This window comes from Bubalus kerabau, chromosome 9 (genome assembly GCF_029407905.1).
Source record: "Bubalus kerabau isolate K-KA32 ecotype Philippines breed swamp buffalo chromosome 9, PCC_UOA_SB_1v2, whole genome shotgun sequence".
NCBI lineage: Eukaryota > Metazoa > Chordata > Mammalia > Artiodactyla > Bovidae > Bubalus > Bubalus kerabau.
Genome location: NC_073632.1, coordinates 103,716,842 through 103,861,020, shown reverse-complemented (window position 1 = coordinate 103,861,020; position 144,179 = coordinate 103,716,842). Strand labels below are relative to the sequence as shown.

The window sequence follows — 144,179 nt, the reverse complement described above, 5'->3', positions numbered from 1 at the left end:
AGCAATCAAAAAGCAGGATTGTGTTAAATGATTTAATTTGCCTTTTTTTCCTTGTGTGATTCCAACTTCAAATCCAGCAGCAGCACTGAATCCATGAATGGTCTCATGTTACTAACCTGTAAAATTTGCCCATAACGCCCCCAGCCATCAAGAGCTAAGAAACTCTAGACCCCCAAAGCACCAGACACCTGTTTTGCTACCAGTAGAAAATAAAGATTCTGCTTCTCATTTATAACTTTTATTTAACTCTTATATATTGTTGTTGTTGTTTAGTCTCTAAGTTGTGTTCCACTCTTTGCAACCTCATGGTCTCCTCTGTCCATGGAAATCTCCAGGCAAGAATAGTGGAGTGGGTTGCCATTTCCTTCTCCAGGGGATCTTCTCCACCCAGAGGTCAAACCCAAGTCTCCTGCATTGGCAGGTGGCTTCTTTCCCACTGAGCCACCAGGACAGCCCCGCTCTTACATATAACAGCTTTAAAGAAGTGGTAGCCAAATGGTACGTTTCAGAGGCTCTAATTCTGACCATGATGTCTCAATGACATGCAGGATCCAATGAGTCTGTATTTAGGATAAATTCAGCTTTTGGAAAGGTTTTTTAATGTGTTGTTGAACTGATGCCAAGGAGAAAATGTCAAAATACTAAAAATAGACTGAAGTTGAAAGTCTGGTCTCCAAGTCCAAAAAAAAGTGTATTCATTTCTCTCATTTTACATACACAGAGGTGATCTCACACTGCCACTGTGGAGGAGGGGACAAAGTCATAGGAAAACAATCAGATGGCTTGCACAGAAATTCCCAAACAGGACATCATTAGTGATGAGTGGCCCTAAACTGCCCAAAAGATTGACCATCTGCTCCATCTCCTCAGATTTTCCCTTGGTATAAATGATTTCCAGAGTTTGTTATTTTTATCAATACCATCCCAACTGTACTGAATCAGCTGATTTACACTCATTGACATGTGTAGAACTGGAAGAGTATCTAAAGAATCTCTTGTCTCAGTTCAGTTCAGTCGCTCAGTCGTGTCTGACTCTTTGCGACCCCATGAACTGCAGCACGCCACGCCTCCCTGTCCATCACCAACTCCCAGAGTTTACCTTGTCTAGGAATCTTCAAAATGTGTTCCTCAAATCACTAAGTTTCTTTGCACTATTTCGAGGGGCTTCCAGGAGTTTGAGGTGAAGGCTGAAGAGGAGATAACAGAGGTCAGGGCCCAGTCTTCATGCCTCAGCTTCAACCAGAGATGTTACATTTGTATCTCTTATTTATATTGCCTGTGGTGTGCTCAGTCCAGTCCGTCTCTTTGCAACCGCATGGACTATAGCCTGCCAGGTTCGCCTCTGTCCATGGAATTTTCCAAGCGAGAATACTGGAGTGGGTTGCCGATACCTTCTCCAGGGGAGCTTCCCAACCCAGGGATTGAGCCCGCATCTTTTGTGTCTCCTGCTGTGCCTCCTGGGATGCTGCATTCAGATCATTTTGGCAAAGCTGCTGTAAAAACATTATACTGGACTTCTCTGGTGGTCCAGTGGTTAAGAATCTGCCTGCCGATGCAGGGGTCATGGGTCCCTTCCCTGGTTCGGGAAGATCCCACATGCAGTGGAACAACTAAGCCCTTGTGCCATGGGCTTAGCTGCGCCACTATGGAGCTTACGTACCTAGAGCCGTGACCCGCAGCAAGAGAAGCCACCGCACTGCAACTTGAGAGTAGCTCCCACTTGTCAAAACTAGAGAAAAACTTCAGCACGGCAATGAAGACTGAGTGTGGCCAAATAAAGTAATACTTCCCAACTCAATCATGAGGCTCAAATGTACTGAAGGGTTGAGAATTACCGAAGATCACATAATTGAATAGTGGTAAAGTACAGTGGAAACTTCTTCTTCTAGGTCTCAATATAGTTTGCAGAATTTTGAAATTTCCATCTTGGTTTCAGATTTCAAAACTCTCTGATTAATCTCTCAAATGTTTCTTTGCAATACTGTATAAAGTCATGCTGTGAACTGTCTGGGACAAATTCAGTAAAAGCTCATGTTGTTTTAATTCATTCTCAAACAACAAATCCAAGCTACTTTATTTTCATAAGCAAAAAGCTTTCAGGCACAAACCCAAATGAAATTCTCCAATTTGGAACTCAACTGAGCACTTATATAATTTATTCCAGGGAGAGATAAGAGGCTTAGTTTACATACCAATATGCATCAGTTGATAATGCCTGACTGAGAAATATCTTGAGGTCATCACTGGCCACAGAGATAACGCAGCAATGATTTGTACTGTCTGCCATGGACATGGAGGAAAGTGTGGTATCCCTGCTTTATCTTCATCATGCCTGGCTCCTATGATTACTATGCTTTGGCTTACAAATTGTTTTGGAGTTGTTCTTTTCCCAATTAGATGATGAATTTTCAAATTTAGGGACCATGACTGAAATGCCTAGCAAATTTCTATATGTAAATGTTCAGTTCAGTCGCTCAGTAGTGTCCGACTCCTTGCAACCCCAGGAATCACAGCACGCCAGGCCTCCCTGTCCATCACCAACTCCCAGAGTCCACCCAAACCCATGTCCATCAAGTTGGTGATGCCATCTCATCCTCCGTCGTCCCCTCTCTTCCTGCCCCCAATCCTTCCCAGCATCAGGGTCCTTTCCAATGAGTCAACTCTTCGCTTGAGGTGGCCAAAGTATTGGCGTTTCAGCATCAGTCCCTCCAATGAACACCCAGGACTGATCTCCCTTAGGATGGACTGGTTGGATCTCCTTGCAGTCCAAGGTAGGAGCTAATAAATATTACTGTATGATGGAATTGAGCTGAGTTGAACTGAATAAAATCCAATTGAACCAATTGAATTAAATGGTTTATCTCACCATCAAAATAAATACTCAGTGGGGAATATACCTCTACTCAGAGGCCAAAAATATTTTCAGTGATATTTAAAAATATTCTAGATTTCATTTGAGAATCTTTCTCAACAAGTTAATTTAAACTGACTCAGGGTTTCCTATTTTATTTTAGCTGTCTGGTATCAAAGCATGCAATTAGTCACTCAATCTTGTCCAACTCTTTGCGACCCCACAGACTGTAGCCTGTCAGGCTCCTTTTTCCATGGGATTCTCCATACAAGAATGCTGGAATGGGTAGCCATCCCTTCTCTAGGGGATCGTCCCAACCCAGGGATCGAACCTGGCTCTCCCGCATTCCAGGCAGACTCTTTACCATCTGAGCCACCAGGAGTCTTGGAACAAAATTAAATCTCAATACAACTAAATGTATTCTGTAATTGTGCTGTCTTTGGCTGCTGAGTTATCAGCAGCCGTGAAAAATGGGGCCGTAGATAATGGAGATCATGGGAAATTGATTTGTGAATGTTTCTAAAGAAATGGTTGGAAACAGGAATGAATTAGATCACAGAAGGGAACCAAGTCCACAGAAACTGCCAACATCATGAGACTGGATGCTGTCTTTCCACCATATTGTTTCTGAGTTAACTGTCCTTCCCAAGGACCTTTGCGCTCAGCTCTCAATAGCGAACCATGCACAGTGCAAAGCTGAAATTAGAGTAGAAAGTGTCTGAGTCACAGATAACACAGATTGGGCTGCCTAAATGACAGACTTTATGTCTCCCATTTCTGGACTTGGGTGTACCAGATCAGGAGTCCAGCATGTTTGGGTTCCCTTCCTGCCTCAAAGATGGCAGTCTTCTGACGGTGTCCTCACATGGCAGGGAGAGAGAGCAAGCTGTCTGGTGTCTCTTCCTATAAGGGCTCCACTTTTAGGACCTATTCACCTCCCAGAGGCCCCACTTCCTGCCACCACCATTCTGGGATTGGGCTTCAGCCTCCATGTCCTAGAGGACACAGACATTCAGCCCATTGCAGGGTGTGAGAAGACAGGTGCATCTAGGGATGACCTTGGGGGCAGTCTGGCCTTTTTGGACTCATCTGAAGAGGGTCATCACCAAAGGGCAGAGGCGGTGAGACCACGGAGGAAGAGGGAACACCCTGGAGGGCAAGGTGTCAGAGTGCCAACAGGGAAGCCTGGGTCCCCTCCTCCCTGCAGTGGAGCCGACATGCTAAAGCACCTCCCTGGGCAGTCTTCTGCCCGATCAGTGACAGGCTGAGCCTTGATGGCTTACATTTACTTGCAAACATGGAAGTCTGCTTGGCTTGGCTTCTATATGGATTTCAAGTACAGACCATCTCCAGGAAGAAATCTTATTTGTGCCTAGAAGTTACAAATTTCAGTCCACTATGTGGCCAAAACTGCACCTTTGTTTCTGAGCCTCGCTGCCCTGACTCCATTGGATGGCAGAAAATTAACCTCCGGTCACAGGATGCCCCTCCCCTCTCTGAGGTTGTGCTGAGTTCTGTGGGGTGTACTTTGCACCAAGCCTTCGGGCAGGTGGGAGGAGACAGGGACATGTTAGCTCAGTGCTGTTAGCTCAAGCAGGTGTGTGCTGAGAGCTCCCTCTGCCCACTGGGTCTGCATTATCAGTCCTTGTAGGTCCTGCCAACTGGCCTCTTACAGATCCAGAAGCTTGGCTGTTACTTCTGTCCTTCAGTTTGGAGCACAAAGTACTTTCCCTCTTCTTCTGCAAGTGAAAGTTAACAGTTCAATTATATTTCAAATCTGACAGCAGGTTTTGATTATTCAAAATATGGGGAAACTAATAGAAAGCAGACACTGAGTTCTTAAATATATTTTTAAATAGGTCTTCCACATTCTTGCACAGGGTGCAGCCTATACACCGTTACATGTGGTAATTATGGCAGCTCAGTTCAATTCAGTCGCTCAGTCTTGTCTGACAATTTATGACCCTGTGTCCTTTACCAACTCCCAGAGCTTGCTCAAATTCACGTCCATCCCCTTCTCTTCCTGCCTTCAATCTTTTCTAGCATCAGGGGCTTTTCCAATGACTCAGTTCTTCAAATCAGGTGGGCAAAGTATTGAAGCTTAAGCTTTAGCATCAGTCCTTCCAATGAATATTCAGGACTGATTTCCTTTAGGATGGGCTGGTATCTCCTTGAGTCCAAAGGGCTCTCAAGAGTCTTCTTCAACACCACAATTCACACCACAGTTCAAAAGCATCAAATTTCCAGCACCCAGCTTTCTTCATGGTCCAACTCTCACATCCATACACAACTACTGGAAAAACCATAGCTTTGACTAGCTGGACCTTTGTCGGCAAAATAATGTCTCTGCTTTTTAATATGCAGTATAGGTTGGTCATAGCTTTTCTTCCAAGGAGCAAGTGTCTTTTAATTTCATGGCTGCAGTCACTATCTGCAGTGATTTTGGAGCTCCCCAAAATAAAGTCGGTCTCTGTTTCCAGATGGGACCATGCCATGATCTTAGTTTCTTGAATGTTGGGTTTTAAGCCAACTTTTTCACTCTCCTCTTTCACTTTCATCAAGAGGCTCTTTAGTTCCTCTTTGCTTTCTCTCTTTATGGTGGTGTCATCTGCATGTCTGAGGTTGTTGATATTTCTCCCGGAAATCTTAACTCCAGCTTGAGATTCATCCAGCCCAGCATTTCACATGATGTATTCTGCACAGAAGTTAAATAAGCAGGGTGACAATATATAGCCTTGATGTACTCCTTTCCCAATTTGGAACCAGTCCATTGTTTCATGTCTGATTCTAACTGTTGCTTCTTGACCTACATACAGATTTCTCAGGAGGCAGGTAAGGTGGTCTGGTATTCCCATCTCTTTAAGAATTTTCCATAGTCTGTTGTGATCCACACAGTCAAAGGCTTTGGGGTAGTCAATAAAACAGTAGTAGATGTTTTTCTGGAACTCTCTTGCTTTTTCTATGATCCAAAGGATGTTGGCAATTTGATCTATGGTTCCTCTGCCTTTTCTAAATCCAGCTTAAACGTCTGGAAGTTCTTGGTTCACGTATGGTTAGAGCCTCATTTGGAGAATTTTGAGCATTACTTTGCTAGTGTGTGAGATGAGTACAATTGTGCAATACTCTGAGCATTCTTTGGCATTGCCTTTCTTTGGGATTGGAATGAAAACTGTTCTTTTCCAGTCCTGTGGCCACTGCTGAGCTTTTCAAATTTGCTGGCATATTGAGTGCAGCACTTTAATAGCATCATCTTTTAGGATTTGAAATAGCTCAGCTGGAATTCCATCTCCTCCACTAGCTTTGTTTGTAGTGATGCTTCCTAAGGCCAGGGCTTCGCCTGTGACTCAGCGGGTTAAGAATCTTCCTGCAATGTGGGAGACCTGGGTATGATCCCTGGGTTCGGAAGATCCCCTGGAGAAGGGAAAGGCTACCCACTCCAGTATTCTGGCCTGGAGAATTCCATGGATGGTATAGTCCATAGGGTCACAAAGAGTCAGACATGATGGAGCGACTTTCACTTCCTAAGCCCCCCTTGACTTTGCATTCCAGGATGTCTGGCTTTGGTGAGTGATCACACCATCATGGTTATCTGGGTTGTGAAGATCTTTTTTGTATAGTTCTCCTGTTTATTCTTGCCACCTCTTCTTAATATCTTCTGCTTCTGTTAGGTCCATACCATTTCTGTCCTTTATTTTGCTCATCTTTACATGAAATGTTCCCTTGGTATCTCTAATTTTCTTGAAGAGATCTCTAGTCTTTCCCATTCTATTGTTTTCCTCTATTTTTTTTTGCACTGATCACTGAGGAAGGCTTTCTTATCTCTCTTTGCTATTCTTTGGAACTTTGCATTCAGATGGGTATATCATCCCTTTTCTCCTTTTCCTTTCATTTCTCTTCTTTTCATAGCTATTTGTAAGGCCTCCCTAGACAACCATTTTGCCTTTTTGCATTTCTGTTTCTTGAGGATAGTCTTGATCACTGCCTCCTGTACAATGTCACAAACCTCCACCCATAGTTCTTCAGGCACTCTGTCTATCAGATCTAACCCCTTGAATCTATTTGTCACTTCCACTGTATAATCTAATGGATTTCATTTAAGTCATACCTGAATGGTCTAGTGGTTTTCCCTACTTTCTTCAATTTCAGTCTGAATTTGCCAATAAGGAGTTAATGATCTGAGCCACAGTCAGCTCCTGGTCTTGTTTTTGCTGACTGTATAGAGCTTATCCACCTTAGACTGCAAAGATTATAATCAATCTGATTTTAGTATTAACCATCTGGTGATGTCCACGTATGAAGTCATCGCTTGTGTTGTTGGAAGAGGGTGTTTGCTATGACCAGTGCGTTCTCTTGGCAAAACTCTGTTATCCTTTGCCCTGCTTCATTTTGTACTCCAAGGCCAAACTTGCCTGTTTCTCCAGGTATCTCTTGACTTTCTACTTTTTTGTTCCAGTCCCCTATGATGAAAAGGACATCTTTTTTTTTTTTGGTGTTAGTTCTACAAGGTCTTATAGGTCATCATCAAACCATTCATCTTCAGCCTCTTCAGCATTAGTGGTTGGAGCATAGATTTGGATTACTATAATATTGAATGGTTTGCCTTGGAAACAAACAGAGATCATTCTGTCATTTTTGAGACTGCATCCAAGTACTGCATTTTGGACTCTTGTTGACTGTGAGGGCTACTCCATTTCTTCTAAGGGATTCTTGCCCACAGTAGTAGATATAATGGTCATCTGAACTAAATCCACCCATCCCGGTTCACTTTAGTTCACTGATTCCTAAAATGCCCATGTTCACCCTTGCCATCTCTTGTTTGACCACTTCCAATTTACCTTGATTCATGGATCTAACACTCCAGTTTCCTATGCATTATTATTCTTTTTTTAATATAAATTTATTTATTTTAATTGGAGGCTAATTACCTATGTGTTATTATTCTTTACAGCATGAGACTTTACTTCCATCACCAGTCACATCCAGAACTGGCCATTGTTTTCACTTTGGTTCTGTCTCTTCATTCTTTCTGGAATTATTTCTCCACTCTTCTTCAGTAGCATATTGGGCACCTACTGACCTGGTGAGTTCATCTTTCAGTGTCATATCTTTTTGCCTTTTCATAGTATTCATGGGGTTCTCAAGGCAAGAATACTGAAGTGGTTTGCCATCCTCTTCTCCAGTGGACCCTGTTTTGTCAGAACTCTCCATGACCCATCCAACATGGGTGGCCCTATATGGCATGGTTCATATTTCATTGAATTAGACAAGGCTGTGGTCCATATGATCAGTTTGGTTGGTTTTCTCTGATGGCAGTTTTCATTCTGTCTGCCCTCTGATGGATAAAGATAAGAATCTTGTGGAAGCTCCTGATGGGAGAGACTGACTATGGGGGAATCCGGGTCTTGTTCTAATGGGTGGGGCCATGCTCAGGAAATCTTTAATCAAATTTTCTATTGATGGGCAGGGCTATGTTCCTTCCCTGTTGTTTGGCCTGAGGCCAAACTATACAGGGTAATGGTGATAATAGCTACCTCTTTCAAAAGGACTAATGCATGCACTGTTGTATTCAGTGCCCCTGATCCCACAGCAAGCCACTGTATACGTACACCTCCACCAGAGACTCCTGGACACTCACAGGCAAGTCTGGCTCAGTCTCTTGTGGGGACACTGCTCCTTTCTCCTGGGTCCTGGTGCACACAAGGTTTTGTTTGTGCCCTCCAAGAGTCTGTTTCTCCAGTCCTGTGGAACTGTGTAATCAAATCCCACTGGCCTCCAAAGTCAAATTCCCTGGGGTTTCTCAGTCCCTTTGCCAGATCCCCAGGTTGAAAAATCTGTTGTGGTTCATAGAACTTTCTTAACAATGCCAGAATTTCTTTGGTGTAATTGCTCTGCAGTTTGTGGGTTGTCTGTTCATTGGCTGTATAGTGGGGCTGATGGCGACCTCCTCCAAGAGGGCTTACGCCACACGCCATGTGTCCCAGGTCTGCTGCAGCCAGAGACCCTGCCCAGTATACAAGGTTTGTATACTGGAAACTAAAAGCACTGATGATAGAAACCAAGTAAGATCTATATAAACAAACAAAGATTCATGGGTTGGGGACCTCAACATTGTTAAGATATGAATTCTTTTCACATCACAGATTCAGTATAATGCCAACCAAAATCACACAATAAAATTTTTTGTAGAAATTGACAAGCTGATTCTAAAATTTCTATGGAAAGGTGAAGGCATTTGTATATCCAAAATAATTTTTCAAAAGAAGAGCAAAGTTGGATAACTCACATTATCTAATTTCAAGATTTATTACAAAGCTACAAAAAAAGACAGTGGTATTGATGTAAAAATAAACCAGTGAAACAGAACATAGAGTCCATAAATAGACACACATGTACATGATCAATTGATTTTCAACAAAGGCAACTGAATGGAGAAAGGTTAGGCTTTTCAATAAATAGCATTGGAACATAACCACATATGCAGAGAAAAAGAGCTTCAACTTATGCCTCATACTTTACACAATAATTAACTCACAATGGATTATAGATCTACGAGTAAGAGTTAAAACTTCTAGAAGAAATCTTAGGAGGAAATCTTCATAATTTCTTAACTATTTCACTAAAATCACAGTTCATAAAAGAAAAGACTTGATAAGTTGAACTTCAGCAAAATTTACAATGTCTGCTATAAAGAAAACACTGTTAAGAAAATATGAAACTAGAACACTTTCTAACACCATACACAAAAATAAACTCAAAATGGATTAAAGATCTAAATGTAAGACCAGAAACGATAATATTCCTAGAGGAAAACAGGCAAAACACTCTCTGACATAAATCACAGCAGGATCCTCTATGACCCAACTCTCAGAGTAATGGAAATAACAGCAAAAATAAACAAATGGGACCAATTAAACTTAAAAGCTTTTTCACAATGAAGGAAACTAAGCAAGGTGAAAAAACAGCCTTCAGAATGGGAGAAAACAATAGCAAATGAAGCAATTGACAAAGAATTAATCTCAAAAATATACAAGTAACTCAAGCTCAATACAAGAAAAATAAACAACCCAATCCAAAAATGGGCCAAAGAACTAAACAGACATTTCTCCAAAGAAGACATACAGATGGCTAACAAACACATGAAAAGATGCTCAACATCACTTATTATCAGAGAAATGCAAATCAAAACCACAGTGAGGTATCATCTCACACTGGTCAGAATGGCTGCTATCCAAAAGTCTACAAGCAATAAATGCTGGAGAAGGTGTGGAGAAAAGGGAACCCTCTTACACTGTGGGTGGGAGTGCAAATTAGTACAGCCACTATGGAGAACAGTGTGGAGATTCCTTAAAAAACTGGCAATAGAACTGCCATATGACCCAGCAATCCCACTGCTGGGCATATACACCAAGGAAACCAGAATTGAAAGCGACACGTGTACCCCACTGTTCATCACCGCACTGTTTATAATAGCCAGGACATGGAATCAACCTAAATATTCATCGGCAGATGAATTGATAAGAAGGCTGTGGTACATATACACAATGGAATATTACTCAGCTATTTAAAAGAATGCATTTGAATCAGTTCTAATGAGGTAGATGAAACTGGAGCCTACCATACAGAATGAAGTAAGTCAGAAAGAAAAACACCAATACAGTATATTAATGCTGCTGCTGCTAAGTCGCTTTAGTCGTGTCCAACTCTGTGCGACCCCATAGATGGCAGCCCACCACACTTCCCCGCCCCTGGGATTCTCCAGGCAAGAACACTGGAGTGGGTTGCCATTTCCTTCTCCAATGCATGAAAGTGAAAAGTGAAAGTGAAGTCACTCAGTCATGCCTGACTCTTAGTGACCCCATGGACTGCAGCCTACCAGGCTCCTCTGTCCATGGATTTTCCAGGCAAGAGTACTGGAGTGGGGTGCCATTGCCTTCTCCTATCTTAATGCATATATATGGAATTTAGAAAGATGGTAATGATGACCCTATATGCAAGACAGCAAACACAGAGATAAACAGACTTTTGGACTCTGTGGGAGAAGGCGGGGGTGAGATGATTTGAGAAAATAGCATTGAGACATGTATATTATCATATGTGAAGTAGATCACCAGTCCAGGTTTGATGCATGAGACAGGGTGCTCAGGGCTGGTGAACTGGGATGACCCTGAAGGATGAGATGGGGAGGAGGTGGGAGGCGGGGTTCAGGTTGGGGGACACTTGTACACCCATGGCTGATTCATGTCAATGTATGGCAAAAGCCAATACAATATTGTAAAGTAATTAGCCTTGAATTAGAATAAATAAATTAATTTAAAAAAACAAAAAGAAAAAAAGAAAGTCAAGCCACATGCTGAAATAAAATACATGTTAATCATGTATCTGACAAAACACTCATTTCCAGACTATATAAAAGATTTTATAACTCAAAAAAAAGTAAACAACTCAATTAAAAGACATGGACAAAATATATTTAAAAGACACTTCACTTCTACTATATCTGGATGGCAAACAAGAACATAAAAAGATGGTCAACATCATTAGTCATTGAAAAGTGAAAGTTGTTCAGTTGTGACCAACTCTTTGCGACCCCCTGGACTCTAACAAGCCAGGCTCCTCTGTCCATGGAGTTCTCCAAGCAATAATACTGAAGTGGGTTGCCATTTCCTTCCCAGCTCAGGGACTGAACCTGCATCTCCTGCATAGCAGGCAGACTCTTTACCATCTGAGCTATCAGGGAAGACATTAGAGAAATGCAAATTAAAACCACAATGAGATATGACTCCATACTTGTTATAATGGCTAAATTTTTTAGTGAACACATCCAGATGCTGACAAAGATGTAGAACAACTGAAACTCTCATACACATTGATAAGAATGCAACTGGTACTCTACTTTGGAAAACAGTTTTTCACAAAGTTAAACACATGTACACTTAGCAGGAGAATGAAAAATCTGACTTAAAACCCAACATTCAAGAAACTAAGATCATGGCATCCAGTCCCATCACTTCATGGTAAATAGATGGGGAAACAATGGAAACAGTATCAGACTTTACTTTTTTGGACTCCAAAATCATTGCAGATGGTGACTGCAGCCATGAAATTAAAAGACACTTGCTCCTTGGAAGAAAAGCTATGACCAACCTAGACAGCATATTGAAAAGCAGAGACATTACATGGCCATTAAAGGTCCATCTAGTCAAAGCTATGGTTTTTCCAGGAGTCATGTATGGATGTGAGAGCTGGACCGTAAAGAAAGCTGAGCACTGAAGAATTGGATGTTTGTGAACTGTGGTGTTGGAGAAAACTCTCAAGAGTCCCTTGGACTGCAAGGAGATCAAACCAGTCAATCCTAAAGGAACTCAGTCTTGAATATTCATTGGAAGGACTGATGCTGAAGCTGAAGCTCCAATACTTTGGCCACCGGATGCAAAGAACTGAGTCATTGGAAAAGACCCTGATGCTGAGAAAGATTGAAGGTAGGAGGACAAGGGGATGACAGAAGATGAGATGGTTGGATGGCATCACGTAATTGATGGACATGAGTTTGAGTAGGCTCCAGGAGTTGGTGAAGGACAGGGAGGCCTGTCGTCCTGCAGTCCATGGGGTCACAAAGAGTCGGACATGACTGAGTGACTGAGCTGATACTGATACACTTAGCATATCTAAGAAAGTCCACTCCTGGAGAAATACAAGCTTACATTCACACAATGTCCTGTCCATGAACATTTATAGTAGCTTTATTCATAATCACCACACATCAGAAAATACTTCAATGTTCTTCCCTTTGGTAAATGTATAATCACACTGCCTCACCTTTACAGGCAGAAACAGTACTCAGGAAGCAAAACGAATGAGCTCGTGATGTGTGCAGTACCACCCATGGGTCTCAAAGGTGGTGTGCTCGTTCGGACTGAAGGCAGACTCAGAAACCTGTACAGTCACTTTCACATGACCTTCTGGATAATGCAAAATTATAGAGACAGAAAACAGGTCAGTTGGTGACAGAACTAGGGGTGGGGGAAAAGGAATTTGGGGGGTGATGGAATTTAATTATATCAGTGTTTACATGACTATGAATTCATGAAGATTCATAGAGATGTATGCTAAAAAGAGTGAATTCTACTGTACAGAAAAAAATTTAAGTGAAAAAACACATTATACATACGCACATACACACTCACATAGGAATATTATTCAGCCTCAAGAAAGGAAATCCTGCCATTTGTGATGATATGGTTGAACCCAGAGGGCATTATGCTATGTAAAATAAACCAGTCTCAAAAGACAAATTCTAATAATTACACTTACATGAGGAATGTAAAATAGTGAACCTCATGGAAGCAGAGAGTAGAATGGTGACTGCCAGGGACTGGGAGAGGAGAAAATGAAGTGGTAATAATCAAAGGATGAGTTCATGCATGCTAAGTCACTTCAGACTCTCTGTGACCCCATGGACTGTAGCTCTCCAGGCTCCTCTGTCCATGAATTCTCCAGGCAAGAATATTGGAATGGGTAGCCATTCCCTTCTCCAGAGGATCTTCCTGACCCAGGGATCAAACCCAGGTCTCCTGCATTGCACACAGACTCTTTACCATCTGAGCCCCCAGCAAACCCAATCGAAGGGTACAAAGTTTCAGTTATGCAAGCTGAATAAGTCATAGAGATCCGCTACACAGCATAGTGGCTATAGTAACACTGTATCATAGGCTTAGAAATTTGCAAAGAGGGTAGATCTTACACTGTGCTCTTATTACACACAAAAATAATAATAAAGAGGGTGGGAGAAAACCTTTCAAGATGATATATAAGTTTATGGCATAGATCATGGTGATGATTTCACAAGGGTAGATTCATCTCCAAACACCTCAAGTTTTATATATTAACTATATACAGGTTTTGTATGTTAATCATAGCTCAATAAAATGGTTTAAAAATGAAAACAAAGTATGAATCTGTACTTGGAAAGGTCTCTGGAACTTAGTTAGGATTTATTACAATTGGCTATTACAGATGTATGGATGGATGTACTAATGATATTCACCTTGTATTTGACCCATGAAGCAGATTACAAGCTATTTTCCAACTCAGTCTTTACAAATTAACTCAGAGATACCCTGACTATGGACAAAACCCTGACTTTCTACCAAGAATCTCTTTGGACGGGTCAACAAGCTTTGTACCTCTCAGGCTACCATTTGTTTTTCATTAACCAGAACATTCCCAAAGGAGAGACTACATTTTCTTATTCAGCATCAAAAACAGAACAGAGCAGTGGTCACCAAAGAAATATTTCCTATACAACGAGGCAGCCCAGAAATGCTGGAAGCGGAATTTAGCGCGTCTCGAAGCAGCTGGGTTTCACACGGACATAGCACAGCACAGATGACAGCCCCCAGAGAAACAAGCATAAAACACCCATGACTTACGTGTAACTTCCCCAAGCTTTTTAAAATGTCCAGCTCTTCCAGTTCTGTTTTAGGGTGAAGTGTGAACTCTGAGATGGGCATGAACTCTACATGTTATTCATTCACACTCCCTGGCACATGTTGTCATGGAAAGTTTGTTGAATTAAAGAAAGCATGGATAAATACGAATGGTAAAGAAAGCCTGACATTGTTTCTAACCATCCCCGTGTGCTGAGGGCACAGGTAGGTGCATCCAGTCTCCTGACCTGACCCTGGGCCTGCAGCTAGGTGCCCCTGAGGTCGTGGGCCAGGGTGAGCATGTAGGGGTTGGGAGAAGTTGGCCACACAGGTCCATTGCTGGAGGAATCAGTCTACTCGGCCAGGACCAGCTCCCGTACAGAGCTTTTGGAACCATCTCTGAAATACACCCCCTTTTTCATCCTGTGGCAAATCCATGAATTTCCAAACTTTCCAAGGAGATGGTAGGAGGTGGGGCTTATTGAGGTCCTAGAAGGGTGGTCAGTGTTCTGGAAGCCTTGCCTGCGTAGGACCAAGTGGGAGGTTGTGAAGGGTGTGCGTGTCCGCAGGGAGAGGGTGAGAAGGTGGAGTTCTCATAAGTCTGGGAGTCACAAGAGGCAGCTGGGACGGGTACCCACAGGGTCACCTTCATACGAGGGAGAGGCAAGAATGTGCTTTCCCTGAACTTAACTAAACCTTTGAGGATAACAAACCCAGCCTCTCCCACTCGGGCCTCAACAGCAGCCAGCACAGTGCTAAGTGGCTAACAAAGTCTTCACACAAATCCCGGATAAATTGAACTAAATGAGAACCTGGTGCTGAATTAAGCCAAATTCATCAACTGAAGCAAAACCTGGGGTGGAAAACACTGACGTAATTCAAAGTATCATTTCTCCTCTATTCTGACCACACAGTATGGGGCCCTGAGAGAAGTTCAGTTTTTTTGTGAGCAATCAAAACTAAGAGACATAGGGAATTCCCTGGTGGTCCAGTGGTTAGGACTCCACGCTTCCACAGCAGGGGCATGGGTTCGATCCCTTGTTGGGGAACTAAGATCCACAATCCATGTAGCACAGCAAAAGTGAAAAGTGATGGTGTTACTCACTCAGTCGTGTCCGACCCTTTGCGACCCCATGGACTGTAGCCTGACAGGCTTCTCTGTTCATGGAATTCTCCAGGCTAGAATACTGGAGTGGTAGCGTTTCCTTCTCTAGGGGATCTTCCCCACCCAGGGATCAAACCCAGATCTCCTGCATTGAGGTGGATTCTCTACACTGAGCCAACATGAGAGACATTTACAGGAATGAGACCGTGTAATGTGGACACGGCAAGCAGGTTTGAACTTGCCTACTGGTTCTACTCAACTGAGAACACTGTTGAGAGGTCAGTGTTGACAGCGATGAAGCTCCTTCTGCCTTGATTGACCAGCAATGTCTGTCACGATCAGGGAAATAGGACTGGGACCACTGCTCACCCCTGCCATTCCTACTGGTGGAAGAGATGGGCCTGTACCTTGGTATGTGAATTTGACAGGGGAGTTCAGCTTTCTGGGTCTCCATTTCTTTGACTATGTAATAGTTCAAACAAGATGTCCTTGAAAGTCTCTACCAGCTCCAGGAAGAGAAGGGAGTATGAAGGTCCTTTCTGTTTAATGAACACTCTAAACACCATCCTTAACTAATTTTTGCTGATGATGTCATAATATACTAAAAGTAACAAACAATTGTGAAAGAGCATTATCACTTCCCAGAGCAGATGGATGCTTCTAACTTGTCTCTGCAGATCTGCCTTCTTCCTTTCTTCAGCCTGCTCTCTGCAGCAAGGACTGACTTGTTTCACCTTCATCAACCAGCCTCTTTGCCACCTGGCTTCTGGGTGGGTTTGGGTAATGAGGACCCTGGCAGGAAACAGGAGGGAAAGTGAAAGGAAGGGGGAAGATTAAGGGAGGGAGACGAGTGAGCAGGAGGAAGCCCAGGCTCCCTCCCCGCAGGGTTGCCTTGTCCCTTGAGGGAGGTCATCACTTCTCGAAAGCTGGACTCGTCTGCCAGACTCTCCTGGATTCTGCTAATCAGTCCTCCCTCTGGTCCTCCAAGTTCAGGATGGCAACAGCCCACTGATGCAGTGTTCCCTGTGGGCCCCACCTGCACCTACATAAACAGTCCTTTCTTAAACCTCCTTTGAAAAGTCAGTCATGTCTGATTCTTTGCAACCTCATAGACGTAGCCTGCCAGGCTCCTTGGACCATGGGATTTTCTAGGCAAGAATATTAGAGTAGCTTGCCATTCCCTTCTCCAGGGGACCTTCCTGACCCAGGGATTGAACCTGTAGCTAGCTCTTATGTCTCCTGCATTGGAAAGCGGGTTCCTTACCATCTGAGCCACCAGGGAAGCCCTAAACCTCCTTTAATTATCCTAATTTGAAGGTGACGTCTGTTTACTGGTGGGATGTAGATCCATCATCTCAGGGTCTTTTACAAGTTAATAAATAATAAATGTTGTTTAATTAATGAACTGTGCATAAGGTCTATATCTGCTAAGACCTTATAGCCTTTGAAGAAATATCATCTTTGGAGAAATGGGACAAAGGTTGCAGACAGTAAGGACAGAGCAGAACTGTGGAGCAGAAACCAGGGTTTCTGACTGAGAGTGAATATCTGGACCAAACAGAAGGATGTGAAACCTGTAGACCAGCATGGCTCTTCCAGCATCTCTCTTGTTCTCTAAGCCTCTCTCTTAGTATCACTGTTAAAAATCTTTACAGTTTTATCCTTCCTTATCTATGTAGCTATCTAGCTATCTAGCTATCTTTCTACCTACCTAGCTACCTATCAACTAACTCTCTAGGGATAATCTGAGGGATGCATTTCAACTGTCCCTTTCGTCTCCCTCTAGTTCCAGCACCGTTCTTGTCCAATAAGACTTGGACAGGGTAGCCAACTTTGCTTCTTCACAAAGCTGCTATTCTCAGAAAGGGAAAGTGCATGGAAGTGTAAATTGCAGGTTCTCTGATGGGTCCTGGCCTCAGTACAAGGGGACTACAAAGACATCAAAGACAGCCAGACAGGAACACGAAGGCAAGACATCAACACAGAGACCAACTTAAACATCTTTCTCACCACTCCTTTCCTGGCCTGAGACACTGCTCCCAGGCTACCTGGTGTCAGCTAGCCTTCTGGAAGACTGGGGAAGGAGTAGACTTGTTGGGGATGCTCTTTGCATGAGTTTTTCCTCTCATGCTCAGTTTTTCTTTTTTTTCTTTTTTTTTTTTTTTTTTTTTGCCCCAACTACATGTTCTCTTTCTATCAGACAGAAAGAAAATAAACATAGTAACCTTGAGTTACCAAACTTTTACATTCCAGGCTCTAAGTTACAATGACCAGCAATCTCATTTCCAGTTTCTGAATGGAAAAAAAAAATCTCAAAAGCCAAAAACATTGTCGTAGAACTGGAAATAAGCTAACAGAAGACATTGTCAGAACTCGATGAATTTCTCCATGCCAATGGGACTTCCTTGAGAAAATTACCCTGGCCTCAAAGTCTCTGGAATAAAGTGAACAGGGCCAGCAGACTGAACAAAGTAGGACACCACGAAGTGCACTCGGAGGAGAGCAGCAGAGTGTGCATTCAGTTGTTCATTTCCTCATTCACTCTTGCATTCGAGTCATTTATTGGACACCTGCTATGGGTCAGGCTCTGGGTTAGATGACAGGAGGTAACAGTAGGTGAAATAACAGATGTGGCCTTGTTACAAACCACACTTGAGTCTGCCTGGTCATGCACAGCAAAGCCAACCTATGGACACCGAGTTGTGCTGAAAGAAAGTGAAGTATTTATTACAGGCGCCAAACAAGGAATCCAGGCAGCTCATGCTCAAAAGACCCAAACTCCCTAAAGTCTTTCAGGGGGAGGTTTTTAAAGACAAGGTAAGAGCAGGGGGTTGGGGGGTGTGTTATCAGCTTGTGGGTGTGTTTCTGATTCGTTGGTGATAACTTACTTGGGAGTCAATATCATCAACCCTCTGATTCCAATCAGTCTGTGGTTATCTACATGCTTGTGGGCAGATGTAGTTAACTTCTCCTACCTGGTAGGAGTTTCAGTATTGGAAAATAGCTCATAGGATATCGCTCAGAATATTATCTATAACCCTTGAGGAGGAACTAAAAGGTCCTTGACTTTGTTTAATGGCTAAACTATTATTTTTTTGTCTGACTGTTTCCCTTTCTGCATTTTATCACTTCCCTGATTAAATTTATTCTTTGACTAAAATTCTTCTACAGACAAAAGGCAGACAGAGGACATGTGGGTGGGGGTGGGGTGGGGGTGTCTGTTCTGGGAAATTCCCATAGGGTCCTGCTTAGACTCTGCCTTCATGAAACTTATAATACAGAGAGTAGTGGAAATTGCCATGGCAAAGTTCTAGAAAACATAGCCACCAGTTAATTTTTCTGTTGGAGGGGAGATTTCAGCTAATCATGAGGTAAATACCTTATGTTCTGGGAAAATTGCAAAAGGACTCTTTTGCCACCCAAACATAAAGTTAGTAGCCAGCCACTCTTGGGAGGAGAGATGAGGCCTGGCTGGGTGATTCTGGGTGACAGAACTGTGGCTGTTGTCTCCCCTGTTGACATCTGGAGCTTGAAGATGGGTGATCAGTCAGAGGGGTAAACTTGGATTGGGATCAGTGGTCTCTTGGATGGGACAGGATCAAGACCCCCTCCTTCATGGTGTCAAAATTTTAACGACATAAGGAGCCAACTTAGGTTAGTTCTACTGAGTTCAAAGATGAGAAAATTAATGCTATTTTATTATTGGCTTTAAGAGTCAAATCTGAGAGCCCATGTGTCAAGGTAGAAATCCTTCGGTCTCAAGCATTCTTGGTGCTACTCCCAGGCCCACCCCACTTCTCTCTGGCCATTGAGGAGCTCCTTCGCTGCTTTTGGTCCCTACTTGCCCATTACACACCCATCTGCTCTACTTATTCCATTCATTTCCACCAGCTTGCAGCTGGTTGCTGACCCATATGTTTCCCATCTGCTCTGCTATCTCCACCAGGGAAGGGATCGTGTGTATTCGCATCACCCTGCAGCCCAGAAGAGGATCTAGAAGGACGTCCAGGGCATATTTTGGATTCATTTAACATCTGTTGAGTGAAATGAGAGGTGTGATTATCACAGTGTCCACTGCCCAGGCCTCTGATGGCCCCGGCAGGCAAACACCCTCTTGCGCCCCACCCTGTGGAGTGGGACGGGCTCAGATAGGATGGACTGGAAACCTCTCCTCTCTGTGGTCCAACTTCATAAGCTCCCCATAGTCAGCCTCACTTCACGATAGCCCTGGGGAGGCGGGGAGTGGTCTGCGGCCCTGCTCCTCATGGAACCCCAACTAGCTTCCTCCCCCCGTGGTGGGGGAACACCTCCTTCACTGCTCTTACCTCACTTCCCTCTGCTCCACCAAGACCCCAGACCACTCACCTCGCCTGTTCCCCCTCCCTCCCAGGCAAAGCCAGGCGAGAAAGTTGCCTTCAGGTCTGTCCTTAAACGAGGAAGAGGGAGGCCCAGCTGCCATTTGAAGCTGGGAGGGACGATGCAGGCGGGAGATGGCAAGCAGGGCACACTGTCAAGGGCCGCCACAAGGTGACGACAGAAACAGCCTGATCAGCATCCACTGGAGAGACCCGGGCCTGGGAGAGTTGAGCCCAAGAAGCCAGAGTGTGGCCCCACGTGAGAAATGCTCAGAAACGAGGAGCAGGAGGGGATGGGGTGATTCACTCAGGAACTCAGCGCAAAGCCAGTGTGGAGGGAGTGGCTGAATGGGAACACGTGTGTGTGTGTGCGTGGGTGTGTGTGTGCGCGCACGCACACTCACTCAGTCATGACATAGGTGATGGGAAAATTTTTTAAATTAAATTTTAAAATGTTAAGATGAGGAAGGCTAGAGCACATCTGAACGTTGGCGCGTGATCTTCCAAAAGGGAGACACTGCAGTTACAGGTGCTCAAAGTGCGGCCCTGGACCTGAGGGGGCGGCTCCGTGTGAAGATGGCTAAGTGGGCAAGGACGCATGCGCTTGTGGAGATCTGCCGTCCTGCGACCCGTCTGCTTCGTGAGATGAGGCGGGGTCTCCTGAAATAGGAGGGGAAGTGGGTGGAGGTGATTGGTGACAGGGAGTGTTGCATGGGGACCCTGGGGATAGTCTGATAAACCGTGTGGAAAACCACAGGGAGCTGAGAGGGGAAACCAACAGTTGGTAGCCTGGAGGTGTCCATTCTGCTCCTAGAAAGGGAGGCAAAAGCAATGGCGCTCTCACCTCCGCTGAAGGAGGAAACAGACAGGACAGGCTCCATCTTGAAAGCAGAACTCTATCTTGGGCCCGATCTTGGGCCAGATTGTGGACTTTGAGCTATATGCCCAGTATCTATGGAAATGACATACCAACTGGAAAACCAGACCCCCCCTCCACCCCGCCCATGGAAGAGCCCCAGGGCTGGTACCTAGACTCTCTGTTGCCTGAAATAATACCCTAATTATCTGTGTAACCCAATAGAATCATAAATTCTATTATGCTTATTGGGGTTTGACCACAGGCTTATTGATAATTGTCCACTGTTAACTACCTAGGCTTAAGGCATATGAATCATAGGTTTAAGGCATGTGAATGATGGGTTAACTTTGCATCTTTCCCTTTGTTCACACTAGTTTCAGAGAATTTTGGGATGTGGGTTTGAGCATGTACACTTAGGATATATAGTGAAAGTGAAGTCGCTCAGTCGTGTCCAACTCTTTGCGATCCGTGGACTGTAGCCCACCAGGCTCCTCTGTCCTTGGGATTCTCCAGGCAAGAATACTGGAGTGGGTTGCCATTTCCTTCTCCAAATAAGGTTTTCACAAAAACTGGTCTGGGTCCTTGGCTAAGAGGAGACTCTGCCTGGGGCCCGCCAGTGTAATAAACTGCACTCCACTGTCTGCATTGTCCTTCTGAGTGAGTTTGTTTCCCAGAACGCGGGCCTACAACACCGCGACACAGAAGCACCTCCTGCAAGTGGTGGCGGTGGACCGTTATTTCCTGTCCTGGGAATGCACAGTCCAACCTCAGGTAAAGCCTTTTCTTAACTATCAGGGCATTTCTATTCTTGGCCAACAAGCAACTTCTGCATGAGAGAGAATTGCTTTCCTAATTGGGACCAAGAATTTTTTAATGTGTTAATTTTATCAGCCTCCATTTGCATGTTAATTTTATTTCAACTTTATTGTAAATCCTTATGGGCTTAGCTCTCATTGTGATTTTTAAAATTTGTACATTGGTCTCTGGTGGTTCAGTTAAGAATCTGCCTACAATGTGGGAGACCCAGGTTTGATCCCTGGGTCGGGAAGACCCCCTGGAGAAGGACATGGCAATCCACTCCAGTATTCTTGCCTGGAGAATTCCGTCGACAGAGGAGTGTGACGGGCTACACCGTATGGTGTTGCAAAGAGTCAGACATGACTGAGAAATTTACACGACTTTCATTTTCAAACTTACAACTAAGATTTTAAACCAGATCACCATTCACAACAAATGTCATTGTATTTTCATGTTGTACTTTTTAAACTCACTTCTTATCTCCAACTACAAAATAGTTACATCCTAAGGAGATGATTTTAAGGCCTGAAGATGTTGCAGAAATGTGGGCTAATTCTACGGGTGGAATCGTTTTAATTATACGTAGTGACTAAGACCTGTGTTCTGTGCAGAGAAGCAAATGCGTTTTAACACCATTAATCATCACAATCTCAAACACCCCATCGTCCTGGACTGACCAAGATAATGTGACCTGAAAAAGTCAAAAAGGAAAAAAATAAAACTCATTTGGTAAAATCTGGAAATTATGTTTCAGCCAGATGGTTATATTAAACATGCATGATGTCCTCTAGAGCCCATAGTATTTCCTGAGACCACAACACAGGGGGCTTGACCAATGGGAAGCTGGGGACCCAGTTCAACTGCTCAATGCAGAGTTCAGATTTGATAGTCAGATAATAAATATTATTCAGGTTAGAGAAGAGCCAGCAAACATCTATCAAGTAGTAAGTTTTTAAATTTGTACTTTGCTAAAATTGTCTTTAAACCTCAAGAAAACTCTAATCCACAGTTATACAGACTTTGTCTTATAGGGTAAATATTTAAGGCTTAAGAATCACCTTAAATAATTCCAGTGGTTCAGATGGTAAAGAATCTGCCTGCAATGAGGGAGACCCGGGTTTGATTCCTGGGTTGGAAAGATCCCCTGGAGAAGGGAATGGCAACCCACACCTGGGATTCTTGCCTGGGAAATCCCATGGACAGAGGAGCCTGGCGGGCTACAGTCCATGGGGTCGCAAAGTCAGACACAGTTGAGAGACTCACACTTTGCCTTTTCACTTTAGAACCACAGATGGTCGCTGTTGCATACACAGTGTTTTTGCTTGGTCTGTTTTGTTTGCAACCCTTTAAATGCACAGAAAAACCATTGTGAGTTCACACGCCAAATTAAAAACAGGCTGAGGGCTTCAAAGCAAAGTGTAGACATTTCCAGCTATATTTCGGCTCTTTCAGTGATGAACATCTCAGTATTTTCCAACAAGGCTCATTTGGTAATTAAACTCTTCTTAAATTCCTCTAGAATTCTAAAAATCCTTGAGCCAACTTTTCTTTTCCTTTAATTCCCACTTCTGTCTACTCTGACCTACAGAGCTGGCAAACCCTTTTCTTCCTTAAAGCCTTGGAAGTAGATGAAGTCTTTAGGAGAACAGTCACATTCATTTTATCCTAATTTGACACAGAATGGTTTCCAGATCCTCTACAATCTTGAATGCCCTTCTCGGCATCTTGCTGCCAATAGAGCTCCTAAAATATGTCCTCTGGGACCTCACAGCTCTAGAAATTTCATGTAACCTCTGTGGATGTGTTTGAACTATTGCATAACCTAATTTGGAGGGAATATTGGAAACACTATCACCTTCACATAGATTCGGTGTTTTTGTTTTGGCTGAGCGATCATCTGGCCTCTGCAGTAATTTCCATAAAGAATTGAAACATCTCTTTGTAATAAAAGTTCAGATTCTTAGACTCAAATATAGTCAAAGGTTCCAGGAGGAGCTCAAAAAACATTGCATGAGTGAATGCCACTGAAATCTTTGGATTTCTGTGAAGTAAGTGTAAATCCTTCTGTGGGAAATGTGTTCTTTTGTGTATGAAACAAGTATAAAGCCCTTTGGGGTGAGGCTGACCAGAAACACGGTTTAGTGTATGAAATAGTGAGCCACAGGGGAGAGGTGCCTGCGTCTCTATGTTGGGCCCTTAATCCCCCATCTCTTCTTCAGGAGGCCCCATAACAAAGATGGGGGTATAAGGAAAATTCACTTATCTTTAAAGGTCTTATCTTTGGTTTGGCATTGTGAAGCATGTTTGAAGGTTAGTGTGAAAAAATAGGTGTTTTAAAAGACATTCCCTTTTTCATAATTCCATTTTTATGTACAAAAGCCTAAGCAACCCAGAAGATTTCTATCCTGGTGTTTTCCTAGCCATCAGAATGCCCGCATTTTCTCTACTGTTGTTAACTGCACAAGGGGATTGTGGGTGTTGCTAAAAATGTCCGCTCCTGCTAACCCATCACAAAGACCCGCAGTGACTTGTTTCCTTGTGCTTTTTAACCTTCACATCTACCAGACACATCAGGCTTCACTTCCACCTGGCGCTGGCACTAAAAATAACCAACTCCAGTAGCGAGCCACTTCACACCATCACATCATTTACACAGTGGCACGGCTCCTGGCTTCCAGAACTGTGTCTGTCCCTGGCTTGTTCCCACTACTGATTCTTGTTTCTTTTTAAAATTGTTTTGGCTGCACTGGGGCTTCATAGCAGCAGGCAGGCTTTCTCTAGTTGCAGCACGTGGGCTTAGCTGCACCTCAGCATGGGGATCTTCATTCCCAGACCAGGGACTGAACCCACACCTCCGCCTTGGAAGGCAGGTTCTCAACCACTGGGCCACCAGGGAAGTCCCTCCCACACCCCCGCCACTACTGTCTTTCACCTTGAAACTTAGGAGAAGACAAACCCTTCATTCCCCAGAGCTGCCCAAGGACACAGAGGTACCATGCACACGCGAAGAACACCATATTTTAAGAAGAATTAGAATAAGTGTCTCTACATAAACCCTCTTGTTCTGCAGTTGAGGAGGGTAAGATGCTTATATTTTGAGGAGGAGACACTGGGCTTGGCAGGAAAGGGGAAAGGAGTCTTTTTAAACTGGATTTTAAAATCATTTGTGACCTAAAATCTTAATCTGGAAACACACTAGATCTGTCCTCACACAGCCCTCTGGTTCATTTTTCACATGGGTGTGGAAGGTGGAAATCACTCAGTTTGCTACTGGCTCATAGCATCACTACTTCCCAGTCATTTCCCCGGCTTGGCTGCCTTCATGGAAAGAACCCACACCTTTCCATTCTTGCCGTGTTATACAGAGTACATATTCTCTGAAGCCTTCTAAAAAGATGTTCGCAAACAGCACCTCTGCTCCAAGAAGTCCCGCACACATGTATCGAGTGAACAAGTACAAATTTAGCAATTTTAATCAATGTCCTTGCAGACGAGTGTAGATATGTATATGCATATATACATATATATATATATCTCAAAATTGAGAATTTACAAGTAAGATTTGATACATTTGGTCTAGCAGTGGGTAAGTCCACAGAATAAATCTTAAGTAGGCTACATTTCCTTTGCTGGTGTTTTTAATAATTCAGTTCTACTGCATAGAGAGGGATCCAAAGCTTAAATTTAGCTACTTTGGGAGGAGTCCAGTGAGAAAAAAGAAAGCGGGTGGTGTTCCATGAAGAGAGCTGAGCATGTTGATACTGATCCCTGGAGATACTGAAGCATCTGAACTTTGGGCCTAAAAAGGATGAAAATCGCACCGTGCATCCCCATAGCTGAGTGTCTGTGCCATCTCTGGGACGTGCTGTTATAAGTAAAACCTGTAGAGAAGCAAAGTTAACAGCAACACTGAAGCCGGTGTGTGGTCCAGGCCAAGACGTAGGACTGAACTCCAGATTGAAGACGCCTGAAGTGTCCAGTGTCCACTGTGTGGCCTTGCTGACACGGGGGACAGCAGGGGGCTTGGGACCCTGCCTCTCTTCCTGCTCGCAGGCCCTCACTCAAGTTAACGAGGGGGTCGGCAGGGCGAGCTTCCGGCACGATCTTCCTGCGGTTACCACTTCCCCGGGATGGAGACCCCACACTCGTACCAGCCCACGTAGTAGTAGGGAGTTCCAAAACCTATGTTGCCGAAGCTGACTGGCTCCTGGCGGTACTGGCGATAGTAGCCTGGAAGGTTAAAAAAAGAGAGAGAGAGAAAGAAAATGCATCTGTGACACTGTGATTTATAATAGAAAATGGATATTTGGTTTTCATCCCCACAAGGCTCCCCAAACCCTTGGAATTTCCTGAGTGGTAAGAGCAATAACTCTGATATTGAAGCTGAAACTCCAATATTTTGGCCCCCTGATGCAGAGAGCTGACTCATTTGAAAAGACCCTGATGCTGGGAAAGACTGAAGGCAGGAGGAGAAGGGGACGACAGAGGATGAGATGGTTAAATGGTATCACCGACTCAATGGACATGAGTTTGGGTAGACTCCAGGAGCTGGTGATGGACAGGAAGGCCTGATGTGCTGCGGTTCATGGGGTTGCAGAGTCTGACATGACTGAGCAACTGAACTGAACTGAAGGGCAATAAAGGTGTCTGGGAAATGATTATTTCATAATAAACCTCTTCAACCACATATGGGCTTATGTTAATGAAGTGGCTTCTGGAAAGCACCTGAGGGTAAGGGCTTGTCACCAGAGAACCAACTGTGGGAATATGGGGTGGGGGCTTCCGTCCCACCCCCAACCTCAGGGAAGAGAGAGGAGCTAGAGATTGAGTTCTGTCACTCATGGTCAATGCTTTCATCAATTGTACCTATGTAACAAAGCCTCCATGGGCTTCCCTGGTGGCTCAGTGGTCAAGAATCCACATGTAATGCAGGAGACACAGGAGATGTGAGTTCAGGCCCTGGAAAGGAAAATCCTCTGGAGGAGGGAATGGCAACCCACTCCAGTATTCTTGTGTGGAGAATTCCATGAACTGAGAAGCCTGGTGGGCTAGTCCATGGAGTTGCAGAGTCAGACATGACTGAGTGACTAAGCACGCAAGCAATGAAGCCTCCATAATGCAGTGGGCCTCATCCAATCAGTTGAAGACTCTAGTAGAAAAAGACTGACTTTCCCTGAGGACAGGGGTATTCTGCCTTCAGACTTGAACTGCAACATCAGCTCTTCCCTAGGTCTCCAGCAGCCTTGTTGGGCTACCCTGTAGATTTTGGACTTGCCAGTTTCCACAATCATATGAGCCAATTCCTTAAAATAAATCTCATTCTCTATTTCTCTCTCCTCTCTGTCTCTCTGTCTCTATCTTTCTGCTGTTGGTTCTGATTCTCTGGAGGACCCCACCTAATATACTTGTTTTACTGGAGTTAATAATGTATTACAAATTGTTAATGTTGAGATGAATATATGCATTTCCTCTTACAATGCCATCATGAAATAACTGATACACAGTCTCCTGAAACATATCGTGGTTGGTTTGTGTTTATTTTTTCTTTCTCTGCACTCTTATTCATGCCATCCTCCACCTGGAAGACTCTCTAATCTTTGCATGAATTTTTATGACTCAGCCCAGACTCTGCCTCTTCTGAAAACTTCCCCTGGCAGCCTCAAGTGGCCTGCTTCTCTTGAACTCAGAGACTGACTATAATCTGCACAATTACCTGATAATGGGACAATAATGTGACATAACTTGCCATTGTCTGCACTTTAAGTTGTCTGCTCTAGTTACCTTTCATATATTTATCCTCTCTTTCCAATTCTGACTATGTTTCCTGACAGTAGGGATAAGGTCTTATATTCCTCTGTATCCCTATCTCTCCAAAGTAAAAGGGAAAGTGTTAGTCACTCAATTGGGTCCAACTCTTTGTGACCTCATGGACCACAGTCCTCCAGGCTCCTCTGTCCACGGAAGTATCCAGGCAAGAATACTGGAGTGGATAGCCATTCCCTTCTTCAGGGGATCTTCCCAATCCAGGGATCAAACCTAGGTCTCCTACATTACAGGCAGATGCTTTACTGCCTGAGCCACCTCTCCAAGGCTCATTCCAAATACAGCACATGGTAGGAGTACTTTGTTGATTCCTTATTTTTATGATCAAAAATGCTGCTTACATCCATCTTCAAATGGTAAACCAAAGGCAGAGATACCGTGAATTTTCTCCTTATGTTGGCCCTCCTCCCCACACCCCAGTGTAATAGGTCAGGCCTTTGTTCACATTACCTTGAATGTTAGGGAGGGCTTCAATGTAGGACTGAGGCCCTGTTCTTCCATCAAGGTGTGAATCCACAAATTGACAGTGGTCTTCACCTCTTCCCCAACTGTCCCCAATGCTGTAGAATGTATCTGCAAAAAGGAATTTGATGAGTCAGTGACTGACCCAAAAATGCTACAGGTGATTTAGGAATTTGCACAAACTTGAAGAACCAACACCAAAAAAAAGATGTCATTTTTATCATACAGGGCTGGAATGTAAAAGTAGGAAGTCAAGAGATAACAGGCATATTTGGCCTTGGAGTACAAAATGAAACAGGGCAAAGACTAACAGAGTTTTGCCAAGAGAAAGCACTGGTCATAGCAAACATCCTTTTCCAACAACACAAGAGAAGACTCTACACATAAACATCACCAGATGGTCAATACTGAAATCAGATTGGTTATATTCTTTGTGATCGAAGGTGGAGAAGCTCTATACAGTCAGCAAAAACAAGGCTGGGAGCTATTGTGGCTCAGATCATGAACTCCTTATTGCCAAATTCAGACTTAAATTGAAGAAAGTAGGGAAAACCACTAAGCCATTCAGGTATGACCAAAATCAAATCCCTTAGTATTATACAGTGGAAGTGATAAATAGATTCAAGGGATTAGATCTGATAGACAGAGTGCCTGAAGAACTGTGGACAGAGGTTCATGACATTGTATGGAAGGCAGTGATCAAAACCATCCCCAAGAAACCAAAATGCAAAAAGGCAAAATGGTTGTCTGAGGAGGCCTTACAAATAGCTGAGAAAATAAGAGAAGCTAAAGGCAAGGGAGAAAAGGAAACATATAACCATCTGAATGCAGAGTTCCAAAGAATAGCAAAGAGAGATAAGAAAGCCTTCCTCAGTGATCAATGCAAACAAATCGAGGAAAACAATATAATGGGAAAGACAAAAGTTCTCTTCAAGAAAATTAGAGATACGAAGGGAATATTTCATGCAAAGATGGGCACTAAAAAGGACAGAAATGGTATGGACCTAACAGAGGCAGAGATATTAAGAAAAGGCGGCAAGAATACATGTAAGAGCTATACAAAAAAGATCTTCACGACCCAGATAACCACAATGGTGTGATCACTCACCTAGAACCAAACATCCTGGAGTGTGAAGTCAAGTGGGCCTTAGGAAGCATCACTATGAACAAAGCTAGTGGAGGTGATGGAATTCCAGTTGAGCTAATTCAAATCCTAAAAGATGATGCTGTGAAAGTGCTGCACTCAATATGCCAGCAAATTTGGAAAGATCAGCAGTGGCCACAGGACTGGAAAAGGTCAGTTTTCATTGCAATCCCAAAGAAAGGCAATGCCAAAGAATGTTCAAGCTACCTCATAATTGTACTCATCTCACACGTTAGCAAAATAATGCTCAAAATTCTCCAAGTGAGGCTTCAACAGTATGCAAACCAAGAAATTCCAGATGTTCAAGCTGGATTTTAAAAAGGCAGAGGAACTAGAGATCAAATTGCCAACATCTGCTGGATCATAGAAAAAGCAAGAGAATTCCAGAAAAACATCTACTTCTGCTTCAATGACTATGCCAAAGCCTTGGACTGTGTGGATCACAACAAACTGGAAAATTCTTAAAGAGATGGGGATACCAGACCACCATACCTGCCTCCTGAGAAATCTGTATGCAGGTCAAGAAGCAACAGTTAGAACTGGACATGGAACAATGGACTGGTTCCAAATTGGGAAAGGAGTACATCAAGGCTGTATATTGTCACCCTGTTTATTTAACTTATCTGCAGAGTACATCATGTGAAAAGCTGGGCTGGATGAAGCATAGGCTGGAATCAAGATTGCCAGGAGAAATAACGATAACCTCAGATATGCAAATGACACCACCCTTATGGCAGAAAGCAAAGAGGAACTAAAGAGCCTCTTGATGAAAGTGAAAAAAGAGCATGAAAAAGCTGGCTTAAAACTCAACATTCAGAAAACTAAGATCATGGTATCCAGTCCCATCACTTCATGGCAAATAGATGGGGAAACAATGGAAACAGTATTTTCTTAGGCTCCAAAATCAGTGCAGATGGTGACTGCAGCCATGAAATTAAAAGGCACTTGCTCCTTGGAAGAAAAGTTATGACCAACCTAGACAGCATATTAAAGAGCAGAGACATTCCTTTGTCAACAAAGGTCCATCTAGTCAAAGCTATGGTTTTCCCAGTTGTCATGTACAGATGTGAGAGTTGGATCATAAAGAAAGCTGAGTGCCAAAGAATTGATGCTTTTAAGCTGTGGTGTTGGAGAAGACGCTTGAGAGTCCCTTGTACTGCAAGGAGATCCAACCAGTCAATCCTAAAGGAAACCAGTCCTGAATATTCAATGGAAGGACTGATGCTGAAGCTGAAGCTCCAATACTTTGGCCACCTGATGGGAAGAAGTGACTCATTGGAAAAGACCCTGATGGTTGGAAAGATTGAAGGCAGGAGAAGGGGATGACAGCAGATGAGATGGTTGAATGGCATCAGGGACTCGATGGACATGAGTTTGAGCAAGCTCTGGGAGTTGGTGATGGACAGGGAAGCCTGGCGTGCTGCAGTCCACGGGGTTGTTAAGAGTCAGACATGACTGAGCGAATAAACTGAACTGAAGAGGGCACATTACTTATACTCTGTGTGTCATACTTTCCATGTTTGAAAGATGGTGATAATGGCACTGATTTCAAAGCATTGTAAGGATTTATTGAGATCATGTATGCTATATACTTAGCAAGTTTCCTTAAATGGAAACTATGAATATTATAGGCATTTTCAGCCAATAAATGAGAGACCTTTCTACTCTATGGTTTCAAAAATGTGGAAGCTCTGATAGAGAATACTTTATGAAACCATTATGAAAAGCATGAATATGTGTAAAAATAGTGGGACCTATTTTCGTAGGAAACTAGAAGTAGGGTGTGTCTGTAGCAGGAGGTGCTGTCCTTGGTCCTGAACCAGAGCTGCACAGTAGGGCCGAGTTGTTTCTCTCAACCCTGCAATACCAGACATGGCTGTGGAACCTCTCTCAGGAATTCTGAAGCGGAGGAGGGAAAGGGCAGTGTGGGAGAGGAGGGGAAAAGCAGAGAGAAACAGACACTGCTTGTCGGGAAGGCATAGCACTGAGAAATTGCTGGAGCGGGGGATGGTTGGGGAGATTTTGACATTATCGAGAAATGATGATCACTAGCAACAAATAAAAGAACAAAATAACTGACCTATGATAAAATCTAAACCAGCTGAAGGAAAGTGTTTTTTTAATGTATGCTAAAAGAGTAAAAGTTGTATGAATTTTGAAATATAAAACAGTTATGTGTAGGTGGGTGAGTCAAAGCCAGCTGGGTAGAAATGGCATTTTGAAATGTTAGTAGTCCAAAGTACGTATGTTATTCTCTGTTTGAATCCCCTACCATGAGGAAAACAATGTAATTTTTGTTTGGACACAGAATAAACAGTGCAGCTCATCTATGTTTCACCATCTACATTTTTTTTCTGTAAAGTTGTGCCAGTGGCAAAGACCATAGTGTGGACTTGTCCTCAATAATTCCAGCTTACACACATGCCTACTGTTATAGAATCAACAACAAAGAAAAATGGCCTTTGATTTTCTAATAGAACTCTGGACTTCATTCCTAAAAAGTAGTCGATTTAAAATATATACATATATTCTTGAGTACCCATGTGAAAACAAGTCACTCTATCATAGAGCCTGCAAAACTGGTTTGCATTTGAGCCAGACTGAGACATGACCGGTCCACACCTCAACTGCATTCTGGTGCACCTGTTATGTCAAGCTAATATCTGATCAACTAGAAACTTTTCATACCTTCCCTCAGCACGCCATCCCCAAAGACCTACCTTTCAGGTTGTCACTGAGGTAGATCTTATACCGCAGTGAGTTGCAGAGAACGACTCCCACAAACTTCCTGTACCAAGTCCGCTTCACATACTGTCGGCCGTGGCAGTCCGTGTAGCTAGGGTCATGTTTGAAAGCAAACGGGATCCAGATGGGCTCGCCGCCTGGACAACACAAAGCACAGCTTCCAAGTCACAGCACTTCACAGTGTTCACTCTCGTACAAAGTACCAGACATTTCGGCTTATTCACTGGGCCTTGCCCTCCTTGCAGGGCTTTTCTGAGCAGCTTTCCCATCTCCCGATGGGTGCACTCTCTCTTCTCTTCTTTCTTTGTACTGAAGTACAGCTCAGGAGTTCCTCACACCTGAAGATATGTGAACTATTTGCATTTCCATAAAGGATTCTCAGAGTAAGAAAAAGCCCTTGGGCCTCAAGGAACATAAGCTATAATGACAAGTTTGACCTTGGGGGGTCATACCATCCTACCTCCCCACCCCCAGAGCCCCTCAGCACAGATGCCTACTGTTCCTGTCACTCCTAAGACCTGTCCTGAACTTAGGCAATAGATTTTTCTCTGTTTATTTGAAAAACAAAGTAAACTTTTTCTGTACTCTTAATCCATTTTGCTATCTTTTCAGCAATTTAAAATATTCAAGGAGGTTAGGAAAATAGTTACCGCTTCATAGGTTATTGGCCGCCCACAATGGTTTTTATAGCTATTGTCTGGGCTGTGGTGTACTTAGTTGCTCAGTTGTGTTTGACTCTTTGCAACTTCATGGACTATAGCCTGCCAGGTTCCTCTGTCCATGGGGATTCTCCAAGCAAGAAAACTGGAGTGGTGGCTATGCCCTCCTCCAGGGGACCTTCCCAACCCAGGAATCAAACAGGGGTCTCCTGCATTGCAGGTGGATTCTTTACCAGCTGAGCTACCAGGGAAGCCCAGCTATTGTCTACTAGGACCCTATCTAACAATTTCCAGACCATTCTTTTCCCTAGATTAGGAGAGCGGGTGCAAAGAAACCACAGAAGTTGTTGGAAAATTATGACAATACAAAAATGGTTTGGCATGTCTACTTGTGAGTAACCATAACAATCTCATGTTCAATATCCAACTTTATTACTAGAATGTCAAGATTATCCAGAAGAGGAACTTACCTGGTGGCCTCACGACAAGAAGAGGATTATCTGTAGAATGAAAAAGAAACAGCTGAATTCACTATTATGTCATGGAGCCACATAGCTATGGAATTTTTTTGTAACTGAAAGGGCTAACCAAGCTGAAGTAGATAAAGTGCAATATTCATTTGGCATATGCCAAAACTTTAAAAGTATTATATCACAGTCTCAGAAGTTACATTTATATCTTCTACTCTCCAATTTCAGCCCTCAGTTTCTTGATAACTATTTAGATTTGAATTATTTGGGTTTTTTTCTATAGACGTTTATCATGTTAATCCTGATAGTTGCCAAAAGACCATGTTATTTTTAGGAAATTCAGCCATAGACACATTATTGTAGCAAATTCACTGATAAAGGTTTTCTTGTACTCTTTCTAATTACTAATGAGAAACACACTTCTTAGATGAAACACGTGAAAACACCAATTTTGAAGTCCTTTGCCAACAATTCCAGTATAAAGCATATTCTCAAAAAAGGCTTTTTCCATATATTTTGATTCAGTAGATTTAAATCACTGCCTTTAAAAATATCTTCCAAAGGCAAATGTTCTGGGGTCAAGCTACATGTAGAGAATGATCTAACCAAATGGAAGCGAGAGCCACGTTAGTGTGGAGCTGACCCTGCTGGGCTCCTGTACATGTTTGTCTTGGGACCATGGTCACCAGCTCTCCCACCTGGCTTCCTGTACAGAGAGGCTGCCAACCCAGGAACTGCTACCATGAACCAGTTGTGTGTACTGCCTCAGACCATGACCACGGGACCCTGTGTGTACTGCCTCAGACCATGACCACCCGACACCGTGTGTACTGCCTCGGACCATGACCACCCGACACCGTGTGTACTGCCCCGGACCATGAACACCGGACACCGTGTGTACTGCCCCGGACCATGAACACCGGACACCGTGTGTACTGCCCCGGACCATGACCACCCGACACCGTGTGTACTGCCCCGGACCATGACCACCGGACACCGTGTGTACTGCCTCGGACCATGACCACCCGACACCGTGTGTACTGCCCCGGACCATGACCACCAGACACCGTGTGTACTGCCTCGGACCATGACCACCTGACACCGTGTGTACTGCCCCGGACCATGACCACCGGACACTGGGTGTACTGCCTCGGACCATGACCACCCGACACCGTGTGTACTGCCTCGGACCATGACCACCCGACACCGTGTGTACTGCCTCGGACCATGACCACCCAGCACCGTGTGTACTGCCTCGGACCATGACCACCCGACACCGTGTGTACTGCCTCAGACCATGACCACCCACCACGGGACACCGTGTGTACTGCCTCAGACCATGACCACCCAGCACCGTGTGTACTGCCTCAGACCATGACCACCCAGTACCGTGTGTACTGCCTCGGACCATGACCACCCAGCACCGTGTGTACTGCCCCGGACCATGACCACCCAGCACCGTGTGTACTGCCCCGGACCATGACCACCCGACACCGTGTGTACTGCCCCGGACCATGACCACCCGACACCGTGTGTACTGCCCCGGACCATGACCACCCGACACCGTGTGTACTGCCTCAGACCATGACCATGGAACACTTCACCAAAGGGTCTGAGAGCTCTGCACACCAGCAACCCAAAGTAGGGACATCTTTTGTGTGACGCTGCTTGCAGGATGGATAGCATTTTAATTAAACCCTCCATATTAAGTAGAGATATCTTTGTCTCCTAGGAAAGGAAGCATCCTAGAGACGTGACTGATTGAAAGAAGCAACTGCCCCTCAGATCACATGACACGTGTGCACTTCAGCTGCTTGCAATAGCTTTAAAGAACTTGCCTCTGCAACTAGATGGATTCACAGTCATCTCTCCCACATGGCTAAGAACCAGATTTTCTTCCCTTTTCATTGGAATTTGCTCTTTTCACTTTTCAAGCAGTGCCAATGAAGACTACTTTTATTATCCAAGATTTAACTTAGCAGAAAGAAAATCATGTTTATCTTATAAAGTGATATCCAATATGAACTGACTAAACAGAAGTTTTACTTGTTCCATTTTTATTCTATTGTAGGCCTGATTTCAGATTACTTGTTTTTAAGGAAAACAGAAAAAAAGAACATGAAGTCATCCATACCTGATTCTGTAACAAATGAGACTGAAGAACTGACAGGTCCATAGCCGTGAGGATTTTTGGCTTGAACTCTAAAATAATACCTGAAATTCGAAGAAAACATAGTTTGAAAGAGAACCTTGTTTAATTTTTGTATAATGAGATAAACAACCAAACTACTGAGCACTTACTCTGTGGCAGGGTTCGAGTCTTATCTTTTCACAAATGCATACACCACCGCTATTTCTTCATGCTATTTCTGAACTTTCTCATTTTCAAATAGCTTTTAGAACAATATAATGAACAGCATAGACATGTTCCCACTAGGAACGGAGGGGCATACTGGGCATACTAGGCAAACAGGTCACTTGGACTGTGTGTGTTATGTAGAGCATCAAGGGTTCACCCGCCCCATGCAGGCCATGCCCTGCAGGCCTGCCATTGGACGGTATGGCCCCCTCCTGTCTCATCTTGAGTTCCACCAGCAAGACGGAGAAGCTAGAGCAGGGAGAAATGCTTACCGAGCAGAATTCCAGTTCTAGCCTAAGTCTCATCCCTGGACGTGGTGTATAAATGTCCGACAGACTGATGATGATGCAACCTGCTGTTGGCAGGGGGAGGCTGCGCCAGTCCAGAAGCTGGCCTCCTTGGGGGAATTAACGTGACAGCAGTGTTCTGGGCACAGGACAAGTGCTACGCTTGGCCTGGAGCCTTAAAATCACTGAGTCTCCAGCTTCTGTGCCTCAAGGAAAGAGAAGCAAGTCCAGGAAGGGAAAGTGGAAAAGGCCTGCAGAGGCTCTGGGGATTAATCTTTGTCTTGGAACAGAGAATGTGCTAGAAAGCACATGGCATGAATCAGCCTGTTCATCCAGAAGGAGATAAGCCAGTTCAGTCCGGAGTCCAAGAGCATCTTACTTTGGACTCTCATAAGCTACAGGACCAAGAACAGTGATGAGAAAATACTGGAAGCCAACGCAGTTGAGACCTACTCTACCTACGGTTAATCTCTATGTTGTCCAGCCCCCTGGAATTCTAGGTATTATCTGTGCCCTCTTAGTCCTTAACTGGGGCTTCCCTGGTGGCTCAGATGATAAAAGAATCTGCCTGCAATGTGGGAGACCTGGGTTCGATCCCTGAGTCAGGAAGATCCCCTGGAGAAGAAAATGACAACCCACTCCAGTGTTCTTGCCTGGAGAATTCCATGGACAGAGCAGCCTGGCAGGCTACCGTCCATGGGGTCACAAAGAGTCAGACATAACTGAGCAACTAATACATACAGTCCCTAACTGCGTCCAGGTAAAGAAAGAGGGTTAAAAAAAAAATTGGGCGGGGGAGTGTGTCTACCACCTCAGAGAGTCCAGAAGGGGCCTTGGCTTCTGAGCACCAGGAGCTACACTTCAGTGTTACAAAATCCTATGTTTAAGTCAGACACACAGATCACACGGACTAAGATGCACTAAAGTTTTAAAAGGAGAACTATTTACACCCAGAGAGCAAAGGTGCATGTCTGTTGCACCTCTGCCCTGGCACCAAGCCTACTGAGCATCTGAGCTGAGGTCCCCAGGGGAGCCTCTGGCCTCACAGTTACACAGAGGTATTTAACTTTGGGTTTGATTAACAGAGAGCAAAGAAAAAGTCCATTTGGTAAAACCAAGTCTTCTCTTAAGCTTTTCAAGAAAGTATATTCACATCTCATTTAGGACAGAATCCTTTTTAAAATTTCATTAAAAAAAAAAAGATATGCACAATTAAGAACATATGAGTCCCAAAGCTCAATTCACTCAGCACTTTGTGTTGTTCTCAATTGTGCATACTTCTAACTCAGCGGGCATGGAGTTATTTAAGGCAAACTCCGCTGGCAGTTCAAACAGTGGGTTTGGCATACGTCAATGATAACAGTCAAACTTTACAGACGCCTTTTCCTTAAAAAAATAGGAAATTGAAACCTAGGGTGTGATACTGATATTCACAGGCTACCGGGGACATTTATTTTGCTGCATCTTTCTCAGGTCATCCCTGGAGGCAACCTGGTACCACTTCCCCAGCTTGGCAGAGGGAAGCACCCTGTGCAGTAGAGGCGATGGCAGAGGGGTGACCCATTGGCTGGGAGAGCCTACTCCAGTTTCTTAGTTGTATCCATTCTATTTTACACTGAAACCTAAGTATTCTCCAAATCGACCCTCCTGCCACACAATGACTCCATTCCTCCACAAAGCCCACGTGGCCCAATTCTACAGTTGCATTATTTCCATTTGAACTCCACCTACTGTGTCAAAGTAAGTTTACATACGCCAAGCTGAAAAACAATATGGTATTATAAAAAAAGCAAATTTTTCAAAAAGCACATTACATTTTTTTCTACAGACTAAAATAAATATTTCATACCCTGAAGTGTCTCTATCTCACCTAAGTAACAAAAGCATCCCACGCCTTGCCTTCTTATACAAGCTTCTGGCACCTTCTTTTGAATAGGTTCCATGGTGACAGATCTGTATACTTTAGGCTTCCCAGGTGGCGCTAGGGGTAAAGAAACCGCCTGCCAATGCAGGAGACACAAGAGACGTGGGTTTGATCCCTGGGTTGGGAAGATCCCCTGGAGGAGGGGATGGCAACCAACTCCAGTAATCTTGCCTGGAGAATCCCATGGACAGAGTTGCCTGGAGGGCTACAGTCACAACGAGTTGGACATGACTGAGGCAACTTAGCACGCACGCGGGCACGGAGGGGTCTGAAGGAAACCCTCGTAGGAGGAAGCCAGCGAGCACTCTCCCTCCAAAGAATGACTGGGAGGAGCCCCACCGGCCGCTGCTGCTCCCAGTCCATCATCTCCCAGGGCCCCCAGCATGGGTGGACACAGGACACAAGCCTCAGCGGACACTGGGGCCCATCTGTGACTGGCTGGTCCAGCCACCATCCCCCTCTCTCCTCCATCCCCCCTACCACATCGGCCTCCTGCTCTTCCTCAAAAACACCAGCTTCCCAACACCCTTCCTGCCTCAAGCAACTTGACAGATCACTTACCTTCTCCAGGTCAAATGCTGTGCATCTGCCTCGCCTGACCGCCCCTTATCCTCGAGCTCGCGAAAAAGCCCCCTATTACACACTCACAGCACAGGGTGCTTCTCTCTCAGGATGCTGGTCGGGGAAACTCCACACCTACGTGTTTATAAACCATCAGTCTCTGTCAGACTGTGAGCACCATGAGGGGCCACGGTGTACTGTAGGCCCCTCTCCCACCCCTCCGCTCTTTCCTCTTTGGAGCCCGGGGCCTGGCCCTGAGCACTCAGTAAGCTCTCACTGAGTGAGCTGTGGACACTCATTCATAACTATAGGAAAAATGAATAGACCATCCCACTTAACCATCCCCTGACAGCATTCAAAACTCAACATCAGTTTGGTACCAAAAGTTGTCACAAGAAAACCGGGCTGTGGGGGCAGGGACAGCAGGAGTCCAGGATTTACAAGCAGTCAGGAGGCCAAACATCGCTAAGGCCTCCTTCAGCTGCTCCTGAGGTTGTGCTGTAAAAACATGCGCTCTGAACACAATTAAAAACAAAAAAAAGAGGGATGTTGGCTTTGTTTTCTTTAGTTTTGTTCTTGGTATAATGAATCAACTTTTCATTACTATCAGGGAAGAGCTAAGAAAAGGGCTTTCTCAATTTCCTGATATTTTTATTTGCTGAATCCTGAAATTTGTAATAGTTTATGAAAGCTCAGTTCAAGTGAGCCCAGGGCATTAACAGGCCCTGGGCAAAGTTCTCCGCTAGTTCAGAAGTCTCTTGGTGCCCAAGGCTATTGTCCAGTTTCTGTCCCTTTCAACAGTTCTGTTTAAGGTTCAAATTTCTGTTTAAGGAGAGCATTTTGTTCCAATCTCCTCTCTGTTCCTCTGACTGTATAAAAAAACGGGAGACCTCGGGCCCAAGTCACATCATTCAGAACACTTTGCTGTGGAAATACAGTGGCTGGACGCGACATGGTGTGCTGGAGCCATACTACAGGCCTCAGAGAGAGCCGATCGTTAAATATCAGCAATTCTGCAGGCCCAGACTAGCTTGAAATTGGCAAATACCATAAAGCAGCTGTTACTTTTTTTTTTTTCCCAAACAGCCAGTTTAGAAGCACACCACAGCGCGACCATCATGTCCTTGGTGTTATGCCCACGTTCACCCACCAAGGATGGAAGCTTTCCTGATGGGTGTTACCAGCAAGACCAGAGAATATAAAATAGGAAATGCACACACACACTGTTTGTACCCTTGAGAGAAGTTCTGCACATTTCACACTGAGGGCTAAAAACTCACTCCCAGATGGCCCTCTGGCTGGTGACCCACTTCTCCATGTAGGAAGCCACGCATCTTATAACTGATATTAACATGTAAAATATATCTTTCTTGAATGATCTGAACTTCTACATCACAGAGGTTGAGTACCAGCTATTAAAATGTTTAGCCAGTTCATACAACTCAACAACAACAAAACAAACAACCCAATTGAAAAGCGGGCAAAGAACCTAATTAGACATTTATCCACAGAAGAAGTACACAAGGCCAACAGGTACATGAAAAGATGGTCAACGTCACTAGCTATTCAGTTCAGTTCAGTTCAGTTCAGTCACTCAGTCGTGTCTGACTCTTTGCAACCCCGTGAATTGCAGCACGCCAGGCCTCCCTGTCCATCACCAACTCCCGGAGTCTATTCTGAAAGAGATGGGAATACCAGACCATCTGACCTGCCTCCTGAGAAACCTATATGCAGGTCAGGAAGCAACAGTTAGAACTGGACATGGAACAACAGACTGGTTCCAAATAGGAAAAGGAGTACATCAAGGCTGTATCTTGTCACCCTGTTTATTTAACTTCTATGCAGAGTACATCATGAGAAATGCTGGGCTGGAAGAAACACAAGCTGGAATCAAGATTGCCAGGAGAAATATCAATCATCTCAGATATGCAGATGACACCACCCTTATGGCAGAAAGTGAAGAGGAACTCAAAAGCCTCTGGATGAAAGTGAAAGAGGAGAGTGAAAAAGTTGGCTTAAAGCTCAACATTCAGAAAACGAAGACTATGGCATCTGGTCCCATCACTAGCTATTAGAGAAACGCAAATCAAAACTACAACGAAGTACTCCTCACAGCAGTCAGAATGGCCATCACCAAAAAGTCTACAAATAACAAATGCTGGAAAGGGGGGGGAGAAAAGGGAACCCCCCTACACTGCTGGTAGAAATAGATAAGTTGGTGCAGCCACTATGGAAAACAACATGAGGTTTCTCAAAAAACTAAAAATAGAATTACAATGAGATCTCGCAATCCCACGCCTGGGCCTATAACGTAGCTTTATGTTCATAGGAGCTCTATTGACAACAGCAAAGACATGGAAACAGCCTAAACATCCATCAACAGAGGAACAGGCAAAGAGGATATGGTGCACATACACGATGGAACACTGGGAACAGTACCCAGCCATAAAAAAGAATGAAACAATGCCGTCTGGAGCAACATGGATGGCACTAAAAATTATCACACGACATGAAGTCAGTCAGAAAGAGAAAGATAAACACCATATGATACCACTTATATGCAGAAATGAAAATATGATGCAAATGAACCTACCTACGAAATAAAAACAGACTTGCAGACAGAGAGACAGACGTGTGGTTAGCAAGGGTGGGGGCGGAGGCTGGAGTTAGCAGGCGCAAATTATTATACAGAGTGAGTAAACAAGAAAGTCCTGCTGGAGAGGAAAAGAACTATATTAAATACCCTGTGATAAAGCACAATGGAAAAGAATATAAAAAAGAATGTGTGTATGTATGTATACGTGTGTATGTATATGTATATACATAACTGAATCACTTTTAGGTACAGCAGAAATGAACAAACATTGCAAATCAACTACACTTCAATAAAAAATGCTTCTCAATCGCTGCTCCACTAATGTCATATATGAAGCTTGTGCTGCATAAAGTCACCATGTTGGTGACTGCAAACAGATGGGTTCCCTTTCAACACACAGAACAGTCTTTCCTTTCCCAATGGTAGGTAGTTTCAGTCTCTGGAAAATAGGGAACAAAATATAAACACAATAACCTAACAATCACAAAGCACATAGTCCTTTCTTCGAAGAAAAGTACATGACACTTGGTAAGCACTCACAGTCTATGAGAAACAACTAGAGAATTCAAAAGAATTCTTTTGAGTTAGGCCTTTTAGTTAGGCCTTTCCTTTTCAACCCGAGGATATCCGTGACCACACACGCAGGTCTCTTTTATTTTTTTTTTCCCCCGCAGGTTTCATTTTCTGTTTATAAATGATTGATGCATCATACCTCGTGTTGGGCTTCAGGTTCTCAATGGGCAGGTGAGTTACTGATGAAGCCTGGGTGGACCACTTGTTCCTGATGAAGTCTTCATACGACGCGCTGTAAACCAAGTAACCTACAGGAGGAGAGGAGGCAGAACCCCGTGAGCATCAAGGAAGCACATCACCCAAGAGGTGTAACTTGGGGAGGGTAGGAGGACCTACAGGAGGAGAGGAGGTGGAACCCCGTGAGCATCAAGGAAGCATCACCCAAGAGGCGTAACTCAGGGAGGGTGGGAGGAGCCGTGGGGTGGGGGCAGCTCTGTGGGAGAAGTCTAGAAGGGGAGCAAGCAGTGTGCTGGGTCAGGACGGGGTAGAATGCTGGTACCCACTGGCGATACCAGATGCAGGTAACGGCAGAGACACTTCCTGACGACTAGCTGGTTCCCTACTTTTCTTCCTTCTCCTGATCTCCCACAGTCCCGGGCTTCCTCATCTCCTCGAAACTAATCACATCTAACCACGAACGCACAGCACAAGGAAAGAGCAGTGACCTCCACACAAGTATCTAAGAAGTTCCTGGTAGAGGTATACACAACTATCCTTTATGTGAAATAAAGCATCTGTGATGGTGAGTGCCGTGTCTTGTGGCTGAAAGATCCCAAACTCGATAGGTCTCTCCACTTCTTGTTATAGACTCTCCTGTGGTTTCTAGTTGTTGCATATCTCTGCCTGCCCTCGACCGTGACGTCCAGTGACAACAGCCAGGCAGCTCTGCCTTATCTGCTGTTAATGGAGCTCAGCAGGTGGACTCTGCCCTGATACCTGCCCAGCTTGCCAGGCCGCCCAGGGGGGCCGAGTGACCTTCCTGTCACAGTGTCACACATCCTTTACGCTGCTCTCTTACGTGGGAAGGAAATATTTGCCAAGTACTTCCTCTGCGCCGAATGTTATGCCAAATACTTTGGATCGGGTTTTACTTTGATGAATTCTCCTGACCTTAGGTTTCTCTGTCTGTCTCCATTCTGACACAGGAGGAAACTGAGTCTTAGAGGCCAAATATCTGGTCCAAGTTTCATACTTGTTAATTCAACAAATATTTATTGTGTGCTTACTGTATATTCATTCAACCAATATTTATTGTGTGCCTCCTGCAAGTCAGGGCTACTGTATAGTAAATGCTAGAGATTAAATGATCATTCATTTTACTGGAAACTTCAGGAGCAGCAAGGCAGACAGACAAGTATGATTATACAGCTTGTTTACACAGCCTGACGAGAACTAAGTGCTGGGGGCGCTGGCGGGTGGGGAGAGCTGGACGCAGAGCGCTTTCCCAGGACCATGAAATCAGGCTGATAACTAAAGGATGGGAAGCAGTCACGATGCACGATGGGAAGTGGGGAGAACTCCAGGTAGAGGGAATACCTGGGCAAAGATGCAGGAAAGGGAGGAACCAGGAGCCAGGAGGGCCTCAGAGTTGCAGGGTGAGGGGAAGCGCGACAGGAAATGAAGCTAAAGAAGCATCAGATGAAAAAAAAAAAAAATATGCAAGGCTCTTTGGTCACAGAGGCTTTTGATTTTCATTCCAGAAGAAAAGGAAAACATTCACGGGGCGACACAACAAGACTGTCTTCCGTGTCTCTCTGGTGCTGAGTGGAGGACCAGACAGCTGTGGTGTATGGAGGGGGTGGTCTAGCAGGACATTTGTGACAATATCCAGGTGAGTGGTCACAACAGCTCAGGCATTGGGGTGGTTAATGGGGAACAATGGACGCGTGCGGGAAAAATCCGAAAGGTAAAGGCAACGGGATTGAGTGATGAACTGAATACAGAGGGGAAATAGAGAAGGAGATGGGAAGATGACTCCAAAGACTTCAGGCTTTCAAGAATGGACAGAGAGTGAGACAGAAAACCCAGATGAGCAGGTGTGTGTCTGGATCATGAGTCTGATTCTGGATATGCTGAGTCTGAGAAGCTTTGGAGACATGATGGATGATAGTGTCAAGTGGACATGATTTTTCAGTTTGAGGCTCAGAGGAGAGCAGGCTGGGGCTTGACCTACAAACCAATGGCTCATCACCAAGAGGCACTGAGACCACATGCATCGGGACTTCCGTGGTGGTCCAGTGGTTAGGGCCCTGTCTGCCATTGCAGGGGACACAGACTCGATGCCTGGTCCAGGAAGACCCCACATTCAGAGGGGCAATGAAGCCCACGTACTGCGACTACTGAACCTGTACTGGCCCTCGGGCCATGGCTGCTGAAGCCCCTGTGCCCCACAGCCTCTGCTCTGCAACAGGCCGCTGCGAGGGGAAGCCCACACACAGCAACTAGACAGGAGCCTCCAGGTCACCACAGCTAGAGAAAGCCTGAGTGTAGTGATGAAGACCCAGTGCAGCCAAAAAGAAACAAATAGAAAATTTTAAATGCTTGTAAATATATATATATATATATATATATATATATATACACACACATACATTTTAAAAAGACCTGTGCATGGGTAAAATCTTTCAGCTGAAGCTAAAGCTTTTCTTCTTACCCTTTGTTTTCTCTCTCCAGGATTTTATCCACGCACATGTCTTTTTTAAATGTGTATATATATTTATAAGCATTAAATTTATTTATTTATTTATGGCTGTGCTGGGTCTTCATCGCTGCACTCAGGCTTTCTCTAGCTGTGGTGAGCAGGAGGCTACTATCTAGCTGGACTGGACTGAAGGACTGATGCTGAAGCTGAAGCTTCAATACTTTGGCCACCTGATGCAAAGAACTGACTCATTGGAAAAGACCCTGATGCTGGGAAAGATTGAAGGTGGGAGAAGGGGACAACAAAGGATGAGATGGTTGGATGGCAGCACCAATGCGATGGACATGAGTTTGAGCAAGCTCCAGGAGTTGGTGATGGACAGGGAGGCTGGCATGCTGCAGTCCATGGGGTCACAAAGAGTCGGACATGACTGAGCGACTGAACTGAACTGAAGGAAAGTGACTTAGGACCATGCAATTCTTAGACTTAGGACTAAGCAATTCTGATCTTTAATGTCGGGTCAAAGAGGATGAGCCTGTGAAGAAAACTTGGGCTGGGAGAATCAGATCACAGGTCAAGGAGAAGAAGATGAAGAAAAGGCATTGAAGAGGCAAATAGCTTTATTTAGCAACCTGTTCTCACCAATCGCCTCCTCAAGGTCTATTCTGGTGATGGGAAGAGTGGATTAGAGTTACATAGCTCCTCCCCAACAGGCAGAGAGCAGAAACAGGGGTCCTGGGCTCTGAAGCCTTTTCAGAGAAATTCCTTCTTCTCTTTTTTCAACAGCTATTTCATGGGACCTGGGAAGTGTTGCTTCTCTCTCCATAGGGTACCCTCCTCCTCTGAAGATGGTGACATCAAGTCACAGGAGCTGATGGTGACACTGTACCCAACAAGGGTCCAGCCAGGGGCAGATGTGCCCGAGGAGCCCTGGCTTTGATGGGTCAGGCCGGCTCATCCTCTTTGACCTCATACCATTAGAACGCTGCACTTCATCCCATATACTACTCAGGTTTCCCTGCCCATCCTTGTGTCTGGATTTTTATAACGTGCTTGCTGAGCACATGTAACTCCTGCATTCTCTGTTCTTATCAAAACCAGCCCTAAAAAGATTCAGAGACCACCACTGCCGGAAGCCGGCGAGAGACATTCCACTCGTGACAAAGGTCATGAGGAAGGGGGCTCGGCATACGCAAAGGCGGGATCGAGCCTCGGGAGTGCCCCCGGATATTCTCAAGCATCTACCCCCAAAAACCAGAGTCTGCCTCCTTTATTGCTTTGTGCTCTCACCTTTGACTTTACTGGGGGCTGTCCCCCACCACCATCTCGCTCTCTCTGTCAAAGAGTTAACTTACAGCTCCAATTAATAAAGTTCCTGGGCAGTTAGGAGTGTTTAAATCCAAACCCCTCAGATGGCTCTCTAACTCGCCTGACAAATTTACCCGGACACCTACAGCTTTGCATACGATTGTTTACAGTCTCCCAGCCTCGAGAGGCACGGGAAGCTTAAGATATTCAAATAGCTTAGAGCCTCTCAGAGAGTTAGAAACTGTCAAAATAAAACTAGTAAAAGATTTCATTGATGAACCAATGCTTGTTGCCAAGTTTCCACATCCCCTGAATTGTATCCTTGAATGTGTATTAATTAATATAGTTGGTATGTAGAAAAAATAAGTAGTGGCCTTGGTGTTAGTAACTTTAGACCCTTAAGGTAATAAATTCTTTCCTTTGTTGTAAACCCATTACACATCCGCCCTATAGGAATGTAATTTCATCTTCGGAAGATGGCGCCAAACCTTAAAATAATTACTCTTAGAGAAAATAAGTCTTTGTTGATAAGTCCTTGTCAAGAGTCATAAAATGTTAATAGGCCTTCTGGCCAGAAGATGATGTAAATCACCTAAATCATTTGTATACGATAAATTTGCAGGAAAGAAACTCTGGTTTTTGATAAGCATCAAAGACTGCTGACTTTGCATCCCCTATTATCCTCTATGTGTAACTTAGGGTATAAAAGCCCCTGTTGAAAATAAAGCTATGGGCCTTGCTCACCAACGCTTGGTCTCCCCATGTCATTCTTCCCCTCAACCTCCAGCTGAGTATCCATCTGGAGCGCAGATATCCTCTGCGACCATTTATTTGCCTGGGCTTCTAAGACCCACTCGAGAAGGTGTCTAAGGTGGGGCACCTTCCGCTATTCGAGAGGGCGCCTGCGGCCTCCGTGGTCAGAGCTAACCTGGTGTCACAGGTTATATTGATTTTCCGCGTAAACCAAGCTACTCAGCTTCTTTTCTCCACTGAATTTTCCTACTGAGCTATCCTCATTCTATTACTCTTTATATCTTTGATAAATAAATAAATAAATAGGTCGCCTACTCCGTCTCCCCTTCAAATACCCTGGATCAGCCGGGGCTGGACCTCGGCACACCACGAAGGTGATTTCCCACGGAGTCACTGCTGATGAAGAGACAGCTTCATTCATTAGGACTGATCAGGGTAGGCAGCGGGTCGTGGACCTATTTACTTTGCGGGAGTTTCGTGTCGTTTGGCCACCATCTGGTTACACACTGACTCAACCACGTGTGAAAGAAAAGAAACACCAGTGGAAATCAGCAAAGTGCTCTACATCTCACGCAGCTACCAGGACCTGTGTGAAAGAAAAGAACCTCTGGTGGAAATCAGCAAAGTACTCTACATCTCACATAGCTACCAGGACCCGTGTGAAAGAAAAGAACCACTGGTGGAAATCAGCAAAGTACTCTACATCTCACACAGCTACCAGGACCCGTGTGAAAGAAAAGAACCGCTGGTGGAAATCAGCAAAGTGCTCTACATCTCACACAGCTACCAGGACCCGTGTGAAAGAAAAGAACCGCTGGTGGAAATCAGCAAAGTGATCTACATCTCACGCAGCTACCAGGACCCAAACGCCCTGCAGCGGGCCCGAAAGTGTGATCTTCCCTTTGGGTCTAGGAGGCTCCTGGGTATCCACTTCACCTCGTTGTTCTGCAGCTAAAAGAGCTGGTGCTTGATTCATTAACTGATGAAGCACTCCCATGCTTTTCTCTTTTAGCCTCTAGGGCCTAACATGCTTCTTCTGCATATCACAGGGCTGTCGTGCACTGAAATATTCCACGATAAGCAGTTGGCAGGAGTTGGCACAACTTTCTATTGGGACCTGAATCCCAATAACACCTCAGCCGTATTATTTATGCTCGTGGCATGAGTGCTCGTGATTAGGGCCCTGGGGCTTGGTTTGGGATTAGATGGTGGGGGTATGTGGCGATGAGATGACCCCAGTCTCTGGAGAGCTTCGGAAGGCTTTCTACGCAAAGCTAACAGGAGCATGTGTTTCGGAAGCACGCCCTCTATGGGATGTTACAGGAACTGCGTCGGAGTTAAGTCCAGCGACCTTTACCGGAATTCTCCGAAGGCTCCTCACGCTCCAGCCCAGCGGGCACGTCTAAAGTGGCTGGTCCTTTCATCCTGTATCCATCTTTCTGTTTCTCAGAAGCCCCGGGGCTCAGGGCACAGGGGTATATTTATGTTAAGTAACATCTGTTATGCAAGAGATCAAAAGCTAAGTAGCTTAAGATAAAGTATTCCATGATTATATTTTCCCTGTTTGCTCTCTTGCTTTTCAAAACTGCCATTCATAAAATCATACTCAGTTCATAAAAGGATTTTCTGGCTGTTTTGACTACAAGCTCTCCTCCTGCCATTGATTTATTTGCTTGCTATTAGGAACATTCTGGACTTCACAGAGGCTGGCCCCAGTGGCCTGAGCAACTCAGATTGGGGGCCCAGCAAGTATAGCTACACCAAGACTCAGACCCCTTGATCTGCACCCTGGCTCTCCACAGCCCTTCCATCCTGCCTGGCACAACACCCAGGCATTCAGTCCTGTGCCCTTTATCCTGACTTTTGCGCTGCAGTGCAAACTTCATTAAAAAAAAAAAAAAATTAGCTCTCTGGTTGTGCTTGGGGTTTTTTTTTTCCCTCATTTTAAGAGATCATACTGGGGACCTAAAGCATGAACATTAAAAATTTTGAATTTGATGATTAACATCAGCATGGTAGTGACATAACATGTCAAACTCTGGCTTATCCCACCATCCCCAGCCCTGAGACACACACACACACACACACACACACATTCCTTCCTCTTATATAACTCACTGACCCAAAAGGAATCATTTGCAAAAGAAGGGTGTCTATCCAAAGAAAACATTAACTCTTTTGTGTAAGAACTCATCTCAACAAATTTATCCTCAAATATGTCTTTGGCAGAGTCGAATGAACTCATGAACATCTCACAGACCAAGATCTTGGAGGCTCAAGATCCCTGGGCATTTTCTCCATCACATCCAGTTCCCACCTAAGGAATTCAGGAGCACCAAGACTGATTTGGAAGCACCGAGCAGACCTGGAAAGAGCCTGAGTCATGACCCCAGGGTTGATCATGACCCCAGGAAGCACACAGTAGGAGCGCTCTCATCACCCATGCTGCAGGAGCTCATCTGACAAGGGCTCCGTGGACTCCCTGGCTGCTTGCAGGATTACAGGGTAAGAGACCTAATGATACTTTGTATAAGAGGAGACCAAGGTCCAGGGAAAATGAAGCAGTAGCTCCAAGTCATACAAATCCATCTGGGACTAAGGTTCAGGATTTCTGACTTCCATCCAGTGCTCCTCATACTGCCCTACAAGGCTTCCCTTAACTGCCTCTGTTCCATCCTTTTAAAAGAAAATATCTGCATTCGTCCATCCAGTTCATCCATGCATCTCTCCATCTAGCTATCTGACCAATCCATCTGGCACCCTTCCATCATTCACTTCTCCAATCCATTCATTTATTTATCCACCCATCCATCCATCCTTGCATCCAGCCATCATCCATTTCTCCAATCCATCCATCCATCGTTGCATGCACCCATCATTCATTTATCCAATCTATTCATTTATCCATCCATCCACTTTTCATCCATCTACCCATCCATCCATCCATCTTCCATCCATCCACTCATCCATCATCCATTCATCCCTTATTGTCTGTATTTCCCACCTGCAGATTGACAGGAACTCTGAGCACTTGCCTTGGACTCACCTGTTATCATATCCCCTGGGGCGGCTTTGTCCCAGTCCACAATGACAAATGAGTGGCAGCCTTCCACCGCGACCACGGTGATGTTGCGGGGGACGTGCTGAGGAGGCGTGTCACTCTTCTTCAGGTCATTTGGAATGATTTCATCCAGGCTGTCCACTTGGAAGTGATCCAGAGCGTCAGTCAGAGAGCATGGGGCGGATGGGTCTTTATTTAGGTACGTCACGTAAGGAGCTGGAAAAGAACAAAGATACCCAGTAGGGTTGCTTAAGGCTTTCTCTGAGGGTAGAAACATGATGTCTGCTCCATGGAGTAGACCCAACATTCAGTCTCTTTCTACTAAACATCCAGGGTCATCAGCCCTGAGGCCAAACACAAGCGCACATCCCTACCTCTCCTGATTGGATCCACATATTTATTATAGCTTTCAATCTGGTGGTTTCAAAAGATCCCATTGCCCCATCAACATCAATGCTCTCATAGTGGTTTTGAAACGTCTCCAAACTACAATTTAATGTCTAATAGAATTCTGCGGCATTGTGCCATTCCTGTGCCCTTAAACTTGGAAAGGTGCAATTGAATCCAACTTGGAGTTCTCTCAACACATTTCATTCCCTAGACTGTCTTGGGACCAGGAAAAAAAAAAAAAACATACACCAGCCAAGATGTACAACCTTAGCCTCAGTCCAGGCTGGCCTCCCCTGGGACATCAGGGACTCACATAACCCCTTGCACCCATGTCTGCACAGGATAGGCCTGAACAGCCATCTACAACATTACCACTCAGGATGAAAATAGCAACTCACATTTATGGATAGCTTCAAGCTTTTCCTACACTCGTGATCTCAGCAGATACAAGGGCCCCAGGATTAAGGCAGGATAAGAACTGATAACCCACACTCCAGTTGAACCTACCAGTGCTGAGAAAGAGCCCACAAGACTTCTTATTACATACACGCTAGAATAGCCAAGGAATTGGATTTGGGCTTTATACATTCAAGACCCCCAAGTGTTCCCAAGTAACAGTTTCTAGAACTTTCTAAACATCCCACTGCATCTCCTTGTATAGCTTCTCATTCCCAGGGGCTGTTAGAACTGAAAGCAATTTTTAAGCTCCTCTGTTTTCCAATAATCCATACAAAATTAGGCGTTTTGAGCTTGTGCATGGATCTGATCAGGAAGTTTGGGGAGCTGTCTACTGTGCTTTATAAAGTTATAGGCATATGAAAACAGCCAGACAATAGTAAGCCTTTCAGCCTTTGAAGAGGTCTTCGGAACAGCTAATAATAGTGCTGAAAGCATTTCAATTTCTGTCATGGAACCACAGAGAGAAAAGTCAGAACATTCAGTGAATTCAGCCAGGCTGCAGCATGCCATGGGCCAGCATTACCACTGGCCTCAGGAATCCTCCTTCCAATTAAGATTCTTGTTCTTCAAGTATGAGTAGTTCAGACACTCAATACTACATCTTGGCTGACAAGAACTGTTCTTCGCTGATGGCAGAACATTTGTTTTGGAAACAGAAAAGTGTGATATTAGTTTAAGCTGTTGCCTGTCTCCACTCAGTAACAAATGATTTTTTTCCACTTAGTGATATGTTAATCTGTCTTATTAGCAAAGTTCATTAAGGGCATGGGAAAAGAAGGCTCCCAAAGGGAATGAAACACAGTTTAATGGCATAAAATTTCTTCCTGACACTGTTTTAATAACTGAGAAAGAGGAATACGGTCAATTTCTAGATTGCAAGTCCTTGAGGCTAATGAAAACTATAGGAAACAACCTCAAGGAAAACAGCTTCAGCTCTTTGAAACTGTAAGATATACTAGTAGCTCAATTCATCAAATTGCTCATCTTTTAGGGAGGAGTTAACAAACAACACTCAGGGGCTTCCCTGGCGGTCCAGTGGCTAGACGCCCCACTCCCAAAGCAGGGGACCTGGGTTTGATACCTGGTTGGGGTACTAGATCCCACATGCCACAACTAAGACCCAGAGCAGCCTAAATAAATAAGTAAAACAAACAAACAAAAAACCGATGTGCAGGCAAGGCCTAATAAAAGTCTCATCTCAGAAAAGTTGGCTATAACAAAAATCTTATAGTCCCTGGACTTGATGACTATTAAGTAGTTCTTACTCCTCATCTGCACAAGACAGCCTCTCGAAACTCTGCTCCATCGGATACCAAATGTTCTCCTGCGTGCCTGCTCCCCTGACTTCTGCAGAGAGCAAGTTCATGCTTAGAAAGCATCTAAACAGGACTGACGCACTGACTCGCCCAAGTGGAAACTTCACCCTGGGAAAAACCTCTGGTCCAAACGAGCTGCCACAGCCAAGCCAAGAGATTCATTCTGCTCTTCTTCAAAGGATGAGAGCTAAAAACTCATGTTTCTCTGATTAAGGAACTTCTACTTACCAACAAAACGTTTCTTCCCAGCCAGATCGAATTCTTCTTCAGGGTAGGAACTGATGGAGCCTTCAGGCGGGATGACAGCGGGTGTCGTGGTGGTGGTGGTGGTGGTGGTGGTGGTGGTGGTGGAGGGCTGGGTGGTAGGCGGCGGCCCTGAGGTCTCAACTTCATAATCTGAAATGATATGATGTAACTGGGCACGTCCAGAAAAGGGGCACCTTAAGATTGAACGCAACACTCAAGTGTAAAGGCACACAAACAGACTCTAGAATTGGAGAAGGAAATGGCAACCCACTCCAGTGTTCTTGCCTGGAGAATTCCGTGGACAGAGGAGCCTGGTGGGCTGCTATCCATGGGGTTACAAAGAGTCAGACATGACTGAAGCAACTTAGCAGCAGCAGCAGACTCTAGAATAAACGCTATACCTGAACAGAATTTGTTGCTAACAAAACAATATCCCCCCACCCACCATTTTTCAGTCCTTAGGGAAAAGCAGCTGCAGATAGAAGAAAGGAAGGGAAAAAATTAAAAAGAAACACACATGACAAGAAAAATGAGATTTTTTGAATCAAAGCTGGATAGAACCTTAGAACTTACCCAGGTTAGCAGCTCCTGTTACTGGTCCCTGACCATTCTCTGCCTAAGTAGTTTTCCCTTTTAAAGCCAGAAAAGTATCACACGAGAAAAGAAACCTGATTTTTTAAAAAATTTGTCACCTGCGTAGGGGTTATTTTCTGAGGGGGAGGTGGGACTAATCCTATTGAGAGAACTAATCCATTAACAAAAAAAAAGAAAATTCTGCTCCCTTTTCAACAGCTCCAAATCACAGGGTTTTATTTCCAAAGGTGCTAAGAAAACTTCCTTTGCTTTCTCACATCTGCTGTTTTTCTTTCAGGTCTGTTTTGTTTTGTTTTGTTTTGTTTTGAAAACTGGGGATTAAACAACTACACTGAAGATCGTGACTGCATCAGAGATGACGTTATTCCCACATTCGTGACTGAAGAGCCTTGAATCTACAACCAGCAGCGGGCAGACTGAGCACATTGGTGAGGACTGACACCCCACATGTCAAAGGCCAGCACTGAGAAGGGGACAAGCTTTCTACGCAAATTTCCTTCAATTTCGGGGGCAATTTACAAAACACAAGAACAACCACAGGGAGGTAAGTATAATCACAGCAGTAATTACTATGAATGGAGTGACCAGACACCATGCAAAGCAAGCCTGTTCTTCATCTTAGAAACTTCACTCTCACTTGAAAACATTCTGATTTTCAAAAAATTAGCACATCTACCGCATTGCTTTTTAAATGTAGAAAAGGAAAGGAAAGAATGAGAGTGAGAAGAGCCAAGAGGGGAAGCTGGAACTCAGTTAAACTAAGTCGTTTTTATTAATGTGTATGGGTGGTGCAGGGTTGTTCAGACTGAAGTAACTCCAGAATTTCCAAAAGAAGGAGGAGAAGGTTTGAGATGGAGGGAAGGGGGCTCAGGGGTCTTGTCTGGAGGCTGCATCTGTGTATCAAGCACACAGTTTTCCTCTGGATCAAATTTTTATGGGGCAAGGGGAGGTAACTTGGAAGGGGAGTACCACCACCCTTCTCTAAGTGTTGCCCTCCAGCCCCAAGTTCTGAGGGAAACAGAAATTGAGACCATCTACTTAGCCCACCTCAGCCTTCCCAGGTGGCTCAGTAGTAATGAATCTGCCTGCCAAGCCAGAAGTCACAGGAGACCCGGGTTCAATCCCTGGGTGGAGAAGATCCCTGGGAGAAAGGAATGGCTACCCACTCCAGTATTCTTGCCTGGAGAATTCCATGGACAGAGGAGCCTGATGGGCTAACAGTCCATGGGGTATCAAAGAGCCAAACACAACTGAGCGACTGTGCACGCACTTAGTAACGAACATCAGATTCTCTAATCAGAAAATACCCCCAATCATGTGCTTGGAATCAATCGTACCTTCATCATAGATGACGTACGCCTCTTCCGTGGGCACTGCCGTGTCGGTCTCCAGCCCCGAGAACTCATCTAGGAAGGAGAAGGCAAGGGCAGTCAGCCAATGCCCAGGGCTCTCTTCTCAGAATGGCGCCAAGGGCACGGCAATCCAGCCCCGTGCTGCTGGCTTCCAGGGGGATAAGCCTCCCCTGCCACGGCCGCCTCAGCTTCCTCAGGAGGAAGAGCCTCAGAACGCGGAGGGCTCGATACAAACGGAGAGTTTCTCTCCTTTGCGCTCAGGGGGGTGCACTGGAAAAGACACCTCCCCAGCGCTCCCGACCCTCCAGCAGAGGGCGCTCTTCCCGACTTCTGAGGGGAGGAAGGCGGAGGGGGACGGAGGGGAGAGAGGGACGGAGAGGGGGAGGGGGGCAGGCGTGAGAACAGACATTCTCCAAGGGCAGGAAACTCCTTTGTTCATGGCCTTTGGTGGCTCAGACAGTAGAGAATCTGCCGGGAAGGCGGGAGAACCAGGTTCGATCCCAGGGTCGGAAAGAACCCCTGGAGAAGGGAATGGCTACCCACTCCAGTATTCTCGCCTGCTGCTGCTGCTGCTAAGACGCTTCAGTCGTGTCCGACTCTGTGCAACCCCATAGACGGCAGCCCACCAGGCCCCCCCGTCCCTGGGATTCTCCAGGCAAGAACACGGGAGTGGGTTGCCATTTCCTTCTCCAGTGCATGAAAGTGAAAAGTGAAAGTGAAGTCGCTCAGTCGTGTCCGACTCTTAGCGACCCCATGGACTGCAGCCCACCAGGCTCCTCGGTCCATGGGATTTTCCAGGCAAGAGTACTGGAGTGGGGTGCCATTGCCTTCTCCATTTTCTCGCCTGGAGAACTCCATGGACAGAGAAGCCTGAAGAGCTGCAAATCCATGGGGTGGCAAAGAGTCGGACACAACTGAGCGAGTCACACTTTGATTTTTCACTCATTCTCTCCATCCCCTGGTCTTGCCGCTCACATGATCCAGGTGCCCTCCTGCCTCTCTGTTCTATTCTGGCTTCACTGCTCCCTCTAAGCTTCCATCCCCTCTCAGTGAACCGGGAGATAAATCTGTAATGATTAGAACTTCTTAACTTGCCTATGAAGTTTGGAAATAATATCCCAATGATTACAAACATCTCTTTACAAACAAGTTGTATTTTACTTATAAAGCCACTAGATCTGCTATGACTACAAAATTATCCTATACATGCAATCTGTAGACTTTTATATGTGATTTTTTTTAATCTACCAGGAAGCCCTAATTATAAGAACCATTTTTCAAATGACTATTATTAATGGCTTCCCAGGTGGCTCAATGGGAAGCCCCGGTGGTTCAGCAGTAAAGACTCCACCTGCACTTCAGGGGACGCAGGAGGTGTGGATTTGATCCCTGAGTCAGGAATATCACTGGAAGGAAGAAATGGCATCTCACTCCAGTATTCTTGCCTAAGAAACCGCATAGAAAGAGGAGCCTGGAGAGTTACAGTCCATGAAGTGAAGTGAAAGTCGCTCAGTCGTGTCCGACTCTTTGCCACCCCATGGACTATACAGTACATGGAATTCTCCAGGCCAGAATATTGGAGTGGGTAGCCATTCCCTTCTCCAGGGGATCTTCCCGACCCAGGGATTGAACCCAGGTCTCCCGCATAGCAGGCAGAGTCTTTACCAGCTGAACCATCAGGGAAGCCCAAGAATACTGGAGTGGTTAGCCTATCCCTCGGAGAAGGTAATGGCACCCCACTCCAGTACTCTTGCCTGGAAAATCCCATGGACAGAGGAGCCTGGTAGGCTGCAGTCCATGGGGTCGCTAAGAGTCGGACATGACTGAGCGACTTCACTTTCACTTTTCACTTTCATGCATTGGAGAAGGAAATGGCAACCCACTCCAGTGTTCTTGCCTGGAGAATCCCAGGGACGGTGGAGCCTGATGGGTTGCCGTCTATGGGGTCGCACAGAGTCGGACACGACTGAAGCGACTTAGCAGCAGTAGCCTATCCCTTCTCCAGCAGATCTTCCCGACTCAGGAATCGAACCTGGATCCCCTGCATTGCAGGTGGATTCTTACCAGCTGAGCTACTAGGGAAGATCTTACAGTGCATAGGGGTCACGAAGGAGTCGAACACGACTTGGTGACTAAAAACAACAAAACTGATAAGAGCATGGATGAAAACTTGGTTCAAAAAAGTGAGTGATTGAAGCAAAAACAATTTTTTGCCTCCACAAGCTGGGTACTGCTTTAAGCAGAAGCTGTTTTGGGAAGATGGGAGGAAATCCATCTTTGGGGGAGGAAGACAGATGCAGCTAAAAAAGAAGATCCTTTCTCTGCAGTTGGTGAAATATTGAGGCAAAAGATTTCCTAACTCAAAAAAAAAAAAAATTCAGAAGAATTCCTTCACTTCCTTTGACCTGAAGCCACAGCAAATTATACAGAACTTTCAATCCAAGGCACACTTAAGAGGCAGAGAGGGTGAGTGAGGAGACAGGAAGCAGGAAGTGGGGTGCATCACATGCTTTCGGGGCATCGGGCACTGTCGGGTATATATTGAGTTAATCCTCACATAAATCTCCAGATACGTGGGGTTGATTACACCCACTTCTCAGCCAAGGACACCAAGGATTTATAACATGCCTGGAGTCACACAGCTGGTAAAGGACAAAGAGCTAAAACAGAACTGAACTGCAAGGCCTTGGCTCCAAAGACTTTATGCTTCATCAAACTGCCTCCACTGTTTAAAAGCTGGACGAACCAGTCTTTTTGCTTGTAAACCTTTGGGCTTCATTAGAATCATCATTCTGCAGCATAATGAAGGGGGAATTGAACTAGAAAAGTATATAAACCTCCTTCACTAAAAAATTACAAGCACCAATTTTGAATTTTGTTTATGGTTAGGAAATAACTGATCATTCCCCTGAAATAGTCCAATAGAATCCTTCTATTAGGCTTTTTTGAGCCTACTTCGAATAACTTCATGAATGTGGTCCTGCCAGAACAACTCCACCAGCGGAGGACAGTGGCGACCTCGCCTCGCCTATCCGGCCCCTCTGGGATTGTAGTGAAAAGCCCTGTAGACACCGGAGGCCCATGAGATGCATCCCACCTGCCTCACCATGGAGGTGGTGATGCTGGGTGTGTTCTGACGTGGCCAGCAAATGTCAGCAAGAGAGGTTGTAAGAGATCCACCCTTCAGGATGTGCATTTTGAGAAAAATGACTAGACAAGATTTTTTTTTTTCAGTTCATTCCAATGTCAATATGCCTGAATCCAAGAGGAATTACTTCTGGGCTGGTTTAAATCAGAGTTTTCAAGTTCACATCACCTAACATTTGGGGTTATCTTGCTGTTGTTTTCCATGACACCATTTTCTTTCCTTCATTAACTTTCATGAACGTAGTCCTCTTGTGGCTTATTATCAGCTCAGAGTCATTTCATTTCATTATTATTTTTGGTCAGGTCAGAATGAATAAATGGTACAATTGCTGCAGCCCAGAGTGAATGAGAAAGAGGGTGAGTCTAGGGTCTCCTCCATGGATTCCTGATACTAAGTACAATTCCTTAAGGAGCTGAAGCATTCTGGTCCAGCACCAGACCAAAGAAACCACGCCCTTCACCTGTGAACTTGGATCACTTCTTGAGACGAGTAACAGTTGAGTCTTCTAGCAAAAGTAAACACCCTACTGAGTGATTTAGTGCTCCTTTTTTTTGTTTTAAAACCAAATAAAGTCAGAGATAATTTTTCTAAAATAGCACCATCTTGATTCCAAGTCAAAGAAACTTCCAGCTGTAATGAAACAGATTTACTTTTTTTTTTTTTTTTTTGAAAAGCTGACCCTCAGAATTTGCCCCACCTGAATGCCAATTTGGAGTATCTGGAGCTACATATAACTGAATGTTTTTAAGCCAACCCAAAATCGATGTCAAAAGCTTCCACCTCTTCACATAATAGTAGCAGCCAGCCACCAACCATGTGGTACAGTTTATATATGTATATTTTTTGAGTGGTTTTATCCAAACGGCTGTGAAATTTAAAAAAGAAAGTACAAAATGTTTGGGTCTTAGTTCCAGAGATACATTTAAAAAAAAAAAAACTGTTAAAGTAGATTCTCATTAAAACTTTGGAGAGACGGTAAATTACAGTCATTTGAAACCCAAGGATATTTGCAAATTATTTCATTGGTCCAGCTCAAGTGAACTTTCAATTATTCTCTTTGTATTTTCTGTCTTGCGAGTGAGCTGTGGCAGGAGAGAACTGTTTTCCGTAATGACTGATGTTCTTCTAAAGCATGCCCCCAGGTCATGTTACAAATTGTTGAAGATGTTCAGCTGGCTCATAACATTTCCAAACACACACGATACCATCAGATCCGCTGTCAAAATGGAACCTGAAAAACAAGCATCACTGGTAAAAAGACTTCTCAAAAGACTCTCTACCTTCTCCGTTAGAAAACGGAGCATGCCTATGGCTTAGGGTATGGTATAGATACCCAAAGATGCATAATTGGGTACCACAAGCAATCTGAGATGAGGCAGAGGATGCTGTCTCTACTGCAAGGAGTTTATGACTTAATAGAGAAGTCATAGCAAGCAAAAAATTGTGCATGTGTGTGTGTATGTAAAGAGAGAAAGGGTGTCAATACACTAGAAACAAACATATGATATGCATCTATGCATACAGGAATATGTATAACTAGGATATCTAGAAAAAGATGCTTAAATTACTGAATAATTTAATGACACAAGGTTATTCCCAGAACACTGTTAAAGCAGCGTTTTCAAGGAAAAGAGGGTACTGACATAACCAGGAGAGTAAAGACTAAGATATTTGAAAAGATGATTTTTAAAACTGGAGGGCTAGAAACCTAAAAGCTCATCGACAGAGGAATAGATAAAAAAGATGTGGTATATATATATATATATATATATATATATATATATAAAAGAATATTACTCAGGCATTAAAAAAAAATGAAATCCTGCAGTTTGCAGCATCAATAGACCTGGAGAGTGTCATACCCAGTGAAGTCAGTCATACAGAGAAGGAGAAACCCTGTATGACATCCCTTATATGTGGGATCTAAAAAGAAATGATACAAATGAGCTTACAAATGATTCAAAGGAAAATGAACTCATGGCTGCCAGGGGTGGGAAGGGAAGGGATAGTCAGGGAGTTTGGGATGGTTATGTACACACTGCTATAGTTATTAATACAATGGATAACCAGCAAGGACTTATTGTACAGCACATGGAACTCTGCTCAATGTTATGTGCCAGCCTGCATGGGAGGGGGTTTTGGGGGAGTATGGACACATGTACATGTATGGCTGAGTCCCTTCGCTGATTGCCTGAAATTACCACAACATTGTTAACTGGCTATACTCCAATATAAAATAAAAGTTTAAAAAAAATTGGAGGGCTAAAAAGAAAATGTTAGGATTTTGCCAACAGAAGGTAATGACAAATGGTTGGCTAGCTGGGGGCTGAGAAGGGGAGTCTCAGAAGGGCAGGTATTCTCACAGTGATCACAGCAGAGGGTCTAAGTCAGCATCCTTATAACAATTTCAGGTGAGTAGGCTGCAAAGTGCCATGGCCAAAATGCACTTGGTAAAAAGCACATGTGTGTACACATGGAACCCAAGCACCTGTGAGTGTACACTGTAGACCGAAGTACAGTTGTTCCTCGATATACACAGGTAATTGGCCCAGAGGCCCCTGTGAATTGGCCCAGAAGCCCCTGTGAATACCAAAATCCATGGATGCTCAAGTCCCTCCTATAAAATAGTGTAGTACAAGGAATCCAAGCTATGATGGCTAGAATGAAAAAAACAGATAATAACAAGTGCTGGTGAAGATGGAGAGGAACCGGACGCCTCATACGTTTCCGGCGGGGAATGAAAATAGTGCAGCTGCTATGGACAACAGTTTGGTGCTTCCTCAAAAAGTTAAACATAAAGCAAATATCGTATATTAACACATACATATGAAATCTAGAAAAACGGTACTGATGAACCTACGTGCAGGACAGGAACAGAGACATAGACATAGAGAACAGACTTACGGACACAGCAGGGGAAGGAGTGGGTGGGATGAATTGAGAGAGTAGCATGGAAATATATTCATTATCTTATGTAAAACAGATAGCTAGTGGGAAGCTGCTGCATTATACAGGGAGCTCCACTTGGGATTCTGTGATAACCTAGCGAGGCAGGATGGGGTGGGAGGTGGGGTGGAAGGTTCAAAAGGGAGAGGACATATGTATGATTCACACTGTTGTGTGGCAGAAACCAATACAACATTGTAAAGCAATTATCCTCCCATTAAAATTTTTAAAAAAGTAGTAGGGAAAAAATTTAAACAAAGAGTTACCAACCAACAAAACAACTCTACAGAAGAGAATTAAAAACAGATATTCAAAAGAAAAAAAACATGTACACAAATGTTCACAGCAGCATTATTCATAATAGACAAAAGGCAGAAACAACCCAAATGTCCATCAACTGATAAATGGATAAAATGTGGTCTTTCCACACAATGGAGTATTAGTCAGCAGTAAAAGGAAAGAAGTACAGATAACTTGAAAACAAATTATGCTAAGTGAAAGAAGCCAGACACAAAACGACACATTTCACATGGGATTCCATTTACACAAAATGTCCAGAACAGACAAATTGAGAGATAGAAAGGAGACGAGCAGCTCCTGGAGCTGGGAGGGGCAGGGATGGGGAGCGACTACTAATGCGTGTAAGGTTTGTTCGGGGGGTGATGAAAATATTCTGGGACTTGATAACAGTGAGAGTCACACAACTCTACGAATATGCTAAAGTCTTTAAAACTTTAAAAGGGTGAACTTTATGGCATGTGATTTTTATGTCAGGAAAGCTATTGTTAAAGATGTTTTTTCATAAATAGAAACAACTATGATTAGAAATAATATTAGGAAGAAAATATTTAATGAAATTGTTAGTGGAGCAGCAGAAATGAAAAAGGAAGGTAAGCCATAGTGAAGTATTTGTAAATAATAAATTATAGCCATACAATTAAGATATATTACTCTCCCCAAATTTAACTTTTTCCAAGACTTTGTCCTTATTTTCAAAATGCTGTCTAGAGGTAAACTATTACTAACCCTTAGACACTAATTTGGCTTAGGCTAGGCTATCAGACAAATGCACAGGAATAAAGTAAAAAATATACATCTCTATCAAGATTTGCAAAGAAAAGAAGAAACAAAAATATCAAGAATCTGACTTTCATGGCAACTAAAAGTCAAAAATTACAAAGTAAATGAAAAGAAATGAAAAGACCTACATAAAAGCTAAAAGAAAATGTAAAATAATAATAATAGCAGTAGTAATTAGAACAAAATCCAAACAGCCACTCTTCTGTTTATAACCTATTAGTAAAGAAATATCTGTTCTAATCATACTTCAATTAAATAATAGCCACACCAGTGTATGCTGAAGAAGTCAAGGAAAGTACAAGATACTTTCATACCAGAAACCCAAAGGTAAATTCAAATTTGTACTCACTTTTCATTGGTGGTGTGAGAATTTTCTTCCTGATTGTCCTCTTCTTCATATGTGCCTGTTCTTTGGTGTGAATTTTTCAGATACATCAGATGTTCCTGTTCATTTGGAACTTTTTCGTGGAAAGACTAATTTCAAACAGAATTCTCAATCTGGAGACAGCATTCACGTTCAGATTGAATGACGGTGTGCTACGAATTCAGGGCACGCATGTGATTCCTGAAATGAAGGGTCTTCACTCTGCACTAGCTTAAAAAGACAGAAGTTTTACAGCCTGCATGGCAATTCATTTCAACCTGAGGGAAAGGAGACGAATTTGCCTTCTGGAAAGTGAAGTCGCTCAGTCGTGTCCCACTCTTTGTGACCCCATGGACTGTAGCCTATCAGGCTCCTCCATCCATGGGATTTTCCAGGCAAGAGTGCTAGAGTGGATTGCCATTTCTTTCTCCAGGGGACCTTCCTGACCCAGGAATCGAACCCGGGTCTCCCGCATTGCAAGCAGATGCTTTACCATCTGAGCCACCAGGGAAGACCTGCCTTCTGAAGCCTGAGGCAAATACAGATGACCTCCCCCAAGCAGCGCGAACAGGGATAGCATCTCGGCTCCACCATGACTTGGCCCAAAGTGCCCCCAGGTTCCGTTCCTTAGGGGAGCAAGGGGGGGGGCGTGGTTCTCAGTAAGAAGACACAGCAGGAGCACAGGAGAGCTGGGACTGGGTGTCCCAGATCAGGAAAGGGCTCAGTCTTAGCCAGTGGACAGCACCGCTCCCATGAGAGCCAAGTCATGTAAGCATAAGCATTTTTCAAAGGCAAAGAAGTGAAAGTGTTAGTTGTTCAGTTATGTCTGACTCTTTGCAATCCCATGGACTGTAGCCCACCAGGCTCCTCTGTCCATGGAATTCTCCAGGCAAGAATACTGGAGTAGGTTGCCATTGCCATCTCCAGGGGATCTTCCTGACCCAGGGATCAAACCCGGGTCTCCTGCACTGCAGGCAGATTCTTTACCGTCTGAGGGATTGCTGTTCAAACATGCTTGGGAAATACTACTATTCTTGGAAATTCACAGTGAAACTATTCAGTGTCCAACAGTCAGAGTCCAACAGTCAGAAATTCCTTTAACTTTGTCTGAATCACATAGCTAATTACAGAACCTTTTTTCTAAATTATTATTATAACAAGTACTAATCTACTAATGGAAATGGCAACCCACCCCAGTATTCTTGCCTGGGGAATCCCATGGACAGAGGAGCCTGGCGGGCTACAGACCATAGGGTCTCAAAGAGTCAGACATGACTGAAGCAACTTGGCATGCACACACAATCTACTAATATCCAGTGGAATACACTTTGGGAAACGCTGGTCCAAACTAACAGTGTCTCATGTTTCAGACAAATTTTTGACTCGGGTGGGGACAAGGGTTGCCAGATAAAACAGAGGAAACCCACTTAGATCTGAAGTTGTGTGCCTCACTCACCACACCCGGCAGGCTCTGCAACACCCCCTCTGAAATGCCACTCTACCACCTGAGTTATCAACAGAACGAAGACAGTTACCTTCCTCAGGGTAGCACTCCGGGACCCCACGTGAGCCCATTATGAGGTTGCCATCTTTGTCATGCCGTTCCAGGGTCCCGGGGGGACAGGTGGGGATGGGGGTTGTGGGCTCCGGGGTGGTGGTGGTGGTTCTCCGGGTCGTGGTTCGGGTGGTCGTTGGGCGAGTGGTGGTGGTGGTGGGCCGAGGGGTCGTGGTGGGCCGACGGGTGGTGGTGGTGGGTCTCGTGGTTGTGATGGGGGCGCGGGTGGTTGTTTTTATGACCTCCAAGCCCACCAGAGGCTTGCCTCCAAGACTCAAAATGGGCTTATCCTGGGCACTGGCCAAGGGTTTGGCATGGCGCCCCTGTCCGAAGAGCGGGAGGCCGTCGGGGCTCACCACAGGAGTCCCTCCCAGATCTGAAACAAAAGCAAATAAAAGCTGTGCAGCCAGGTGAAACAATCCAGGGAAGTAAAAAGCAAGTGGAAAGTATCTTCTCAATGTCTTATATTCTATAATTAATAAAACGCAAAGAAATAATGAAAAGGATACCAGCTGAGGTCACACACAGTACCTGCTACTATCCAGAAACTTCTGGGCCTTTTATATTGTCCATTACTCTGCACTAGCTTATAAAAGTATATAAATACCTCATTACCTGCAATAACTCTAAGTCTCTAGGAAGGAAAGTGATTCTTTCCCTGTGCTTACTCCTACCACTATGGACTTAAGTGTTACTTTGGACCAGTGGTAGCAAAGTTATTCTGCAAAGAGCCGGATGCTGGGAGCCGGCATATTGCATATTGAGTGAGGATCTGTAATAGCTCAACTGGAATTCTATCACTGCCGGGAGCCAGCGTGAGGCACTCCGCCCATGACAAAGGTCATGAGGAAGGAGGCTCGACATACGCAAAGGCGGGATCGAGCCTCAGGAGTCCCCCTGGAAATTCTCGAGCATCTACCCCCAAAACCAGAGTCTGCCTACTTTCTGCTTTGTGCTTTCACCTACACCTCTGACTTTATGGGGGGCTGTCTCCCACTACCTCTCTCTGGAAAAAGAGTTAGCTTACAGCTCCAGTTAATAATTCCTGGGTGTGACAGTGTTTAACCTACAAACTCCTTTGGAAATCCTCTAGCCTGCCTGAATAGGTTTTTCCGGCCACATGTGATTGTTCAGAGCCTCCCAACTGTGAGAGGCAGGAGATGTTCTAAACTGCCTAAACACAGATTCCTTTGAGTAGTTAAAAGATTGATTAGAAATTGTATTGGTGAAGGGTTTTTCACTTGTTGGGCCAATGTTTGCTGCTAAGTCTCCATACTCCTTACCTACTGTGTTCTTGGCAGTGTATTGATTGATATAATGGGTGTATAGAAATGTAAAATGCAGCTTTGTCCAATGCTTTTTGGAAGGCTGGCGCCTGACTTTGGAATAATCACCTTTAGAGAAAGATAAGTTTCTTAAAATGTTAACAGGCCTCCTGGCCAGAAGATGATGTCAATCACCTGAACTTTTGCATATGATAAGGAAGAAAGCCTGGCTTGCTGCATGGCTCTACCCCTTCCCCCATTATCCTCTATGCATACCTTTAGGTATAAAAACTACTTTGGAAAATAAAGTGCGGGCCTTGTTCACTGAAACTTGGTCTCCCCATGTCACTCTCTCTCCCAAATTCCAGCTGAGTGTCCATCTGGAGCGCGGATGTCCTCTGCGACCATTTATTTGCCTGGGCTTCTAAGACCCACTCGAGAAGGTGTCTAAGGTGGGGCACCTTCCGCTATTCGAGAGGGCGCCTGCGGCCTCCGTGGTCAGAGCTAACCTGGTGTCACGGGTTATATTGATTTTCCGCGTAAACCAAGCCACTCAGCTTCTTTTCTCCACTGAATTTTCCTACTGAGCTATCCTTATTTCAGCCGCTTTTCTCCACTGAATTTCTTCACTGAGCTATCCTCATTCTATTACTCTTTGAATCTTTGATGAATAAATAAATATAAATAGGTCGCCGACGCCGTCCCCGCTTCGAATACCCTGGATCAGCCGGGGCTGGACCCCGGCAGCCGGAGAGTAAATATTTTAAGCTTTGTGTTGCCACTATTCAACTCTGCCACTGCAGAACAAAAAACATAGACAGTAAACCAAGAAACGCATGTTTCTGAGTTCCAAGAAACCTTCGTGTATGGAGAGTGAACTATGAATGTAATATAATCTTCACATGTCACAAATATTATTCTGTGATTTTTTTGGCAATCATTTAAAAACATAAAAGCTATTCTGAACTCACAGGCTATACAAAAACAGGCAGCAGGCAGGGTTTGGCTTTAGAAGTGGTGTTTCTGAGGTCTGCTCTGGACTGCCCAATCCCAAGAATGAAGTCAAGAGCCACCTCCTCTAGATGGTGGAGTCTGTAGGAAGACAGCTGGATCAGGGAAGAAGCTAAGCTCCACCCCTTCCAAGGCGCCTCATCTCCATGAGGTTAATGTAACTGGACCAAGGGCCCCCATTAAAAATGAGGAAAAGGAGGAAGAGAGAAGTTGTTACGCTTCAGATGACTCAGGGCACTTTTGTTCTATGAGGACCATTCTCACTTACCCACAATGGTTCGACCATCTCCGCCTAGTTTAATCCGGAGAGGATTTCCTTGTGAATCTTGTAGGTACCTTCCTTCTGCGTTTAATACTAACCCACGATCAAGGTCCACAACCTAAATCCATGACACAGATTAAAGGATATATTGAACATTTCAAAATACATATTAATCCAACTACATGAATATAGACAAATAGGAAACATTATTTTTGTCAGCATCATTCATAAGGTATAATAGGAACGAAGTACAAAACAGTCATATTTCATAATTGTTTATCCATATAACAATTGTTTCAAGTTTTCTCAAATATTCAAAAGATGTTCAAAATACATTTACCATTGAGTATATTGTATGTCAAAAGCAGGAAATGACCTAGGTGTTTATCAATGGAGAAAAGAGATTAAATAAATCATGTCCCATCCATACAGTGAAATACTGTGAAGCCAGTGAAAAGGATTTGGAAATTCTGAATTTATCATGAGATATCCTGATGCAGACTTAGATTAAGGACTGATTATTTTGCAAAATGAAGTATATTCACTTGTATATATAAGCTTAAAAGTGTAGAGAGAAAATTCTGGACAGATATATCCCAAACTATTAATAGTGGTTGTTTCTGAGAAGTGATCTGGGATGCTTATTATCTTTTTATATATTTCTGAATTGTTTTAATTTCTTGCCATGAACACAACAGGTTTCCATTTTGCTGTGTGTTAAAAATCAAAGTTGTTATATCAAAACCAGTTTCATTTGTAATTAGCCTAATATAGCACACATGAAAAAAATTTCATGCTCTAAGGAATTATACAACTTGGACAAAAAGTATTATTATTTCTGTTAAGAAACAACTCATGTGCCACACTGATGATTCTCAGAATATGGTCCTGGGCCAGCTTTCCCAACCTCGCCTGGAAACGTGTCAGATATGAGAATTACCTGGCCTGAACCAAACCATATTGACAAGCCCTCAGGGAGTCTGATGCCCATCAGTGTTTGACAACCATGACTTTGAACAATCGAGTCACTGGAGGAACCCCCGCAAGCAGGCCACTTGTCGGGAACTATCTCAGTAATTAAAACTTACATAAATAAACCCTACTTTCGAAATCTACTCCATACAGTTTCAATTCAAAATTGTTTACAATGACACTTTGCTTTCATATGTATTCTTCCTTCTATAAATTTCTGTACCTTTGAGAAATGACAAAATGTATTTTGAGGCCACCTGTGACTGAAAATTCTTTGAAGTTCATCAATATGTTTTCCTAAATCTTACAGCTATAAGTGAGAAATTTTGACTGGGAATTCTACTATGAATAATTTTTTGATTCTTTGAAAAAATATTTTAAATCTCTGAACATTCTAAGTGTTCTGTCCATCACCCTCAACCCACCAAAAACTCCTAAACATTTACCTTAACCCCAGGAAGTTAAAGTCATTTAGCTTAAACATACATAAAGTACTAATACTTATTTTTTATTTCAGTCAAACAAAAATTGTTGGAAGATTTAAAAGGTGATCTGATAAAAAACTGCCTATTTGATCTGGAGATTTTTGTTTTGGTTCAGTTGTTTTTATCCTGCTTCCTTTTATGAAGGATTTGAGATAATTTACAGAAAATATGTATTCTGTTTAATCGAACCATAAAGAAAAAATAAAATAAAGCTAGCAGGAATGGGAAAACAGAAATTCACTGGAGAGGCTGTGCCTCAGGTTCTGTCTGACTGGTTGGCCTAAAGATTTATGTGACCTTCTTAACCAGTCAAGAAGAACGGGAACAAATGCCCACCAGTATCAGTTCAGTCGCTCAGTCGTGTCTGACTCTTTGCGACCCCATGAACTGCAGCACACCAGGCCTCCCTGTTAATCACCAACTCTTGGAGTTTACCCAAACTCATGTCCACTGAGTCAGTGATGCCATCCAACATCTCATCCTCTGTTGTCCCCTTCTCCTCCTGCCTTCAATCTTTCCCAGCATCAGGGTCTTTTCCAATGAGTCAAATGAGTCAGTCAAATGCCCATGCCTGACCTAATTAGCTATGAGAAGAAAGCAAAGTAGTTCTTAGGAGAATCAAAGCCTGTTCTGAGCACTGGAAGAAATAATTTAGTATAAGTATACTGACATACAAGTGGTTAAAACTATAGAAAAAAAGACGGCTTCATTTTATATTACACAACGCCCACCATTTTTCTCTTCCCAACAGCATGAAAACAACTGGTATGTGTAAAGAAGTTTACCCTACCCACTTTGTTCCTTGAGGGCCATTGATAATTCTTTGTCCACTTGGTTTTCCATTACTACCAGCAAGTACTCTCCCTTCTCCATTTGGTCTTCCGTTATAACCTACAAGTTCCCAAACAAACAAAAAATACAGAACCTGGTAAATTCAACACTCCTGGAGAGTTGGCTTCATACCACCCTGTAAGTAGTAACATATCATTTCAAACAGAAACACTAAACAGAATTTTGAACCAATAGCTCAAATATATCAGCTAAAGATCGACTGAAACTGTGGCTCCTACATGACAAATAAGAATGTCGGTGAAGAGCATGGTACACAGTTTTTTACAACATTGGGGGAATGAGAGGGTTTGGCCTAAGTAAAATTTCCAGGTAAAGTTTAAGACCGTAGTAGTTGTAGCTTTATTTTAGCCAGCTGGAAGGTGGAGGGAGGGAGAGTTAGAAGGACAGGGAAAATTCTCTCTGACATCTATGAGATACCGTGCTGCTCTCCTCCGCAGATTATACTAAATACAACCACCGTCTACAGCTGACTCGGGTCTAGATCATCCATCGCTGAGTATAAACACACAGTCCTGACTCAAAGCTTGCTGACTTCAGTGGGGCCACAGAAGGATTTGCTCAGAGAGGAGGTAGCAGGCCCTTTAATTGCTATCTAGCTGTTCCTTGCACCTGCCCTCTCTCTTCATCTCCTGCCCTTTCTGATCACCTGCAGCTTGGTTGAGGCCTCTGCTGGAAACATCTGTTCTAGCTTGGCCCACCAGATAAATTGCCTGGGCTTCTCGACAGCTATTTGCAGGTCAGAGACATTTCTCTCGCTCAAACAGTTAATGAAAATTAAGAATCTATTGACTTTTTTACTATATACAAGGGAATGTGAGTTTTACATCTATTATTGGGGTGTTAGGTTTGCATAAAACAGTCCATTTTAATGGAAAACTGACCTCCTCGTGGGGGCACTGTTCTAGGGCTTTACATTGAGCTAAATTAACAGTATATTGCATGGATTAACAACTACTAATACAGTTAATCAAGAATGTTCTATTATGCCCCGAATCCATGCAAGGGGAGCACAAGACACCACTTAACCAAATGCAGATTTCAGGTAAATACCTTAGCTCCTGCCCTGGGGTCCACGTAGACTCCAGCTCACAGCTGTCTACATTCTGTCCAAAACCTAAGTCACACATCAGTAAGTTACTTCTTTGTGTGACCATTGACCATTGTCTTTCACAGTCTTTTCTGGAGGTTTTAAACAACATTCACTGATTGCAACATCTTAGCAATCCTCACCCAAGACATTTGAGTTTGTCCCCAGATATTTTTAGCTGAGAGGTTTATATGCAGAATAACCAGAACAAGTTCCAGCCTCCACAGGAACTAATCCTTCCTGTGGATTCCCTAATACCCCCTGGGACAAGAACAACCTAAAACATAGGAACCTGAGTATGGCATCATGGCTGTGACACACGTTCACAGATTTAGATCTTAAGGAACTCAAAGAAGCGCGATGGGACAGCAATGGCAACCCACTCCAGGATTCTTGCCTGGAGAATCCCATGGACAGTGGAGCCTGGCGGGCTACCGTTCACCAGGCAGGAAAGAGTCGGCCACGACTGAGCACACACACACACACACACCTACCAGGGGGTTGTGGAGTCGGTGTTGGGATTGGAACAGCCGCTCAGCCACCTCCTAGCTGTCTGACCTCCAGCAAGCCACTCAGACCCCTAAACCCCGGCTTCCTCATCTGAAGACCCGGAAGCGATGCAAATCCAGGAGATGGTTACCAGGATAAGATCGCGTTTACATCTCAAAGCTCCTAAACCAATGCTTAGACTGAGCAGATGCTCAGTAAGATAAAAGGTTCTAGGAATTGCTACGAACCCTGCTGAGAACTGTCAAGACAACGTTCAGGTAAAAACAACTCACCTGGTCTCGAAGGGGGTCTCACCGGCGCGCGTGAGAACGGGTTCCGGAACCTGGAGTTCATCATCCGCTGGCGCAAGGAGAGCATCGGGGTGGTGGGGGCGGACGGGGCGGGCGCGCGCGTGGTGAACCGCGGCGGCGCGGAGGTGCCCACCGTGGGGCTTGGGCTGGCGGCGGGGCTGCGAGCGGGCTGTCTGGGCGGGAGGTGCGAGGCTCTCGGTGAGCTGCCCGCAGGTGGAGAAAGAGGCCGCTTCACTGGGGTGGCGTTCTCGTCGTGCGGGGAGCCCACCCTGGGGGGCGCCAGCACAATGGCTGGCTCCGTCTCCCCCTTAGCGAGGGTCCCGTCCACGTGTTTGCCGCCCCTGGGGCTGAAGGAGGAGGGCCACTTCGGAGCAGAGGAAGACTGCGGGTCCTTGTCCTTTCCTCCCTTAAAGAACATCACGTCGTCATTCTCCTCCTCGGCTGACACCGACTGCTGCGATTTGGACGGCAGGGGCTCCCTTTTGGCTGGCGAGGCCTGGGACGCGCCGTCCTTCCTGCCCGCCCACTGGGGGCCTACTCTGCCCGGGACCCTGGTGCGGGCGTGGGGGTGCAGGCTGCCGGGCCTGCCCGCGGGCCTGCGCAGGTGACCATCGCCCGCGCTTCCTGCCTGAGCGTCCACCTGGCGGTGCTTGGGAAGCGACGGGGTGGCGTCCTTGGCACCGACCGAGTACGCGGGCGCTCGGACGCCCCCGGTCCCCGTTTCTGTGCTGTCATCGTCCAGATTCCGGGGAGACGCCGCGCGGGAGGACTGTCCGCCTCTGGACGGGTAAGAGTCTGAGAAGGAGGCGCCTTCCTGCGACGTGGGGTGCGGACGGCCAGCCTCGGAGGGGAACGCAGGCTGGGGTCTGGAAGGTGGACGCCCCACTTCCTTGCTCCGTGGGCCGTGGGGTTGTGGCTGGGACGCCGGGACGGCCGAGGAGGGTGACTTTTCCAGAGCAGCGGACCCAGCACCCATCCTTTGGGGCCCCGTGGGCCCCTGGTGGTGCGGGGACCGTGGCGCAGGTGGCCGGCCACCCCGCTGCGTTTGGGGAGACCCTCCCTCCGCACCGGCGTCTGTGCTCTGCTGCGTATCCTGAGCCTTAGAGGACAGAGGTTTGGCCTGAGGGGGGACCCCAGCCCAAGTGCCCGTGGATTTGGGGTTCTCTGGGAGGGGCTCCTTCCGCTGCAGGCTCGCCCCTCTCTGGGGGCCTCTTCTCAGATGGTCCGCGCCCCGGGAGGCAGGCTGCCTGGAGGATGAAGACACGTGATGGTTCACCACGGTGGCAGGAAGTGGCTTTTCGTCTTCAGCCTCCTCTTCGCTGTCTTCTTGGCCTCCAGGGCCGCGCCGATGGTCAGAAGCTGGGTGAGAATCCACCCTCGGGTGAACCCGGGGGGATGCGGTGGACGGAGGGGAGCTGGAGGGGTGCAACCGGGGTCCCCGGCCATTGCCAAACCTGTGTGGATATCTGCCGTGGGCCGCGAAAGGTCTGTTTCTGAGCGAACTGAAGTGTCCAGAGACCGGCGGGCCTGCGGGCAGCCGGGACCTAAACGTTGGGGCCGTGGCTGCAGCCGGCCTCCCTCGCTCTTCCGTATCACTGTCACCATTGCCATCGGAGTCGCCTGCTCCCTCAGAGGCCTGTGTCCTCGAGGACGGCCGGATGGACCCTGACGGCGCGTTGGACCTGGCGGCCGGCGCATCCTGACCATTCTTCCAGCCCAGGGAGAGCGGAGACCCGGGCTGTGGTTCGGTGATCAGGAGCCGAGATGACCCCCCAGGAGATGGAGAAAGTCTCGAGGGTGGGGCTGAGGCCCTGGAACCTTCCTCCCTATCCTCTGAGTGGGGTGCCCTCCGGGCAGGCAGGGCTGGTCTTGTGCCATGGTGCGCCGCGCTTCGGTCGCGCAGGGCGCTCCAGGCCGGGTGGCGGCCGGATGACAGGGCCGGCCGAGCGTGCGCCGCGCTCTTGCCGGGCAGGTGTTCCGACAGGGCGTCCTTGGCGGGCGGAGAGCGAGCAGTGGTTTCCTCCTCCTCTAGACCCACTGAGTCATTGTCGGTAGAGCTGGAAGGCCGGCCAGTGGAGGGTCCCCCAGAAAGGCGGTGAGTGCTGCTCTCGAGGGGTGGACGGGAGGCAGGAAAAGATGCAGATGCGGAGGGGGGCGCCCCCGGACGAGGGTGGGAGGTGGGCGAGGAGCCGCGCTGGTCCACGCCTTCCTTTCGCGGCAGCATGGGAGTGCGGGCTCTCACTGGAGTCCTCCCAGCGGCAAGGAACGGGTGGACAGGTCTACTTGGTGGCCTCTGCTGGGACTTCTGGCCTTGGGTCTCTGGGGGCGAGGTTGGTGGGTCCCCGCGGGAATCTGGCTCCTCTTCGTCAGTGATTTCTGTGGACTGAAGACCCGAACCTCCATTCTTCCTGGGGGGAAGCTGGGCTTTTCTGAGCAGTCCACCATTAGCTAATATTTTGTTCTTTAAGTCGAGTAGCGGGCTCTTGACATTTCTCCCTTGGGGAGAAACAGGCAAGTGAGTATGTTTTGAGGGAGCTGGCACTTTAGGAGATGAGGAAGGCTCAGGCTTTTCAGGTTTGTGCTGATCTTCCGTGTCTGTTTTCTGTTGAACGTCAGACTCACTGGTAGGGGCTGTAACAGATTTTAAAGAATTTGCTGTCAAAGAAGCAATCTGAAAGATGTGTGATGAAAAATTATTAAGATGGCAGTATGGAGGTGCCGAACACCAGTAATAAAACTGATAACTTCTCCTCCTTTAGACACTAGACACTTGTTTTCTCAACTATAGCAATCTCCTTTAAAGTTCTAGTTTGCTTTAACAATATAGTCCTTTTATTGCCATGCCCTTTTCCAGGGGATCTTCCCAACCTAGGGATCGAACCCAGGTCTCCCACATTGCAGGAAGATTCTTTACAGTCTGAGCCACGAGGGAAGCCTCAACTTTTAAAGTTCTATTTTGCTTTAAGCAATATAGTCCTAGAGAATATGTGTGCTGAGTTTCTATAAATTGAATCGGGCTATGCCACAGCTTATTTGAAGGAATTCTGAAATGAGTGCATTGAAGCAATCCATTGAGTTCATAACTACAAAATCTTATATCAGATCAGATCAGTCACTCAGTCGTGTCCGACTCTTTGTGACCCCATGAATTGCAGCATGCCAGGCCTCCCTGTCCATCACCAACTCCCAGAGTTCACCCAGACTCACGTCCATCGAGTCAGTGATGCCATCCAGCCATCTCATCCTCTGTCGTCCCCTTCTCCTCCTGCCCCCAATCCCTCCCAGCATTAGAGTCTTTTCCAATGAGTCAACTCTTAATATAACTGTCAAGATATTACAAATGCATTATAGCTGTTCCTTACAATGTAGGCAAGAAATACACATAAGCCTGGCACAGAATGTTCAATGATCTGTACTTAAAGTTATATGCAGATGTGTTGTGTGTAATTTGCAAATGACTGGGGTGAGTTACACATTTGTCATTTTTGAGGCATTACAAAGACTTCCCTATTCCTCATAACATGTCCTTACTTGCTTTTTTATGACTTAAAATCCCTTTAATGATGGATACATTTGTAATCCCACAATAAAGCTTAAAATAAAAAGACCCCTGGGATAGGCAAAACATTATATTATGTGAACCCTACAATTTACTCTTTTTGGAGACCAGGGTTGAATGCAGGAAAAGGATGCTGTCAGGGGAGAAAGATTTATATAGATAGTGCTGGGGAATCCAGAGAGAGCAAACTTCATTTATTTCAGCTGTTTGAAGATAGAATTGCAGTAGACTATGGATCCTCACAGCATATAAGGAAGGAGAGAGCTACCAACATCTGTTGCAAGCTCAGAGAAGCAGGAAGGAAAATACAGCCCACTCCAGTTTTGGACTTTATTGACCTGCTGGGTTTTGATACTGAGCAGATAAACAAGGTAACTGAAATTCTTCTGGGTACTGCTGCACTCCGAAACCATGGAATACAAACTATAAAAATTATATGTGCTATTTATTCACTGAAATGGGACCAACTAAAAATGTCCCATTATGCCTGTAAAATGTTCTTTCCCTGTCATCATAAACCCCAAATTACACAATGATAAAAGATTAATCACGGATGTATCCATTAATCACATAATATGTAATTAACATCATAATAACAATTAATGTCATTAGCAATCAATATCATTTTAGGGTTTGGGGAGACCAATTTCGGAAGGGACCACAAAAATATTTTAGACATCAGAATAGCACTTTAACCCCACAATTCATCAAAAGAGCAGTTCTAAACCCATGAGAATGATTCAAAATAACACACCACAATTAGGAGTAATGAAGAGAGAGAGAAAGAGAGCCACAGACACACCATGCTTACTTGGTGGCAGAGCAACAATGAAGGCTTTGGAATGAGGCCCCATTCCTCTCCTGTTGGCGGCCCGGATTTTGAAAAGATAGCGTTCCCCAGGCTGCAGACCTTCTACCCGGGCAGACGTCGTCTCTCCAGGGTAGGTGAGGGACTTCGCTCCAAATGGTTTGAGAGCCGGGGCGTATGAAAGAATGTACTCTGAAATGATTTGGCAGACGGTTGGAAGGAGGAAACTGAAAACAGTCCTGTGTCCAGCAGACAGACTGTACGGGCAGGATGAATTAGAATGCGCATTACTAAAATTAATACTCTAGCTATGCATGCCAAGTCAGCAGCTGGAGCATAAAGACACAGTAAGAGGTGAACCGGCGACTCAATCAGGCCACCAGACAGTCAATCAGCTGGCAATTTTCCATTTACTGCAAACTCAGCATATGGACCCCAGGAGGCCAGTCTTCACACAACGTACCAAAAATATTTACACTGTGTTTGGGTTTTTTCCTCATTGTGTTTATTTACTAATTTACCATGACAGAATATAACCAGAATAGAAGAAATCAGGGCAGGGGAACTGATTCTGAATAGCTGCTGACACCTCAAGAGTTCCGTTTTATGAATCGGGGCTGTTTGTATTTGTACATTAAGCCAGATAAATTCCATATTTGAAATCTAATTTCACTTTTATAATAATTAGGGAAGTTCTTAATATATTCGGAAAAGGATTTTTCAGTTTTTAAAACTGTAAGGACAAGTTGCTGAGTCATACATAGACTTATGTGATGTTTAATGTTTCCCTATATCTGCAAACATATTATGCCTTGGGCTTTGAAAATCATAGCAAATTCAGTCCAAGGAATTAATATATCTCTGCACTTATATGGAAATAGTGCAACATAAGGAAGTCATGTTTTGAAACCATCCATTCCAAGGCTTCAGTCCCATGGTTGGATGGCATCACTGACTCAAAGGACATGAGTTTGAGCAAACTCAGGGAGATAGTGAAGAACCGGGAAGCCTGGCCTGCTGCAGTCCATGGGGTCGCAAAGAGTCGGACACGACTTAGTGACTGAATAACAACAAGGTTTTGAAGCATAATTTTCATCCGCAACTAAAAACTGTCATGAATATTTTCCTGCCAATAACAAGATTTATAACTTACTGAGTTAATATGAGTAGGAGCTAACCAAGGGGCTGGGGGGGAGGAGGGGATGAATTACACAATAACCATGCAACCATCATACTTCTTAGGGAAGCATGGATGGGCTTTCCTTTTTCCCTAAGCTCTAATCTTTAAAAAGTACATTAGTTAAAAAACTTTCATCCAAAAATCCTTTTCAGCATTTGTCTGAAAAAAATAAACCAGCATTCTTTTCTTGTCGAAAATGAACAAACTAGTCATTTGTGGTGGTCAAAAGTAAGAATTTAAAAAACCCACTGTCTATAAAATTTTGTAATTTAGATTGTTTTTATGGATTCAATTCATCTGGAAAAAATTTGACCATGTCAAAATATATTCTTTTATTATATTTTCTTTTTCTCAGATGTAAAAAATGCCCCAGGATAATTGTGAATTTACAATTCCACCACTACACCTTTAGGTTAGTGAGGTACATGAGTTCTTTTGGACATAAAACCTCAGTAGCTATTATTACTTCTGGCGATATTTAATTGACTACCAGGGAGTTTCTTTTGCCAAAGAGCTAAAATGTAAAGTAAGATGTGGGAATGGGTGAAAAAAGTAAGTAGCATGGTAATAAGGTCACCAAGGAACAATAATTGACTTTTTTTAATAACTAAAAATGGTAGTCAGCTAAAAAATGTTTTTATTCAGGTTTCAGAAGTCTTTTCAGCATCATGATAATAATACAGAAGCCAATGTTCAAATTGTCATAAAAAGAATGATTAAAAGGGGCCAACTATTTCTTTGTTTGTTTCTGATTTATTCAAAAAATAAATAAATAAATGAGCAAGAATAGTACAGTATATTCTTTAAAAACCTAGAAAGAAAGCATTGAATTTTAGAAATACTTTTTTCTATCTTCTGTAATTTTTACTGTCTCATGAAAAGATATCCTTATAGATTACCAAAGATAACTTAAGGTTGAATACAAAAGAGAACCATCCATTTTCTTTCATTAAGAAATTCTCAAAGGAGATCAGTGATAATTTGCTGAATTTCCTTCAGCTTACACAAATTTTGCATATTAAAGTTTTCTTCCAAAATCAAGTGACAATAAAAAGTACCCTTAGAGTACATTTGTGTAGTCGAAACCTAACCCTCAATTGTCGTTTAATTGCTAAGTCGTGTCTCTCTGCGACCCCATGGACTGTAACCTGCCAGGCTCCTCTGTCCATCGGATTTCCCAGGCAAGAATACTAGAGTGGGATGCCATTTCCTTCTTCAGAGGAGCTTCCTGACCCAGGGACTGAACCCATGTCTGCTGCATTGGCAGGCAGGTTCTTTACTGCTGAGCCACCTGGGAAGCCTAACCCTTAATACCACTCTTTTAAATGTCTCCAGGTAGATTTCCAAAAGGTTTCTGAATGTTTTTACATTAAAAAGAAATTATTTGTGCTCTTATTTAATGTTCTAACAGACTATTTTAAAATTTATCTAGTTGTGACTATTTTATTCTATTTTCATTTTTTTAAATCTACAGTATTTTTTTTTCCTGTTTTAAGATCATTTTTCTTCAAATCCCACCTCCCCAAAATTCAGTTGTTCAACATGTTGACAAATGGGGGAAAAAATCTATATAACATTTTAATTTTCAAGGAGAAAGGGGCAACTGAGGAGGAGATGGTTGGATGTTATCACAGACTCAATGGATATGAATTTGAGCAAACTCCAGGAGATGGTGAAGGACGGGGAAGCCTGGCATGCTGCAGTCCATGGGGCTGCAAAGAGTTGGACACGACTGAGCAACTGAACAATGACAACAAATATTTGTAGCGCATTCAAGACATTTATGATCCCATGGGGTTCCTGCTCAGCCTGACCTGCCATGATCTTAACTGACACAATGAAAAGATCCATAGGATGAAAAGCAAGGTGTCACTTTGGTTAAAGGTTATGATGTGACATCCATACAATTAACAACAGCCCTTTGATAGTAGCATCAAAATCCCTGCATACAGGGAGCGATGGAAAGTCATCTGCGTGATGACCCCGATCTGACTGACAGTGAAAACCCTGCTGAAATATCCTTGTCTACTGGGTTGGCATTCCAAATCCGTCTGTTAACTTCCCTGTTGCTTTGCAGTTGCCAAGCCTGCGATTAGAACCCGTGTTTATCAGGGTCAACGCACTCAGTTCTCTTTGGGTATTTCACTCCCACGTGTGCCTACACTCTCAGTCATGAGGTTCCTACCTTTCACTTTCCCCTCGGTCTCAGGCAGAGCATCCCAAGCTACAGTGACGGCTGTAGGCTTGCCATTGACTGGCCAGACGTTTAAATTTTCAGGAGCTGAGGTAGGAGCTACAAAAGGACAAGAATCCAGGTTTAAAAAGGCCCTTATGGCTGTTCTAAAAGTGACATATGGTCCCTGCATACATATATTTCATTGCAGAGCTACTGTGTTAATTTTTATTATACATGAGAGAAAATTCTCCACTTGCTCTTTGTGTATTTAGCGGTTTATGTCAGCTTTAGCAACTCATAGAGCAAGGAGGTTAGACACACATGGGGAAATGTTTTTAGGAATTCAGAATTTCTCTCATTGGTGAATACTGAAATATACAAAGAAGAATACAATCCAGTTCCAACTTCCTCTGGATAAAGGTTTGGGTTTTTTTAATAGACGTAATTTAAAAGAAAATAATTGTAGCCTTGAATATAGAACAAATTTCTCCCCCAGAATCAAGCACAACTTGAGTCTTAAGAAAGGAGAGTCTCTCCAATACTCTGGAGCCATGCGTTTGTTACTCAGGGGCGTTCACACAGACAGCAGGGATTTATGAGGGCTCCACGTGGTTTTAATGCACTCCACATGTCAGAAAAACATGCTCAGGAAAATAGCCAGTAAAGGCTAATGCATGGACCGAGGAAGCTTCTCACAAGATTTAGGGGTAATGCTACTTTGAAAAATGCCTCTCCTGGCCATTATCACTATGGCTCCCTGAAGTGTCTTTAAATCTCCTTTTAGGGGTAATTCCCAAGTTGCAAGTGCAAAGGCCATGCTGAATACAGACCAGACTCCGGCGTTCTCTGGAAGACAGATGTACTCCACCTGCCGTCTCGTTCGCCCTGGGAAATGCGGACTGCAAATTCATACATGGTGTCTGGACTCAGGTTCTCGACCAGCACACGTCTGTTGGAGACCTGCTTGTGATCCCATCTCGCCGACTCCCCCTTTTCTCGGTAGCGCACGGTGTACTGTCTGTAAGAAAACACAAAGCAGCAACACACCCAGCTGACCGGTTCTCTGCAGGTGGACACTGGCGTCCTTGATGTTTTCCCTTCCCCGTAAGCGATAACTTCTGAAGGTAAGTGGTGAAATCAAGAAGAGAAAGTTCAAAACTTGTGATTTTGTTATTAGTTCAAAGAATCTACTTACGTTCCAGGGAGGTGTGTCTAAAGTAGCCCAGGAAAGACAGAGCTTAGTGTCTTTTCAAGACCAAAACATTTTATTGCTCAAAATATCAAGCAGAAATTAAAAGGGAGGGATAAGGGGGGGACACTTTTTATGAGGCAAGTGCCTTATTAGGGGTGTGGGGGGGGTGTGTGTACGTGGTATATGTGTGTGTTGGTGTGTATATGTGTGTGTACATGTGCATGGTGTGTGGGAGTGGGGTGTGGGGGTGTGTGTACATGATATATGTGTATGTGGTGTGTGTGTACACGATGTGTGTCTCTGTGCGGTGTGTGTGTGTATGTGGTGTGTGTGTGTATATGTGGTGTGTGTGTATATGTGGTGTGTGTGTGTGTACGTGGTGTGTATGTATGTAGTGTGTGTGTATGTATTGTCTGTGCATGTGTATCTGGTGTGTGTCTGTGTGTGTGTGTATGTGGCAGGGGCATGTATGTGGTGTGTGTGTGTGTGTACATGGTGTGTATGTATGTGGTGTGTGTGTATGTGTTGCCTGTGCATGTGTATGTGGTGTGTGTGTGTGTATGTGGTGTGTGTGTACACGGTGTGTGTCTCTGTGTGGTGTGTGTGTGTGTGTGTGGTGTGTGTGTACATGGTGTGTGTGTGTGTATACATGGTATCTGTGTGTATATATGGTGCACGTGTGTGTACGTGGTATGTATGTATGTGGTGTGTATGTATGTGTTGCCTGTGCATGTGTTATGTGGTGTGTGTGTGTGTGTGTGTGTGTGGCAGGGGTGTGTATGTGCTCTGTGTGTGTGTACCTGGTGTGGAATGGGCAATATTAAGAACCAGATCCAGCCCAAAGCACCTTGGCTCTCCAGCAAAGAAAGACAGGAAGACTCACTAAGTACCAAAGCAGGCGTGTCTTCTATGAGTTCCGCAAGGAAAGGCAGCCTGTAGTTCTGAGTAGACTTAATACTGTGAGATGAACAAAAACGTACAACAAACAGAGCAGGAGAGAGAGGCTTATCAGAGGAACTCTGCTGTGTGCTTATCAGGCAGAGGAGTACCATGTGACCCAACGCACTCATATTTGACAGTCCCAGGCAGAAGACACCCTCAGCACTCGACATTACAAGTTACAAACACCATTTATTGTTGTTCAGTCGCTCAGTCATGTCCGACACTTTGCAACCCCGTGGACTACAGAGCACCAGGCTTCCCTGTCCTTCACTGTCTCCTGGAGTTTGCTCAAATTCATGTCCATCAAGTCGCTTTTCTCAGACGTTTTCTTTGTGGCCACCTTACAGTAGATGGCGTTTGATGCCTTAACAGTGTGCTACTCATTGTGGTATTTCATTAGTTATGAAAGGCTGTCGTGCCCAACTCTTTGCGACCCCATGGACTATACAGTCCATGGAATTCTCCAGGCCAGAATACTGGAGTGGGTAGCCTTTCCCTCCGGGGGAATCTTCCCAATCCAGGGACTGAACCCAGGTCTCCCACATTGCAGGCAGATTCTTTACCAGTTGAGCCACCAGGGAAGCCCTCAGTTGCAGACACAGCTCACCAATTAGCAGTAAGAGTTCTACTAAGAAAATTCAAGTCTTCTTTGTTTTCATCAGGATGTTGGAAACCAAAGTCCGTGTTGATTAGGAACACTTCCTGCTGGGGGAGCCCCTATGGCTTGGGAGAGAACCACTTATGCATCTTCTGAGGTCTCTGACAAGAAGCAGATGTCTTTTTTTACTAGCAGACAGTGACAGAAGCTCTAGCTAGAACAAATAATATATATATATATATATATATATATATAATGTAGAATAACATCTATATACCATATATATATATATATATAAACACACTCAGCATTATATTCCATTCATTTTCTAAAGTATATTCACTTTTCCTGGTTGAAAATAGGTTAGAAAAATAATATATAATGACTAGACCACCAAGTCTTTGGCTTTCTCTTGGCTGTGTGCTTTCTCTTGGCTGTGTGTTAGTCATTTAACACACATTTTTATGACTACTGGTCTACCACTAACTAGAAATGGCATTCACCAGTGGCCACTTTGCTGACAAAGGTCTGTATAGTCAAAGCTATGGTTTTTCTGATAGTCCTGTAGGGATGTAAGAGTTGGGCCCTAAAGAAGGCTGAGTGCTGAAGAATTGATGCTTTTGAACAGTGGTGCTGGAGAAGACTTCTGAAAGTTCCTTGGACAGCAAGGAGATCAAAACAGTCAATCCTAATGAAAATCAACCCTGAATATTCATTTAAAGGACTGACGCTGAAGCTGAAGCTCCAATACTTTGGCCACCTGATGAGAAGAGTCAACTCATTAGAAAAGACCCTGATGCTGGGAAAGACTGAAGGCAGGAGAAGAAGAGGTCGACAGAGGATGAGATGATTGGATAGCATCACTGACTCAATGGACATGAGTGTGAGCAAGCTCCAGGAGATGGTGATAGACAGGGAAGCCTGGTGTGCTACAGTCCGTGGGGTCTCAAAGAGTTGGACATGACTTAAGGACTGAACAATAACAGTGACCTTTTTAACACAAAAATTATTTTAACCTCATGACTGGTTTTTCCTCCATTACTATTGCAAATGACCATAAAAAACAGAAGAGCATAACATCATGGGTTAAGACAAAATAAAGCACATTTTGTTGCATATGTATAGATGAGCTGGACAGGAAGACATGCAGCATTTGAAGACTATTTCAAGAGGAGTCACTCTGCACAAGACATTAGACACACGTCCACCACTCTACACAAGACCCTTCCTGCGGCCACTATCTCCAAATACCAGGAAGACGGTAAGGCTCTTCTTCCTAAGATGGACCCATGTCCTCTGTGCCTGAATAGAACATTCAAGAGACAAAGCAAAACTTGGGGCAAAGAATGAAACAGAATCTAGGAAAATCCCAGAAACAAGATCAGACTATGAACAGATGAGATGTGAAGGCCCGCTGTGTGTCTTACCCACATCTAATCTGTGGGAGTGTGTACCACCCACAGAACCACCTAGATTGTCCTAGAACAGTCTACCCATCAGCTACAAAACAGGTCAGCATTCACGTATGTCTGAAAATACAATCGTTCAAACAAATACGTGTCTCTTCAGGGCCAGAAAAACCATGTCTCTCATACAGAAAATAAAGACAAAGAAAGAAGGAAAAGTACCTTGATGCAACAACTTTCTTCTGTTTTTCCAAAACAGGATCCACCCAGGCTACCAGCACAGACTGGGACGACATAACCCGGACGTTGATGTCTTCAGGTACGTCCAGTTCATCTTCTTCTGCAACGACAATGGGGCGTGTGGAAAGGCTGTCCCTACAACAGGCTCTGCCCTGAATCCCGCTGGCCCCCAGAGCCTAGATTTTAAATTGTTTATGCTCGATTTAGATAAAATAAAATGAATAGAAAGTCAAGCAATTATTTGATTGGTCAACACAGAAAACCAAAAATCTCCATTCTTTCTCTTCTTAAACATATTCTAAGCTGCCTAACCCAATCCACATAAGGACAGTCGTGCAAAAGGAGATGCTTTGCCTTGGTCAGAGATAGTCCAAATCACTCAGAGCTTTCTCAGTATACACTTTGAGTTTCTGGGAAATACTACTATTTTTACAGGAAGCAAAAGTTTGGGGAAGAAAAGTTCAATTCAGAGCATTTCCTGGGTGATTATGGCATGAAATAAGAATTCTAGCTCAACAATTGCACAAGTCACATTGAGTTTGGTGTCCTCGCAATTTAGAATATATGATTCCAAAGCAGATTAAAAGTTATATTCAGATAGAAAAGAGAATTCAGTTTGACAGTTTCCAATGGACTACAGTAAAGTCACAAAGCTTACGTGCGGTCTGTAACACTGAGACTCACAAGATGTCTTCAGTTTTGCTTTTCTTAGTCTCTTGGAGTTTTGCGGGTTTTTTCATATGTTTTATCATTTCAACTTTCACGGATCATGTTTCAAAAGGTTGTGGCTTTTACTACAAGTAAGGGAAGCTAACTATGTAGCCTTTAGGAAAGTGATACAGGGACTTCTTCTAGAGCATCAATTAAAGAATTTTTTAAAAGTGAAACATCATACATGTGTGACTTTTATTATACAATGTACAATTATAGTAACTATCAATATAAGCATATACCATATAAATATATTATTTAAATAAATTGTGAATTCACAAATATCATTATGTCATAGGTTGCCTCTTTAAATTAAGGTACATGATCCAGAAAAGGTATATGTAATTTGTTACTATATGACTGACATAAAAAGCATCTGTGAACAGATGTGGAAAAAACCATCCCTAAGTAAGTGACCAATGATCAGGCTATCAGCAAGCCAGTTTTACATTTTTTCTCACTCTTCCCAATGCCATTTTTAGGCAGTTTTAGCTGAAATAAAGTGTGAGGGCATATCTTGTGTGCTGCCCCATCCACACCTACCCTTCTCTCTCTCTTTGTTCCCAGTCTATCACCAAGGGCAATTTATGTGTGGATCAGACCGTGCCTATAAATGGAATAAATGCTTGGGGCTATCATGACAAATCTGAAGCCATTCAAATATACACAGGGATAGATTGCATCACAGGAACACTCTAGCCTCTGAGTAGAAAAGAAACACTCGTGCCTCCCTATATGACCAAGTCTGCCCCCCTATTTCCCCTTATACCCAATAAAATCCATGTACGTCATCACCCGGCCAGCATCATTGGAAAACAGCCAAGCCCTAGACCATGGTTTGACCAGATGCGTCCCTGGAGACATACCTGAAATCTTCCGCTTCGTTAGGGCAGCCCTGTAGACTGGCTGACTCTGCCCCCGGGAGTTCATGGACTGCAGAGAGACCACATACACCGACTCGGAGGCTGCGGACCAACAAACAAAGGATGAGGTTCCGCCACTGGTTCTCTGGAAAGCACACCCCTGCTTGTCGATGTCTCCCTCCCCTTACCTCCTTCCCTTCTCACCTTATTGGCATTCTAACTTACTCAGGACAACTACAGATGAGACCGAGAGCTGTAGGAACTAAACTCAAAAAGAACACAATTTATGTCCGGAAACGTGGAAGTGGTTTTTACGTGCAACTCCTGAAAAAGTGGGTTTCTACTGCATAAGTGTCAAAGAAAGATGAACAATGTTTAAAAAGGGAAAAGAATAGTGTATTTTTCCATGTAATTCCCTTGGACTTAAATATTGGAGGTAAATATTTTTTTTACCTCCAGAGAGGAGGGAATGTCCCTGTTTTTATTTTTCATCAAATAGAGAGGAGAGAGACAAAGAATATCAAGTACACCAGGCTCTCAGCCCAAGGGGGACGCTGTGCCCTTTGAACTAAAATCCTCAGAACTGCGTCTCTGAAAATGAGCTAAGAGCAAACAGAGGAGTCTAGACTCATCCTTTATTTCTAGATTGTTCTATCCATTCACCCCCACTCCCACCCCCCAACTTGTGCATTGGGCCCACTAATATCCAATCTAAACTTGAAAACATTATTTGGAAATAAACTACAAAAACTAAAACCTACAGTTCTCAAGTACTATGGAATCACTGAGTCTGAGACCCAGGTAACACTCTGGCTTTCTTCCAATTTGAACTTTCTTATTTTACAAATGAGGACATAAAACCACAAAAATGGGTTAACTTGCCCAAAGTCACACCCCTAAGAAGGACTCATCAGTTCAGTCACTCAGTCGTGTCTGACTCTTTGTGACCCCATGAATCGCAGCACGCCAGGCCTCCCTGTCCATCACCAGCTTCCGGTGTTCACTCAAACTCATGTCTGTCGAGTCAGTGATGCCATCCCCTTCTCCTCCTGCCCCCAATCCCTCCCAGCATCAGAGTCTTTTCCAATGAGTCAGCTCTTCACATGAGGTGGCCAAACTACTGAAGTTTCAGCTTTAGCATTAGTTCTTTCAAAGAACACCCAGGACTGATCTCCTTTAGGATGGACTGGTTGGATCTCCTTGCAGGCCAAGGGACTCTCAAGAGTCTTCTCCAACACCACAGTTCAAAAGCATCAATTCTTCGGCGCTCAGCTTTCTTCACAGTCCAACTCTCACATCCATACATGACCACTGGAAAAACCATAGCCTTGACTAGACGTACCTTTGTTGGCAAAGTAATGTCTCTGCTTTTCAATATGCTATCTAGGTTGGTCATAACTTTCCTTCCAAGAAGGACTCATAATCTTCCCTAAATCCAAAGTTGCTAATACCCAACTCCAGGTTCTATCATGCTTGTTTCCTATAGCAGCCTTGATCAGTTCAAGAATAAAAATGAGGCCACTTGACATACTACTAATACGGATAATTATATTATCAGGTAATACGTCAGCACATTAATAAGACGGCATGCATGTGTGCTCAGTCAGTTGTGTCCGACTCTTTGTGACCCCATGGACTGCAGTGCACCAGGCTCCTCTGTCCATGGGATTCTCCAGGCAAGAATACTGGAGTGGGTTGCCATGCCCTTCTCCAGGGGATCTTCCTGACCCAGGGAACAAACTAGGGTCTCCTTCATTGCAGGCTGATTTGTTACCATCTGAGCCACCTGGGAAGCCCATAACGTGTCACTAAAATCCTAAAGAAAATGTATAATGCTGGTGGCCTGCCTGCAGGAATGGCAAACGTCCATGTGGCGATGGCAGAACAAACCTATTGTTTTTACAAACAGTAAACATAAAAGGAGACCCATGTTCAAAAAAACTCACACAGAGAGCCCTGTTTATGTAAACTTCTATAGACTAATCACATTTCAAGCGAAGGAGTAACACGTGACAAGCTGCACGGTCTCTATGTATCTGTACATACATCAGTTCAGTTCAGTTCAGTCGCTCACCGACTCTTTGCGACCCCATGGACTGCAGCACACCCGGCCTCCCTGTCCATCACCAACTCCCAGAGTTTACTCAAACTCATGTCATTGAGTCATACATACATACATAGGGCAGATGAAACTCACACTGTGACCAGAGTACAGTATTAGGCTGAGGCTCTCACTTCTTATTCTGTCAGAAAATTCTGAAATGTTATGTTTTACAAAAAGGAAGAACCAAGCTTGTAACACTTGGATTCCCAGAACGTTAAATGTCTCAACATTGGAGTCCCTTCAGATGTGTTAATCTCTTGGCGCTACTGACAAGCACACCAAATGTCAACAAAGAAAATTTTTACTGTTCAATTTCACAATCCAGGAACATGTATAAAGAACTAACTGTGCAAAGCAGTGGCTCATCATTTATCAGGAACCACCAAGAAAAGACCAGTTTCTCACGACAGACTCTCCTGCATGTCTGCAGTATAATTCTTAAAGTTCTTGATTTGCTGAATGCCCAGATTCTTGATTTGCTGAATGCCCAGATTCTTGACTTGCTGTGCTCTCCAGGTCAGTGTGGCCTGAGATGACCTCCAGGGAACAGGCTGCACTGCAGTAAACTATAACACCGGCCCGTGTGTGCCAGGTCTAGTCTCTGGGTCGGGTTAAGCATTTTATCTCAGTTCCTCACTTAGTCCCGACAAAGCCCCACAAATAAGCCACTCTCACCATCTCCTTTTCATGGATGAGGAGCCAGCTCAGTGGGGTGAGATGACCCCAAGGACATAGCCCAAATGCTAGGCTGGTCTCAGAGAAGCCCTGGGCTCTTACTAACATAGGTGAGAAGGGGCAGAGAGCCCAGACCCCACGGGACGCTGACCCTGGGCTGAGAAAGCGCCTGAGAGCTGGGCATGCCTCAGTTCACCACTTTTTCATAGAGATATCATAGAGACCCAGTGGTATAAAAGCACACTTCTTCCTGCGCTCCTTTATCATTGAATAGAGTAGAAACAAAATTTCCAAAATGAGCGCAGCATCACCATCCAAGGGACCCCTGGGACCCCAGGTCCCACCCCTGTGCATCAGAGCCACCGACTCCCCTCACTTCCTGACCTCAGTGTGACGTGGCAGAAACTGACTCCCGAAGGTCCATGGAAATGTCCTGAAGGACTCCAGAGGCTCGTTCCTCTTTACTGTCCGGCTCCCACCTCCTCTGGGCTGGCTACCTCCTCCCCCTCCGTATTCCCACCACCCCCTGGGGGGCTCCTCTAAGTACAAGATTCAACACTGGCGGCCCCTCCCGGAGGCCAGAGAGCTGCCTGCCCCTGACGCTTCTCTGTCCCCTGCGGCCGCTTTCACAACAGCGAGCTCTACGCACTCTAGGGACCGTCTGCCCCTGTAGGGGACTGTGAGGGGCCGTGTCAGGACGGTGCCTGACTTAGAAGATGCCCAAGGGGACATGTTTGATGAATGACTCCGAGGGCAGGGTTTCTGCTGACGGGACCACAGGCCCATTTTTCTCCAAGTTTCCTTAAGGTTTGGCCATTCCCTGCAGTACCACACTTTCCGTGGCATCTCCATTACCAGTAGAATTAAAATCCTATGCAGGATACAGTAAGGAGACCAGTATCCTCGAACACAACAGGGCACTCCGACATCCCTGGGAATTCACGTCGCCCCATCCTCCCGGCCAGGATGAGCTAGTGTCCAGTGAGACCTCCTCGTACGTGATCACATACATCTTCACGATGGCAAATGCAGCACTTTTTATTTGGTGAACATTCCAAAACTAGTGAGTGGAGTCCTGAGCTGTCCATTCAGGCTGGGATTGGGGCCTATCCCTGACCTCAGTGCCAACATTTGCTCAAGTTTAGGAAGTCAAAAAAAAAAAAAAAAAATCCTTCTGCTATGCTCAAGGGAGCCAGGGCTTCACTACTAAGGAAACAAAAAGTTAACAGAACCAGTCAGATGAAAAACTCGTCGACACCAAAGAACACTTTAATGCGTGGTGTCTAGGAAAGAGCTCTGAGCAGTGAGCAGTCCCCGCTGGCACAGCGCTTGCCTGCAGTGTCAGATACGCAAAGGTGGGGACTCGGCTCTCCTGCTGATGCTCTGGATAGAACTTGGCCCGACTCCCCGAAACCACCATGTAACCTGCACAGCACAACCACTCAGGGCTAGGGGTAGGCCCCGGAATGGCTGGATGAACGAATGAAGCCTCTAGCTCTGGGTCTTGCTGCTAATACTGAAGCCAGCCTTCACAAAATATGCACCACTCAGATTTCTCCAGTCTCTCCTGCAATCCCTAGTGGTTTTATGTGGCTTTGGAGCAGACAGATAGGTAGTCTGTACTGGCTGGAAAAAGCCTAGCATCTATTTTGAGGCTTCGATGCCATGCCCGGCTCATGGCTGCCTGTGCCACCACGTGGAGACCTCATAAAGCCCCCAGGATGCCGGGCCGATCCTGCCCTAGGAACATCCGACTGACTTTTCCAACAGCGGGTGTCTGAGCAGAGCAGTAAGGTAACTTCTGAGGATCTTTCAGGGAGGAAATCCAGCCCAGCCTCCCGCTCAGTGCCTCCAGCAGCTCAAACCTGCCCTGGTCAGTCTCCAGCCCCTCATTGTGTGTGCTGGGAGCTGAGCCATGATCGTGATGAGACCCCAGTATCCCCCTGGAGTCTCAGCAGGACCCAGTAGAATCACACCCTCTTCTTCGCTTGAGCACTGATTCAGTTAGGAAGGGAACAAGACTAAGCAGTGGGGGAGGGCACAGTGCCTCTTGCTGGTGTACACCAAGCTGGAGGACTTGTGGCAGGTCAGACCAAACCCCAGAGGCAGACAGACCTCATGGCCCCAGCAACCCTGGGCCATCCACAACTCAGCCACAGAGGAGCAGAACAGACTGTATGCTCTGCAACCCAGCTTCCCCTACAGGATGCGGAAGGAAGGGGCTCAGCCACACTTGCCCAGTGCCTCCTGCCAAACTCATCATGTAGATAAGGGAGCGTAAAGGAAGGAAGAAAAGCAGCAGTGTTCTAGGAGTGCTGCAGGGTATCCACCCCCAAGGAATGCCAGGTGCAAGGAATCATCGCTGCCCCACCTCGGAGCATAGCCCGTGTCCACTCTCCAGGCCTGTTGATGAGCAAGGCAAGCAGGCCTCGAACCAGGCAACCAAGCTCACAGCCTCTCCTGGCAAATGTTCCTTCAGCCTCCACGGCTGATGCTTCGATGCCTCCTTCAGAGGCATCAGAGTTTGCAAAGAGGAAGGAGGGCAGCCTTGGTCCACAGGCTCTATCAGCTGCCACCACACTTCATCTCAATGGGACCCAAGGTCCAATGCCCCAGGATCTAAGATGAAGCTTAAAAAGCTAAACGATGGGGCTTCCCTGATGACTCAGTGGTAAAGAATCTGCCTGCCAATGCAGGAGACATGGGTTCGATCCCTGATCTCTGGGAAGATCCCACAGGCCTCAGAGCAATTAAGCCTGTAGGCCACAACTATTAAGCCTGCGCTCTAGAGTCCACACGCCACAACTACTGAAGTCCACACACCCTAGAGCCCGTGCTCCGCAACAAAAGAAGACAATGCAATGAGAAGCCGGTACACCACAGCTAGAGAGGAGCCCCCGCTCGCCACAACTAGAGAAAAGCCCACACAGCGATGATGACCCAGCACAGCCCAAAATAAACAAATAAAATTATATTTTTTAAAAAGCTAAACGATGAAAGCGGAGCTAAGATGGGAAAAGCATTTAGGCTCACCACCAACCGCCCCCCAACCCTGGCACATCCAGAAAACCAACCCACATCATGGCATCAGCACCACCCCGATCAGGAAGCTGCTGATGGACACTTGTTGGGCGGCCTTGTCCCACCGATAATGAAAGGTGAAAAGGACGGAGGCGTGGAGGGAAGGCAGAACAGTGAATTTCCGAATAACTGCAACACCTGGAAAATGAACATCACAGCCGAAAGACAACTTTCTGTTCAAAAGAGCTTCAAGATCTAAAAATGATCGCCAAGATCATTAAGACATTAAGGCAATGAACATGAAACTCACCTAGCTTTTTGATTTCGTGCGTTCGCTCATCTCTCGTCAGTGGGACGTAATTCATCTTCCGGCCACTTTCTCCGTAGCCCAGAAGGAAGCCCCGGGATCGGCGTGGACTCTTGGCTCCAGACAGGCGCGGTGCTTTCCACGCCACTGACAGCCGGTCGTCGGAGGAGCGGACTCGGACGCGCAAGGGCTTGTTGGGCACGTCCTTTTCTTAAAGAGGACACGACACAAGACCGTTAAACAGCAAACCCCAGAGCTCCCGACAGAGGAGGGAAAAGCGTGCCCAAAGATGGAGCCACGACAATCAGCAGCTGGGCTTAAGACATCCACTTTGGGTAACCAGTTCTAGTAAGAACATTCTTTCCCCAAGGGTATCAACAGTTGGTATCCACCCCACACAGGAGGCCGAGAGGTCTCAAGGATTTAAAGTGAAAACATACCATGTGTGAGACTGCCAGCCAGAAATCCTGGATGCTTTACAGTGTTCCTTTTCATCTATTTCCTCTTGCCCCCTTAAAGCCAAAAACTATATATCCTCTGGTGAAAGCAAAGGGTCAGCATAAAATACAGCAAACACACTTTCATGCTATTTTTAACTGTCCTCCTGGAAGCTTTTCCTCTATAAGTTTGGGGGAAAAAACTGGGCTTTCCTTGTCTTTATGGGGACTCACTAAGAGCTCAATCCTGCTTTCTGGTTTTGATCTTAATTTCTCTGGCGTGTCCAAGTCGTGCCCCTTCAGACAAACCCTGCTGCTATGCCCCACGTCTGCTGTTGCCTTCCTGCTAAATGAATCCATTTCCAGCACTCTTACTAAGCTGTTAAGTCTCAGGAGTCACTCTCATAGTTAACATTCTCAAAGCAAGGCCAGTACTTAATGTTCGAAGTTTTGCTTTTCCATCGATTAAGAGCTGATGATACGTTTGGGAACAAGGGTTACAGACTACGTGATAACTACACTGCCTGTTTCTGACAGCGGGCCACGTTCTAGCACTTTCGTGGGATCCAGTGACCCAGTGAGTGTCTCTCTGGCTATGTAAGCCAGGTTTATTTCCCAAGCATCGTTCCTCCCCTATGTACATCACCCCCATCACCAATTCTAATTTTATTAGACTGGAAAATTCCCACCTAAGTGAATATTTTAACACTAACTAAAACAAAATAAACAAACAAAAAATGTCATGAGTTGGCATGAGTTTCAACAGCATAATAATTGGAGATGGTTATGCCAAGAAGTCAGTCACCGGACTGTGTCTTCGAACCAAAAGGAATATCCTTTTGTATATTAGCTGGAGCTACCTAATCAGTCACTGAGCGCCCTCATTCCTAAAGGCTGCTAAAAGAATATCATATCATGGTTCAACAAATATTTTCCCCAATACACAAAGTAGAGATTATTGAGATTTTTTTGTTTTTAATCCAATAGCACAATGAACCAACTATATAAAATTTTGTTTTGCACCCTGGTGATGTAAACTGAACTCAGCTTTATTCTAAGTTCAGAGATGGGCTCTCCATTTCAAGAATCTAGCCTCTATAAAAATTAGGGACCACCAAGCAATATGGAAAGGACAAATATGCACATCTCTATAATTGAAAAGAAAATTTGTCTCAAGTGTTTAGTACGAATAGTCCAATTCATTAACAGCACAGTACTGATTCATGGAATGAGTTCCTACATTAATCCGATAAGTTGATTTTGCTTATGAGTCCCAATGGGGACCTCTTCCTTCATACTCCTAAGATCAGGATGCTCAGTGTTTCTAGAAAGATCCAGACTGTCAAATCTCATTAAGCGCTTGCATTATCTGTGGGTGACTGTGGATTTTCTTCATCAGCATGTGTCACTGCTGAACAGACCTTGTCCACTTGTGGGGCTAGGGTAGGAATCGTTTTTTAAAAGCTGGTAGCGAAAATATCTGGTAAAAACGACTCACGAGAGGCAAAATCTGGACAAGGGGCAGCATGCTGAGTCTCGATGAAACTTTGGTTTGGTTTTTGAAGTCAGCACATTTTTGGATGGCATGCATCAGAACAAAATATACAACCAAGTTTAACTTTTCAGGAATAGTGTTTGCATCATCTTCAGCTTTGTGCAAAGTTATGAAAGAAACTTGATGTGAGCCATAGGCAGGGGAACAGAGGTCAAGAGAGGAAATTTTAAAGGAAGCAGAAAACTTGGCTTCATTCTCTTTACATCTTCCAAGTCAAGTTGTACTCTGTGTGCCTCCAACACAAACTATCACCACCTACAGCACACGGTTCTATCAGAAGCCCCTCTGATGAGCGAGCCCACAGCCTCTCCCAGGAAAACCCCCTGAGGCTGGCGTTTGGTTCCAGAGTGTCCGGCTTTGGGCAGGCATCAGGGCTTTCTTTTTTTTTTAAGAAGTCTATAACTTGAAAATGATGTCTGCCTAGAGAACTGACTTATGAACAGGCCAGTGGGGAGGAAGGAGAGGGTAAGATGAATGGGGAGAGTAGCACGGATGCATATACACTACCATATATAAAATAGACAGCCAATGGAAATTTGCTATATGACTCAGGGAACTCAAACTGGGGCCTTGTAACAACTAGAGGGGTGGGAATGGGCGGCAGGTGGGAGAGAGGTTCAAGAGGGAGGGGACATATATACACCTAGGGCTAATTCATGTATGGCACAAATATTGTAAAGCGGCTATCCTTCAATCAAAAATAAATTATTTAAACATTCTGTCTGCCAATAATACACGGTATTCATTTACTCTTAAGAAAAGCTCATACCTCCTCGAGGGACCCTTGGTGATGCGGACGTGAGAAATGACGCCTGCTCGAGCTGCCACAGGCCATTTGCACTGCTCTTCTTCCCAGCAGGACTGGCAGGCTCCCCTCCACCCCCACGGCGGGCACAGGCTATCTCCTTGGGGCAGCGGCAAATGTGGTGGGTGTCCATGGTGCTGTCACCGATATGCCCAGCCTCAGGGTTGCCCTCTCCACTCACTCTTGTCCTAAAGCCCTGAGTGACACAACCACTCTGCCCACCACTGCAGAGAGCTGCCCATCCGTCTGGGACTTCTGGGATGATCTCCAGCAACACGGGCAAGTTGACCAAAAACACATGCATGGGTCTAACAAGATTCAGCTAAGCAGTAAATCACTGAGCAGAGATGGCGTCCCGGCTCTGTGGCCCGGCCCCCGCCCTGAGACCCGGCCAGCTCATCTACTTCACAGTGGGGCCAGCGTCAGTGGAGAGCAGGCCTCGCCTCGGGGCCTTGGGGCTTCCCTGGTGGCTCAGACGGTGAAGTATCCACTGCTGGGGTCCCTGAGGAAGAAGAAGGGGGGAGGTTCCAAGAACAAGGGACTCTGTCCCATACGAAACAGGTTTTGGCCTGAGATCCTGGCCCAGGCCAGGCCCACTAAATCTCAGCCACACTGCCGAGTGGCAGGAACAGCAGCAGCCCCCTCGGACCGCATGGGCTCCCCCCAGCCCCAGGCTCCAGGCTGTGGTCCAACCCTCCACACCAGGGTTCCGAAACAAAGCCAGGCCTGCTGAGCAAGCTTTGGCAACAGGGCTGAGGCCAGCCCTACGACCAATCACACTTCTATTCTACAGAGAACCTCACACTTGGTTACAAGCTCTTGCTTGGTTCATTTTAACTGTCCTTCCAACATCTCCCAGGCGAGGAAGTCAGATGTCATAATCCCCACAAGAAAACTGAGGATCGAGAGGTGAAGTACCTGACCAAGCCCACATGGCTAAGTGCCAAGCAGCGAGCTGAATGCAGCCACCCTGATGCCAGTCTCCCCACTTGTCCACCGAGACCCCGTCCACTCATGCCATCCCAGCAGCCACCCAACCTCTTCTGCTAATAAACGTGAAACATGGGTTCTAAGCTGGAAAGGCCCCCTTCCAAGTGTGAGCATACTGCCTTGCACAGTAGGCCTCACATTTGCAGGTATGTGTTTTGGTTTTTTTTAAAACTCCTTGGATAGCAAGGAGATCCAACCAGTCTATCCTAAAGGAAATAACCCTGAACTGGAGGGATTGATGCTGAGGCTGAAGCTCTAATGCTCTGGCCACCTGATGGGAAGAGCTGACTCATTGGAAAAGACCCTGATGCTGGGAAAGACTGAAGGCAGGAGGAGAAGGGGACAACAAAGGATGAGATGGTTGGATGGCATCACCGACTCAATGGACATGATTTTGAGCAAGTTCTGGGAGATGGTGAAGGGCAGGAGAGCCTAGCGTGCTACAGTCCATGGGGTCATAAAGAGTCAGACACAACTTAGCAGCTGAACAACAATAACAGTTTTGAGTTGGGGTATAGCCGGTGAACAATGTTGGGATAGTTTCAGGTGAACAGAGAAGGGATCCAGGCAGCATGTATACATTTTTTTCAGTGGATCAGACAGTATAACTAAGGAGCCAGAGAAGCTACTCAGCAGGTTGTCCTTAGCAACCAGAGAAGGCCACCGACTCTAGAAACCAGAGTGAGGTGGCAATGTCATTCCGCTGTACTCAGCCCTAAAGCCAACCCCAACTTTTTCAAGTACTTTGAAAAGTTCCTTTCTTTAATGCTCTGGATGAAACACACTGTCAATTAGCTTTTATAGATCTTTTCTAGATCGTCTGGGAGCCTTCTTTTAAGCTGATGTACACATGAAGAAAATCTGTTCATGTGCTTCAAGTTCACTTGCAGTGAGATTTCCTAAGTGTTTTCTCTAAGCTGTGTATGATAGCCCCACAGAAGCCTTCTGAAAATATTCTAATAAATCCCTGTAAGCCTTTTCTCTTGAAAACAGGAAGTCACCATTGCCAAGAGGAATGATGTTCACATCCACCCGTGCTAAGTATATTTTGAACCTGGCAGGACACACTCCCTCCATTGCTCTGGAGACCATTCAACCAGGTAGATGTTGCTCAGAATGAATTGATCTCAGAAGACCTACAGCGATTAATCACACACCGTCCACTAAGCACGTCAGTGAGGTGAAATGATTCCCATGTAAACTACAACCAACATCTGAAAGCCAGGCAGAATTAGAACACCTCCCCTGATGAGTACTGCCAGCTATGCAAATTGGCAAGTATTCTGAAATCATAGGGAGTCAAAAAAATCTGTTCTTTTCACACACACAAAAAATCCAAAATTCAACATGATGCTTTCTTTGCCCATTTACAATTCAGCTCTATTAAACACGTAGCTTCTGAATTGGGCTTCCATGGGCTCGAAAGCCAGAGTCTGAATCTGAGTCTATGTCTTACTGCCTTTCGAACTTCAGCTTCCTCCTTGGTCAAGCAGTGTCTCTGTTACTGGGTTTTGTAATTCACACTGTCCTGACATCTATCAAGGACACATTAAGTGCTCATTGTGTTTGTGATCGGTCGTGATAAAAACCCTCTTTTATCAGATTCATGGTGGGCAGGCGGCTCCTTTCAGAAGGTGAGCTGTGGTTGCATCAGAGTTTTCTGTGCGCACCAAAAAAAAAAAAAAAATGTGTTTCGAAGAACCTGATAAAGACTCCACCTGCAATGAGGGAGACTTGGGTTCAATCCCTGGGTTGGGAAGATCCCCTGGAGAAGGGAAAGGCTACCCACTCCAGTATTCTGGCCTAGAGAATTCCATGGACTGTATAGTCCACGGGGTCGCAAAGAGTCGGACACAACTGAGCGACTTTCACTTTCAAAGAACCAGACAGGTGCAAAAGAAGTGGACTTCTTGCCAAAGACTCTACACTGAAAGCCTTCTCATATACGAGGCTGTCGACACCCAGCTGGCTTTGTTTGCACCATAAGCGGAAAGCACCATTCCTTGTCCTTGTCAGCATCTCACAGTCACACCACTCTGAGCTGGCCCCTCCTCTTCATTGGAATGAAAGTCCATGGCCCCGGCTGTCTGGTGACCACTTTCCCTGGCCCGGTCTCAACTAGCAGGACATTCTTGTTTCCAGGAGAACGTGAGGGATCCCTCAGTCTAGAGCTTCAGAGAGCAAGTGGTTTGTCCCACTGACCCACCTGACACCCACTGCACTGGCCTCCAAGCTTCACGAAGACAGGGCAGTAAGAGCCGCCCTTCCCCTCGCCCAGCCTCGGCCCCAGGCGGCCTCCCCACCCTTCCCAGGCATCAGACCTCAAGGCCACCAGGGACGCTGGTCTGAGGCCGGGAATCCAGCCCATGAGGCTGGACCACAGTCCTCACACTGCACTGTGTATCAGAACACCTTGGCGGTGGGTAGGAGGGGACTTGTGGAAACACATCCCCTCCCACCTGTATCCAGGACAGGTGACATTCGGGAGCTTCTGTGCACTTTCGATGAAAGAGCCTGATTAGGAAGAGGTGAGGGGGCGTGGGGGGGAGGGAAGGTGCACTGCGGGGCGGGGAGGGGAATGACACCAGCTGTCTCAACCAGAGGAACCAGACACATGCCTGCTGCCCCCACGCTGAGTCTGGGTGCCCACCCCTCCGATGCTGGCCGAGGCCAGAGTATGGGCAGGTTGGCAACACTTGACAGCCTTGGTCTGCCATGGGCTCCTTCTTCCCGGGTGAATTCCCACACTCAGTCCCGCTGCAACAGTCCCCCTGCAAAGGCTCCCAGAGCTCTTCTCCCCAACAACCAGATGTGCAACACTTACTCTAAAGTCTCCCTTTAATGCCCCAGTCTCCTCTCCAGTCAAAGCCCTCTGTACATTTAACGATGCACTGAACTGCAGTTTATTTGGACAAGCCCAGCTATTTAACAAGAGAGTGTTAGACACTCAGTCATGTCCGACTCTTTGCGACCCCATGGACTGTAGCCCACCAGCCTCCTCTGCCCACCAGATTCTCCAGGCAAGAATGCTGGACTGAGTTGCCATTCCCTTCTCCAGGGGATCTTCCCGACCCAAGGATCGAATTTGTGTCTCTCTCAATGCAGGCAGATTCTTTACCATCTGAGCCACCAGGGAAGCCCAAGAAGGGGAAAGGAAATCTCATGCCTTCACTTCAAAACAGTGTCTGTCAGAGCATCACCAACCTTCATCATCGACTGGATCCCTGCCAGGTAAGGCAGTGGACAAGCATCCTCATGATAACCCAATAAACACCCCATTTACAGACAAGGGAAGTGAGGCTCCAAGAGAGTAAGGGAGAATCTCCAAGCCAGACAGCATCAGGCACTCAGCTGGCATTGGAACCCAGGGCTTTGGGGGCTGCATCCCTGGTTCTCTCCACCCCTATTTAGAAGCTCACAGTGGTTGCAGAGTTGGTGTCACCCGCAGCCACACTGTGGCGTACACACAGTGCCCATCTGGAAGAGCGTCCCCCTGGGTACCCCTCTGGGGAAGGACTGCTCTGCAGAGCCGGGCATCACTGTCTATCTAGGACTGCCATATCATGAGCATCTCTGCATTCAGAAGATGCTGGCTAAGTTTCCAAGGGCCTGTCTGCCGTCCAGGGAACGTGGGTCCATTTGTCCCATCAGAAGCCATTCATCACACCGTTCCCCTTACATTTACCCATGTTTCAGTCTCCCAGGGCCTGGCTGCCTGCTGGGGAAACAGAGTGGACACCAAGGGGAGAATTAGACTGACAGGCACGTATCTCAGCATCCTTCAGAGACACTAGCACAGCGCCCCCAAGCCATCAACCGGAGTCAGTCCATTCTTGCTGCTTTTTCAGGGATTGGGAGAAAAGAGAAGTTCTTGAAAGGAAAACAAAGAACCTTGATCGCCCCCAAGTAAATCAGTGCCAATTACTAATGATAGTAATGTTAGGACTGTGGAAGCCCTTTATGAAGCGTGTAAAGCTAACTTTCAAAGCAAACAAACCTCAGAGCCACCAGTTTAAGATTTCTGCCGCCCCCTGCCCAGTTCTTCACGGATTCCTCTTCCCTGCTTCCTAGGGTCACGCGGGGACATCCTGGCTGTCACCAGATGAAGAAGCCACAGGGAACCCAGGGACAGTGTAGTCAGAGGCCAACCCCACAGGCTGGCACAAGGCTGCCAGCATCTGAGCCACAAACGTGGTCCTCAAAACTCCAGCAGGACCATCTCAGAAACAAAGCAGATGCTCCAGCCGCCCTGGGACCACTCCACTCCAACCATCTTGTTTGACTTGGCTGTTTCACAGAAGTGCTGGATCACTTTACCACTGAACAGAGCCCCTCACGCTCTTCACCGAGGTTCATGTAACATCGAAGAAAACAAACTTGGCCCCCACAAGCCTGGAGCATTGGTAACTGATCCACAATCTCGGTTTTATCTCAAAATTGCATTTGAATTGTATAGACTACCCTATAATATTTTGGTTTGTCTTCAGAGTCAAAAATAACATTTTAAATGACCAGCCACCAAGAAAACACTTCCCGTTGGACCTGCCTGGTGTCTCCGCCAAGAAAATAGTTCCCATCATGCTTTCCTGGCAGTGCGATGTTCTCGCAAGTTCTGAGGACCCAGTTTGAGAAGCTTCAAAGAATGACTGGGATATCAGCAACTCCAGGATGTCATCTAAAAACGTCAACAGTTACTGACCTTGATCCCAGTGAGTGAAAGTCGCTCAGTCCTGTCTGATTCTTTGTGACCCCATGGACTGTAGTCTGCCAGGCTCCTTTGTCCATGGGGATTCTCTAGCCAAGGATACTGGAGTGGTTTGCCATGCCCTCCTCCAGGGGATCTTCCCGACCCAGGGATCGAACCTGGGTCTCCTGTGTTGCAGGTGGATTCTTTACCGTCTGAGCCACCAGGGAAGCCCAAAGGCCCTATAATCCCAGTGGTGATATGAACATCAGTGAAGATCACCAATGTCACTGCACAGGACCAAGGCGGCAGAGGCCGAGTCACCCCCAGACGGTGGCCAGCAGGACATTAACAACACGGGCAAACTCTACACAGGAACTCAGCGGCCCTACAACCGTCTGCATGGACATGCCCCTGAATCTCACAGATCATAAAACCTTTGAGGGGACTCTCTGTGTTCGTTAGGTCAGCAGTCTCTCCATTGCCACACAGGCAGAGCTAGCTAAGGTCCCTGCATCCTACTCAGGGCAGTGGCTCAGCGATAAGCCTGGAACAGCAATATCAGTTGCCAAGGTCCTCAGCCACCTGCACCAGGGGTGAGCCCTAGCCTGGCCCCAGCTCCTTGTTCCCCATCCCTGGCCCAGCCCTCACTGACTTAGCATGGAAGGCAAGAGGGGGAATCTTGCAGGGGACCAGCTGTAAAGGTTCCTCTGTGAAACTTTACATGATGAAAAAAGGCATCATTGGAGCATCTGATCTGGACCCATCTGCTGGTACTTCAGTTTTCAGCTGCACTTCCTGAGGGCCCCAGAGGAACCCAGAAAGCAAAGGAAGCAAGCCTCCTTTTCTGAGCTCCTCAACAGCTGAAATGCGGACCTCTGGCGTTTCCTCATCTCACTGTGGACACAGAGACAGCCTCCTGGTCGAGGTAAGCTAAGAGAAAGGGGTGTTAGATGTCCTAAGGGAAAATTTTCCCAGGTTTTTGCAACTTGGTTTGTTTTGTCTAAAGCTCTTCTGCATTTGTTTCATTTGGGAGCCAAAGAGTTGGCGACGCAGTTGTCTTCTAGAAATGAAAGCCCTTTTTCTGCTAAACAGCTATTGGTTAGCTCAGTTTTTAGTGCTATCCAACATGTCACCTGCAAAGAAAGGTCCAGTTACAATACCTGAATAGGTTGACAACTGAGCAAAGAAAGTGGTTTGGGAAAGATGTCTACACGCCCAGAGATCCTTTATAAGAAGCTGCACCCCTCTTCAAGGGCATCACCTACTGCTCCTCCCTGCCCTCCTCTGCCCTCAGACACCAAAAGAAAGGCCAGTGACAGATACTCAGAAAATGGCACCCAGCCTCCAAGACGCTGGCTCCACCAGGACACTGGGTTTGTGAACCACTGCAGGTTCCTCCAGGAGGCAAGGGCAAGGTCGGCTGATGCTGCACTCAAGGCCCACACACGAGGACTGTGGGGACTGTTCATCTTCCCAGCCGCCCACAGCCCCTGCCCACTCCGTCAAAGTGGCCACTCCTCAGCCTCTGAAACAAGCGCCCATCCGTTGGAGGGAAGGGCCTCGCTCCCCGTCATCTGCATCTTAAGGATTCACTAAAAGGAAAAGCTATGCACAGATATTCTCATTCATCAGTGTAGACAGGGAGATGAAACACCGCAAAATGTGGGTTTCAGCCCTGGTGTCCGACAAGGCTACCCGCCACTCCTGCCTCCTCCAGGCAGCTGGCCCGTGCTAAGTCCTTCCCACAGCACCCTTGTCTGGGATGGAATTCAGGAGTCCCGCCCAAGAACATCTGCACACAAGCCTCTCTTGCCTACTTTTTAGGATGAAAGAATGGACTCTGAGGTTGATGGAGTCTAACCACATTCTAACCACATGAAGAACTGATGCTTTTGAACTGTGGTGTTGGAGAAGATTCATGAGAGTCCCTTAGACTGCAAGGAGATCCAACCAGTCCATCTTAAAGGAAATCAGTCCTGAATATTCATTGGAAGGACTGATGCTGAAGCTGAAACTCCAATCCTTTGACCACCTGATGCAGAGCTGAGTCACTTGTAAAGGCCCTGATGCTGGGAAAGATTGAAGGTGGGAGGAGAAGGGGATGACAGAAGATGAGATGGTTGGATGGCATCACCAACTCAATGGACATGAGTTTGGGTGGACTCTAGGAGTTGGTGATGGACAGGGAAGCCTGGCGTGCTGCAGTCCATGGGGTCGCAAAGAGTCGGACACGACTGAGCGACTGAACTGAACTGAACCACATTATAATGTGAGAGGCAGCTTGGAAACCAGCACCCAGATAAAGAGATCTGAGCCATGGAAGGATAAAGATCTGAACATGGAGGGAGGTGAGCTCACAGCAGGTGGACCTGACTCCACAGAGCAACCAGCCCTGAGGAACTCCAGTCTCCAAATGCATTTAACACCATCCTTCACCCAGGCCCCTCCAAAGAAACAGTGGGCAAGAACCAGGACCGCTGACTAGAACAGCACCATTCTAGGGGGACCAAGCGGCCTGCCGGGGCCACCCCTACAGTCAGTGGCTGAATGAGATGGAGGTGCCCGAGCTACTGACATACAGTTCAACTTCCTGGGCATGGGTGTGGAGCAGAAGCAGCCTCTAAATGCATTTCACCCAGTAAACAATCCTTGAGCGCCTACTTTGTGCTCAACCCAGGCTCTGGAGATATAAAAATGAGTATATCATTGTTGTCCTGCCCTCGAGGAGTTCACCCCCCCAGGTCAGGAGCCAGAAACCAGGTCTGCCCTCCAAACTACATACTTTAAAAAATCTAATAATTGCGTGAGAGAGCGATTGAGAAAAATAATGTCATAGACATTATTAATTCCCTGTGGGCCAGAGACTTTTTAAATTGAAACTAGTATATGAAAAGAGGATGGTCTTTGATTTATAATTAATTTTGAAACTTTGGAGCAGGGAATACTTAAAGCTCAAGTCCGGCCCACGGCAGCCAGGATCTGGCTCCAGGTTACATGGTAGTGCCCCCAGGGCAGAAGCAATGGAGGATGTGGTTTGCTTATCGCTGCACTTCAGTGGCTCCTCTTACCCAGTCATACAGACATGGGTCAGTTTAAGTGAGTTAACATGGCGTCTCCTTGGCTCATTTGGCAGAAAGCCTGCCATTTGCACCCAGAGAAGGAAGGCAGCACTTCCAGTGTATCACTGGAGACAATTCTTTATCCTGTGCACCTCTGTGTATTCACTCACAACCTCAACACCCAGAATCTATAATTCAGTGTTTCTTCCTTGGCCAAGATGACTTCGGGATTTGCTGGCCTAAAACATTCTAAATAGGGTGGAGACCAAGGCAGTCATTTCTCAGCAATGGTTTCCAACGGCTTGCCAAGCTTAGGATCACTCATTCAGAGTGCCTTAGTGTTGTTAATTCATGAAATGTCAGAGCTGAAAGGAACCCTAGAACCTTAGAAGGAAGTTTAGAACCTGAGAGGGTTCTTAGAAAGGAGCGTGGAGCCTATTTGGGGAGCCCCATCATTGTGTGGCTGAGATGTCTGAAGGGTCTCACTATTGAATGAGCCTGACTCTGGGGTGTTAGAGTCAGCGGTGCAGATGGTTATGGTTGGATGGATTCATTATGCTGTTAAACCAAGAGATTAGGGAAAGAGGCAATCTCAAAACAGTGGGATTCGAGTTTTCAAATACCACATCAGTCACATCTACATAGGGACTTCCCTGGTGGCTCAGATGGTAAAGCATCTGCCTACAAGGCAGGAGACCCAGGTTCAATTCCTAGGTCAGGAAAATCCTCTGGAGAAGGAAATAGCACCCCACTCCAGTACTCTTGCCTGGAAAATCCCATGGACAGAGGAGCCTGGTGGGCTGCAGCCCATGAGGTTGCAAAGAATCGGGCACGACTGAGCGACTTTACATCACTTCACATCTACATAAACAAACTAGCAAGAAAATGCACCTGAAGATGGGTGCTCATTTTGATGAACTACTGATAGAAAAGATCAAAACACATGCTTAGACATCTTTCCTGGTACATCCACAGATATGTCCTATGAAAGGAGTGCCAAGGAAGAAGTGAAAGATGCCAAGCTTCAGTTTTCAGGTCTCATAGCTTCAGTGTCAAATAATTTGACACCTGCCCAAATTAGCTTTTGAGCCAGGTCCTACAGGGGAGGGGAGAGCTCCAAAGATGAATCCAGAACAGCCCTTGGGTCCTAACCATGCTTGCAAAGAAGCTCTCTGTATATGAAGTCAGCCTGAGAGAGAAGCAGTAATAGCAACCTTTCCTCAGAGCCAGGAGAAGGGAAGGAAGCCATGAAGGCTTAGAAGTCAAGGGAGGGGAGATAAGAGATGTCACCCCAATGACCTTTATTTCCCAGGGAGACAGGAAGCAAGGTCAGGTGGGAGGGCAGGTCAGGAGGGGAAGGCAGGTGGAGGAAGGAGCTTGAAGAAACTGGCCAAGTTTGGGAGAAAAAGAAAGGAAACTGAGAAAGGACAAACAGAATAATCTCCAAGCAGAACCCAGGGTCCAGATGAACTTAGAAAACCAGCAACAGGAAGCTGCCACAAGGTGTATGAGCTTAGTTCTTATTTCTCCCTCAGGCTCAGCAATTAGCACACAGGAGGGAAAACCAGACAGCCAGGGATAGGGGGCAGCTGGCATGGCTGTGCTGACATGAGTGTGGTGAAATGCTGGCACCAAGATAAAATAAGCCAGAAGTGGGCCAGGAGACAGTTTCTGGAGTCTGGCAACAGGAAGTGTCTACAGACCTGAAGCCTGGACAATCTAATGACGTGACGGCGCTAAAGAAGCCTGATGATGGGGAATTTCATGATTCTAGGTTTTGGAGGGGAGCAGCTTCATCCTAGGGAACAGGAGTGGAGACTGTCTAATGGATTGTCAGCACCGAAGTTGTGCAGTCTGGGAGACTGCAAGTGTGGAGATGCACATAATGAACCACGTGCCTTCCAGCTGTTTGGATTCGGGGAGCAGCCTGGAGGTCGGGGTGACCGTGATAAGGAAGGGAATGGCTGGACCACAGGAATCACACTGGTGAAAATGGCCTAAGAGGGAGCATCCCTGGTGGCTCAGTGGTAAAGAATCGTCTGCCGATGCAGCAGTTCAGTTCAGTTCAGTCGCTCAGTCGTGTCCGACTCTTTGTGACCCCATGAATCACAGCACGCCAGGCCTCCCTGTCCATCACCATCTCCCGGAGTTCACTCAAACTCATGTCCATCGAGTCAGTCGGTGATGCCATCCAGCCATCTCATCCTCTGTCGTTCTCTCTTCCTCCTGCCCTCAATCCCTCCCAGCATCAGAGTCTTTTCCAATGAGTCAACTCTTCGCATGAGGTGGCTAAAGTACTGGAGTTTCAGCTTTAGCGTCAGTCCTTCCAAAGAACACCCAGGGCTGATCTCCTTTACAATGGACTGGTTGGATTTCCTTGCAGTCCAAGAGACTCTCAAGAGTCTTCTCCAACACCACAGTTCAAAAGCATCAATTCTTCGGCGCTCAGCTTTCTTCACAGTCCAGCTCTCAACATCCATACATGACTACTGTAAAAACCATAGCCTTGACTAGCCAGACCTTTGTTGGCAAAGTAATGTCTCTGCTTTTCAATATGCTATCTAGGTTGGTCATAACTTTTCTTCCAAGGAGTAAGCGTCTTTTAATTTCATGGCTGCAGTCACCATCTGCAGTGATTTTGGAGCCCAAAAAAATAAAGTCTGACACAGACACAGGTTCTAACCCAAGATCCCACATGCCAAGGAGCAGCTAAGCCCATGTGCCCCAACTATGGAGCCTGGGCTCTAGAGCCCAGGAGCCTCAATGCCTGAGCCCACATGTCACAATTACTGAAGTTTGAGCGGCCTAGAGCCCACGCTCCACAGCAAGACAAGCCACCACAATGAGAAGCCTGAGCACAACAACTAGAGAATAGCCCGCACAACAGAAGACCCAGTACAGCCAGAAATAATTTTTAATGGCCTAAGAGAATTGTGAACTCTACTCTAAACTTGAGTCTGAGCTGTAATTTAACTGTCAAAAAAAAAATTAGTAAGTTTCATGAACTAAAATAGAATGGAAAGAAAATATGAAGTATAAATCAAACTTTTATTTCAGTTCTGGGTCTAGTGTGGGCTCCATCGATTGAGTAAAGCACAAAGGATTCGATTTTTAGAAAACCACAACATTACTAAAAATACTTATGAGCCTATTGAGAGCTAAAATTTCCCAGATGAACAGCTTGGTGAAAGCCCATGAACTGCCCTCCGAGCCCGTGGTCTGGTTGGAAGCAGAGATGGACCGTGGTTCTCATCCTGATGCCCAGTGCCCAGCTCTGCACAGAGCAAATTACCCAGATCCAGTCACAGAAGAAAAGCAAAAACAACTTCAGAAAAGTCTGCAGGAAAGCTGAATAATAGGATTCCAATACGTGAAGGGACTTGTGACATCTCTGCCCCAAGGACAAACAAAGGGATATATGGGTTTACATCTCAACAGGAGAGAGTTTACATTTAAATACCAAGACCACTTTCTAACAAAAAGAGATGAGTGACCAAAGAGGAAGCCAAAACTTCTGCCCTAGAGTTGCATTTTTGCTTAGCCCTATAAGAGCATCCACATTTGTATGAGTGACCATCTGAAAATCACTCAGCTCCTGCCTGCCTCCAGGACTCACCGCACATTCTTCGTCCCCCTCATGTGGCGTCCCAGACAGTCCCAGAGGCTGTCGGCCTGGTGCCTCCATCTTGTTCTGTATCACAGTGCTGCTCATGTTTCAAGGAATTTATGATCACGTTACAGCCTAAACTTTGTCTCCCTCCCCTTTCAAAGTTTTATGTTTAAGATCTAAACCAAATTACCTCAGAATGGGACTGTTTGGAGCGTGGGCCTTACAAGGTCACAAGTTAAAATGAAGCTACAAAGGTGGCCCTAATCCCATCTGACTGGTGTCCTTAGAAGAAGCAGAAATCTGGACACAGACAAGCCAAGGATTCATGGCCACAGAGGAAAGATAAGCCAAAGAAAAAGACCTGGGGAGAAATCAATCCTGCTGACACCTTCATCTCGGACTTTGAGCTGCTAGAACTGTGAGGAAATAAATATCTACTGTTTAAGATAACCAGTCTCTGATATTTTGTTATGGCATCCCTACCAAACTCATACGGATTATATGCCTGACTCTCTGCTTACATTGCTTATTGTCTTTCTTTCCCACTCTAATGGCAGAAAATGAAAAGAAACAAAAGAACCTCTTGATGAGGGTGAAAGAAGAGAGTAAAAAAGCTGGCTTGAAACTCTACATTCAAAAAACTAAGATCATGGCATCCGGTCCCATCACTTCATCAAAAATAGATGGGGGAAAAAATGGAAGCAGTGACAGATTTTCTTTTCTTGGGCTCCAAAATCACTGTGGACAATGAATGCAGCCATTCATTAATTAAAAGACACTTGCTCCTTGGAAGGAAAGCTATGACAAACCTAGACAGCATGTTAAAAAGCTAAGCCATCGACATCACTTTGCTGACAAAGAGTCATATATTCAAAGCTATGGTTTTCCCAGTAGTCTTGTACAGATGTGAGAGTTGGACCATAAAGAAGGCTTGAACACTGAAGAACTGACGCTTTTGAGTTGTGGTGTTGGAGCAGACTTTTGAGAGTGCCCTGGACAGCGAGGGGATCAAATCAGTCAATGCTAAAGGAAATCAACCCTGAATATTCATCAGAAGGACCAATGCTAAAGCTGAAGCTCCAATACCCTGGCCACCTGATGCAAAGAGCCAATGAATTGGAAAAGACTCTGATGTTGGGAAAAGTTGAAGGTAAAAGGAGAAGGGGGCAGCAGAGGATGAGATGGTTAGATAACATCACTAACTCAATGGACATGAATCTGAGCAAACTCTGGGATATAGTAAAGGACAGAGGAGCCTAGAGTGCTGCAGTCCATAGGGTGGCAAAGAGTCAGACACTACTTAGCAACCGAACAACAATTACTGTCTTTCTTTCCCACTAGAATATAGTCTTAAGGCAAACCCTTGTCAATCTTATTCACTATTATATCTTTAGCACCCAGAATTGTGCCTAGAAAACCACAGGCACTGAATGAATTAATTACATATCTAAAGTCCTATTTTTAAGTAAAGACAATGAGGTCAAGATAGATTTCCAGCCAGCAAAGAGGCCTTCTGAAATCTGAACAGAAGCCACAGTTTCCAGCAGAATAAAAGAATGGATTTTCCTCTAGTTTCAAATAAACACTGGAAGAACGTGAGGTATTACAGATCAAAACACGAGAGCCAACCCTTGGGGCCTCTCACCAGATGCAGATGCTAATATCTGCATTTCTAGGACAAATTCCTTCCTTTGTTGTTGTTGGGTTTCTTGGGTGTTTGTTTTTTTATTTTTGCATTTAAAGACTGTATTTTATTAAATCAAAATAGACTGTACATGCATTTGAGGAAAAAAGTATTGTATATAAGTGCAAGACACTATTCATTCTACCATGTTTGATGTGCAAATCAAAAATAGTACTTCCTTTGTTTAATGGGATTATCATATATTAACCATTCCTCAATAGCATAGCATATTTACCAGGCCTTATTTCAAAAGGTACAGATGCAAAGTTGGTCACTTATTGATAATTTCTCACAAATTATTTTTATTATTTTCATTAACAATGAAATGTCTTTTTTTTTTTCTGGAGCTAAATCTATTCATTCTGGATATGCATTTTATTAAAGTTCTGCTTTACATCGTACACTGCAAAATTTCTTCCAGGATCTTTCTTAGCACCATGTATGACAAATACAGTGTTATATATTATAGCAGAGCATTCTTTGGCATCAAGAACCCACAGAGGCTCCTGCAGAGACAGGTTAAAGGATCTCACAGTCATAAATCCAGTAGTGAACTGGGCTGTGATTCTCAGTTCCCAGGGTTTCTATACCACACGCTTACTCAGAAAGGACACACACACACACAAGCCTGTTTCTATTAAAGATGGCATAAGAAATGAACTACTTAAGAAAAAATATTACTCATTCTAAAACTGCCATTCAAAAACTTCATCAGGAAGATGATTAAAAATAAAATGGTTATTTAAAAGACAAAGTATAAGGCTTAAAGGCACAATATATCTGTCAGTAAAAGGTGTGAATGTTTACATGTATGTCTGTAGGAGTAGACAACCTCTGAAATAAACACCCTTCCTATTTTGCACATTTTCTAGATGTACTACCTTCTGGACTCTTTCACTGTTCATGTCTTCCAAAGTTTGATCCTTGGCTTTACTCTTGTCTCTCCTAATTCTCAGCCTCTCATCACTCTTCCTACTTCAACTCTCACTCTTCAGCATGGCTCCTAACCCATGCCTACCTCTTGCCCTCATCACCAATCACCCATAAGACAGGTCCATTACATTAAGTCCAGCATATTTGAACAAGAACACATCACCTTTCCTAAAATTCAGTTTCCTTTTCAGGCTGTTTTGTTCTTCCAGTCCCTATTTTTATAAAATGGTCTTTGAAAACTGCCTACACCCATCAAATCTGATCTGGGAGGCAGATTATGGTCACTGGTTTCAACATACTCACCTTCCTCTCAATAATAATACCAGATTGGTGTATTTAAAAACACCACGCCTTGCCACATTGCCTTTAGGATATGTACTCAACCACACTCTGAAATAACTGCTTTCATTTTGCATTACTGTTTAATCATTAATTAAACATATTCAAGAGACACAACAAGAAACGTCAACTCTTCTCTCAACAAGTAGAACGATACGGTCAGACAACATCCACATCCAAATGATAAAACACAGATGAATACAAATATGGAGCAGAGATGGGAGGCAGATCATCGAACGGATCACAAAGTATCCCGTGCATCAGAAAGGAGAGAAAGCCTGGATGCAGCACATTAGCCAATAAAGCCACTGTTTGGTGGGCTCCATTCATTTCTGCATCCACACACAGAAGAGCTGTAAATATCCTCATCGGGCCAGGACTGCCATCTCAACCACCATATTTGCCTGTTAACAGAGCAACAGCATCCCCGGATGTAGACAAGGACATACCCCCACACCAGAACATGAAAGAGCCGTGAGGAATGAGCAATACTGGCTGCAGTCTGGTCCATCCAGTGCAGTGCAGATCGACCAAAACGTGCGGCGTGTGTGTTAGTTTAGCGATGGGAACTAAATGAGGGTTTGTGAGCACATGTGTGTGACAGAAGCACAGCCCTCTTTCGAGATGGTGCTTCAGTGAAGACATGAACCGAATGAGCAAGTAGTACCTGTGACGGTTTCATTAAATGGTCCTGGACCCTTAATGGGAAAACCATCAATCTTGATCCATTCACCTCCTAAATTAGGAAAACGCAACTTGATCGTTAGAAAGGAGGACTACTTGATTTTCCACACTTCACTGCATCCCTCAATGTACATTTCAATGGTCTTCTCAACAATCTTCCAAAGGATCTGCTCAGGCCATGCAAGTGACCTGACCCCTAAACTGTATGGACAACACATATTTTTGGTCTTTTATACATGGTTAACTGTAGTGAGTACCCCCAAACTTAAGACAAAGCGCTAGTAACCTATATCAAAAGTACTTTAGAAGAAGGGATAAATTTCTCCTAGTTTTCAATCTTTCAGCTTGCTATACAGGTCGAAAAATTTCTTGTTCAGGAACTCCTTAATGATTTCTAGATTTGCATTGACCTGAAGAAGCAAAGAATTTCCCAGTCTAAGTCACAAAAACATAGCCTCCAATTCTAAGGTAAGACTTACCAGGCAGGCTCTCCGCTCTGTAAACGGGACGGCTCACTCCATTGCTGTTTTCTGCAGTAACCAGCACAAAGTACACTACCCCCGGTTCTGAAACACACGGTTCATGTCAAGCCACCGTTTCACATCTCCAAGAACGACAGTTTAAGTCACTGTCTTCCTCATACCAGTTATAACCAAATATAAAAATCTGAATTAAGAGACCGGTCTAACTTCTCTCTTTTCTTTAATCAAAATCGCTAACATTGGTCTCAGGCAATTGAAGCACATCTGACCAAAAGAACACAAAATTTATTTAGTACAAAGAACATGACATGTGTAATAAACCTGGATTCATGAGCAATCAACAAAAATAAGCTTTTGAGTTTTTTTTAACATGAAATCAATGTAGGAAACAGACACACACTGTCCACTAAATGTTTTAACCTACAGTGTTAGTAATGACAAAGAAAACTTCCCAACCTCCAAAAAAATTGTAAGAACATTTCCATGTAACTCAAGAAATTTAGCACATGGGTAATCTACATTGCAATAAGTAGAACCTCATAAAATTTTCTTCTTTTCACAATAAAATATTTCCCTTACTATGTGTGCAGGTTTTCTTTGACTATTTCAACAAAAATAGTCAAAAGATCTAGAAAAAACATTTCCCGAGACCTTGGAAATGCTATCCCTGAAATAATTGGACTACACTTTTTGACATGCATCTAGGGATCAAGGTTACATAATGAAGGTCTCTAGCTGATATCCTGAAATTGCTGGGATGCAAAAGAAAACCCAGACACCATGTTACAAAGCAAGGGTACCTTGACCCTACAGTTTTGAAAAGCAAAACTCTGGTAGCGCCCGTTTTCCTCAAAATGAATTATTATCATGTGAAAGATAAGCAAAGGTGCCACTTCCTTTAAGAGATGAAAGCTAGTGGGCATTTGAGGGGATAAAGGGCTGGAGAGGTAAGAGTTCTGTCAAAGGCAATAATGATCATTGCATTTCTCCCAGTGAGGAACATTCCTTTCACAAAACTTCAGTTCTCAAGCCAGGGGTCCAGGACCAGTGACACATCTGGGACCCCTACTGGGCTCAAGACTGGTCTGCCTTTTATCTGACCATGGTGGGACCTGGTGGCATTTAAGGTTTGGCACGACCTGCTGGACCAACTGGGAAATGCTGTAGGTTTGGACAAAAAGCAAAACCAGGCATCGCCAGCACTTTCTCTCTTCATTCTGAGCTTATTCGTATTTCAAAGAAATTTCATCCAAATGTCTCTGTTTCGCTTCAGAAAACTTCTGATTTTCATCAGGAAGTTGCCGGGGGCAGGGTGCAAGGGAGGGGTGGGGATACTCTTGGTTTTCAGTGAGTTCTAGGGCTTTATTTTTGCATGTTTTTCTTCTCTGCAGTCAACCTCACAACCCAAGGGGTGAGCAAGAAACTGGGACCCTGCTCATGCCTTTGTGGGATAGAATCTCCATTTAACATCACAGTCGGATTCTGGGGCCCTAGTGATATGGAGGAGATTCAGAGAAATGTATGTTTATGGAGCCATGAAGACAGGAAAGAGCCATGAGTTGGTTTTAATCCACTGAGGGAAAGCAGCAGAATGCTAACGTGGCCAGGGGGACCTGGTTATCACAGGTGCTGACTTCTATGACTTCTGTAGGATCCATCTTAAGGTTGGACCACGGGATGGCTGTAGAATAAATGGGGTCTCAGGCCAGGGGGACTGAGAAAGGGGAATACAGAGGATCCACTGGAGGTAGCTCAAAGTTTAAGTTCAAAACCACCTACACCTGCACTGATACAACAATATATTTAGGTAAAATGTTAAATACTCCAAACTTTCAGAAGCAAATTTAACGGGGAGAAATGTTATATCTCTGAATCAGATGTGGCAAAACAAGACACACCATACACCCCTACAGGGACACATTGTTTAACTAATTCCTAATTATAAACTGGTTTATAAATTAGAAATCTCAAGGTCAGACTACAAACTTGTCCACTAGTCAAGTTTCTATGATCTAAAAAAGAATCAATGTATATTCCAAAAGCACATCCAGAAACTAAGAATTGTTTCCTACATCAATTTGGAGAAAGATCCAGGAATTCAAATGCAGGATGGGAAGCCCATGAGCAAGATGAAGGCTGTTGTTTAACAGGCTCTTAACCTTGGCTACCCAAGAACCAAAGAACCACTGGGTGCCATTTTTGTCTCCCAAATAGTCAGCATGAGAACGGAAGGAGAATGGAAGTGGACAGTTAGTTCTGACTGGGAACAAGACAGAGGGTCACTTACCCACATCCTCAATAAGGAAGGAGTGCGTCTCCGCATTCACCTTGATGTATTTAAGACTTTTCAGTGACTTCCCATAGGCAATGTTGTAATGCTCCACGGATCTATTGGTAGCATCTTTGGGTGGGTCCCATGTGACTTTCAGGCCCATTTTAGTGGACAGCAGTTTCACGTGCCTTGGCTTCAGTGGGTGGTCAGCTATGCAAACAGCGCAACTATCAACTTATGAGAAGGGCAGACTGGGAAAACGTATGTTTTTCCAATGTTCTCTGACATGGTTAGTGAAAGAGCAAACGACTTTCCATCTGTCTGATCCTAAAGACTTTAAGTACCGTCATGTTTGGACATCATTATAGTATGACAGCAAAACAAACATACCAAACCCGCAACCTTTTATGTATTTCAGAGAACTGTGAGTGGTAAATTTAAACCCAAAGTGAAACAAATCAAAATAAACTCTAGGCATTCCCCAGCTTGATTGTGTTGCCTTGCTAGGACAAGATTAACAAAATAGTAATCTGACATATTCTCCAGAAGCATTCGTATATTAAATAAATTCTCAGGATTTGTCATGGTACAGCTGGACAATCTTTAAAGCCACGCTGAGAAGAACAACATAAAACTCTCATGATCAGAAAGGGGGATAAGAGAATCAGTCATTTCCACAAAGAAAACAAATCAAGGTCAACATCTTGAAAGACAGGCAAATCTCTGGTTTTAGCTGCAGGTCGCTAATTTAAATGTTTCCATATTTCATCCCAGAAGAAGACAGAAAAATTATCAAGAAGCACAACATTTTTATCTTCATTGATGAAGTTCCAAAACAGTGTTCTTGGTTTTCCAAACTAACCAAAATGAAACATAATGTTTTGTCAAACACAATCTCTCAGCTCATAATATAACTGATACCACAATGCAACATGATATAAATAGATGCTAAATATTCACACAGCAGTCAACGTAGGGGCAAACCTGGATCTGAAACTGATTATTCACCAATGCAAGGCATTCTCAGCTGGCAAAAAAGGTAACCTAAAAAACCCAGAAACATTTAAACTTCAGAACACTTAGAAAAATGAATTTAGACTCTCATAGAAACGAGGGAAAGGAGAATGTTTCATGACAACACATAGATTGGTTAGTATGTGATTTTTAACACTAATGAAGATTCTGAACAAAATAAGTATAGCTGATGCTAACATACATCACTTATTCTTCCCAAAATTACCCCACTGCCTTAGGAGGAAAATGATAAGAAAAAGAGAGAACTTCTGGGATCCCACTAAAGAAATTCAAGGAATGAAAAAATAGAGTATGAATATCATAATTTTTGAGGCACTAGAGAAAGAGTGTCCACTTTGGAGACAAAAACGCAATGTCAGAGGACAGACACAGAGCAACCCCCAGAAAGCATTTCTTCCCCAACATCAGAGGTGAGGGTCCTGTAAACATGAGACGGGAGACATCAAGGACAAAAAGCTTAATGCCATCAGGGAAATTCTGAGTTGAGGAGACAGTAAAGACAGCCCACTAGCAAGCATCTGGATATTTAAAATTAGCAGTCATGGCGACTCTGCCTTAATTCTCATGAACCCTTCCTCACCTGCAAGGAACTTTGCAGGATTTTCTTGGCTGGAGGACAGGGGTTCCCTTTCCTCCGTTTCCTTTATTTCTCCCAAGGCTTCACTTTGAAAACCTCCCCACTTTTCTGCCATGGTTTTGACCTTCTGTAGCTGCAGTCCCCGTTTCCTGCCATAGCAAAAATCACTCCCAAGAATCCTGTTCTTCACCCTGACCAAAATATCATGGAAACAAAGCAAGGACCCTAACACCTCGAAATGGTTGGGTGACTCTCCTAAGGGAGAAAACAAATGAATGAATACGTGAACAACGCTTTTCTTTACAGTTCAGTTCTAACCCTCCCTTCAGGAAAGTTCGATCCTGGACAGATAGTCTCTAACGTGAGATTTGTAAAGCCCTAACACCATCATGTTTTCCGCTGTGCACGAGTGATTCAATCCATACACACTGACCTTGGTCTGAAGATGATTCCCGTTCATTACCAACATCCGAAAGGAGGAACAATCCATAAATACACTCGCTGTTCTTTCCTGCTCTGCCTCACCTCTGTCCTTGAACACGGCATGGAATCATTTCTAAGTCATATGAGAATCGCGGTCAAATGGTGCATCCGCCCAGGGTAAGGGGGACATTGAGAACCTCAAGGAGCTCCAATAAGATAACGAAAGTGAAGAACAAGAGGCAAATCCCCCTGGGTCATCAAAACCAAATGCACACCACTGCATTCCGCTTACCCATCAGTTTCCAAGTGTGTTCGTGCAAGTTTGTTTGTTCTCCTCCTGCCAGTGATCAAGTACCATCAGTGTGTCTCAACACAATAACTGTCAGCATTTGTACACCAGGAAAAAAAACAAACCATCTGGTGTGAACCAACTCTAAAGTATAAAAATGGGAGAGGGAAATGGACAAGAAAAGGGAGCTTATTGAGTGCCTACCACCCACCACCTCTGCCTGAAACTCACACTGCATGAGATGCTCTTAACACACAACAATGCAGGAGGTGCTGTTTACTCCCTCCATATGGCAGATGAAGACAGCAAGCAAGGCCTGGAACAGAGAGGTTAGGAGAACTGTCCAGAGTCACATAGCCGTACACGGGTAGAACCAAATGCAAATCCTGCTGTGTCCAACTGCAATGCCCGGCTCTTCCCACAGCTCACGGATCTTGGACTCTGTCCCTGCTCATAAATGATCAATGACCACATCAATGAAAAATTGATTTAGGAAGCCATTAGTATCCTAAAACCAATCGTGAGGGCTCCAGCTGGGTTTACCCTTTCCTCCACCACCTACCCCACCTTCCCATGCCATTTTCCCCTTGGAGGGGCACTCTGCCTTCACCCACAGTCACTTCACCTCCAGCTGTCTGTCCTAGTAGGTTCCTCTCTATGGAAGGAATGGAGTAAGTGAATGATATTCACATTTGTATAACAAAATCTTGAGCCAAAGTAGTGAAGTGGAAGTGTTAGTCACTCAGTCATGTCTAACTGTTTGCAACCCCATGGACTGTAGCCCACCAGGCTCCTCTGTCCATGGAATTCTCCAGGCAAGAATACTAGGATGGGTTGCCAGTTCCTTCTCTAAGGGATCTTCCCGACCGAGGGATTGAACCCTGGTCTCCTGAATTGTAGGCAGACTCTTTACCATCTGAACCACCAGGGAAGCCCTTGGGTCAAAGTAACAACTTTCTAATAGTGACATTTTAGGACTTAGAGTTAACTAATGAAGGTTGTTTCTAAAACACAAAGGCCTTTAGGGGATCCTGAAATCATCCCTTAGGATCAACTGCCTTATAAAATCGGTCCTGAATTTAAAGTTCTCCAAACACCTTAGGCCAAAACCCCTCCCCCACACCACCCCCAACACACACGAATCAGGCCAATTACACACAATACTACCGTGACTTAATTAAGGGACATTATCATTCCCTGGATTCTCATCAACTTTGACCTTTAAAATTGATGTCATTGCTGATGCTGCCTGGTCAACAGCACCCATGCCTCACTCAGAAAAGTTTGGACGAAAAGAAGAACTGGAAGGATGGGTAAAAGGAAATCTGTGGTTACTCCAGGCCACTCCTCACTACATGCCTTAGCTCTGCGGGAATCCATCAAAGCAGCCTCTAATTGAGGAAGAACGGCTCTAGGCAGGTGCAGATCAACATGCATGAACCTGGGCTACTCGACAGAAGACTTATTCTTGGGACTAGAAACACAGCGATGCGTTCTATTCCTGATCACCATTTGGTAGGTCTCATGACTTCATTCCTTAAATGAAACGTAGGAAGTGTGAAGCGGGTTTCAGGGTCTGCAGACTGCATTCTGAGTTCTGTGTTTCCAGAGTACCATTCTGGTAGCATAAGGCAAGGACATGACAGAGTGATTTCTTACTTATTTGTAAGTGTTCATAGACCATCCTCACTGCTAGATAAATGAAGCACAGAACCCTCTTGGAACAGTTTTCAGGAATCTCATCTGATTAAGGTAAGGAGGGGTATACTCTTTAAAGCCATGTATCCCATGAACTACTTCTCCAAAGAGAAAAAGGACAAGCCCAAAGTCAACACGATAGGAATTACATGGCTCGATAGAGGGGACATTGGGAGGTGACCTCACAAGGCGTGCACGACCCACAAGGGCCGTGACAAGCTGTTTTCTCATCTCCGTAGAAAGCAAAATGTGGAAGTGAGTTCAAGCTGCAGCCGCCAGGATTTTAGATTAAGTACAAAGAATTTCCTGTCCGTGTCCTTCCCCATCTCCCCTCAGTCAAGGCTGTCTTTGAAGGGAGACAGATGGTAAGGTGCTCAAGACAGAAGCAGCAGCCAGCAGCGTCTGCTGTGACTCAAGCAACCGCATACCACAGCAGACTCAGTCCACAGTTCATACCAGTAAACCCCATCCAGAGTCAAGAATGTTTTACCAGGTACTAAGTGGCAAAATGGTATTTTGATGACATTTCAGGTACCTGGTCATTGCCAAGCTAGACATGTCAGTGCTATGGCTCCCCTGAGGCCCCTGTTGATCTGTTTGAGAATGAAAAATAAGGGACCGTTGGCGCCCAGAGTTCTCACTTCAGTCTAGGCTCCAAACTCCAGCTCTCATTCAAGAGGGCCCTGGAGGCCAATTCGGTCGAAGGGCCAAAGTATGGATCCACATCTGTTCAAGGATGGTTCCAAGATTCCAAGGGCTCCTCCATGTCAATCCTTGGAGAGTCCACAAAGCGGCTTCAAGGGATTCTCCAGGGCTGACAAAAGCCCTCAAGAAGGCTGAGTTCAGAGCTAGGTACCTGGGGCCATGTGCAGGGCTCATTTATCACAGTGGACAGGGCGCCATCCCCACCTCCCCACTCTGGCACGTATCTGGGCGTCAGATACTGACCACATACTCAGTACTCACATAAATGACTGATGGACTGACAAAAAGACATTCAGGTTGGACGAATGAGGTCAACCAAGAGTCCCCCCGAGGACCAGGAAGGAGCAAGTAAGTGGAGACATATGAAGGAATGTACACGCTACACAAGGGCACAATTTAGTTTCTGGCACCTGCTGACAAAAGGGAATTCAGGATCCAGATTGTCCAATATTCTGGAGGTTTTTCTAAGAAGCTAGAAATCCTGGATTTTATGTGAAATTTCTCCATTTTATACTAGCTCAGTTAAGTGTAAAAAAAAACCACTATGTGAAGAAGCACATATACACCCACACAACCGCACACACACAGCCCCCCCAGCTGGCCAGACTCAGTCCATTGGCCACCAGTTGATGACCTCTACCTTAACTCCAGGAGCAACCATTTATTTGCTGATCCTGACAACTTCCCAATGTCCTGTTTCAATTCTGAGACTCCTGTAGGAGTCTGGATCCATCCAAAAGAGCTCTAGGTCAAGATGAAGGCTAAAGTCTAGAGAAGAACCAGGACTAACCCAGACCCTGAAGGCTTAAGGTACAGATCTGCTCAAGGACTCATCTCCCACCTCCAAAATTCCCTCTCTCCCCCAAGAGACCCAGTGGCTGTGAAAAAAAAACTGGCCTGGGCTCCAAGGAAGTAGAGAAGATCCATCTGGATCTGGGGAGGGGAATGTAAGGTGTTCCCTAGGCTTCAGTTACTTGTACAACCAATAACTTCCACAGGCTCAGCTCCCAACTAACCATCCCAGACCAAGTCTCCACTGCCTATTTGAGAGGTGCATGTGAATTCCAAACTGAACACATTCAAGATTCTTGGTTCAGACACACCACCCATCCTTCAGGGTACAGGCCTATCCACAAGGGCTGGAAATAAAGGTTTCTAGAAAGAGAGCTCTACCAAGGGCAATTTCTCAGAATAAGAGAAGGAAAGCTCAGAATCCATTAATACAATGAATCAAGGGTAAGACTGATCCAAAAGTGGTACAATTCATGGAGAAATGCTTAAGACTATGATTCAGAATAGTAAGTGAATCTTTCTGGATCCAGAGTGTTGTTTTTGTTTGTTTGTTTTACCTAAAAAAAAAATTACACAATTACTTGGTTATATTCTTCAGACAAGCAAAAAGAGATAGGAAGGTAGATGGATGGAAGATGTGAGGAAGAAGTTGTGAAGCCCCCCAATGACATAGCTTCCCAACTTGATGGATTTTAGCCAAATCTGCTACACCAAAGTGTTGGCGCACAGAGCTCAACAAACATCAGAGGAATAAATGAAAACTCTAAGCTGGATTTACAGCCAACCTGCCATCTATAAACAAAACAGTAGCTGACAAGCATGCTCTAATTCTTCATTTCTGTGACAGCGCTGGATGGAGCTGCCACTCACAGAATCATCATCAACAATGAGGCTATACCCCACAGCCGAGGTAGAAAATCCAACTGGTAAAACGTTGAATAGGTAGAACCCAGTATGTTCTGAGGCAGTAATACTTACTGAGAGAAATGACTCAGACAATAGCAGTTTGATTTGACTTGAAAATCAAATCTGAAAAATCTATTTGGTTCTCAAAACTCACGATATATACTACACAATTTATAGATTGATGTTAAATAGCCACAGTGGACAATGATGAAAATATCAATGATTGGACAGTGATGAAAAAGGACCTATATGTTTCTCCTCAGCTGATAAGTTACAAATCATGCATAATTTTTATCTCATCTGATTAAATGTATACAGGAGCTTTCCCTGGATTTGAAGGATGAGGGACAAAAGTGGTCCTTATGAACATCTGAGTTCAATCAATTTAAGAAAGTAGATATTGTTGTTTAGTTATTAAGTAGTATCTGACTCTTTGCGACCACATGGACCATAGCCCACCAGGCTCCTCTGTCCATGAGATTTCCCAGGCAAGAATACTGGAGTGGGTTGCCATTTCCTTCTCCAAGGGATCTTCCCAACCCCTGGGATCAAATCCACATCTCCAGCATTGGCAGGTGGATTCTTTACCACTGAGCCACCAGGGAAGCCAGGAGTCAGAAAATCAAACTCTCGGGTTTATTACTTCTGAGGTTGCCCTGGAGAAGGCGTATCTAGGGTGTGACTACCATGGAGCTTTCTGTATCCCCTCCCTCTCCAGTTCTAAACCCTCAGGTGGACACAACTGAGCCTGCAGAGTAGATCAGCTCAGGATCACCGCCTCACAGTGTGGGGCGAGAGCAGCAACCCTGGCCTCCACCCAGCACACCCCCTCCACCACCACAGGCAAGCAGGAGTGAAAGTGGAAGCAGCCTTCCTGCAAGATGAACTCCAAGAGACCAATGTGACTATCTCTGCTAATCCATAAATGCCTCCACATGGAGAAAGTAGAGCTGTGGAGGCTGGGCTGTCACCACTCACCCCTCCAATCAGCTTATGTCCAGCAGGGGAGCGAGCACAGGATGAAGAGTGTGCAGAGGGGACAGTGGAAGTTCCCAAGCATCCCCAGGGGCTTGTTCCCTCACCCCACTGGACATGACCATCAATCTGAGGTCAAGTGTGGCTGCCTTTTCAGAGTGAGGGTCCAGGCCGCTTCCCCCTCATTCAGAGCCTCCCCCAGTACTAATCACTCTCCCACCATGTACCCTCCTGGGGTCATAGGTGGGGAGTCCCCCCAGCCCCCCCACTACCAGAAAGCTCTGAAAAGAGGAAGCCTCATTCTTCAACCAACCCCAAAGCCAAGTTGACCTATAGCCTGAAAATCCACCTCTGGCCTTTTTTATTTCAATCTCAAATTTTGTCCAAGTTCATGGGATCCAAAACAGCCCACAGGATTTAAACAATGAGATGAAACGACAGCACGGAGATACTCTGAAGATATAATACCAAGTTTCAATGTAAGTACATTCTATCACAAAAGGCCTGGGGAAAGTGTAAAGTCCAAGAGTGAAGGCTTCTCAGCCTCGTGGCTTAAATGAGATGGAAAGAGTTGAAGTCCACACTGCTCTCCTCCCTTTCTTCTCATCCTGTTTAGCCTCAGCCCAAAGAGATTCATTCAAATGCCCAGAGGGAGTCAGGGTTCTCTCAACTGCCATCTCTGCCATCTTTCACTGGAATTGGTGGCGATTAGGTAGCTCAGTGGGTAAAGAATCCGCCTGCAGTGCAGGAGACACAGAAGATGTGGGTTCAATCCCTTGGTCGGGAAGATCCCCTGGAGAAGAAAATGGCTACCCACTCCAATATTCTTGCCTGGGAAATCCCATGAACAGAGGAGCCTAGTGGGCCACAGTCCACACTGTCTCAAAGAGTCGGACACGACTCACTGACTGAGCACACACGTGCAGCGCTTCAGGATTCCTTGGGGTAAAAATAATTGAATCCAAAATCTCTCTAGAGAGACTACATTTCTGTAGAGTTCCAAGACCCTTAAAAAAAAAATCTCTGCACAGCAGGGAACCCAAAATGCACTGTGTGAAGGACACATTATTTTTTCTACCCAGTGAAGCCTCCCCCAATTCTTCTGGTGACAGACCTCTGTCCCTGTGACCCCAGCCAGCCCCGAAGTCTTCACAGGAAACGTTTTCATTGGAGCCGGACCCTGGCCACTGCCTTAGCCTCTGGCTGGAACCGCGGGTGACCAGCTCTTACTATCCCGCAGAGAAGAGACCAGAGATAGAGAGAAAGAGTCTAGGGCTCCCTCAGACCAGCTCAGCCACTGCCCTTCCCAACGTGCAGTTCCACAAGCCAACGGACTCTGGGATTTAAATTAGTTCAAGTTGGGCTTTCGCCACTTGTAGTCAGAACCTAATGGATTAAGAGCCTATTAATCAAAATCTTATATGGAAGTCAAAAATAACTTTCTGAAGCTACCCCGGCAGCCAGTACATTTAGTCACAAAAGGCTGCCAGTGGAGACACGCCCAAAGACATGAAGGCAAATACCAGCCAGGAATGGCTGCCATTCTCAGCTAAGAGCTCCCTGCAGCCCACCCAGTCCGGCAGGGGAGGCGGAGGAGTAGGAGGGGACAACCCTGGTTACGGAGAAAACCCCCAAAAGAATGTTAAGAGCTTGTGAAATAAACCGGTCCCTAAAAACCCCAAAATGGTAAAATTATTTCTTAAGTATACCAAGGATTGCTCTTTAATGCACAAAAACCTTCATGTTTATGTAAGTCTCCCTACTGCTTCTTTGTTTGAAATTCAATTCTGACTTTCCACTGGAAACCGCCAAATAGTTCCCAGACTCTGAAATGAAGAAAACACAAATTTCAGTGTAACCACGAATGTTTGACCAAAAATCCCATCGATTTGCCAAGAAAGGTTATGATGTACTGAAGTGCAGTGTAGCTTAGGGGAAGAAGCAACATGATCTACAAATCTGACTATGATTCTGAGGAAGATTGGAAAAATCCAACAATTATCCATAAGATCCCAAACAGCACAGGAATATCCATCCAGAAACGCAGAAATATCCAGATAGTTGGCAATGTGTGGGCAAAACACCGCAATGACTGAGTTTTAAATAATTTTTCAAATGAATGTTGGAATTCTATTTGCCAAATAGTTATGAACCTTCCCTTCAAAAAAAAAAAAAAAAAGGAGCGGGGGTGTACATGGTGTTTTGCAACTGTGGGAAGTAAGACCAATGCTGGTAAAATGGACAGATGGTTGATTGAGCTTTCCACCTGGAAAGCTGGGGCTGGATAGATGGAGTCTGGGTATTAAAATAATGGCCTGGCTCCTCTTCTGACATTTCATGCTAGGCATGGGGTTCCATTAAAGTGTCCCCCACAGTTGGCATGGTTTTCGAGGGAGAGCTGCAATAAAAAGTGAAACCAAACTCTAGGTCATTAGAGTCTTTAAACTTAAAAACACTCTAGGGAGCTAAAGAGCTCTGCCAACAGAACCTCTGACGCCCCCTCGGGAACCACACAATGCCGGCCTCTTGCAGAGAGAAACATCGAGACAAGTAGATGTCCCAAGTTCCTCGGGAAATCAAGGGCGTCTGAGGATCTCCAGACTTAACCTCGGTTCACGGTCTTCAAAACCCAGTCGACTTCTCCAGGTCATGGATTCCACCCCATGCCCTCAAATATGGCAAATATGTCCCATCATAGTTACCTGGTGAGGGTGTAGACGGAGAAGCTAGGAGATTCCAAATGACCCAGATAACTCTTGTGTGTGTCTGAAGCCCCTGGCCGGGTTTCCTAATGACCAGAGGGCCAGCCACGTCCTGCTACTCATCTCACCCGTGGCCTCTGCTAAACCTGAGACCCCAGACCCTTTGGGCATTTTCTAGTATTTTTATAACAACAATGCATTGTTTTATTCAGACTAAAAGGCTAAACTCACATGCATACATGCCACTGTGCTTATAAGGGCACGAGATGGTCACTGCATACAATTGTGAATCACATTTTTTCTCCATCAGCTCAAAGAAGCCAAATAGTGAAGCCTCCAAATCTCAAAATTCAAGTCACTGACTAATCCTTAAGTCAAAGTTTGTCTATGTCCTTTTCCACCCCCTCTGGACGGTCAGTGCCAAGGGCATCCATCCCTGTGCAAATGTCCTCCACGCTGGACCAGCTTCAGGAGGCCTTGTGTCATGGACAGAGCAGATCCTCACACTCGGCTTTGGGAAACTATTCCCCTGGGGGGCTGAATGCAAGCTGGTTGTGCTCGAGGCTGCCAGTGTGGGCACTTGAGGACTTCTCAGGGCAAGAGCCCGATGTCACACTGGCAGGGCTTTCTCCTTGGTCCCCAACCTCCCACCCAAGGCCACTTGCACCCTTGATGCAGCCCCAGTCCTCTGATGCTGGTAAACAAGGGCTGTCATTCAAGCACTCTCTCATCACCTCAACAGTTAACAGCTCCCAGTGGACAAAGTTTGCTTAGAATGTTCTAGATTCTTGGTTGTTTGTATTTGGAGGAAAACTGGGGTGATGAGAGAAAGCGAGAATATTTTGCTAATCTAGTTTAACCTCATTTTATTCCCCTCCATTATCTTCTTTCTTTCTCCCCCTCCCCCCGCCCCACTACCACCTTGGGGAATATCAACAGAGCAGAAAAACACAAAAAAAGTGAAGCAGCAAAGAATTCTGCTTCAAGACAAACAGCAAGTGGCAAAGCTAAAGTCAAATACTCAAGCCCAATGGACACTCTTAAAATGAATCTGCCTTTGCCCTCAAGATGTTTTCTGAGATGTTTTAAGTTGAATTTTTTACTAGTCCCAGGCAAGCCAAGTTTCCCAGCTAATTAAGAACAGTTTAGCAGTCTGCACTGAATTCAGAAACTGCTGCCCAGACATTGTGGGTTGGGTACCAAGGAGCCATGCCCAGCTTCTTCTTCCTCTCTCACCATCTTCTACAGCAGAGGTGAGGGTACAAAATATTCATGACCCTTCAGCTTCCCTTGTGGCCAGGGGTGGCCACGTGGTCAACTCCAGGCAATGACACTTCAGAGGAAGTTACTGCTGCCACTTCCAGGAAAGCATTAAGAAAAAAAAGGGTCAAGACCTGCTGTCATGTGCTTTAGCCTTCTGTATCTTCCTCCATTAATCCCGCCTTGGGATGTCAATACCTGGAGATACCTGGAGATGCAGCAGCCGTCTTACGGCATCAATCAAGTGACAAGTCTGAGAATGACGACCTGGCCTGCAGTGGCAGAGTGAAAATACTGGGTCCCTGTGAGCCTCTCTGCCCCTGAGTTTATTGGTGAGTAAGATAAACGATTCCTTAACCTGTTTAGCCACTGCTCACCAGGTATCATGTTATTAGCAGCCCGATTCATTGCTCCTTGATAACATCCTATCTGGGTCCATAAAAACAAGTCACTTTTTTCTCTTAATTTCTAAATGAAAACTTCTTTGTTTTCACTTTAATTTCTTCCTGTTTGTTGTTTTTAAGGGATCCACTCCAGGAATTTGATTTTGACAATGTCAATGCTTTATTTGTCAGTATGCCACCGACTTGAGTAAAGACACTGATGCAACCAGAAATTAGAGTGAACTGAACCAGCAGAGCTGGCAGAACTTGATCATTAGTAGTTAAGGTTTTACAGCCCTTGGCCATTTTATTCAGGAAGCAATGTAAGCAAAAGCTACTGTTTCAAGACAAAAACAAGAATTTTTCCCCATCGAAACCACCAACTTTCCAGAATGGTTTGATGGTGGTAGTTTAGTTGCTCAGTCATGTCCCCTTACAGGGACGATGCCGTATGTGTAATGAAAGTAAAAGTTTAGTCGCTCAGTCGTATCCGACTCTTTGTGACCCTGTGGACTGTCGCCCGCCAGGCTCCTCTGACCATGGGATTTCTCAGGCAAGAATACTGGAGTGGGTTGCCATTTCCTTCTCTAGGGGATCTTCCTGACCCAGGGATCGAACTGACCTCTGGAACCAGTGTCCTCTGCATTGTTGGTGGATTCTTTACCACTGAGCCACCAGGGAAGCCCCCAGAAAGGTTTAGGGAAATTAAATTGGAGGAATTCCATAGATACACTTATTTATGACAACCATAAGAAAACAAAGGACCCTGAAAAGAAAATGCCTAAGTAAGAGAAGGGAATACAGGACTCCTGCCTGCTCTTGACCAGCAGCAGAAACCCAGAAACCAGTCCTTCTCGGGTTTTTGTGGGATCTTTTGCACATTCTTCAAATTCAGTTCGCGGCTGAGAAATAGTTTCTTAAAGAATAATCATTGTTTGCTGGTCCAGCTTAAATCCAGCCTACTATGAACTGCTTGACACACCAGCCAAAAAAAACTCCTTGAAAATTCATTCCTTGTCCCAAAATACGAAAGTCATTGTCTAACTATGTTAACTACTTGGGCATTACTGTCGCTAAAATCACCACTCATCTTACTCAGAGCTCCCTAAAAAACACCCTCAGAAGAGAGGCCAAGAAAATGCTATGGAGAGGAAGGTATAAAACAGGGTGACCGAGGCTGACAGGACCGGAAGCCAGCCACACAGATCCAGTGACAACCCAGATGGCTGAGGATAATCACTTTTTAAAATATATTTTCACATTTAAAATCTTTTAATATTTCACATAATAGCTTACTGGTTATGAATGGGTTTAGAGGGAAATAAACTAGCAGTGGAGATGCAAACATTCGCAACACAGCCAATAAGCAAACAGTTCAAGCACTGCAGCGGGACCATTGGTGAAAAGGGAAAGCTAGAGTCAGCAGTAAAGGAGGAGAAAGGCAAGGAACACGTGTTACATGCCCACTGAGGCCAGCCATTGCATTTACTTCTGCAACTGATATTTACTGAGTACCTACTATGTGTCAGATTCTGAGCTCTGTACTGGGGATCCACATGTGGTTAAAAAGAGTTCGTACACACAGGCTAAGTCACTTAAGTCATGTCAGAGTCTTTGCAACCCTGTGGACTGTAACCCACCAGGCTCCTCTGTCCTTGGCATCTCCCAGGCAAGAACGCTGGAGTGGGTTGTCATTTCCTCCCCTCAATCCCGACTCAGGGATCAAGCCCATGTCTCCTGCTTGGCAGATGGATTCTTCCCCACTCAGCCACCTGGGGAGCCCGCATGATGCAACTAGAGAAAGCCCACCATGCCACAACAAAGACCCAGCACCACCAAAAACAAAAACGAAAGAACTGAGTCTTAGAGAGTTGAGTGACTTGCCGAGGGCACACAGCTACAAAGTGACAGTAGTCACAGCCAGGCGTAGCTGAAACACAGACCACGCTCTGCCTACTACGTCTGGTTGCCTCTCAGCCCTGACTGTAGCTACAGGAATAAATGCAGGCCTGGAGAGAAATCAGAGCCAAAGGTATGAGACTGAAAGTCATCAGTGGAAGCTGAATTCACGGGGACACGGGAGCTCATTGCACTGAGCGAGCTCTTGTCAGTGTCAGGAGGACTTCATGCTGCTGAATCCTCGTTCCTGGTCCTGGACTTACCCTTCTTCCAGCCACATGAATGATGCTCCTCCTGAAAGCACCTCTCCTGTCCTCCAACCCCACAATCTCCCGCCTTCTAGGGCACCCTGCTCCCTGGTCTCTCTTCCCCATCACCAGTCTCCTTTCTCGGCTTCTCCCTCTTTGCCAGGACTCAAATGTTCAAGTGCTTCCAAGCCCCGCTCTGGACCACTCTCTTCTCTGCGTGCACTTCCGGGACCTTCTTAGTTAGTACATCCAGTCCAGGGATTGGAAACCCCATTCATGTGCTGATGGTTCCTGAATGGCTTTTCCTCTAAGCACCAGGGTTATTCAACCATCTACTTAGCATCTCTGATGGAACCCAAAGAACACTGATGCCTAAAAGACAACTCAAAGTTGTTTTAAATCTGAAATATTAGTGATAAAATAGAGAACCAGGATTCAGGTTGCATCGTGGCAGACACGGGTAGAGAGATTTTCAAGAAGAAGCAAATATCCATCAGTGTCAAGTAAAGGCAGAGAAAAGACCATTTTTCTCCATTTGTAAATAGGACATGCCCACCCTATTCAAGTACTTTCCAGGTGGCGCTAGTGGTAAAGAATCCACCTGCCAGTGTAAGAGATGCAAGAGATGCAGGTTCAATCCCTGGGTTGGGAAGACCCCCTGGAGTAGGAAATGGCAACCCACTCCAGTATTCTTGCCTGGAAAATTCCATAGGCAGAGGAGCCTGGCAGACTACAGCCCATGCGGCTGCAAAGAGTCAGACACGACTGAGCACAACTATATATATTCCCTATTCAAAGCCCCAAACCAAGCAAATATGCCACTGAAGCTTCACTCTGCAAATATTAAACTTAATTTCATCCTTTGTTATGGCTACCCTCAAAGGATTGATGTGAGAATAAAATGTGAAAGAAGATCATAAAGCACTCAACAATATGAGATACAGGAAGAAGAGCCACAGGATTGATGTCACCAATTTCAACTCAAAAGAAAATGACCTGGCAGGATTCCCAGTACCTGGGCTCTGGGCCAATGCTCCCTCCTCACAGAGCATCAGTGGGCCTTGGGTTTTCACCTTCCTCATTCTTGGGAATTAATTCACAGAATGTACTTACTAGAATTTTTAAATCTTGAGAGTTGAGAGGAAAGTTGGGTCATCTAATCCCATTTCCCCTATTCAGTCTGCCTATCAGGGATGTGTCTAAAATAGTCTTCAATCCTTCCCATGACTAGATGGTTCTCCCCAGTCAAACCCCAGCAGGTTCCCCCACCTTCAAAGGTGCTGGCATGCTCAGTCGCTCAGTCATGTCTGACTCTTTGTGACCCTCTGGACCATGGGATTCTCCAGGCAAGAACACTGGAGCAGGTTGCCATTTCCTCCTCCAGGGGAACTTCCCAACCCAGGGATCAAACCCATGTCTCCTGCACTGGCAGGCAGATTTTTTACCACCGACCCAACTGGGAAGCCCACCTTCAAAGGTAAACAGCTCTGAATGTGTCGATTGGGTGGCATGGGATTACTAACCAAGGCACTGGCCTGGGATACAAGAGAAGCAATCACAGATATGCACGAAAAACAGAGGTGTTCAGTCTCCTGAGGGCAGCACCCTGTTGGCATCTGAGAAGAGGAACAAGGGCATCCGACGTGAAACACCAGTTGAGTGTGACAAACAATATACATTATCAAGGGTCAGAAAGTCCTCCCCAGGCTGGGATGACTGGAGAACAAAGTGTGGTCTCAGTGCTCTCCACAGCTTGAATTCTAAGAGGACATTTAATCTCTTAAATGTTTGCCCACCTGATGCAAAGAGCTGACTCATTTGAAAATACCCCAATGCTGGGAAAGATTGAAGGCAGGAGGAAAAGGGGACTACAGAGGATGAGATGGTTGGATGGCATCACTGACTCAATGGACATTGAGTTTGAGTAAACTCCGGGAGTTGGCGATGGACAGGGAGGCCTGGCATGCTGCAGTCCATGGGGTCACAAAGAGTCGGACACGAATGAGTGACTGAACTGACCTGAATCTCTTAAAATTTTCATCCAGTCTGCCCTTTATCCCTCAGAATGTTCCTGAGTTATTCCCTGCAACGAAAACTCATTACTACTTCAGAGCATCAGTGGACCCTGTGGAACTCACCCCAGAGACCTCTCACAGGATCTCTGAGACACAAGAGAGGCACACAACACACTCAGACAATAGCCACATCTCATCTCCCAGAGGTCTTCCTTCCTGGGCGTTAGAGTCAAAGTGTCGTCACGACAACTCTAAGACAGGATCAGCCCAGGTCTCAGGCAGGGAGCATCATATTCTCTGTCCCTCTTTTCTCTTCCCTTTCACTGTGGTTTGCGTCGATATCCGTAGGTACGTTTGTGGATTCTGAGAGTTATTTAACATAAGAAGATGCTTCAACCCTCCCAGTCTATTAGAAAATAATCGAAAGAAACTGTTGGGTAGGGTAGTAAAGTGAAGTCAAAGTCGCTCAGTCGTGTCCAACTCTTTTCGACCCCATGGACTATACAGTCCGTGGAATTCTCCAGGCCAGAATACTGGGGTGGGTAGCCTTTCCCTTCTCCAGGGGATCTTCCCAACCCAGGGATTGAACCCAGGTCTCCTGCATTGCAGGCAGATTCTTTACCAGCTGAGCCACCGGGGAAGCCCATAGAAAATGGTATTAAAAGCAGCAGGGCTGGGGGTGGTTACAGCAGAAAGAGAACGTGGTGCCTTTCTGTAACACAAAGAGTGTCAGGGAGTCAGACATGCTGGGAAAGCCACGCTGCCACCTAGACATCTCCACTAGGGAACACAACCCAGATAAAAGACAGTCACACATCCCAACTATTACTACACAAAAATCATGCAGACTGCATCAACTTCGAAGTGCACCCACCAGGCCAAGTCCTCGGACAAATTCGGGGGTTCCCCTTGTCAACCTTCTCTGGTGGCTCAGATGGTAAAGCATCTACCGGCAATGCAGGAGACCCAGGTTTGATACCTGGGTTGGGAAGATCCCCTGGAGAAGGAAATGGCAACCCACTCCAGTACCCTTGCCTGGAAAATCCCATGGACAGAGGAGCCTGGTAGGCTCCCTGGTAGTCCATGGGGTCACAAAGAGTCCGACACAACTGAGTGACTTCACTCACTTGTCAATCTTACAATTCTAGGTACATCAGTGTAAAAACATTCACAACTTAACACTCTCTGGCAGATGGAAGCTGTTAGAAAGTACTTGATGATCTTATATTGCTACTGATCACATTTGATGCCATTATTTATTGTTACAGCAATTCCAGCTCCTTTAATAAGTCTTTATAGCCTGTGCCTTAGAGCCGAGCAGAGTTACTTGTCCATAGGAGACCTGAGTGAGGGAGTGAAAGTCACTCCGTCGTGTCTAATTCTTTGCGACCCCATGGACTGTAGCCCACCAGGCTCCTCTGTCCGTGGAATTCTCCATGCAAGAATACTGGAGTGGGTTGCCATTTCCATCTCAGGGGACTTCCCTGAGTTAACTATTTAATCACTTACTTTATGAATGAAGGCTGTAGCCAGGCTGGATCTATGAATGCAGCTCACTGAATGTGTGTAGGTGTTTGAAGCTCTGGGTTGACAGTTCAGCACACAATGCAACACAGTGACTCGTGTCTGCCCACATCTCAGCTCCAGGCCAGTGCTGGAGGCTGTGTGAATTCTTTCACCTACTGAAAAGGAATCGTGTTGGTATGTAGGCATACCACATGTCGTGGGTTGAACTGTGTTCTCCAGAAAGATACGTTGGGTCCTAACACCCAGGACCTGTGGATGGGATTTAGAAACAGGTTTTTCCAGATGTGATCACATTAAGGTGAAATCATGCTTGACTAGGGTTGGCCTTGATTCCATATGACTAATATCCTCATTAGACGACACACAGGGAGAATGCCACGTGACAAGAGAGACAGATGGAGTGATGCGTCCACAAGCCAGGAAACACCAAGGATTTTGGAAATCTCCAGAAGCTAAGGAAAGGAAGGATTCTTCCCTAGAGCCTTCAGAAAGAGTACCACCTTGCCCTGCAGATCTCAGATTTCTACTCTCCAGACCTATGGAAGAATAAACTTCTGTTGTTTAAAGGGCCATGCAGATTGTGGCCCCTTGTCCTGGCAGCCCTGGGAAATGAGTGTATCTACCATGTAAAAGACCCTGATGCCGGGAAAGACTGAAGGCAGGAGGAGAAGGGGATGACAGAGGATGAGATGGTTGGATGCCATCACCAAATCAATAGACATGAGTTTGAGCAAGCTCCAGGAGATGGTGAAAGACAGGGAGGCCTGGTGTGCTGCAGTCCATGGGGTCGCAAAGAGTTGGGCACCACTTAGTGACTAAACAACAACCATGTAAATAAAGTTCTTCACTCTCACCACAGGTGGGACTTCCAACACAAGCCAACACGCCTCAAAACCCACTGGTTCAGGTGAGAGGGATGCACACACATGCCCCACACCCACCAGCCTACACACCAAGCTGGCGTCAGGTCAACACACACAAAAAGCAGAAGCAGTGACAGACTTTATTTTCTTGGGCTCCAAAATCACTGCAGATGGTAACTGCAGCCACGGAATTCAAAGACACTTGCTCCTTGGAAGAAAAGCTATGACCAATCTAGACAGCATATTAAAAAGCAGAGACACCATTTTGCTGACAAAGGTCCATAGAGTCAAAGCCATGGTTTTCCCAGTAGTGCTGTATGGATGTGAGAGTTGGACTATAAAGAAGGCTGAGCACCGAAGAACTGATGCTTTCGAACTGTGGTGTTGGAGAAGACTCCTGAGAGTCCCTTAGATGGCAAGGAGATCAAACCAGTCTATCCTAAAGGAAATCAATCCTGCATATTCACTGGAAGGACTAGGAAATGAGTATACCTACCATGTAAAAGACCCTGATGTTGGGAAAGACTGAAGGCAGGAGGAGAAGAGGGTGACAGAGGATGAGATGGTTGGATGGCATCACCAGCATATGAGTTTGAGCAAAGTACAGGAGATGGTGAAGGACAGGGAAGCCAGATGTGCTGCAGATCTCAGATCTGCATGACCCCATGGAGTCATGGGGTCGCAGAGTCGGACAAGACTTAGCGACTGAACAATAAACAACAAATATCATATGTAATTACTGCCAAAGAAAGCACACCCGATCATTCAGTGAATATTCACTAAGCACCCCTATTTCCAGACAGCATTCCAGGCAATGGGGAGACTTCAGTGAACTAAACTGACCTAACATCATATGATCACGGAGCTTTGGTTCCAGAGGAGGAAGACAGGCAATTACCGCCACACACGTGAAATACACACACTCTCAGGTACAGACAGAGGTTATGGAGAAAAATAAAGCTGGGATAAGAAGCGGTGCAGGGTAGGGGTAGGATTACACTGTTAAATGGTGGGGCATGGTCAGGTGAGACCTCATGAGAAGATGATATCCCATAAAGAACCTGAAGACAATGAGGGATGTCCCGTATGTGTTTATGGACAGTTGTTCAGGCCAGTGGAACAGCAAGTGCAAAGGCCCTGGGGCTGGGAGGTACCCAGCACACAAGGAGCCAGCAAGGAGGCTCAGGGATGGATGCTGAAGGTGAGGGAAGGCCTGCTGTGGAGGATGATTATGTGCAGCCTCAAAAACTTGCTTGGGATTGGTTTTCTGTCTGAGAGAGACAGAAGGTTATGTGACTTCATGCATCATGAGAACCACTGTGCTGGAGGGGTTGAAAACGGAGTGTAGGGGAAGAGGGCAGAAGCCGGGGAACCAGTGAGAAGGCCACTGCAGTAATCCGGGTACCAGGGTGGGCGTGGCCCTTCCCCGCCACTCCAGATTCCTCACCGGAGTATCCAAGTACACACAGAAAATATGGGCAAACTAACTGCTGTGATCTCAAGCAGAAAGAGCCAACATATACTTTTTAAAAACAGGCTTTCGCCAATTTCAAAAGGTTATGTATACAAGTCCATTGATATGATGTGACTTCTTTTTTTTTTGGCCATGCCACACAGTATGCACACAGTTAGGGATCTAAGTTCCCCAACAAGGGATTAGACGCCCTCTGGAACTCCCTGCAGTGGAAGCATGGAGCCTTCATCACTGGACTGTCAGGAAAGTCCCTGATATGACATTCTTGAAATGACAAAATTACAAAGATGGAGAATGGATTGGGGGTTGCCAAGAAGAGGGGGAAGAAGGGAGGTGGGCATGGCTGCCAAAGAGGAGTGGGAGGGGTCCTTCTGATGGACCGTTCTGTATCTCGACTGTGGTGGTTGCACAGGCTACACGTGTGGTGAAATTACACACACACACACACACACACACACACACACACACACACACACAGAGAAAAGCACATGACGCTGGGGCGTGCTGGATAAAGTCGACACATGGCACCAACGTCAGCTGCCCACCCAGGGCAGTGCGCTGCGGCCCTGCAAGATGTCACCTGGGGGAGAAACGGGGGATGGTCACCGGCTCTCTGCATCACTTCTTACAATTGCAAAGAGAATCTACAACTCCCTGAAAATAAAAACTTCTAAAAACCATTAAAAAAAAAATCTTTTACACCTATAATGTCGTCCAAAGCCCTATTGTAATCTGCCATAAAGCACAAGAAAAACAAACAGAAGGAAGCAGTAAGCATAGATTGCACGTAAGATACGAGTTTATGAAATATAGGTGAAACTCACAGCTTGTTTTAATTATACACTATGAGTGAACAAGAAGTAGATTGTGAGAAAAATGTGACTTCATAAGATTTATTAAGAATAATAGGTTATCTCCCTTTAAAACATTCTGCAGATGGAACATATGAACAAGATGGAACAAGAGTAGCACTTACAGATAGATAAGGATGGAAAGTCCTTAGGCATGAGCATGCAAACTCTGAACTGACAGTCACCCCCTAAACTGACCACCCACTGGTGACACCGGGTACAGTCCTGTTCAGCCCTAACATTTTTGTCTAGGGCAACAATCCCTTAAAGCTTTCTTTAAACTGACCCACAGCAAGCACAATAAGCCCCCCACCCCCTTCACCCCCACACCCCCGCCCTGCACCCACCCACCCCCGCCCCAGCTTCAGTGGGACAGCCTCACCTCTGCTCTCCACCTGCTAGGTGGAAGCCGTGGGTGACAACCACACAACCAGGCCATCGCCAGTGCGGACAGGCTGAGCCTTCTTAGCAGAGGATTTTATTTTTATAAAACTCTACGAGGATGAGGTGGTACTGCCCTCAGGAGATGGTGCTGGCCGCTTTCCCCTCTGTTGCCCCAGAAAACCTGTCGGTGTTAACAGGCGCCCTGGCCTGGTTCAGACGGCAGCTCGCGGGGCCCGCGTGCCCCGGCCACCCTCGCCTGACCTGGCCTGGGCTGGGGTTGTTCCTCTAAGCTCCCAGGAGACCACACGTGCCCCCTCAGCTCTCCGACCTCTTTGGCCCTGCCCAGCCCTGGAAAGTCCAGCTGTGGTGAGTGTTGGTGGGACTGCATGGGCAGACAAATGCGGAGTCATCTCAAATTAGGAGCCGTGGTTGCACAGCTGCTCGGATTGCTTATCATGATGCTAACTGGTTCCAGCCACAGCATAGGGGCGCAGGGACCCACTGTCCACCCTTTTCCCACAAGCCACACAGGTGCATCCGCAATCCACATTTGCTGGCTGGGACCAACCATCTGGCCACTTAAATCGACCTTCTAACCCTAAAATGCATCTTTAAAAGTAGAGACATTACTTTGCCAACAAAAGTCTGTCTAGTGAAAGCTACGGTGTTTCCAGTAGTCATGTATGGATGTGAGAGTTGGACTATAAAGAAAGCTGAGTGCCAAAGAATTGATGCTTTTGAACTATGGTGTTGGAGAAGACTCTTGAGAGTCCCTTGGACTGCAAGGAGATCCAACCAGTCCATCCTAAAGGAAATCAGTCCTGAATATTCATTGGAAGGACTGATGCTGAAGCTGAAATTCTGATACTTTGGCCACCTGATGCAAAGAACCGACTCATGGAAAAGACCCTGATGCTGAGAAAGATTGAAGGCAGGAGGAGAAGGGGACAACAGAGGATGAGATGGCTGGATGGCATCACTGACTCAATGGACATGAGTTTGAGTGAACTCCGGGAGTTGATGATGGATAGGGAGGCCTGGCGGGCTGTGGTCCATGGGATCGCAAAGAGTTGGACACGACTGAGCGACTGAACTGAACTGAACTGAGTTATTTCGGGGCACTTATTAAACCCATCTTAGGATTTGTATCAGTGTCCCTGAATACAAAAAGAATCCACAGAGCATGGAGCGGGGTGGATATTGAGAGAGACAGTTTCATTAAAACTCACTCAAAAATGACCTCCAGCACCCAGAAGGCAAGCACCACCCCACGGGATCCCCGGTCCTCACCCATCCTCCAGCTGCTGCGGCTCTGGCTGAAACCCGCAGATTCCAGGGGTACCCCAGCAGCTAAAAAGGGCTGCTGACCTCAGCTTTAGGTGTAGGCTTCAAGTTCTTTCTCACCAGCAGTCAGGTGAAAATTGATAACTTGCAGGCATCACAATGAGTGATGTGTCCTTCCCAGCTTAATATCTGAAGGAAGCTCCAGTGAGTAGCAGAAATGAAAAAAAAAAAAAAAAAAAGGCGAAACACTAAGGGAAAACCAAAGCAAGTAACTGAACGTGTGTTCTGTAAAGCCCCCCAACCACTGGGGCCGCAAAGCGAGGGGCCCGCGGGCAGCGCCGCGCGGCGGGAAGGCCCGGAGCGCCCTCTAAGGGCCGTGGGCCGCAAACACTGCCGCGCGCCAGGCCGGGAGCCGAAAAGGGAAGAAACTGGGAGGAAAAAAATGTCTTCCACATGATGTCACCTAATACTCAGGGCCACAAAAATTCCTTATTCAAAATTTCTAAATTTTAACCATCTGATCCATCCTGGAGAACTTTCCTTATTAAGATGATAATAGTAACACAATTCCCCCAAATTAAATTAAATCCACCTTCTTTGTAACTAAAACAAGGATAAAAAATATATAGAAAAATATATATAGAAAAAATTAAAAATATGTATAAAAAATAAAAGATTAAAAAAAAGGGAAAGACAAGTATAACATCTTAGAAGGAAAAAAGGATGTTGGCCATGTGTTTAACCAGTATCTCCCTGATTCCAAATGCTCTAACGTTGTCTACTAAAATAACGAAATATCCATCCCTACCCCCCAGTTACCCAGTCCTCCCCAAAGGCAGCCAAGTTTTCAATTTCAGGTGTATCCTAACATAAATATTCTATGGCCTAAACATCTGATTACATATACATATATATTCTTTTCTTTATCTTTATATATTTAAATACTGACCCCCATATTTTCTAACTGAAATGAAACCTTCTGATAAGAAGTTTTATTGTAACTCAAGAAACTCCCAAATTCCAAAGGGACCAGTAAAAAGGATCTGCTTCTTATCAACAAAGTCATGGACTTTCCTGACATCTCTGCCTCTAATCACCTCCCCCCACTCTCACTCCATGCAGTAGCAGAATAATGCCCCCCCCAAAATGTGCATGTCCTAATCCCCAGAACCTGTGAATGCATGACCTCACACAGCAAAATCAACTTTGCACATGTGATTAAGTTAAGGACCATCCAATGTAATCACAAGGGTCCTTATGAGCGAAAGAGGGAGAAGGAAGGTCAGAGAAGGTGATGCGTGGATGCAAGCAGAGTGAGGTCATTGCTGGAGAGGCCACCAGCTGAGGATGTCAGCACCTCTAGAAGCTGGAGAGGGTGAGAAATGCATTTTCCCTCAAGCACCGAGAAGGAACACGACCCTTGATTTTAGCCCAGTGAGGCCCATTTCAGACGTCTAACCTCCAGATCTAAAACAAATGTGTGTTATTTAAAGCCACTAAGTTTGCGGTAACTTGTTACAACAGCAAAAGGAAACTAATACACCCCTCCACTCCTCATCCCCAACCAGGCCAGTTTTGGGGGAACGGGCCCTTAGGTCTTAAACAGAGCTAGGGACGATCTTGGTAAGATGGTATCGTGGGACTTACCGGTGATAACTTTCCAGGGACACAAGTTATCGCTCTGCAATTCTATCACAACCTCTAAACACTACTAATGAATTCTGTGCTCAGTTGACAAAAAACAAGTAGTTTTTTCATCTGAAGAGAGGGAGTCCAATGCACAAGTTAAAAAGAGAGGGGGAGCTCACCCCCTCCTTTCAGAGGACAGAAGGAGGAGGGAAACCCTAAGAGCTGCATAAAGTCTGGGCCACAGGAACGCCTATGAGGGCTTCTAGGGGCAGAAGGAATCTTTCCATTTACTTGGTCTAATGGGGACTGACTAATGGGACTGAGGTCACAAGGGAGGTGAAGGGCAATAGCGTGGAGACAAACCCGCGCACCTTGATTTGAACCTATTTCCTTTCTATACACCAGTTGTCATCAAACGTCTGTTCTCAGATTGCTTTCTATGCTTAAATTAATGAGGATCTCACAGAGGTTATGTTTATGTCTACTTACTAGAAATTAAGTCTTGGAAGAGGTTAATCTACATACCAATTGATTCATGTTGAAATAGCAATAGTAAACCATTACAAGCCATCATAACAAACTGGATTTTATAATAAACTGTTTTCCAAAATAAAAAAGAAATAATGAGAAGAATGGCATTTTGGGCATTTTGGCAAGTCTCTTTCATGGAGGACAGAAGGATCTCCTATCCAGTTGTAACCTATTGCAGTATATTGTTTTCGCTGGAGTCCCCCAAAAACATCAGGCCTCGTACAGATATTGGAAAAGTATTTCAATCGCCTTACAGATAATTTTGGAAAGTCTTTGATACTACACCAAAACTCATCAAGTAGTAGTTCCTTAAAGGTTACCTACAGTGTACAATCTGAAACCATATAAAGAATTTCTCACATTTTGTCACATTAAAAATCCACTGGGGGATTTTGAACTTCGATGGATCTTTTAGCCAGGCAAGTTTTCATAGCACCGTGCAGCAGTCACCTGGATTTACCAGCTCACTTGGCTGTGCAGAGCATCTAAACGTTGATACACTTTATAACACAGTATTCCAAAATCATTTATATCACCAGCTATCTTGTTAGAAAATTGTCTAAATAGTGGGACACATTTAAGCTTAGGATGTTGGCGGTGACTTGGCAAAATTCTACTTTTCACTTGACAGCTCAAATTTTCTCACTGGCCAGCAGTTATTCTACCAGAAGCAGCAGCCCACCTTTGCTCATTTTTTGAGATGCCTGCCAAATACCCAAGTCAAAATAACTGACTTGTTCACAGCCGTTCTTTCTAGTTAAGGTGGTGTTCATGGAAAAAAGCAGCTAGTTCAGCTCACACCTCACACCATCACACAACTGCTTTCCTGCACAATTACCAAAGAACTCCCCTGGTAGCTCAGACAGTAAAGAATCCACATGTAGTGCAGGAGATATGGGTGCGATCCCTGGTCGGGAAGATCCCCTTGGGAAGGGAATGGCTACCCACTCCTTGGGTAGCCTGGAAAACCCCGTGGGCAGAGGAGCCTGGCAGGCTACAGTCCATGGGGTCGAAAAGAGTCAGACATGACTGAGCGACTAACACTTCCACTTCACTGATGAACATGGGCTGTCAGAAGAAGTACTAATCATGCCTTTCCCATTTCTTCACACAGCATATTAAAAAGACAGGCATACAAGGGTAGAGATTTGGTAAAATCTATCACTTTTACTCTTGCACCAAGGACATTCTTCATTGAAACTAGCATATCCTTTCTTCAAAAGTCTGAAAGATACAATGAGCCTGAGTTCATGAGGGCACCAATGCCAAGATTCACCCTAAAGCACCACCAGTTTTCCCACTAAACTTTTGTACTGTCTCCACAGATACTAACACTGTGAAAAAGGCAAATAGTATCTTAGTATTACTTTGAAAATTGCTTTGACCTTGAGGATTCCCTGAAAGAGTCTTCAAGCTTTAAAGAAAAATAAATCACCCCAAACCATCCTAAGATAACCATTATAAATATATGACAGTGTGTGTGTGTGTGTGTGTGTTCTTATATGCTTTCTAGAAAACTGTCTTATCAGACTGACAAGTGCAATCATAATTTTAATGGTTGGGTTGTATTTTATTGTAGGGAGGATGGAGAGGTGAAAGGCATCACTTGCTTATTTCGTTTTACATTTTAATTGACCATGAAGATGAAGGGTTTATTTAGGTCTTCAGCATGCCCTGTAAATCATCTCTGCTTTAAAGAAAATTCCTCTGAGCTGTGGTGGGTCCACCACTAGGAATCTGTCTCTGGGGGATTTCATTACAGGGATTCTGGTCCCAAAGGTCTGGGGACTAGGAGAGGCTCTGACTCAAGAAGCTTGCTAAGCCCGTGCATCGGTTGAGCCAAAGAGGAAGCAGTGTGTCCACAGCCCTGCTATAACACCCAGAGTACAAGTCTGGGGCAGGGACTGTAGCTATCACAGCAAGACAGACAGGAAGCCTTCCGGAGAAGCAGATGAAATACATTTTGTGACCCCGATTTCTTCCCCAGCATGGGGGAGCTCTCAGCAGGTTACATCTGTTCCTTTCTTTCTGTCATTTAAAGGCAGTGGATGTGCATTTCAAAATATGCTTGTCCTCCTTTGTCTGCTTCTAGTCTGGTCATCATTTTCCTGCAAATCCCACGTCAACACAGTAGAGAGAAGTGCCAGCAAGTGTTCCAGCTCCAACATTCCACAGCTCTGTGATTTACAGAGCAGAAGGCGAGAGAAGAGCAGCACGGAACACAGCTGGGTCCCGGGAGCAATCGCAAGCCACCCGGACCTCAGACCCACTCAAACGTAACCCATCAAGCAGGTGGCAGGGCAGTCTAGCAGGTCCAAGGCTGTAAAATGCTGGCATGGCACCGGCTCCAGTTTCAGTCTGCTTTAAGATACAAAAACTTCCTCAACATTCAGAGAATTTTAATTTAGAGGGGGGAAAAAAGCCATGGGTTGGGGGGGGGGGGGTTGAAAGGTTTTAAAAGTCTTATTATTGATAAAAATACTATAAAAAATATTCAGACAATGCTTTCCTAGTAGTAGCTAACAGAGAGGAAAAAACCCACAGCTGGAACAGCCTTTTATGAACAAGTGGCATCTCAGCACTTGGCATAATTCTGAAGCAAGCGTTACACATGAGGCACCCACCAAAAAGAGTCACCGAGCAGTGTGGCCCTTTCCCCCTTTCACTTGTAGTAAGAGGGCAATCGAGACCCGAAATAGTCTCACAAAGCAAGTAGCCCTCCTTGGAATCGCGTCTGAATTTTTTATAACCCAGCTGGGAGTGAAGAGTATCAACAAAAATGTCCATTTCTTGGATTCCTACAAACCGATGACATAAATAAAATCCACACAGTGTCGTGTGAAAATGCCTGCACAGGAGGTGGAAACAAAGGCCACCAACGGCTTGGGGATGAAAACCCTTGTCTCTGTCTCTGCAGGAAACCTACGAGAAATGTGAACACAGCGCGCTTGCATTTTCGGAAAAGCAGTTGCTCACCTTTCCAGCCCCCAAGGAAAGCATCCACCCCGTGCCCAGCCTCGGCCTTAGGGTAAGGGTGAGGTCCTCCCGAACCGACTCCCGGCTTCCCCTCTCTCCTCTCAAGATAGAAGTCTTCTCCCAGCTCCAAAGTTCCCACCAAGATGCACCCTAAGAGTCGGGCTTCTCCTTGGGCACCGAGGTACCCGACCGCCCCGCGGCGGCTCACGGCTCTCCCCGCGCGCTCGTGGACGTGTCCTGCCTGTCCGCCTCCCTCTGGTCTCCCGGGAACCGTCCACCACACACCAGACATCCGTGCCTCGGGGCAGGTGAACAGGAGGAAAAGAAGGATGCCCCCGGGGGGGAATTCTGGGCGAAGGAAAGCATCGCCCTCACTCCCACCGCAGCGCCGAAAGGTCACTTTTCTTTTCCTCCCGCGCCCCCCACTTTTTTTTTTCCAGGCTTTTCTTTGCCTGAATGTTCCTGGGATGTCCGATTCCGGGCATTCGACGGCAAAATTGAAACCGAGGAAACTGGGGTCCCCTGAAGCTAACCGTGTCCCTGCGCTCGCCTCCCGCGCGCGAGGCACCGAATACCGGGACCCCCTCGTCCCCAGTCGCCCCTCCACGCCGGGACTCGCGAACGATGAGGACGCACAGGTTAGGGACCCGACATGCAGCCAGTACAGAGCAGGGAGGGCGGCGGTGCCCGGAGCGACAGGCGGTCGAGGGGCGCACGGAAAGTGGACAGAGAGGCGCAAAGAGCCCGGCGCCTGAGCCCGGGACTGCGCGTACCTGGAGCAGCCCCCGCCGGGGAGACGACGGGCAGCAGCGCAGCTAGGAGCAGCAGCGCCGCCCAGGGCAGCGGGCGCCGCGCGCGATGGGACGCCCGGACCTCGGGGGCCATCGCGAGCCCCGGGGTGCGCGGCCGACTGGGCCAGGCGGCGGGCGGGCAGGCGCTGGGCGAGAGTCCGGGAGTGCGGAGGGGGTGCCGTCGGGTCCCTGCCGTCGGTATGCGTCTGAGCGCTCTGCGCCGCGCCCGCGCGCCCCTGGCCCCGCGCCGAGAGCTCCCGGCCCCGCGCCCCGGCCGCCGCGCTCCGCACTGAGGCCGCCGGCCGCCGGCCGCGCCTTTTAGCCGCGCGCGGGCTCCCCCTGCCGGCGCGAGGGCGGCGGGGGTGGGGGCCCGAGGCGGGCGGGGCGCGGGGCCGGGGCTCCGGGTGCCCGAGAGCGGCGGAAAACCGCTGTGCGGGTCTGAAAACGCGGGACTGGGGGGCGCCCCGGGTGTCTAATCTCCTCTGGCTTGCTGGCTCAAGAAAGGGCCCGTCACGTCCAGTCGTCGCCAAGCCCAGGTGTGCCCTCTGTCACCTTAAATAAAGATCTTTGGCGTCCCCGGTGGGGACCCTAGCCAGGCTCCTTCACCTCGATCAGCACGCGGCGGTCGCCCCTGCGGCTCACCCCCGCCTTTCCCACACCCTGCGTTAGAAAGGGGGTTTCGTGTCCTTGGACACCGCTGCTCCCGGCTGTCTTGTGCGGAGCCGGTGAACTGGGTTCAAAGGAAGCGTTCTGTAAACGCGCAAAGAAAGGCGGAGCGCTTGCCTATTCTCGCAGACTCCAATCTCTATGATGATAACACGGCTTAGGGTTCCCCATCCTGATTTCCACCTGTCTGTGGTCAGCTCCCCGCCTGGAAGCTGACTGGGAGCGCCCCTGGAGGCTACCCGGACGCCTGCAGCCGACCGGTCCTCGCTCCGCGCCCAGGCGCCGGGGTCGCCAGCAGCCTCCTGGCGGTCCTGATGGGGCTGCAGCTCACAACCTGAGGTCGAGGTAGCCCTCCACTGTGACGGCCCCCAGGCCTGTGTCCTTCCGCAGAGAGGGAAAGGTTGTCAGACAAATTCTAGACGGATGAAAAAGTGAAACGCAGCGTCTCTTTTCGGAAAGGAAACGCATCCAAGCCGTTAAGCCCTGGCAGGTACCTCTTGCCCCGGTGAGCAACCAGCAACGGCAGAATCCTACGGCTTGCCTTTCTGGAAAACTTTCTCCTGGGTCCCCAGGAGAGGATTCGTTCTTCCTTTATCCCGCAAGGTCTGTGAGCTCCCAGAGCTCTTGTAATTTGCAATCATTTTGATGTTTAATTACTCCCTAGTTTTGAAATCTTTCCCCACCGATTGATTCATGGAGCCTTGGTTTTCCGCAGCGCTCCCTCCTCTCTGCTTTTATTTCGGGAACAGTAACCCCTTCCTCTACTCAAAGGGGCTCCGGTGGGGCTCCCCTCTTAACCACCTTCTTTCCCACCCCAAGGATGGGAAAGGATCGCCAAGGATCGCCGGTGGCCCAAGCCAGGTCAGTCACATCAGGACTTTTTTCATTGGACTTGGTGAAAAAGTCTGAGGTATGCCCTTCCTCAAAGATGCCCAAGTGGGGGAAAACCAATTAGGGAGAAAGAATTGCGCAGGTGGGCAAGTGCACTTCTGAAGACTGCTTCTGGGAGACAAATTTTACTTTGGCTAAGTTGGAGTGGGGTGTCTATCCCACATAACCTATGAGTCCTGACCAGTACCTGCCCCCATCTGTAGGAGTATGAGAATAAAGATTTATATTTACATCCTGTCTGTCCCCCAAAAAGGTCATCACAGTACCAAGCACAGAGTTCAGTTCAGTCGCTCAGTCGTGTCTGACTCTTTGTGACCCCATGAACTGCAGCACACCAGGCTTCCCTGTCCTCACCAACTCCCAGAGTTCACTCACACTCATGTCCATTGAGTCAGTGATGCCATCCAGCCATCTCATCCTCTGTCATCCCCTTCTCCTCCCGCCTTCAATTTTTCCCAGCATCAGGATCTTTTCCAATGAGTCAGTTCTTCACATAAGGTGGCCAAAGTATTGGACTTTCAGCTTCAGCATTAGTCCTTCCAATGAATATTCAGGACTGATTTCCTTTAGGATGGACTGGTTGGATCTCCTTGCAGTCCAAGGGACTCTCAAGAGTCTTCTCCAACACAATTCAAAGGCATTAATTCTTTGGCGCTCAGCTTTCTTTATAGTCCAACTCTCACATCCATACATGACTAGTAGAAAAACCATAGCTTTGACTAGACTAACTTCCAGGAAATGCTGATTGATCAGTTACCATTCATTTTGTCCTTTCAATCAATATTTATTGTGTATCTTCTTCATGCCTGACACAGCTCCAGGCACTGCAGTTCTAAAACACTAAAAACAGCAGTGATTACAAGTTAGCAGGAGATGAGTCTTAAAAGATAAGGAACATCATAGTATGGATGTTGCAGGCTACAATAAGGGCTTGGGCTTTTATTCTGGGAAGTGGTGTATTGGAGGATTCTGACCGTAAGAGTGACTACAAGATTTACATAGAAGCAGGAAGACCAGTAAGGAGGCTCTGATGATCCAGGTGAGGAAAGATGGTGCTTGGACCGAAAAGACAACCATGGAGGGCATGAAAACCAATGAGACTCTGGGAACAGCTTGAGGATACAGGTCGGATAATTCTCTGACTAATTGGATGAGAGGGAATAGAGAAAAAAAGAGAAATGGCAATACCCAAAGTCCTACTGGTCTCACCCTAGTCATTAATTCTCCACTAGGATGTTTTGTTATTTCAGGATTTCACTTTTGGACTTGGTTTTAATAAAATGATCACAGGAGAAGCAGAAGCTCACAGGGAAGGCTCACCAAAGGGTAGTTTCCTTCCTCTCTCCCTTCCTCCTTCCTTCGTCATGAAATACACATGCATTCACCTGTCTCCCCAGTTTATTAGAGTCACTTTCTTCTGTGGACATTTCAGAGTAAAGTCTGATGCAAAATCACCTCCAACTTTCCATTTTGATGACAACTTTCCATTTTAGATTAGAACAACTGGCCACGGACTGTTCAATAGTAAATGAAATAACTAACTTTTATGAGTCTGAATCCTGATTTGATTATAAACTTGAGAGTGTGTTTAATCTTAAAACTCATAAAAGAAACTTCAAAGTTTTCTCAAGCCTTTTGTTGTTGTTCTTTTGCTAAGTTGTGTCTGACTCTTTGTAACCCCATGAACTGCAGCACACCAGGCTTTCTTGTCCTTCACTGTGTCTTCGGAGTTTGCTCAAATTCATGTCCATGGAGTTGATGATGCCATCCAACCATCTCATCCTCTGTCGCCCCCTTCTCTTCCTGCCCTCAATCTTTCTCAGCATCAGGGTCTTTTCCAATGAGTCGGCTCTTCACATCAGGTGGCCAAAGTTTTAGAGCTTCAGCATCAGTCTTTCCAGTGAATCTTCAGGGTTGATTTCCTTTAGATTGACTGGTTTGATCTCCTTAAAACCTTTTAAAATACCTCAAAACACCTGACTGAAGAACCATGGTCTTCTATCCTGAATGTGATCATCTCAAAAATATAAGCTGTCTGAAGTGTCCTTCCTTCTGGTCATTTTTTTTTTTTGTCTATTCTATTGTTGCAATTGTCCTGAAAGACTTTATTATTTTTTCACATAATTTCTTAAGCTCCTAGTTGTTGCTCTATTTTGTTTATCAAAGCAAAACAAAGTGATGTCACTCTTGGGCTAAGCAGATCATCAGCTATTTAATTATGATCCCTTACTAGCCTGCCTCCAAGTTATTTCTATGGCTTATGCCTAGTTATGCAAATCAGTCTGTGTCCACACACACCATCTCTGGTTCTAGTTAATTTTTTAAATAACCATGCATTCAAAGAGTTCAGCGCTCTCTGTACACATTGTCATGGCATTCTTATGCAGCAAAATAGATTAAAATTCTCTTCTGTTTTGTGTGGAGAAATAGAAACCAAGTTCAAATGCCATCCAGGACCAACTCCAGGAGGGTGTTGACAGCATGTGTCTCAGACTGTCGTCCGACATCAAGTCTTATTCTGGCTTCAGTTTGGCTCGTGGCTCTTTCGTTCCTTTTTAAGCCGTACATTTGCGTGTGTATCTTCACTGTGACATTGTACAATACCCATTACATGATGGCGATGTGCACATGACGTTTAAAAGACTCGACACAGAAATAGAATGAAGGAGAAGGCATACTCATGCCTACTTGGGGTGATGTGGGGAGAGCTGAATGCACAACAGACCTGGAGGAAAATATCAGCCTCTTGGTTTCCATAAACAGAGGGGAAAAGGGGAAAGATAAAAGCAAAGTAAAATAATGCTTCCCCAAGATTTCTGGAGCAGTGACCATTTTGTTCCACGTCCCACAATAACCTCAGAGGCACCACTCTGATTTTACAGAGAGAAAACTAAGGCCCCGAGAGGGCGTGTATCTTGCTCACCCCACTAGTGACCCATGATGGTGAGAGTCCAGCCCATGCATCTGACCCCAAGTGAACACCTTTGCCATGGCACCAAGGCATCACTGTGGCATCTCCATGGCATCCATCAGATTCTCATCAGGACCAACCAGGACCAGATTCTCATCAGGCAGAGAGTGCAAATAAAAATATGTTTGCCTGCCCCATGTCCCCTACATTTATCAGACACACCCCCTTGTCGTCCAAAAGGTGAGCGATCGTTCTGAGCCAGCACGTACCAAGACCTGACTACTACATCATTCATCTTCCGGGGTTGGGGAGGTGCTCCTTAAACACGCTGCTGTGAATCCATCAATGCCTGACGCTTGCTTTCTCTGCACAGAATTTCTGACTTGTTCCCCCTGCAAGGCAGTGTCAATACAAGTTCTCCTTCGTACAGATATCCCAGAACTTTGTGAAACATTAAGGATTAAGACATCAGATATCTAGCCTAGCATAGAAACTGTCAAATATTCTAACTGAGAATGTTTCTATTGCCATGATAGACAAGCCAACAGACCTGTATCATGGGGTCATAAGTCACACCTACTACAAATGGAAGCAGCTAAATATTCCAATTCTGTTCTCTATCTCTTGTCAATGGGCTTAGGGCTTGGGCTACACTGAGGGAAATCATTCATTAATATATTCCTTTGTTGTTGTTGTTGTTGTTGTTGTTCAGTCACTAAGACATGTACAACTCTTTGGGACCCCAGGGACTGTAGCATGCCAGGCTCCCCTGTCCTTCACTATCTCCCAGAGTTTGCTCAGATTCATGTCCATTGAGTCAGTGACACTATCTAACCATCTCATCCTCTGCCACCCCCTTCTTATGCCATCAGTCTTTCCCAGCATTAGGGTCTTTTCCAGTGAGTCGGATCTTTGCATCAAGTGGCCAAAGTATTGGAGCTTCAGCTGCAGCATCAGCCCTTCCAATGGATATTCAAGACTGATTTCCTTTAGGATTGACTGGTTGGATCTCCTTGCAGTCCAAGGGACTCTCAAGAGTCTTCTCCAGCACCACAGTTCATAAGCAACAATTCTTCAATGTGTATTCCTTTATAGGACCTTTATTGAACAGATATTTTTGTGTCGAGTGATGTGTTAGGGTCCGGGGATACAAATGTGGCTGAGACTCAGGCAGCCCTTGCCTCAAAGAGCTCATGCTCCAGGTCAAAGAGAAACAAGTTGCAATCCAGAG

The 144,179-nt window shown here is 45.5% G+C and overlaps 1 protein-coding gene and 1 long non-coding RNA gene across 4 annotated transcripts; one reads left to right on the top strand and one right to left on the bottom strand.

The window, feature by feature from the left end:
• Positions 1 to 24,840: 24,840 nt before the first annotated feature.
• Positions 24,841 to 138,732, bottom strand: FNDC1 (fibronectin type III domain containing 1). The gene is made up of 23 exons (XM_055536128.1): positions 138,463 to 138,732; positions 110,279 to 110,473; positions 107,989 to 108,075; positions 107,493 to 107,561; positions 88,730 to 88,936; positions 82,623 to 82,721; positions 81,028 to 81,145; positions 77,498 to 77,685; positions 76,677 to 76,784; positions 73,315 to 73,503; positions 68,927 to 71,575; positions 66,996 to 67,096; positions 64,755 to 64,866; positions 62,191 to 62,586; positions 53,103 to 53,171; positions 51,154 to 51,321; positions 48,746 to 48,976; positions 41,137 to 41,245; positions 34,832 to 34,911; positions 32,698 to 32,727; positions 31,544 to 31,705; positions 27,668 to 27,790; positions 24,841 to 25,624 (listed from the first exon to the last, which is right to left on the bottom strand). The coding sequence occupies exons 1-23, from the start codon at positions 138,572 to 138,574 to the stop codon at positions 25,509 to 25,511; spliced, it is 5,718 nt and encodes a 1,905-aa protein (XP_055392103.1). The 5' UTR covers positions 138,575 to 138,732; the 3' UTR covers positions 24,841 to 25,508.
• Positions 69,601 to 73,070, top strand: LOC129620223 (uncharacterized). Of its 3 annotated transcripts, none has more exons than XR_008698446.1 (4): positions 69,601 to 69,731; positions 70,187 to 70,307; positions 70,977 to 71,039; positions 72,707 to 73,070. It is a non-coding gene; the product is annotated as an uncharacterized LOC129620223 (long non-coding RNA). The 3 variants fall into 3 exon arrangements; XR_008698447.1 differs by lacking the exon at positions 72,707 to 73,070 and adding an exon at positions 72,100 to 72,514; XR_008698448.1 differs by having other exon boundaries at positions 69,602 to 69,731; positions 70,164 to 70,307.
• Positions 138,733 to 144,179: the final 5,447 nt, after the last annotated feature.

What these genes read in the sequence shown, in the direction of transcription:
- FNDC1 (XM_055536128.1), bottom strand. Translation starts at nt 138,574, where the DNA reads ATGGCCCCCGAGGTCCGGGCGTCCCATCGCGCGCGGCGCCCGCTGCCC. An exon ending in CAGAGCGGAGAGCCTGCCTG is followed by an intron (nt 107,562 to 107,988) that starts GTAAGTCTTACC and finishes TTCCTAATTTAG; the next exon opens with GAGGTGAATGGATCAAGATT. An exon ending in CCAGAGAACGCCGGAGTCTG is followed by an intron (nt 76,785 to 77,497) that starts GTCTGTATTCAG and finishes GTCCTTTTGTAG; the next exon opens with CTCCTACCTCAGCTCCTGAA.